The sequence below is a fragment of the Polyodon spathula genome, chromosome 12 (assembly GCF_017654505.1).
Source record: "Polyodon spathula isolate WHYD16114869_AA chromosome 12, ASM1765450v1, whole genome shotgun sequence".
Classification (NCBI taxonomy): domain Eukaryota; kingdom Metazoa; phylum Chordata; class Actinopteri; order Acipenseriformes; family Polyodontidae; genus Polyodon; species Polyodon spathula.
Window position 1 is genome coordinate 33,607,514 of NC_054545.1, and position 144,179 is coordinate 33,751,692.

Here is a 144,179-nt window from a genome sequence, read left to right on the forward strand (position 1 = left end):
TTCTGAGAGCAAGGAAGTGTCAAAACAATCTCTTGAGTTGACTGAGCAAGGAGCATTTCAGTTGCACAAACTAAATTCACTATATGACCCAGACTGTCATCTCCATATTCATCACTGCATTGTGTACAAATAAATAAACAGGCTTCCACTTAGGGCAGACTGTACTCGAGTTTACTGAAGTCGGGGTAATCCGAGTTCCATTTTATCAAAGGCATTCACAGCAGTTATTATTATTGTCTTCACACAGCTTGCACAATTGGAAAAATAATAATTACAAAGAATGAGCTTCACAACACAGAAGCATGCATTACAGTATTCCATAGTAAAAGGTGCAGCAGCCTCAAATTTCAATGAGGATCATCTCAATTCATTTAAAGGGTTTCCACTGTTTTACTCTCTTTTGTGTTGTTGTTGTGTTTTGTATATTGTGCAATAACTGAATATAAATACATATTTCTCTGTAATTCTATTTCATGCTGTCAACAGGACTCAGAGATTGGTTTAAAGCATTTCCACTGCGACTGAAACAATCAGAGAACAGACCAACAGTATGAGAAAAGAACCCTGAAGGAAAACATCTCTTACTGGTTGCAGTAAGTCAGGAGACTCCAAGGCACAATTCATTTGATTGTGAGACACAGCTGCTACATATTAATTTGGGATTCCAAATACTGTAGTTCTGGGTTTTTGGAAATTGCCAGCTCAACTGTGACTTTGGCATGTGTCTGCCTAAATATATCCCAGCAAAAATAGCTCTGTCTGTATTTTGTAATCAATGAGGGTCAATTGTAACAAACTGAAACTAGAATACAAACTTCATGACCATGTGGTTGCTCTAAAAATAGTCTGAAGTACAATATTTCGAGACAGTTTTTGTATCAGTTAATTCTTTTTTTTTTTGCTTTAAAAATTGTGAGCACAATACGCGGTTTTACAATTTATGCCTCCTAGTGGTTAGGAAAACACCTACCAACACACATCTATTTCAACCTCACCCCTTTATTATCTGATAATAAAAATAGATAACAATATTTAAACAGACTTGAAACATACAAAATGAAATTATTTATAAATATTTAACTTTTTCTGGGGTAGCAAGACAGACTATTTGATGTTTTCAAAAGCATTTTATATTTTGTGGTTCATTTGAAATTCAAATTCATCTTTAAAACATTCCCTTATACATACACACCTTAATTTTAAGGGGAAAAAAAGTAATTGACAGGTATCCACAAGCGTTACAGTTGTACACAAGAGAGAAACAACTTTCATCTGATCAGCGATATTAACATTCCTCTTATTATTACTGACAAGTAGTACAAGTTATATAAAACACTGAGACCATGTTAACCAAACGTTATTAATTTGCTTCAAATGCATTTACAAATAAACCACTTTTTAAAGCACCATCTAAATGTATTTATATTAAACCATAACATTTCTGCAAGAATGTCAATGCATCTGGGGAGGGGGAGGAATAGTACAGGCAAGTTCAGTGGTAAAGTAGATCATTGACAACTTTTCCTAAAATTGACAGTGATCACTTCTGTATTGTTCTCCATCCTGGCAGCATCTTATTTATTACATATTTTTTTTATAAAAAATTAACTGGGCTAAATTCTACTTAAATAGAAACAAAGTAATGAACCTAAATCTATACATTTTGTGATTTACCCTGGTGACTGATCTAATATACAGAAAAAGATAAGCATGTAGTAGGGTTGGTAAATTACAGAGCATTACTGGAAAGACACCGAAAATATTTTAACTGAAGGCCCTGAATCTGGGGTTTTCTGATAACCATGCACACGTTCTGGAACACTGGTGTACCACCACTGTGTCTACCTGACGAATAGTAGCTACAAAGTGCACCTCAGACTTGTATATTACATATTATTTCTGACTTCAGGACAATTCTCGACTGTCAACACTTAGAAAACTTGACCACCTGAAACAAATTTAAAAAGGCTCAAATCTGAATGAATGTCGTCTTAGAATTTAGGATTAAAACATTAAACCCATACTAAGCCTATCCTGGGACTGATTGTGAGGAAGCTGATTTATATAAGCATAGTGACATATACAAAAACCACAACAATACGGTTTTATTTATGATAAAAATCTACATTCCGACACAATTTCATCATATATTAACAACGTGGTGAAGGACTGGATTTCTAAAGGCCACAATTAATTAACAGAAAAGTATTGGGAGCATTCTGTATATTAGTTTTGTATATAGCATTGTACCAAAAAATTTAAGCTACTGCCACGGCATTAGAATCTGGACGTTCTTTTAAAAAAAAAATAAAAAAAAAAGAGCGAAAAATGCTACATGATGTGCATGTATTCATTTGAGTTGATCCCTCAGGTGCTCAAAAGGAATGTGCCCACCTTTATAGCAGGCTGAACGATGAGCCACTAATTCATTGCCAGGTGGGTGTACATTTGGTTGCTTGTCCTATTTTAGTCCAACAACTTACAATTATCAGTTTAAAACACTGAAATCAAAGCAAAGACTCCATATAACAGAGCACAGGGATATGCCACTAAAAGCTGTTGTCCATCCATGGCTAAAGCAGAGATGAAAATTTTGGAAGCGGAAAAACTACACCATCCAATAATCATAGCAGTGATGATGATTCCCACCATTCCTCTGCAATAAGAAACAAACAACTGTTAGAGTACTGGAACTTAAATATTCAGTGAAGCAATACCAATTCCGCTGAACTTAAACCTGTACATTTCACATGATTAATAATAGTAGCAAGTTTGAGCTCATGCTTTCTTTCCTGACAATGAACTACTTAAACACAGTCCCTTCAACTAACTAAGCTTACCAGAGACTTTAAGCTAAGCCTTTGACTTAGTACACAGCCTCTGGACCTCCCTGCGTTTCTTTTAAATTGAAAAGATGTTGGGGATTCAATTAGCTTGACTCCACCCAACTGTGATTTGTTTATTAAAAAGTACAACTTTTACATTTAGATATTTTTCTTGGGACACTACACCTTAAACTTTGGATTGCCTGCCTGCATTTGGTAAATTGCAAAGTGCAATGAAATATTACTTCAGTTGTTTTTCTCTGTATTATAGCATTTTGTTATACTTACTGCAGTGAAAACAGCACACCGAAGCTAGACAAGATAATCATTGGCAGCAGACAGTAGCCCAGGACACTGCCCACACAGCCAAATGAGACTCCTGTCATACTCATTAGGTTCAGCAAACAGTACATTCCCAAGCAGCCAATTGCACTAATTCCATACACATAGCCAAACTGTATTTTTCCAGCCTAGAAAGGTAGAGAAAAAAAAAAAAAAAAGAAAATCTTATACTATAACAAGCCCCAATATAAGCCTAAAATGAAAGTGACTACAAAAAATCACAAATATAATGCTAGGAGTGTATTAGCCAAGGGCAATTCAGAAAATACGCTTAAACGTCCAGGTCAAAACTTGTCTGGTCGAAACATTGTCCCATTCCACTGTGAAACAGACTTTACTAAACACAACACAAAACTGCTAAGGTGTCTGCTAAAAATCAACTTTAGTAACAGAAACCATACCAGCAACAACGTAGCCCCAAATGCGAGACAGAAGACCATTGGTCCTGCCAGGTCCGTCTCATTCATTATGCTTCCATCTGCTATCTTCAGAGGGTGGAGCACAGTGAGAGTCTTTTGCCAGATGTGGTCAAAGTTTATTCCCAATTCTGCAAGCAAAGAAAATTAAAGGAAAACATTATAAAATAATTTATTTTTGTAACTGCGGAAATCTCTTAACATTTAGTCAGACTATAGTTTAAGTGTAAAGCAACAGATATTTCTCACATATTTCACTCCCAAAACCAGATATATTTTGTTAACACTCAATAAAGGATGTTCTCTGCTCATTTCAGGTTCAATCTGATCATATTTTCCCCAAATGCCACAATTACTAAAGTGCAAAAAGAAGGAACAGCTTGGCCACTACAGAAACACTTTTACAAAACAGTTCACTTTGTTTAATATAGAATCAATACAAATGCAATCTCTAATGAGTTCAGCTGTAGATCAAAGCTACCACCTGACTAGTGCACACTGTTAGTTCAAAGAAAAGTGTCTAGAAATAAACTTTGTGTTTACCCTCTAGTAATGGAGGCTCATCTTCAAAACTGGACCCATAGACAGACTGTGGAGTGGTTGGTGTAAAGGTTGGCTGGTAGATCTGTCCAGTGTAAGGTTGCTGTGGCTGCATTACTCCCTGGGTTGAATGCCCACCTTGATGGGGATAGTTGTAATTGCCATACTGTTGCCTAAACATAAAAACATAAAATGTGAATATTTATTTTTTATATAGGATTTACATAACTGTACAAAAGTTTTTTTTTTTTTTTTCTAAAACACTGTTCCAATTTAACTGACAGTTAAAGATTGTGGTCCACCATGACATACATATACTGATATCATGTTTTAACACTTATTGCCTTGAAAATAATAACAAAAACAAGACATATCATAAGCTGAATGACACATACAAACTACTGGCCTACTAGTCTGTTTTCATTTGACAGGATTTTAGTAAACAAGTAGTCACAAGTAACTTGTGAAACAATGCCCAACTGATAGTAAATTGTGAACTGTTATATTAATAGTGTTAAACTAAAACATATAAATTAAAACAATGAATATGTGTATATATAAACTGTACTTGTTACTGTATGGATCCCCTGTATTATTGGAGTCATAGGTGCCCTGTGCTTGGTCATCAATGCTGTAGCTCGTCTGGTAAAAATCTGGGTTTAAGCTGTCAAAGCCTGACATTTCAAACAGCCTGTAAAGAAAATGTAAACCGTTCACTGGTATATCACTTTTAAACATCACAGGAATTGTACGTAGTGGATTTTGTTGTTGTTGTATTCAACAAAGCCCTCATTTTACATTAGAAAATGTTAACAAAAACAGCTATACTACGACAGTGATATAGTACTATTCAGTGTGGTCCAGTGGTTAAAGTGCAGGGCTTGTAACCAGAAGGTCACTGTTTCAAATCCCACCTCTGCAACTGACTCACTGTGTGACCCTGAGCAAGTCATTTAACCTCCTTGTGCTCCATCCTACAGGTGACATGTTAAATCAAATGCCCTATTGTAAGTGACTCTGCATATAATGCACTGTTCACAGCCTACCTCTAAAGCGCTTTGTGATGGTGGTCCACTATGAGAGGTGATATATAAAAATAAAGATTAATATAAAACGTATTCTTATTTACAAAAAACATTCACGTTAATCATTTCATTTATCCCCAAGTGAAGACAACGTATTAGCGTCACAAAACTCAGAGCTTGGTGTCTGGTCTCACTTCTGCTGAACTATGTAAAAAGAAAAAAAACACGTTACTTGCCCTTATTAGACAGTCTCCTATAAGCTTTATCCTGGATCGGGTCCAATAAGTGTTCTCAGAATGGTACCTGCTAAGATTTAAAAAAAAAAAAAAAAAAAAAACAACAACAACAAAAAAAAAAGTGATTTGGCAGAACGGAAGCAGCAAGACAGACAACCTTACACTGTGTAAACATGTCTGTTCAAAACTCCACTGACGACATGTCAATCACTTTTTTGTGTAACTTAAAAATAATGCACGCTAAATTATATTTTGCAAATATTACCTTTACATACTTTGTTTGTTTGTTGGGTGGTTGGTTGCATGTAGCAATGAGCAATACTAAGCCAAACATTATAGCACACTGCGTAATGAATGCTTCCGGGCTCATATAACGGTGATATTTGGGTATTTTGTAAATTAATGTTGTTTTGTTTGTTTTTATATGACTAAAACAAACCCACATGATCTTCTTCGCGCATATCACTTCACATCTTAATGACAGAATAAACCAAGTGCCATTACACAGGACACTGGACATTATCACCGGCATTTCATTATCCGTATGTAAACAATGCAAAACGACAAATATATTCGGAACGACAGTTCAACTACTTAAACATGCCTTTTATCATTAATTCATTGAATGATAAACCGATACCTTTAATTCAAAGCTGACCCTCCCAGCAGTTTCCTTTCAATATGCACTTCTAGCTTTGGTGCGACGTGTCAAGAGCGAATGAAATATTCTTCCGGGTCACGTAGAGCAAGGCAAATGTGGGCGGGTACATTCAGACTGCGGTGAGCCTCCTTGCTAGTGTAACAGCACGTTGCCACCTAGCGGACGGCAGGCAAATAAACAGATCTTGGATACTAGAGAGCAAGCAATTCATGAGTTTCTTAACTTTGGTAAAGACTCAGGAGTTAGCATACTGTAACGTTTGCCCACCCACCCATACTACTGTGCTGTGTAGAATCGAATCATATCATTTTGCCATTGTTTAATTAAAAGCCTTGCCAGTCCATTGAAAAGTCACACTTATTTTTTAAGTTTTTAGTGTAATACACACTCATGAAAAACACAACTCCTGTTTTCCAGTAGCGAAAGCCTAAAGAAAAAAGAAAGCAAGAAAGAAGGAAAGAAAGTAAGAAAATGTACAGATAAGCCCTTTTAATTCAAGAAGTATTTTTGTATCGTAGTTTTTAAGTCACCAAGAGAAAAAGAGAAAAACACTTCCTATTCGAGTATAATATTGACATGGAATGGGGACTATCTCACAGATGCCAGATTTTTCACCTGTAAATTGAGTTGAAATTCTGCAAGCAATCTCCCTCGGCAAAAGCCATAGCGGTGCCTAGCAACCTCTCCAGCACAATAAACCCAAATTAACCGGGGGAGCACAGCTATTACTCTATAGAAAGCGCTGCGATTTACTAAACTCTTATACCGTTCTAAAAGACGTTACCACATGTAAATCACGTGACTCTGTGTTCTAGACAAACCGAAATCTTGCACGGCCGAAAGAGATTCAGGGCTTATTGTTCTCGTTTCAGCTGAAGCCCTTTCAAAATACCGCAAAGCAGCTACAGACAATCAAGTTGAATACATGCCAAAATATCCTGGAAGCTATACATGAATAGTGCATGCATGTCACTGTCACGGTACCAAATGATAATGGTTGTATAAATCTACAGGGATGTAGGTGTAGGATTACACATGCTGCTGCCAACTTCCCTGCCCGTGGGCATGACTGCTACAGCTTAAATTCACGATTCCTCCCAATCAGAATTTTTTGACAAGGAAGCTGTAGAAGGAACCTATTTCTATTTTATGGGGTCGTGGTGTTGCCCTGCTAATAAGGCTTATGTTGGCAATGATTACTTTAACAATTCCACATTGGCAAACAGCCTCCGAGATGTCTTGAAATGAGCTGCTGGCATTCTGACAAGCAGATTCAGATGTCTCAGGAACTCTGGGTGCCTCGGTAGGCACATTAACTCGGAGACAGTTTACCGAATCTTTAAGCTGCTGTGTATCTTCTTGCAACATTGCAGCATCTCACACTTCAGTCCTTCCAATTGCCCTCATGGAAAGATGATTCAGATTCACTATCACGTCCATGTGTCATACTGTATGCTGTCAGAGCTAGTGCTCTTGGAGGAACATTATGGGTAGCCAGTAGAAGGGTATCAGGCAAGTTTTCCTATTTTTTGTTTTAAAATTTGTACGGTTTTCTTGGATAATTTATAGTAGCTTTCAAAACTGCTTTCAGATACATTTTAAATTGGAGTACTTTTCTGAATGTTGCTATTTATTACATTACCACCAGGGGGCGGTTGTTTGTTATTTCTGCATGTGTGGAGAGAGAGAGAGAGAGAGAGAGAGAGAGAGAGAGAGAGAGAGAGAGAGAGAGAGAGAGAGAGAGAGCTTAACATACCTTGAATTATATTATCTAGTTATTTGATTATAGTTTTGTAATATTCTGAGACATACGTATGGTATCCATAACCATACAGCAAAAACAACATACAATAGCTGGATATAGTTATCAGGAGAACGGGTGTGAGGTCATAGAAACAACTTTATTAATAGTTGCTACATTTGGTAACTTATTTATTTATTTATCTATTTGCAGACTGTTACACAGGTTAATGTTGGCTTTTGTTTTAATGGCAAACAAACATCATAATGTACACTTGATACATTTTGTATTGTAGTGTAAACTAACCATTTTCCATGACTTAGCTCTATTAATGTTTATAATAACAAACTAAAAACCAATTACTTTGCAGGCTTCTAACATGTGATAATCTTCAGCCTGCTTCCATTTTTCAAAGATTTACAACTGCCCTGCTGGTCTTACTGAAGGAGTGGATTTTGAAACTTGGGTTTTCTTCGATGAGAGAACATAAGAACATAAGAAAGTTTACAAATGAGAGGAGGCCATTTGGCCCATCTTGCTCGTTTGGTTGTTGGTAGCTTATTGATCCCAAAATCTCATCAAGCAGCTTCTTGAAGGATCCCAGGGTGTTAGCTTCAACAACATTACTGGGGAGTTGATTCCAGACCCTCACAATTCTCTGTGTAAAAAGTGTTCTGAATGCCCCTTTGTCTAATCTCCATTTGTGACCCCTGGTCCTTGTTTCTTTTTTCAGGCTGAAAAAGTCCCTTGGGTCAACACTGTCAATACCTTTTAGAATTTTGAATGCTTGAATTAGGTCGCCACGTAGTCTTCTTTGTTCAAGACTGAACAGATTCAATTCTTTTAGCCTGTCTGCATATGACATGCCTTTTAAGCCCGGAATAATTCTGGTCGCTCTTCTTTGCACTCTTTCTAGAGCAGCAGTATCTTTTTTATAGCGAGGTGACCAGAACTGCACACAATATTCAAGATGAGGTCTTACTAGTGCATTGTACAGTTTTAACATTACTTCCCTTGATTTAAATTCAACACTTTTCACAATGTATCCGAGCATCTTGTTGGCCTTTTTTATAGCTTCCCCACATTGTCTAGATGAAGACATTTCTGAGTCAACAAAAACTCCTAGGTCTTTTTCATAGATTCCTTCTCCAATTTCAGTATCTCCCATATGATATTTATAATGTACATTTTTATTTCCTGCGTGCAGTACCTTACACTTTTCTCTATTAAATGTCATTTGCCATGTGTCTGCCCAGTGATGAATCTTGTCTAGATCATTTTGAATGACCTTTGCTGCTGCAACAGTGTTTGCCACTCCTCCTACTTTTGTGTCGTCTGCAAATTTAACAAGTTTGCTTACTATACCAGAATCTAAATCATTAATGTAGATTAGGAATAGCAGAGGACCTAATACTGATCCCTGTGGTACACCACTGGTCACCACACTCCATTCTGAGGTTTTTCCTCTAATAAGTACTTTCTGTTTTCTACATGTTAACCACTCTCTAATCCATGTACATGTGTTTCCTTGAATCCCAACTGCGTTCAGTTTGAGAATTAATCTTTTGTGCGGGACTTTGTCAAAAGCTTTCTGGAAATCTAAATAAACCATGTCATATGCTTTGCAATTATCCATTATCGATGTTGCATCCTCAAAAAAAATCAAGCAAGTTAGTTAGACACGATCTCCCTTTCCTAAAACCATGTTGACTGTCTCCCAGGACCTTGTTACCATATAGGTAATTTTCCATTTTGGATCTTATTATAGTTTTCATAAGTTTGCATATAATAGAAGTCAGGCTTACTGGTCTGTAGTTACCTGGTTCAGTTTTGTTTCCCTTTTTGTGGATCGGTATTATGGTATTACGTTTGCAAAGAGACGTACGGTAAAGTTTTGTGCTAAAGTTAAAAGTGTTTCCTAAGCCAAAGGCATCTTGTTCAAACTCAGTATTCTTGCTGTAAAAACAGACAATGTTTTATACTAGTAATGTTTGATATAAAGGGTCAACAGTATTCTGCAAGGAGAACTCCATTCCTTTTCTCTGGCACATTCCAATAATTTCCTCTGTTCATTCAACTGTTCTTTACCATCTTTCAAGAGACTTCACACTATATATATATATATATATATATATATATATATATATATATATATATATATATATTGTAAACGATCCTCGCACTCACGGAGTTCGTTGCCCCTTTAAATAGACCCAGGACACAATAATTTATTTTTTACGGCGCTGACACGCACTTTTAATAAACACAAATCAAATAAATTAAACAAAACAAATAAACACCTAGCTCCCTCTTGGAGCTCTGACTAAATATAGACTAGTTCCTCACTAAACCACAGGACGGCTAAGCGGTTTACCTGTCACACAAAAACTCAAACTCGCGTTCCACACAATACCTTCCTTTGATGCGACTGCTCTCACATACACACAGTCGGGCTCTTTCCTCAGCAGCCCCAATCAGTCTGGCTACCTCTCTTAAATACCCTGCACCTGTCTCTAATTTATAATTACGACCAGGTGCAGGGGATTAACTAAATCATTAAAACAATTACACAATTAAACCCCATAACACCCAAATGTGCATTCTCACAAGGTTTTTAGCAGGGAAGGATTTTAACCCCCTCCCTGGTACCTTACAATATATATATATATATATATATATATATATATATATATATATATATATATATATATATATATATATATATATATATATATTCATATGAGCTTAACATGCAGCCTACAGCACTCAGTATTCCTAGGTTGTCTCCCATCCAAGTACTAACCAAGCCCAACATTGCTTTGCTTAAGCATTGTATGGTAAGTTCGATTTGAAGAGCTTTTTGCCGTCAGAGATGTTGCCCGGGAGTCACTACAAGGAAGTAGCTCTTCTTGACCCCCAGATTTCACTGATGCATCTTAGATAAGATACTTTGCATTATTTATCAGGCAACTCTCTGATTTATGTCCTCACAGGACAGCATTAAAACCAAGAGCAGTTTATTAGAAATGTAACTATGTAGTATCCCAGCGATCAGTAGGTAAGTCGTATGCTGCAAGTCAAGCACTGATGTTTTGGATAATGCCTTGGTCAGTGGTTTGCATTTGCTGGATATCAGTTACATGTACATGACTGTTTTGGTGTCTGGGGTGGTTGCTTGCTTCAGATGATCTCAAGCCTATCCATTTATCATCTTCTGACAACAGTTATCCTTGTCTAAAGTTGTGTTCTGTACCACCAACCAGACTGTACTGCCTGGCTCCTGCTATTTTAGATCCTTGAGCTCTCAGAATGATACAGAATTATGATAAGGCATTTGTATTTAACATACAGTGTAAAGGTCTATTTTTTACCCTATCTGAGGGAAATTACCCTTTTCCTTGTAAATGTATTACATGGACAATTTGCCCACAGTGGAAAATCAGACCCAAAGTCTTTTGTTTTTAGTTGTTGTCCTGCTAGCAGCTACTGTATATACAAAACTAACTATACAAGTGCATAGTTTATCTACACAGTTTGCAGTCCCAAGATGTTCTTTTGTCTATACCTGTAATGGAACTTTTTAAAAGCACTTTTACCTCCACTTCCATTAGTTACTGAACAAAAGCCACAGTGGAGCCATTAAAACACACCTCATCAGATCTGCAGTAGCTCAATTACAAACAGGGAAAGAACAAGGCTCTCTAATTAAACATGACAAATGTGCTAGAAGTTTTCTCAGACTTCTCAGGATTGTTTTATTTTTAAATCCAATGAAAAGCTGTGATGTTTGAATATTAAAGGTAACCGCATATGTTTTTGTGCTTTCCCACTAAACTAGCTGTGCACTCCTCTTGGGAGCTTAAGCCCAGATTTATATAGAGCATTCCTCCAGCTTGTACCTGGAAATCAGCATGAACCTGAGTAGAAGAGGCGGCCCATCGGAAAAAGCACCTTAAGAAGCAATTTGGTATGGACATGAGGTATTTAGTTATTTTAAATTCTGTTTTAGACTCACTTTGCATCCTTTTCCATTTCTGTCATCACATATTGGTGACGTTTGACAGTTTAAAACCCCTGTGGCCTCAGCTGACCTCTTAAAATCATATTAAAAGTTTTACACCCACTAAGGACAGTTTTTTTTTTTTTTTTTTTTTTTTTTAATTTTTGCTTGAGTGTGTCCAATTACTATTTTACCCCCGATTTTCTCCCAATTTGCCCAATCACTTTTCCCCTCACCACAGCAATCCCCCACATGGCTCAGGAGACCTGATGATTTAGTGGGTGCCTTCCAATCCCATGACCAAGCCAGCTTCCTTTTCTCGAAAGTGGATGACAGCAAGCTACCGACCTCTGGAAGACAAAGGCCAGCCCTGCAGTTGCTCCCCTTTGAGCTCACTGGGCACCTGGCCAGCAGCGTTCACTGTCCCTGACAATCAAACAGTCCCTGATGCTTTTGCATTTTCTAACCCACAGGAGCGACAGAGCCAATGAGACTCTCCCTTCAGAGTCCCCAGTGAAGACCGACCTATTTTGCACAGCCAGGATGCAAACATGCACTTTAAGACTCACCACTTCCACCACCAGATTGACAGGTTTAATGGTGCTTCATGTGTCTACCAGATGTACAGTACTTCACAGACATCATTCTAAGAGCTGTATATTGAGGCCACATGCTTTGTTATTTTAAACATCAGACATGATGACTGAAACAGAAACTGACACAAAGTGAACCTACATGAACACGTGAAGAATATATTCATGAAGATACCAAGTTGCTCTTTAACATACTAACCTACACTGATAAAATTAGTAAAATGCACAATGGTAGCAGTTACTGCTTGAATTCAGAATAGAAATACACACAGGTTAATGGGTTTACAGACAGCTAGAAACTAGCGATTCATGTACTTTATATGTGAACAAAAGGTAAGTTAATGCACGTATTTATATAAGAAAAGAACTTAACTAACGTGTTCCATCATTGAAGTTGTGGATGCACAGGAAAGCATCCTTAAAAAAAAAAACATAAGCTATACAGACATACTTTGCATTTATTAATGATTACAGCAGTGGCCTAGTTACAATTGATTGCACACAGACTCGTGCACATCCTGTTCCCATTTGAGTATGAACTAAACAGGAAATAGAGCACAGACTCGAAAATACATCACACTCTTTCTGAATAATATATGGAAGCATTTTCATTAGGATGTCATACTATCAAAAGGTTGTATTTTACCCCAGTCCTATATTTAGAAATAATATGTTCACTGAGCAATGAAATAGGTACTGAAGTGGCACTGCTGATTTTTTTTAAAGATTTCTTCAATTAAGCTTTCTCTGAAAATCTTTCTTAGCTATTAGCATTTCATTATAGAGAAAACCGATAGAGATAAGAAACACAATAACGGGAGACAGGCTTGTTTATGTTGCATGAATAATAGGGAGATCGGTTAACATTACTGGAGGGGGAAACCAGTTGTACTTTTTTATTCAAAATGTTTGTTACTGATTTTTGAATACATCTTGGTACAAGACTAGACCTGGGATTATAGTGATTACAAAGCGTACTATAAGCAAATCATCAATCAGTACATTACAACAACAACAAAAAAAATAATCTGAAGCTAAGCTCTGGTTGTATTGCTTACCACTAGGTTATATTGCATTCAGTGGGTAATAGTAAGTCATTTGGAGGAATGTGTTTCAATGAATCTTATTTGCAGTATTAGCTTCACTTTCCTTCTGTCACATTAAAGTCACATCTGATTCCAAAATGATGAAGTGCCTGTTATCTGAAACGGCTGCATTTTTGTAACAGTTGCTCTTTATGAATTCTGCAAGTCAAGAATGTATAATAAACTGAACAAAACCTTTATTCCTTTTAGATAATTTTAACATGATAATGAAGCTTTCTGAAGAGGTCCCTATATGTCAATTCAAGACAGTTTTGCTAGAAATACACAACACAACCAAAAAATACACCCTATAATATCTTTACTATGTAGTTAAAACAATAACTTTATAGTACTTACGAAATTACATAACTGAAATAATAATAATATGATGCTATCTTGTCATTCAATATGTTTTCTTTTAACAAACAGTCATTTTTGCCAAAGGGTAAAGCTCTTCCCTCATGCCAGATGGGTTATTGGTAGAAGGATAGAACGCAAAAATAATGAAAAGAGTGATACACAAAGGAAATATTTACCGGTCATGTGCATGTGTCATAGTAAATGAATTTAGCAAAATATTTCCATAAAATGTCTCTGCCTATAGGTCTTTTTATAGGTCTCAAATGTGCAGTTTCGAAAGAAACACATATTATAGCAAACCTGATATCTGGTTCTATGCTAGGTTAAAGAAAGCTTGCTTTTTGACTGTCTTGTGCTTTCTGGTTCATTTCACCTAGATAGTGAAATTGCCCACCCACCCACCCACCCACCCTACCCCTTCATTGGCTTCTTTCCTGTCTATAACCAATCAGATGCTTCCTCTATTGACTGGCATGCTTTCAGCCAGTAGCATGCTTTGACTGTGAAAACACTGATGTGGGGAAATGACCCAAGAATAAGGTATTGAAACTGAAAGCTTCCTCTAAGATGAAGTAATAGCAGATATTATGTTTTAAAAGTTAAATACATGAGTGCTACAACATGCATTTCTTTTAAAAATGCACATTTTAATGAAAGTTCAAAATGGCTAAGATTTAAGGAATTATTATTATTATTATTATTATTATTATTATTATTATTATTATTATTATTATTATTATTATTATTATTATATTAGATAGAATTACTTTAGTCTAAAAAGGCTGACCATGAAAAATACTCTGAAAGGTCAAGACAATACATAGTCAGTGTTATGTTACTCACATTCCATTATCATGAATGTCATATTGGATATAATAGGTTGACAAGAGAAAAATGACACTCATAAGAACTTAAGTTATTATTAGCCATAAGGTGCTGCAAAACTGCATTATAAACTACGGTTGCCATAAATTACTGAAAATAACTGGCAGCTAGAAAATTGTCCCATATTATCTGTCATAGAAAACAACAACAACAAAAAAAAAAAACAGTGCCCATGTTCTCTCGCTTTTAGTAGATTCTTTACAAGACCAGGAAGCAGTTTAAAAAAATGTCCTCACAGCCATAGTAGCTGTTGAGATTTTAACTTTCAGTAATGAATTCATTGAACCATTGCTCTTGCTGCAAAGACCATGGCCTTTTAACAAGCAGGTCCGAATGAATATGCTTCATGCAACACTTACAGCTGGAGGGAACGACATTTGATAACTTATAGTAATACCTCTAGTAATGCTTACTGTACATGATGGGATCTGCTTCTCAAACAAAAAAAAAAAAAGTGATTTCTTTCTCTCAGACAGTACTATGAATTTATCGACTTCGGGGTCAGGGCTCCAAATAGCTGAAGTTTGCTTGTAGCCGACATCTGTTGGCTTTGCATGCGTCAGTAAGCTTCTCTGATAAGGTTTTGAATCAGACTTGGATGGAAGTGTAACCCTTTACCCTGCAACTGTATCAAACGTCATAATAAAGATACAAGCATGCAGTGCTAAGTGTAAGTGGGCTCACTCAAAGCTGCTAAAAGACACCATGAAATTAACTGGATAGAGCCACGCAATTGTAACATTTAACATTTCTCCTTAAGGTTATCCTAATTGAAGACGTTCTGACAAGCAGAGTAAGGGGAATTTTTATTTGTGACGCTTTCGGTCATTTGATTAGAACACCACTGCTTTCCATGTCCCATCTGACCTTTAAAGAGTGCTACGTGAGGTTTTAAAATCCATTTTCTCATTAGTGCCATAATCATTGTTGTCTACTTGCCTAAGTTTAGCCCTAACATTATCAATTACTTCTTGTATTGGCAGAAAATGCAACGCTCTAGATTAAAAGGTTAAACCTATGCCCTGGTATTTTCTCGTCAGATGCATACGATCTAACGTATGTGATTTCACACAGCAAGCTGAAGGTGAAATATCTAAATTATAACAATTCTGTACAATAAGATGTGTTGAAATCCACTGTTTGGGAACATTTCATTATACAGACTAACTTAAAATATAAATTTATAAAACAAACAAACAAAACCAAAAAAAAATAATAACATACACAACGTGATAAGAATATCGGTTTAAATCTCCCAACTATCTCTAAATTACATCATCTAACTCGAGTTGAATGCAATGTGTGGAGCTCTAACTCTAAACCGAGCGCGTGATAACAAAATTCTGGGGACTGGAGAGCCAATATAACGAGTTACTGTCCATGGTGCTGAAATTCTGTGCCGGGTTTCAGCGTTTACAACGTAATTCACAGCTCATGAAACGTCTGGAGAAAGAATTGAATAACACATAGCAACCTATATAAACCAGCATTTGCAAATGAACTGATCTTTAATTTATTTATTTATGTATGTATGTATTTGTGTTTGGTAAAGGTATGAATCGCATTTCAGTAACCAGGGCACATGAGCTAGTTATGCTTTTGTCATTTTCTTAATTTTATTATTTGCCCCCCCCCCCCTAGCGTTGTACCCCCCCCCCCCCCCCCCCCAAAAAAAAAAAAAAAAAAAAAAAAAATCAAAACTATATATATATATATCCTATCTCTGGTGTTAATAGAATATGTAACAAAGCCCACAAAAAGACGGAAAAAAACACAGCAAACACGAGGAGGCGGGGTAGTTTGATAGCATTTTCCTTTAAGATGATGTAAGAGTTTATTCCCCAGGATGGTTTCTCCTAGCATTGCTCAAGCAACAGCAACTGCTTTGCTAGACCTCAGTACCACCCTGCTCAGCTCCCAGAGTGTCAGTGGAGCTCAGCGCAGAACTCTAGCTATCTGCAGAGCCGGGCTGAACTCTAGCTATCTGCAGAGCAGGGCTGAACTCTAGCTATCTGCAGAGCAGGGCTGCCACATCTGCTGTTCCTATCACAGCCCTGGACCCGCGAGCAACATGCGTTGATTCTTTTAACACAGGATGCGCGTGGAGGTATCAAGTTTGATCAGTTTCGGAGAGAATTAAGGAAGTATTATTTATTTATTTATTTATTTTTCAAGGAGGTATTCCATATCATTTGAATACCTAGTGTGCCATTGTTTGAAGTTATTTGGGACCAGTCGAGATCGATGTTAATGAAAACGGGATTATTTCCATTGTATGGAAGCGTCCCTGCTCAAAGACTATCTTATTTATAAAAGAAACAAAAACAAAAGAAAGGGTTTAGTTTTTTTTTTTTTTTTTAACGGGGAATATTTAAGATCTTACAGCACTAAGGTGAGCATGTTTTATTACCTGGTTGTATGCTTTAGTGGTTACTGCAAATGAAAAAAAAAACGACAAGAGAACAAACAACTCCTGCTTTTTTAAATCCTAGTTATTTATATTTATAGGATTTAGCGTCTGCACACTGATGCTTTTGAGTAATCGTTTTTTACTCATTTGGTTGCTCTTGGGTGAAAATAGACATAGAACAGCTGACATCAAATTTATAGGAAACAGAACATTCATTTTCAGAATTAAACGTGAAAAACCTGTTTCAGTATTTTTCTTTTATTGTTTATCAATAACTTTTTTTAAGGGCAAGTAATTGATACATTGATATTTTGTGTGTGACGTCGAATTCTTAAAAAAAAAAAATCAGACACTCACAGCTGGACTAACCATTCCGTTGGACATTATTATGTTATGAACAGATCGCACACTGTTCTCTAACCTAGTGATCTTTTTTTTTTTTTTTTTTTTTTTAACAGAATAAAAACCGAGTGGTGTTTTTTTTTTTAAAACGTGCCAGATACATTTTCCCAAGTTTTCGGTGTAGACACCGGATCGAAGATTTTTGTGTGTATGACTGAAACAATGGCTTTTACTGGGAACTGTAGGACTTACCCCCCGACAAAAGAACAGGGGTCTGTTCAGAATTCTTTCTCCGATGTTATAGAGCTTAATGTGGGTGGGCAAGTCTACTTCACCCGCCACACCACTCTAATTAGCATTCCCAACTCCCTATTTGGAAAGATATTCTCCCCAAAAAAGGATCTCACCAATGACTTGCCACGGGACACCAAGGGACGATACTTCATTGACAGGGACGGGTTTTTATTTCGTTACATATTGGACTATCTCAGAGACAAGCAAGTTGTTCTCCCCGACCACTTTCCAGAAAGAGGAAGACTGAAACGAGAGGCGGAATATTTCCTGCTGCCCGGGTTGGTCAAAATCTTAACCCCCGATGACATTAAGCAAAGCCCAGATGACCTATTTCATAGTGACTTCGAGGAGGCATCGCAAGGTAGCGATCAAAGGATATGTCCACCGTCTTCATTAATGCCTGCTGATAGGAAAAATGGCTTTATTACGGTCGGGTATAGAGGGTCTTGCACCATGGGCCGAGAGAGTCAAGCTGATGCCAAGTTCCGAAGGGTACCAAGAATCTTGATTTGTGGAAGGATAGCCTTAGCCAAGGAGATCTTTGGGGATACCTTGAATGAGAGCAGGGACCCGGACAGGCCATCTGAGAAGTATACATCCAGGTTTTATCTCAAGTTCAAACACCTGGAACGAGCTTTTGACATGTTGTCAGAGTTTGGATTCCAGATGGTTGCCTGTAATTCTTCAGTGACAGCATCCTTTGTTAATCAATACACAGAAGACAAGATTTGGTCCAGCTACACAGAATATGTCTTCTACCGTAAGTCCCTGTTTTTCAATACTAATACTGATGTACATTCTGGTATATATCTGTGTGTGTGTGTGTGTATATGTGTGTGTGTGTGTGTGTGTGTGTGTGTGTGTGTGTGTGTGTGTGTGTTTAATAACCCTCTAGTCTTAATAAAACCTAGTCAACTTCTAATAAAATGTGATTTAATGTGCAGTGCCTTATATGCACTTCTTTTATTATGAAACATAACACAAGACATGTTTCAGCCCCTGTAATGTTTCAAACTGAGTTTTATAAAAATTGACTTTTTAAAAAGTCACCACATGGAGGCAAACTTGTCTTATCCTTCATACTGGAGCTGTAACAGATACTGTAACTGAAATAGCTTATTACCATAAAGGACAACATGGGGTTATGTAGATATAGATTAAAATCTAATACTTGTGGAATTGTTCTGATATGTTATTTTGTTTTCAATGTCCCATTGTACATTACAGCCATTGTACATTACAAGATTTAGATTACTGAATCAATGCAGAATCATAGACATACTGACATGAGATCAATATATATATATATATATATATATATATATATATATATATATATATATGAATAATATATTATATATATATATATGTAACAAAACAAAACAGAACAGACACCTCTGTTTTTTAACATGATTTAATTTTGTTGATAGCCACATACTACAGTATATTAATTAATTTAGAAACACAGCTATTTTTACCACAGAAAAAAATACTCAAGGTCTACTGTGGAAGTAACACATATGTTCAAATGTATAATCAAGCGTGTTGTTCTTTTACTTTGGAGTTTTTTTTGGAGATTAATTGATGTAAAGCATTATGCTAGTATCCAAGTGTTTTCAACGCGCCCTCCTATTGTTTATTGGTTTGCATTTCCAAAAAATTAACAAAATTAGCAGTTATAACACATACGCTTCAGTCAGTATCACAGAACTGTAGTGCGCTTTCAATCACACTAATGCTTTATGAATATGGCCCACAATTTGCACTGGAGTTTTATGGTGTACATTAGCCATTATGGTTTTACATTCATTTTAAATGGTGTCCATTAGTCCTCATTGTTTATCAGAAAGCAAAAAAAAAAAGTACTAGCTAGTTGCTGGTAGGTAGTTGTTTGTATTATTCCTCAAGAAAGGAAAAATGGAGCAAAACAATATTCCAGCCCCATTCCTCTCCAGCAAGCTGTGCTTAAATGTATGCCTAGTGCTCAAGGTTTACATTTGGTTGAGTTGTTACAGCCTTTCCGCAAGCATGTCAGTCTACCGTGGAGGAACACCCCCCCCCCCCACACACCCCGCCCCTTTTACATTGATGAATGTGCAGTCTGTGTTCCCATTCTATTCTTGGCCTCTTGTTCTATTGTCTTTCTGCAAAGCCGCACAGTGTCATCTAGCTTCTTATTAGAGGCCACTCTAGAAGTTTAAAATGTAAACGGCTTTGCGTGGTTCATGCATTGAAGCCCAGAGAAATAGAGAATAATGCATGTGTGATATGAGAATTGAATGCCACTCGAGAGCTTGGGTATTTATCCAAGAAGCATCCGCTCCTTACTGTTATCTACAGTATGTATTTGTACACCTCCTTTCTCCTGTTATTTGTGCAATTCTAGTCATTAGTAGATATCATTATTTGATATCTTGCACTAGAGAAGCAAGCAAAGTTCTCTTTCTCCAAAGTGTTCTTTAAGAGCTGACCAGCAGACGCAATATGAATCAATCAATAAATAAATATTTATTACTTCCTGACACACTTGCATCCACATATTGTCTTCTGCCTTTTCTCTCCATATCCTTATTTTTTCTTTTTCTATTTTCTTTTTCAGTCTTATAAGAAACATTAAAAAAAATAGTATTTTATATTTTGTTCAGTTTCTGGGAGTCACTTTGGATAAAAGTGTCTGTTAAATAATTAAATAATAATAAATAAAGTTTGAAATTAACAGACTAAGTAAGAGAAAAGCAATAGGCAAGTGTATATTAATAAACTATAATAATAAAGTAACAGAACAAACTAATGTTAGGAAACTAACTATCGAACTAAATTAACACAGCACCCCTACACACGTTAAAAAATGGAGCAGCAGCTCTAGATGCTGCATTTGAATACCTTTACAGGAGCAATATTCAAGACATGTACAAAATTAATTAACAGACTGGTGAAGCAACTCACCAGAATGGAAAACAATGTTTTTTTCAGGAGCTCAAACAATTTCCAACTTTTTGTAGCAAGAGAAACAGCGTCTCACTTTGTCGTTTGTTTCATGCCATTTTGTAGACATGCGGTGCACTCATGGAAATCAGAATACAAAACAAGGCAATGATATGACAGCGGCTCTGGTAAGATTGATTAAACCAATCAGTGTGCCACAAGACACTATCACAATGACAAGTCAAATTTGAAAAGATTGAATAAACAATTTGAATTTAAGTATGATGATGATGAGTTATGAGATACAAAACAATACTGCATCAGTTGGGAACAAATCACTAGCGTTGCCAGAAAGGTGTTCTTTTAAGTGAAGTTCCTGTTCCTTTTGGCAAAGCATTTACAATATGAAAAATCTGTTTCACCACAAGGGTGTTCTCTTAGGAGATGTTCCTATATGCAGAGACTACTGTATATAGCACCATATGGACAATTAAAACACACTTTGATGGTAATGTCAAATATTCAGCATCAATTTCTGGGCTTTTCCACAGTGCCACAGTGCAAAATCTCTCCTGATGATTCACAAATGCTATTCAACAGACCCTGACTTTTGCATAAAATATATGTGATATAAGCCCCTCACCACCATCAAATATCATGTAATATATGACCCATTTGCAAAAGACTAGCTAACCTCAAGGTCACTCTTCCATTAAAGACCCTGGTTTAAAATGGAAAGCAAATAAGCAAAGCCTGACTCATTATAATGTTAGTCTGGAGAAGCACTTTACTGTTTTAAAGAATCGATAGTAATGAGTTGTTTAGTCTTTGGAAATACACAGTAAAATGAAGGACTGACAATGACACTACTGAGGAGAGAAGTGGCTTGTCATCCTTGCCCCTTCATCATAATAAACCATGGCTCTAAAGGTCAACAAATCAGTTCCCACCGGTGCCAAATAATCAATATCAACTTATCAGTATGGGTTGCAATGAACAAATCCCACACTTCAATTAATCAGTTGACATAACAGCTACCATGTACCCCCTAAGCTACCCACCCACCCCAAAAGGGTATTATACCCCTGAATTGCTGGTGTTGGTTTTTTAAGGGGAACAGTTTGTTCTAAAAATCTGTGCCTGTTTTATCCCCCTGCCATTATGAAGCAATTTACAACTTTTTAGATCAATCCAACAAGCTGTTCAAAAGTTAATTATAACAGTCAGAAGTTTTCATAGAAACAAAAATCCAAACATCCATCCAAAAGCAGTATGCACACTGCAAGCTTGTGCACTCACTAAGACCTGTCGCATGTGGCTGTGATGTATGGCATAGTTTTCTCTGCCATCCGACCAAGCTAATAATATATTACAGTACACTAATGTCTGTTACGATATTGGTTCTACTTCATTGCAACAGGGAACATAATATACAATTTACATTAGAAACAACAAGCTCTCATTATTAACATTTTCAGGAACCAGAGCAATTGTCACACGCTAAATGAGGTATGCCTGGTAAGGTATTTTATTTCCACTGCACTTTCCCATAGGGTTATTTAAATCTGCCATTTTATTATGTTTGTAAACTGGTTGCTCTTTTGCTCCTATTGCAGCTTGAACAGTGCAAGGGAAAAAAACCAAAAACAAAACAACAACATAATTTATATTTCAGTAATATATGCCTAGTAATTTCATAATTCATGTCAGTATAAGACTTTCTCATGACCTTGTCACAGACTGATCAGTATGTTCCAAGATACAAAAGATACTACCTCTGGTGCATGGCTTTTTCAGATCGGTTAAAAATCCTGTCCCTATTGTAAGCTGTTTGCGGCCTCAGGTCAACCTTGTGCTGTATAGGGTTAATATTGGATCCATTTAGACTTATTCCCAAGAGAAAGGCCTGTGCTTATGTTAAGTTTGCAGACAGACTTGTTTCTCCTATTGCTGCTAGCAGTTTTATTTCTGTTTGTTTTAATGTCCTACTAACTAAATATATTACAAAGGCAGGCTCACCCTTTACAGAAAAAGCTGGCATGTTAATAAAAATATAACCTTGTACTAAACTAGGCAATTCATTCCAGATGAGATTTCAGCAATACAAAGGGCTTAGGAGTGGATTTCCAGGATACACAGATGTATCTGTGGGATATTGATTGACTGGTGTTTAAAAAAGTGATTTTTTTCCCCTTCAGTTTTACACAATCCATACTGTAGGGACATATGATTTCATTTGTACATCATTCTTCTCCTCATATACAGAAAATAAATATTTCAGAAATCTACGCTGTTGCTTGATATTTTCTCTTTACTGAATGACTTCTTTTTTTTTGACAACACGTTTTTAATTTTTCTCCATCCACATCTCACAAAATAGATAGTAGAATCTGTTGCCATGGAAATGGACTAACTCATGTTACAGGGGTATTGATATGGTGCCATTATCAAAATAGGGGTGAAACTTTCAGTGTAATAGGCAGCAGCAGGTCACTGTTGAATTTCTTGGCATAATTTATTTTATAAGAGCTACAAACACCAGAAGAAGGCTTAAATACAAACATCTGTAGAACATGTACAAGAATTTTTTTAACAGCAGTGGGTCTAAATACGGTGGCGTGGACCTTTAATGGTACCCGTTAAAGATCACTCTTCGGACCCTCTTATTAAAATCACTAAATACACAAAATAACAAATACAATGGAAAGAAATACAACAGGTTTGGGAGCTTTAGAGGGATGGTTATAAGATCCACCACTATGAAGGTCAAATAATCCACATAAAATAAAATAAAAATAAAAACATAACAACAACTTTATAATGAACTTTATGGACAGATGAAAATCAGCCACTTTTTAAAAATTAAAATGATAATGAATCAGAAGCAATATGCATAAATAACAAAATCCATCAAACTTTCATTGAATCTTTGCCAATTAATAGTTTGGAAAGCTGCCTTGGTTACACAGAGCTACTTTTTAATCTTTCTGCACCTTGCTCTATTAACTTTGACATATTATCTTCCACTGTTTCATGTTAGTCTGCATTATGAATGTGCTTTTTAATTATTTTTATTATGAACGAACTTGGGGGACTCAGTGAGCAGCTAAGGTAATCCTGGATATCTCCATATAGCAGAAATGATCAAACTTACAACACGTACAAAAAACATTGCTGTATATTTTTCACTGAATGAGCGCAAGATCATACAAATTTCAAAAAAATGAGGATGCATGAAGATGATGTCTGTTAGTTACAGTACAGTTTTGACTCTTAGTCAGTGAAATTGCCCATATCAACAACATGCCCAAAGTGGAATGTCCTAATTCTGTCCTCAACAACATCTAAGTGTGCTATATCACTGTGTGATGAAGGGAGTTAACAAGGGGGGGCAATGAAGGGACTGTGCCACTGTTTAGATTGACTCCATTATCTTGGTGAGTAATCTACCAGTGAGTGAACGTCAAAGATTTCATAAAAGTAGCATCTCAATTAGTATCCCACTGTTGTAGGAAGTGATCCATGACAAATTTAGCCAAAAGGGGGGTGGTGTCTCATTTTTTTTTATCCTTCTCTGTTACTGTAAAAATGGTGAAGAATACAAGATCACTTAGCTGGGAGCATTTACAAGAGGGCTAGCGTAGATGCCAAAGAACATGATCCAACCGATTTCAAAATGTTGATATGTTGATGTTGTAGAACAGGATAGAAGGAAAATCAGAAGGGACGTTATCACTGGTTGATTGATGAAGGAATAACATTTTTCCAAAATGATACCACTGATGAAAGTATAAGCCAAGCATTTGTTGACTAAAGTTTCTGATATGTTCTTTTGAGATTTTATGGTAACACATTGGTTTTGAAAGGCACTGCATAAATCAAGGATTATTGTCAATACTGTGGAAACAAGGAAGTCTTCTTACATATTTTGTGGCTGCTGACATGCCCTGTGTGCTTGTGATGGCATCACACTGCTTACAATTTCTTATGACTTGTTCAGAAAAGTCTGTATAGGTGTCACTCTATTTCAGCTAATTGTAGCTCAACATTTACAATACTAGTTTACAAACATGTTTTTAGTACACTGAACATTCACTTTCAATATAATTGTCAACCTCCTATCATTTTGGTCAACATTTTGATACATTTTAACAATTTCCTGCCACCCTTGAAAGCTCAAGGTGAAACACTCTATTAAGCTTCAGAATATCTGGCCATTTCACTCCATCATTGTGTGAAAAGACTGCTGTGAGAAGGATTAAAGGTGCACCATGTAGTCTCATTATGTTTAGAACAGGACACTTGGATAATACGATGTTACTGTAGTTCATATAATATGATTTAAAAAAAAAAAAAAAAAAAAAAAGGAAAAAAAAAGGACTTGCTTGTGTTAGCCTCCTTATCAACAATTCAGCATTTGAGAGCACTGTTAGCTTCTGGTTCCCATGCTTTTTTCTCCCCCAAGATTGAAATAATGCTGCCCCCCCATGTTATTTTGCTCTGATTGGCCAGCTTTAAGTGTACTGGTGCACAGCAGGTTTCTGATTGCCTGGCTTTCTATCCACCTGTAAAATGTGTTGTACTTGACCAAGCTTTTGAGCTGTTGTCCAATGGTTAAAATATTTCAGTGAGCACTCCAGGCTAAAAAGAGATATTAAAATACTTTGGATACATTACTTTTAATTGTATTAAATAAGTCAAAAATAGAGAAATCTGTTTTATAATTTTTTGTGTATTTTGTGTTGTTTTCTTAGCAGTTGTGATTAACAACTGATTAACAAACATCACAACGCAATGCATTTCCTAAAATGTTTCTTTTAAAGTAGCTTGGTAATGCTTTCTGTAAGCACTTTCTTCACCCCAGGGAAGTACATTATAAAACACTTTAAAGGAAATGCAATAGGTTGTAAGTAGGAATCTGTCTGTGTGAAAAAAACAAAAACTGCCTCTCCTTTAACTGTTGTGTTTTTACTTGGTTCCCAATTGTGTGTTCCATTCATCAGTTGTTATTGACTGGATCTCATTGCTATCAATGGAATTCTCAAGGAATATGATTCAATTTGTATGAGCCAGCAGGGATCTGCTGTGCTAGCAGGTACACGTCAACGATTCTGTGGGCTAATCAAAACCTTCTCAGCCCAGCCATACGTTTTAAAATATATTCTTAAAATTACAAATGTACCCCCAGGGTTGAGAATCATAAAATAAAATAGAGGAATTATGGCCCAAAAGTTTTGCATCATGTGTTTTAGGATTGAGACATAATTAAAAAAAAAAACAACAACAAACAAAAAGAAAAGAAAATTGTATGAAAATAATTTGAATCTTTTATTTAACATCATGTAACCCTAGAAACTACAAAATTATACTGCAAAAATCTACCGGAGGCTATAATAATACTACAGTATTTCTTGTTAGATTTTGAAATGTTTTTCAAATTTTTGTCAGTTTTTCATTAAGTATATGGGAAACTACAAAGCGGTATGTAATTCAATATATTTTACGGAACGTTATTCAGCTGATTTCATTTTACTTTATGGAGCAAAATATGTTAATTCTACAGGGTGATGCAAAACCTTTGGCCATGTCTGTATATATACATACAGTACAAATGATTAAAAATGTTGTTCTTTATTTATCTGTAAGTGAGCTGAGGTAACACTGTTTTTCTGTGTGCAGGCATCAGCACCTCTCATAAATATGACATTAAAGTGATAGTTTCTTGCTACATTTCATCAGGCAGTGCTGTAGAAGTGTTATAATGGCAGCATATAGCCAAACTGGCAAGATCTCAATTCAGATTGCATTTCATTGACCTGATGAGTCTACGATGTTGTCATGACTGGAGGGGGGGTGGGGGGGGGAGCAATTCAGTCACTCCCATAAAACACAAATGCACACTAGCTGTTTTACCATACTTGAAAAGAAAAGTAAAACATAAAATAAGAGATCAACACATACCTTTATGTTAATGTGCAGTACTTCAGTCTGTTTACATTGACTGCCTTTTTACTTAGATGAAAAAAAAAAAAATCTTTGGCATGTTGAGCTTTCATGGAACTGGCCAAATTGAATTTCTTATAACTATGTTTTAAAGGGCACAATTTTGTTTTCAAAACAGATGAAGCTAGTCTCTAGGCACGTATCCTGACTTGAGCAATGAAAACCTGCACCACTTCTGCAGGTCCATATTTTTGCTGGCAACAGTACAGTCATGAACAATTTCTGACAGGCTGCTCCTCCAAAAATAAGCAGCACATTATCAGAAAATCCAAAGCGACATGCACTTATAAAACATCTTAATGAATCCCCTAAGTAGGTGGATGAAAAAGAAACACTGTAACTTTGCTTATCTGTTCCTTGTCCAAGTTACTTCCAGCCCTCAGCGTCTGAATAAAAAATGGTGCAAAAAAGATTCTATTGGTTTCTGCGGTCTCTGTTATTTTAGGTCTCTCTTTGTATTAGTGCTCGCAGTATTGAGATGTACCTATGCCGAGTCAATAAATGAACCTAAAGCTAAACTAACTCTTTTCTGTGGTAGCAGGTAGCTCTTTCTTGACATTTGTTAAATACATGTTTCTATGCAAAGGAGAAAAAATAAAAAGACAACATGACTCCAATATTAAATTCTAGGATAAACATTTTTTCTCTAAATTAATGTAGTAATGTTCAGGTGTCGTGTTTTGATTCTGGGAATTTTAAAAAGGCTGTATTGGCCTTTCTGAACACTCAAAGATGTCTTAGAATGACCTCTCATAAGATGAGACATTTAAATGCTACCCATCTATATCGTTACGTCTGTTTATGAGGGTGCACACTTTAAAGTAGATCTGTAAAATATTGAAATGATGAAAGTTGCCCTAGTGTGATCTTTGATTCTGAAGAAATGCTATTTAATTGAAAATGCTAAACACAACAAAGGGCAGTAATGATCTGCCTGGAGTGCAATAAAGTTCTACTTAATGCCTGGAAAACCTAACCTTCCAAAAAATTCCAACTGTTAATTGAATAAATAAAAAATGCTATTACTCAATTATTCAAGGGAACAGACTGCTATATGTGATGATCTGCTTTATTAAGGACATTTCTGTTCAGCTCAGCTGTGTAGGGAATTACTGTAGTGAGGGGAAAAATATTGTGGACATTTCAAACTGAGGAGAAAAATAATAACAAAAAAGCCGTAAAACGATTCAAACTTATTGATGGAAACAAACAATAAAACCAGATCTTGACTGTACTATATTTTTTTCCCTTTCAAGTTGCCATTTTCCTCGATATCTGTCTTATGATATCCAATGTAATTTAGCCTTAAGAAAAAGGTATATTTGGGATTTTCATTGATCAAAAAATAAATAAATAAATAATATTACCATTGCTCATCTCCCAGTGAAGCTATGTTTATACTCAAGCAGTTACCCAGAGAAAAAAAAAATGCAATGTTCTGTAGGTCGGTAGCAACAAACAGAACAGATTCCTTAATAACAAAGATAAGTGCGCACTGTAACACTTTTTGGCTATATTAAAGTCTACCATGGTTCAGCTTCTGCCTTTTTACAGACATAATAAGGTAAAGATGAAGGAAAAAAGGTGGCTTGTGGGGGTTGAAATAAAAGGGATTCTCAGATTCTTGTAACTGTACTATTATTTTAAAAGCAAATTGTACTGTTTGTTTCAAACTAATAGTTGCTAACAGCACTGACCCAATTGCTTTGTAAAGAATATTTTATCTGCAAAGGCAGCACATGAGCTCATTATTTCAGTAGAGGATGCTAAAATCCTCTACAAAGCCTAAAGGCTTGATAAAGGTTGGTTAATAGAGGCTAGAGAATAGAGATGAGGTTCCAATAAGGGCCTATTAGGGGAAGATGAAAAGTAAAGCCATCTACGTTGTGAGTATGTTTTTACCCTCCTCCCTTCCTCCAGTGTGTCTACTGGAAAATCCACTGGATCAATGTAACAGAAGTATCAGATTGTGTTTTATGAAAAAAGGTTGCTGAGTATTTTGGTGAGCAGTAGATTGAGTCGTGCTTGTCTGAAAGGTACTCCTGATCTCCTGACTACGATCGCAATGTTCCCCTAGCGTTCTGTCAGAGAAGACACTCAATCAAAGCCAGTCTGAGATTAAACGTTTCACGATGTGCTTATCTCTGCACTGTAGACAGCCGAGGGGTGTATAATAAATTGGCAGTATGATAAAAATCTAAAAATAATTGTACCCTTCTGGTGACGTATTGGAACACACATATATTACAGCTAAAAGATTTATTTTACAGTACATTTCACTGAGACAATGATCTACTGACTACCATTTTTTAAAATAAAATCACATAACACCACCAGCACGATCGCTGCCCTCCTAGTTGTTTAAGGTGTTATGTCAAGATGTTGCCTAATTCTCCAATAGAAAGCTTTACATTAAAACCTGCTGGTATGCTTGAAGAAATCTATGGTGAAAATGGATAATGCAAAATCAATGAGTTTTCTCGCCCCCGTCGAAAGAACATTGTTTCTCTGTGTAAAACTTGGGAAATTGGATATAATATGACCGTCGTTGTTTCACAACATCAAGCCCTCAGGAGGAATCAGCTAACCAGTTAAAGGAACTCTTCATTTGATATGGTGGGGTGGAGGTTACAACACAGTTACACAACAGTTTTGAACAAAGGAAAAACACAGTAAAATAAATGCATTCTATCTGAAAAACTTGCTGCATACATCCAGCTAAGCTTTATGTGTTTCAATGAAGATATGCAGGTAGAAATACAGTCAAATTTACTTGTATACGTCCCTAGTCAATCGTATAGATGTAGATGTTGGATGTCAATAACCTTAATAATATATATATATATATATATATATATATATATATATATATATATATATATATATATATATATATATATATATATACAGTACTGTGCAAAAGTTTTAGGCAGGTGTGAAAAAATGCTGTAAAGTAAGAATGCTTTCAAAAATAGACATGTTAATAGATTATATTTATCATTTAACTAAATGCAAAGTGAGTGAACAGAAGAAAAATCTAAATCAAATCCATATTTGGTGTGACCACCCTTTGCCTTCAAAACAGCATCAATTCTTCTAGGTACACTTGCACAAAGTCAGGGATTTTGTAGGCATATAGTCAGGTATATGATTAAACAATTATACCAAACAGGTGCTAATGATCTTCAATTCAATATGTAGGTTGAAACACAATCATTAACTGAAACTGAAACAGCTGTGTAGGAGGAATAAAACTGGGTGAGGAACAGCCAAACTCAGCTAATAAGGTGAGGTTGCTGAAGACAGTTTACTGTCAAAAGTCATACACCATGGCAAGACTGAGCACAGCAACAAGACACAAGGTAGTTATACTGCATCAGCAAGTTCTCTCCCAGGCAGAAATTTCAAGGCAGACAGGGGTTTCCAGATGTGCTGTCCAAGCTCTTTTGAAGAAGCACAAAGAAACGGGCAACGTTGAGGACCGTAGACGCAGTGGTCGGCCAGGGAAACTTACTGCAGCATTTTGGAGAAGTCTGGTCAGAAGTGGGCTTCATGGAAGACTTGCGGCCAAAAAGCCATACCTCCGACGTGGAAACAAGGCCAAGCGACTCAACTATGCATGAAAATACAAGAACTGGGGTGCAGAAAAATGGCAGCAGGTGAAGTGGGCTTCATGGAAGACTTGCGGCCAAAACGCCATACCTCCAACGTGGAAACAAGGCCAAGGAACTCAACTATGCATGAAAACACAGGAACTGTGGGTTCCGAAAAACAGAGGTCTCGAGTCAAATATTTGGCTGTAGCAGAAGGCAGTTTGTTTGCCGAAGGGCTGGAGAGCGGTACACGAATGAATGTCTGCAGGCAACAGTGAAGCATGGTGGAGGTTCCTTGCAAGTTTGGGGCTGCATTTCTGCAAATGGAGTTGGGGAATTGGTCAGAATTAATGGTCTCCTCAATGCTGAGAAGTACAGGCAGATACGTATCCATCATGCAATACCATCAGGGGTCCATCTGATTGGCCCCAAAATTATTCTGCAGCATGACAATGACCCTAAGCATACAGCGAAAGTCATTAAGAACTATCTTCAGCGTAAAGGAGTGATGGTATGGCCCCCACAGAGCCCTGATCTCAACATCATCGAGTCTGTCTGGGATTACATGAAGAGAGAGAAGCAACTGAGGCTGCCTAAATCCACAGAAAAACTGTGGTTAGTTCTCCAAGATGTTTGGGCCAACCTACCTGCCAAGTTCCTTCAAAAACTGTACCAGAAGAATTGATGCTGTTTTGAAGGCAAAGGGTGGTCACACCAAATATTGATTTGATGTAGATTTTTCTTCTGTTCACTCACTTTGCATTTTGTTAATTGATAAATATAAACTATTAACATGTCTATTTCTGAAAGCATTCTTACTTTACAGCATTTTTTCACACCTGCCTAAAACTTTTGCACAGTACTATATATATATATATATATATATATATATAATATATATATATATATATATATATATATATATATATATATATATATATATATATATATATATATATAAGCCCTAGGTCAAAAGAGTAACACTTTACTTTATGTGTCTCTAATTACTGTGTATTTACATAATAGTTTCTTTGTAAATACATGTGTACTTAGTCATATTTACAATGTTTTTATGCATAGTTACATTATACTTGATCTGTAAATCTATTGTTGCGTAACGATATATGTAAGTACACGTATCAGAAAGGGACTAGGGTTAGGGTTAGGGTTAGGGTTAGGGTTAGAGTTAGGGTTAGGGTTAGGGTTAGGGTTTAGGGTTTAGTGTTAGGGTTAGGGATAGGGTTAGTGTTATATTTATGGTTAGGGTTAGGTTTAGGCTTAGGGATAGAGTTAGGTTTAGAGTTAAGGTTAGGGTTAGGGTTAAGGTTATGGTTAGGGTTAGGGTTAGGGTTATGGTTAGGGTTAGGGTTAGGGTTAGGGTTACTACTCTATTTAAATCCATAGTAATTAGAGACACACTAGAAAGCACTACCATCAAAAGTTGTATAAAAACAGTGAAACTCATTTGCAAATACATGACAGTGCTGAATATATAATTAATGTTTAGATGAAATGACCCACTTGCAATGAACACTTTGAGTTGGTAAATATTATTTTCATTACCAAATCAGATTGCTCTTTCACAGCAATGTGACCCTATTTCTCTTAAACTACCTAGAGACTGCTTATGTATTTGACAAGCTGTGTTTTAATTCCTTTAAATTCAGTAAAAGGGTGTGTCAAACTAGACAGCTTAAAGAATGATACAAATAATGTAACAGTAATTTAACAAAGCATAATTTAAAACTATTGTGTTAAAAATTTACTGGGTTTAATTAGTTTTGACAATGTAATTCCCCTTCTTATACTGAATGCTGTGCTCATTCGGACTTATCTGCCAAGGGACTTTCCTAAGAGACCATAATGTACCAATTGAATCAGCAAACTTTAAAGAAAAATGAGCTTGATAGCAGAGAGCCAGAGCTATAATATTTATTAGCAGTTTAAATCATGATGCCCAGTCTTGAATTCCTTGTTCATGTCTATTTGCATTCATAGAGATGACTGGCATTCAGTGTTCTTATTGTGTTAAACCTGTCAATTCATGTTACACCACCCTGCCTGATAACCCTAAAGCCAAACAGTATGACACAAAACCACACACAAACATGTATCCTATTACTGCATATCTTACAAATTGAATCTTATTATACAGTATCTTAGTATAGCAAGCATAATCTCCTGTAGTTTTCAGAAGATACAACAAATTAAGAGGCTTCTGTAACCTAGATTTACATGCATACATATTTTATACCTGCCCAAGTTAAAAATGTGTGAAGCAGTTCATGGTTGAATTAAAGGGCCTAGCTGTGTTGTATATTGCATAATTTAAAACCACTGTACCATTACAGAATAAAGGGCTGCTATATTTAGGTTCCCATCCTGGTCTGTTAATGAAGCAGCATTGTTGCAGGCACTTGAAGCATTCACTGTGAGAGACATTTCATTTATGTGTTCAGTGGTTACTAACTTGACTTTCAGTTTAGCAGCCAGTTCTGAAATGTGTGAAATGCATTCCAGCAAGTGTTATGAAGTAACAGAGGCAGAATATTAAGTGATGGGCTAAAGCCAGGGTCAATTACTACAGTGATGCCATTGGCTGGATTAGAAGTCGTGACATTCTTGCCTTGACAGACTAACCCAAGCCCGGATAAAAAGCAAACTGATAGCTATGGCAACACCCCCAAACCTTTTTTTTTTAATGATATTCCACCATTGCTTAAAAAACAAATCACAGTCCTTTTAATCTCCCAGCTTCCTCAATCAGATGCACAACACAGATCCACATCAAACATATTCAGTACAAGATAAGAATATTCAGAATGTAATTGGTTATTTTATTTAAAAACCTGTTATTTAATGAAGTATGGAATACAAAATATGCTGAAATAATTTGCATAATCAATCTATCAGCTATAATATAATGTATAAGCAAGCGTTGTTATAAAATGTAAGTTTAGTGAGGCGGGATCTAAAGGCGGTAATTGTGTTTGATCTTTAAACAAGAACATAGTGCCTCACATCTGATGCTTTTGGATGTGCATGAAATTACTCACAACCAAAGTGGTGTTCTACTTTCGACAGGGAAATATGTTCCTTTACTACTCTATATCACTGCTGGGCAGTGCAAGATGATGTCAACTCGCTGTGTTGTTTGTATTATGTGTTAATTCTACCTGTGTTATTGTTTTAGCAGTAGGCATAATGAAAGATGAGTTGTCTTCCTTGGCTAACAGCTTTTGAGCCTTAAAGAACTATGCTTTACAGCAACGCATTGTATCTAGCTCTCCCGAGAGGCGTATAACAAACACACCAATCAATACCTAACTAGGCAGCATCTGCTTATTTAAAATCGCCTTGCTTGAACACATTAGTGTAACTAAGCAAGTAGGAATGGGAGCATTCCACTGAAACTAAAAGCTCTTCTTCAGCGCAACTCATTTGCATTACAGACCTTAAAACTTGCATGATACTATTATTGGAAATTGCCATGCTTCAGCAGTTCCCAGGAGGTTTTGCAAATGCGTACAAAAGGAAGCACAGCTCTTGAGTGTTGTCTAGATTCTGTGTTTCATTTTCCAGTAAGAATACGAACATTCTAAATTTGATAAAGGCAATTGTTCTCTACGCTGCAGTTCATGGTATAGCAAATAAAAACATGCACAAATTCTCCTGCTTTATCCAATACGTAATATATATATATATATATATATATATATATATATATATATATATATATATATATATATATATACAGACTTTGTGATTTGAAAAGACATCACAGACCCCTTTATTGTTCATGTGAAATTTGCTTTTAGATTATAGACAGATTATGTCATTACTAATAACCTTTTACTTACAATTGCACAGTATGTGACACCTGTACTGATATCTCATTATACATTGTAAAGTTGCATGTGCTCTAGGATCATGTTTAAAAGGTTTTGCTCTGTATTCATCCTTTAATACAATGTTTCTTGATATTTGGCAGAGGCCCTGAGGGATCAACAAATCAGTTTGTTTTTGGCAACCAGTTTTTGTGCATTGACAAGTTAAAGTTACACAGCAGCTGAACATTGGAAAACTGCATCTCATATAACCAACATTCATATACTCTGTTTCCAGACGAGGACATTTTAAAGCAAGACAGCGCAGGGAATGAAAAACAATGTGCAGCTTGTCTCCGGGCAAAGCCGCGTAAATACCAAAACATTGTCAACCTCTGTGTTTGTAATTGCATTTGAGCCTAACATCAGATGGTTTTGGTAGATATCAGATACATGCCATTAACTTTTTCAGGAGTTTTGAACTTTAGTTTTGTTGTCTGTAAGCAATTTGACTCAAAGAATTTCTATTGGATTTAAGCCAGTGCCTTGTTCTTTGTTTTTTGTACTAATGTCCTTTATGGTGTGACTGCTTTTTCAAATGTTTTCTGGGCTATATATATATATATATATATATATATATATATATATATATATATATATATATAAATATATATATATGAGCTCCTACCCAAATCTATCTTCTCCTCCATAGGATTAGAAAGAATGTAGTTCTCAAATTGGAAGGCTTAAGCTTTTTGGCATAACCTCATATTGTATTAGCACTGGAAAAAAAAAATTTGTGCAAAATAATGACCAGACTATATAAAAATGATGGTGATAAAACACATTAAACTTTAAAAAGAAAACAAAACCCACATGTGGGCATAAAAAGAGAGAGGAGGCCACCTGTTAAGAATAGGCAGCCTATTGGTTTTTAACCCCAAAGCATTCACGAGGCATGCACGGGCATTTACATCTTTGAAGGACTTCCCAAAGGAATTGTCCAAGCTGGAATTCCAGGAATAGTAAATTATTACTAATGCTTGTATCAGCAGCAGGTTATAGAGCAGATAGTTTAATACAATAACCATTTGAATTCTTCTATTGCTTATAAAATCTATTGGGCACTCTTCTCAAAAGGGAGAAAGGACCTGAACAATAATATGCAAGTGCAATTTCAGTCAATACTAGTTGATGTTGTAACTGGGATCAAACAAACGTCTCAGTCACAATGCACTATAGCTGGGCTAGCCTGCATTCGCAGTTTTAGAGCTTTTAACCTCATCTCATCGACAGGGGACAGGACAGAATCTGTATCACACAACACTGCCCATTACACATGGGATTAGCCTTAGACAATGCCTGTGGTAAGGCCAAACCTTTCATTTTCATTCTTTTAAAAGACGTTAAATACCATGCTGTTCAATGTATGCATTGGTCAAGAGACAATATCCAGTGTTAGCATTATATGTAGATATGTAGATATTCAAATGAACATGTCAGCCAATGTTGTTATTCTCTAAACTGGCAGCAGCAGGTATCATCCTTTTAATACACAGTAGGGCACGATTGTCTCCACTTCAACACAGCACTTATCTATTTAGAAAGCTGAACTGCTGTTAATTATGTAAATTGTTTAAACTATAAATATCCAGTGGGGCTTTACTGGAACATTTTATATATGTATTTGCTGTCATAGCTCGGAATTGATAAGAGGCAAGAATAATCAGTATTTGTTAAACAGAACATAATCTTAGTAATTACTAACCTAGAAGTGTCCTTTCCTATCGTCCGTAATGGCACCTCCGGGCTGGTGACGATCATACTGCATTAAGAGTGTTACCATCAACATGTCAGCTTGTTTATCCATTGTAGTTCTCCATTTCCTTTAATGTTCCATACTCACCAGAGCTCCAATCGCAGATTTGGCCTTGAATAAATCAAAACGATAGCACTGCTAAAGCCATGTTATAACGACGTGTATATGACCATTTTATGTAATGTCTGCAGATCTTATTTGAAGTGTTGCTGTTAAAAACTATAAGAAAATATATTATTGACCACAACAATAAGATTACAAGAAAAGCAATCTCTTTTAAAAAAAAAAAAAAAAAAAAAAAAAGGACGGGCAAATTCAAATTTCAAACTGAGACAACTTCAATACAGCAAGGTAATAAAAAAACTATCCTCTCTAATAGTTCCATGTTTTGTCTTTCTAATTAACGTAATCCTATTATATATTAGACACACACCTCTCTATTTCAGAGATTGCAAGGCTTATATTGTGTAATAAGTAATAAAACCTACTGATGCAACAGCCAATTTAGAGCAGACAGCATGTGAAAATGACAGCCCTTGAGTATACCCAGAGTTTAACCATCTTTGGCTTGTACAATACAGATTGTCCCAAATAACTTACACATTGTTGTATCCTCAAGGATTCAGAAGTACACCTTGTTATTCTTGGGAAAGACTTTACCATGTAATAGTGCTGTTGCAAACTGTCACTAAAGTGGGCTTAGTGGTCCTTAAGAATAAATAATGTTGCCATAACTTGAGAGAAAATGGTGCCCTTGCTCAAGTATTATAGCAAAGCACAATATGATTGGTAATTTCAATGATTAATATCAGTTTAAAGACATGTCTGGTTTAAATAAGGCATGGGTGAGTTGGCTTCAGTCTGGGTTTGACTTGACGAATCGGATTCATAGGCACTGGTTTTCCTCAAAGCTATTTATTGTATTTATTTATTATAATTATAACTACCAACTGTTTTCTGTAGCAAGTCAGTACCGCAGTAAGGTACAGAAGATCAACACAAACCACAGGTGCAAAACATAATGCTGAGTTCTTCAGTTGTAAGCACAAAACACTCTTGAGGTAACCAATAGCAAACAAGACACCAAGCTACACCCTTCACCTAATTACAGGTACTACATTAATAACTTGATTACAAAATACATTGTAGTATTCTGTTTTAGAGTGTATCACATTTAAAAAACACAGAGAAGTCGTCATTGTAAGATTGCAATGTGTCAGAACTAGTACATGACTTGAACATCAATATCAGCTTAACACTTTTTCATGAATGACGATCAGCGCACAACATTGCCAGCTATGCTCTATATTTGCCTCACTGCCAGCTACTCTCTATCTTTGCCTATCTCCAGCATGTTAATGACTTTAGAGATTGCCTGGGACATTTTAAATAATACATCCCCAAAGGGTAGAACGCACCTAGACAGAAATCTTTTTTTTTCAATTTATTTAAACAGCAATTGATTTTAATTTATGGTGTGAGAGGTGATAATTGAGATAGATCTGAATTGAAACCTCCAGGCACCTGCCCTGTCTGATTGGCACAACAGTGGCAGGCAGCTTTACCTAATCAAAAGCAATAGATGACAAGGGACTAACTGTATTGTAGTAACTTGCCCAACCAGCCCTCAAAATGATTTCTGAACAGGTAATAGAACAAAATACATCAACAAATAATAAACTACTTGTTATTTGTTTCTATTTATATTTTCAGTATTACAGTATTATTTGGGTTTTATTTTATAATTACCATAATTAAAAAAAAAATTAAAATGCTTCATTTAAATGCATTGAAAAGCAGTGCCATTTTTCAACTGAACCTTTAAAAACCTCAGAAAAAAACAGTGCCATTTCAGATGTATTCATTGTATTACATGTGTTCTTATTAAATATTATAATTGTTACACACACACACACACACACACACATATATATATATACTATGCAAAAGGTTACCAAGAAAATAGTTTGTAATTAGATTCAGTTTTCAGAACTGCAGGATATGATCGTAAAATTGCATAGTTTTATGAACAAAATAATACGGATGAAGTGAATTACAAACAAAATGGAATGGATGTCTGAAGCAACTTTTGCTGAACACAGTGACCCCAATAAAATGAGATTGAATAGAGCCAGTAGTGTTACTGAAGTGCAACAGCATAAAAAATAATAAAAATCATTGCTGGTGTTAGACTGACACTTATAATATTGCTTAGATTTGTACCTGTACCAACAATAGATACAGCTACTGTATATTAAAAAGTGGTTTGATTATCATATCGTGGTTTTACCATATTATTTGGCTTTTAATCATAGTCAGAAATCAATTGTATATTCAAAGCCCATTTATCATTTCAATTGTTATTGTTATAAAATAAAATAAAACACATAAATAATTCTGTTTCTTTTCATTTTAGCATGTCAATATTCTATTTTGTTTTTGTAGAATGCAGCAGCCTAATACTAAATTGATTTAGCCAGTGTTTTATTATTTAATACAATACATATCAATGATTTTGGTGTTTGAGTTAGGAATGGCTTTGCTCTAACTGCTCTGTAATATACTCAAATATGTATTGTACATTTATTAATACGATTTCTACAACATGTATATATATATATATATATATATATATATATATATATATATATATATATATATATATATACAGCTGAAAAAGCAGGGGATTTGGGAGATCACAAGTGGGTAAAAATGAAAAGAACTTGGCAACCACCCTTGCCCACGAAGTGTGCATTGTTTAAAGCTTCAGAAGCACCATTTTAAGTTGGGGTATGATCATGGCACTGTGGCTCGTAATTAAAGAACCGCAATGAGCAAAGCTTTAATAGGAGTGTGTCTGTTTTTCATGAGAACAAAGAACGTCTAACTATATACTGTGTGCTCCACATAACGTTCGAGATTCCCTACTGTTTCAAAGTCTGGCAGCTGGATATCAAGTCATGTGGTCTTGCTGATGCTTGCTCATTAAACTGCTTTAAACTGCTGAGGTAGACTGATTGGGTAGGTCATGTCACTGATGGTTTGCACTGTAAAAGTCTATTCTTTATAGAAAACAATGTAATTAAGTAAAAGTTTAATAGTGCCACCCACTGCAACTCTACAAGGAGGGGAGGTGGGTGCAGGAGAGTAAGCCAGAACGCAAATGAAAAATAACGTTAGGTTACCTGCCGTAACCCTGGTCCCCTGAAAGAGACCACCAGATAGGTATGGGATATTCCTGCCCTTTGGGTAAGTATTGCTGAGCTCTCTATACCAGAGCTGCTGAAAGGCCCCTTCCCGTGATGACGCACTCGTTCCCGCCCACCGAGGGAATAAAACTGTCACTCACAGGAAGATTCTCCTTTTTTTCCATCAAACCCGTGAGGGCGACAGAAGCGACCTCGCTGGAGGTGGTTGTCTTCTCTTTCAGGGAACAGGGTTTACGGTAGGTAACCTAACTTTCCCTTTCAATTCGAGGACAACCACCACCAGATAGGTATGGGATAACAAAGCCGTCGCGAGGGAAAAGGAACGGCAGCAACTGAGGGACGCACAACACTGTCTAACCCAGTGGTTAGAGGTGTGAAATTACACCCTCAAGGACCCTTGTGTCTACAGAAGGCAGTGCAGGGTCTACCACATTGATATGGTAAAACCTGACAAAAGTATGCAGCGTAGCCCAGCTAGCTATAAATATCAGACATTTAGGCACCCTTGAAAAGGGAACAAGATGTAACCAGTCCTCTAGTGGAGCCTGCGGCTATCCTACCTGGAGGGGGCAAGCCAGCACCATCATACGCAGTCGAGACTGTGTCCACAGTCCAGTGTGACAGACGCTGCTTATAGAGGGGCTGTCCTGGGGTCCATGTCCCGTGAAAGACAAAGAGCTGATCCGATTAACACAGAGCTCTTGTCCTATGCATGTAGCATCTCAATGCCCACACTGGGCAGAGGAAGTTTAATCTCTCATCTTCCGTAGAAGCAAACGGAGGGGGAGGAAAAGACTGCAGTTCCACTGATTGGTTGATGTGGAAGGCTGTAATCACCTTGGGGAGGAAAACGGGGTTGGTGCACAGTGACACCCTACTGCTATCTTCCCAAATATGCATGCAGGAGCTGTGTACAGATACCGTCTGCAGCTCACTGATCTTCTTAGCTGAGGTGATAGCCAAGAGGAAGGCTGTCTTCATAGACAAATACTTCAGCTCTATGGAGTGCGAGGGCTCAAACAGGGCCTTTGTGAGAGCCTCTAGTACAATATTAAGGCTCCATTTGGGGAGAACAGTCCTCCTAGGAGGGCGTTATCGGCGTGCACCTTTAAAGGAACGGGTTACCAAAAAATGTGCACCCGGATACATAGAATCTATGGGTGTATGGCAAGCAGAGACAGCCACTAAATGCACCTTCAAGGTGGAAGGCAATCTTCCAGCAATGAGCAGTTCTTGCAGAAACTGTAAAATGACTGGCATAGGGCAAGTAATGGGGTTATTACTTCCCAGCCAGACAGGAGCAATGCAGCCACCTGACGGGATGCTTCACATTCCTGGTGAGACCTTTGTAGTATCACCTCCACAGCTGGCCCATAAGTGTGCCCTGAGGATATGGGTGAGTCAAGTAGCACAGGCTTATCTGCACCACCACCAAGCTGGCTAGGCTCTTGGCAAGGGCTCGTCCTTGGAGACCAGAGATCTGCAGCAGTGTACTGGACAGGAGATGTAATTCGGAGGCCACTGGCTCAGGGAGCTGGGCCTTACGCAGTACACCGTCCAAATATGCGGTAAGCCACTCGCTGTATTGGTTAATTGGATTGCTTACACTTTTGCTGCGTAAGCTTGCTTCAGATGCGTCTCAGTCACCCTACATTGAGGGTTCAGTCACGCCGTGTGTCTAGCCAGACCACCCACCGGCAGGGCCTTAACCAAAGCCACGCTGGTTGAGTCTACCGGGGGAAACTCCACCAGGCTGAGCTTATCCACACCTTCCAAGGAGGCAAGCGGTGTGGCCTGTTTAAAAAAACTAGGACCCAAAGCCGGGCGTCCCCAGTAGGAGTGTACTTCCTCCATAAAATTTGGGAAGGCCAGGAAACTCTGAGGGCGAGAAGCCAGCACCTCTGTCCGAAAAACGACCAGCGTGGTTCTGCCACTGGTGTCCAGGAGACCTGCAGAAATGCTGCAGCATATCCCATGAGAGCCAAGACTGAGCTGGACAACGGGGTGGAACCAGTCTCTGAGGCACTCTCGGACCAAGCTCGCCCAATTGCATATCAGAGGAGAAAGAAGGCCCATCCCCTGAGGCCGCTATGGAAAGAATAACCTCCTGTTCCAGCTGAGGTGGCTCTCCCCAACCACCCTGCACTCCCATAGGGGAGTGGGGGTATGGAAATTGGGGCTGCGGCTGACCCTGGACAGAGGCCTGAGCCGCCAGCATCTACTTGGTCAAGAGCTCTAGGACCTGCGCCATCTGAGCCTTGAGGTCCATAATGTCCCTCGGCTCACTAGAATGCTTCGCCTGTCTCGACTATGAAGATGGGAAGCAACTGTGGGAGGCCTGCGCATTGGCAATGTCTAGTAGGGAGTCCTGGGACGTACATGCTGTATTGGGCACCCAGAGCCGCTGACGGTCCGGCGGTAGAGGACGCTGCGCTTTCCCTCCTGGCTCTCTCCAAGCGGGCCTCTTTCAGCCGGGGCTGAAGGGCTGCATAGACACTACATGCCCTTTCATGGGCAGCGGTGGCATGAGGAACACCCAAGCACCACACGCAGAGGGTATGTTTATCCTCCTGCAGGATGACAGCATTACAGGCCGTACAGGGACGGGACCCAGACATGGGCCTGACTTTGTGCATAGCACCAAAGCACTGATCGCACTGCGTTAAACACTGGAAGCATTAACTTAGTGTAAAAATCACTAGCGTTGCAGCAGTAATACTGCGCATCGTGGGCTGAGTACCGTGGACACCTTGTGCACCGCGTACCACTCTGTACTTAAGGAATATGCTAGGGGAGCAGCAGCTACGCGACAAGCTCAACGTGCAGCTTGTGCACTGCTTGCACCGTGCGTTCCAAGAGCTGTGCGCACTGAGTACCATACACTACGTACACTGCGTACAGTGTCACACTCTGCGTAATCGCACTACTTGGTAGAGGTACTAGCACGTGTACACCAGGTGCACTGTGCGTACCGAGCACCACGTACACCGAGTACTGAGGGCACTAAATGCACCACATACTGTGTAGCATTATTGTGCACTACCGTAGAGGCACTGGACAGCTTTTAGCACGAATGCAAGGGAAATACAACCGACTCGAATTGACTCGAGAAGATCTTTTCCGTCAAACGCTCAGCTCAACACAGAGGTCTTACCGTACCATCTTGAGAGGGAAAAAGAGGAGGATCTTCCTGTGAGTGACGGTTTTATTCCTTCAGTAGGCGGGACCGAGTTCATCATCACAGGGAGGGGCCTTTCAGCAACTCTGGTATAGACAGCTCAGTGATACCTACCCAAAGGGCATGAATATCCCATACCTATCTGGTGGTGGTAGTCTTCGAATTGAAAGGGAACCAGTCAGTTGCGTTGTGGGTGTTAGAAGTTAATAGTTTGTACGCAGACCAAGTATATTAGATTAGTGACATCATGCCTATGCTATAGCAGGGACAGGTCCGGTCAGTCCAAGTCTTATCATTTACCATGTTTGGAAATGTGTAATTCATAGAATTAAACAGCAGCCAGGTTGAAGAGTAATACATTTTTCATGTTACCTATTAAACCTGGAGTTGAATGGCCCTCCATGAACGGCACTCAATTTTAATAAATTGTGACAACTGGCTTCAAATCGGGTGTAACTTTAAGAATTTCTAACATTCTCAATATTACCTGTAGATTGAGCAGTAATATTTATTTATTTATTTATTTATTTTTAAATGATGGCGATAATTGTTTTGAGAATTGGATTTTCCTGAGATTAATGTTCGTGGCTGACAAATGGAAGGGAAATAAATGATGTGTAGAATCAGTTTTATTTCCACTTCAATCAATCCTGAGTGTAATATGACTATTGAAAATGGGCAGACACAAAGTAGTGTGCACCAAATAACAATAAAATATATTATAATTGTTGAATGTATTTAATCAATCTGTAATAAACACTGGCGTTTTCTGCAAATGTAACCATCCCATCTACAGCATTCTATCATACAAATATCAAGTCTTACAGGCTGTTATAATTTACCAGTGACCTGCAAAAACAATGTTACACTATTTTGCTGTACACAGTAGTACATTGTTGTCTACATCTGCACACCACTGCCGTCAAATTAACTGAAATGTGAAACCTGACACCTTGCTGGGCTGCACATGTGTAATCACGTTGTCTAGAAGACGTGTCTTGCGAGACACATCTGTCCATGTCAACGTTGCTTTAGTCATGCACATAGTCAACGTAGAGGTCGTGTCTCCTGCATGAATTCTTACTGCAGTGTAAGGAAACTATACCAATTGCTATGTTAATAAGTTTTCATGTATTCTTTCCAATATTCAAAAGTTCCCCACATATAGCTTAAACATTTATCATTCGACACAACAAATGCGGCACCTGGTTTTAAACAAAAATCTGATAATGATCCATTACCTGATGTCCTGGGAGATAGCTCAGGTATGGAGGTCTGTCTTCAGGAGAGGATTCAGGCAGATTTTTCTCACTCACACTCTCAAGTGCCTGTCTTATATATCTTACCTAACTGCATGTGTGTGATGCTGACCTAGAGTGTGAACTCTACTTACACTCAGTTTTCCTAACAATATCTAAACACTAGCAATTTTTTTGGCATGAATTATAATTTTGTTTCAGGCACAGAACATATACAAGGTGAAATGAATCCCAGTTTATCAAGTCTTTATTCCGGGGTCGAACACCTCTCTCTGTTGACAGCTGCATGCCTTGCAGCTCTGCTCAGCATGGTTCTTTTCTCAAGCATGCTCACAATATTTGCATAACCTTCATTGGCCCCTACAACACCTAAACTTTCATGAGATAAACCTTTCAGTTAATGACACAGGCTGAGGCGTCTCACCAATATTCAGTCTTCTCAGAGATGGCACAGATTCAGCAAGTTAACACAAGTAGAAAATAGCCACAGTAATTAAATTGACTGTAGCTTTATTGTGGTGCAAAATGCTCACATTTACATCAGCCGTGCATTTACATGACAGACACCGTAGAGACAAATGACATGGGCATAGAAACATTTTATGCAAAACTTCAGATTTGATATTCAGTCCAAAGCTTGACAGCATATAATTAGCTATTCATTTTTTTATGGTCCAGTGCAATGATTATCTGACTTCCTTATTATCTGCTACATAGCACAACACAAATTATATTTAATGGATAAACAGTGTTTTAAAACCACCCCTTTCAACCCTAAGCTCTGATTAAATTACTTTCCACAGTGGAGCTGTCCCATATTATGTATTATTGCTCTTAAGCCTAGAGTCCTGCCCCACTTAACACTTGAAAGTGTGACAGAACGTAAGAGAGCTATATGGTCAGACTCTTGAAGCACAGAGGACAGAGAAGAGGAGCTTGGAACCTTATTCATAATAAATCGCTGTCAGAATTACATGTCAGTAATGTAAAATATATTCAAGATAGAACCTTTGGTGGTACATTTATACAGTACATTAAGAGCTTTCTAGGCTTTGCCTCTATGATTTTAGCTTATGTAAAATTCAGTTATGTAATTCAAACACAATGAAGTCTACCACCCAAATTCAGTGTGTTCGGGTTTCTGCTTTGGCCACACCCAAAACAGATGAAAAAGGGTAAAAAAAAAAAAAAAAGGCATGGGAGAGTAGAATTCATGTTCATCTGCTGCCAGATGTTTACAGCAAATGTGTGCTAACATCAGCTCAGATCCTCCCAAATCAACTTTCCTATGACACAAAGGAGGCGTAAGATATTATTTGGTTATGCATATCAATGAGCAGACATACATCATTGCGGGTCATTTGCGTTTGTGTAAATACAGGATGAGGAGCAGCAACCAAGCACTCCCCAAGCACCTTAACCACTCGTCTCTACAAGCAGCTACTTTCCAGTTACACTCTCCATGACACATGCAGCTTATTATGTCACTTCCTCCTAATAACTGTGCTGCTCAGCCCAGATTCCAAGCAAACAGAATGATTTTAAACCACGTGCAACACAAACTTAGTGGCTGATATAAAAGGGCATCAGTGCCTACATAACTTAGTTAACAAATGCTCTGTGTGGGACCTGTCATGTACTCTGCCAGCATTACTCCAGCTATGAATGAGTTTCTATGTAACAGCAGGCAAATAAAAAAAAAAAAAAAAAAAAAAGGATTTTCCAGGAAAAGCATACACTAGAGCACAAATAAAAGTCTTGATAAATTAAAGATTAAAGGATTTCAAGGAAATAGTCAGTCTTTCCAGATCACCTGTGCTTTATGTCCCCTTCATAGTAATTCATGTGTACCCTAGGCATGCCCTGCAGTTTGCTTCTAATATCCAGGTTTTTGCAGTTGCTGATTCATTTCATGCTGTCTTTTGACTTGCATGAACATTACTTTGCTCGCTCGCTGTTGAGAGTCACCGATAAGACTCCTCCAGAGACAGAGATTGTGCTGTGCAGATGTGAAGCTGGAAAAGCTAATTGACCAATCAATCTGTCATTCAGTTTGACATTACTATCTTCCATTTCACACCGTCTCTTTTTAAACTGTGTTGCTGGAAGATGGTAGGCTGTTCCTTGTTAGAGTCTGTTTTCTCTCTCTGCTGCATAAAAACCAATGTCAGACAACACACAGCAAAATGTCCCCTTTTTTATGGTTGCACTTACAGGACTAGCATATAGCAAAACAACAGGTAACCTGTCCGTATATGTCATCAGGTAGCATAAATAAATCTTCCTGTGCACAGTCCATTACAATATTAATTGTTTTATTCATGCATGCATGTTAACTCTAAAGAGATGTATCTGCCTTCATTATAACTTGGCACACAGTTGCTCACTGAATTGTTGATAAACGCAAGTGTCTTTGGTATTGTTTAGGGTTTTTAAAAGCATGGTACTTACCTATCTGAGTTTACACTCTCAGGAGTTCATTAATCTAGCTGTTCCAAAGGTTTGAACATGTTTGGGGAATTGTCCAGAGATGACAAAGAGATGGAGATGGGATACCTTTTATTGGACTGACTAAACAATAATAAATAATACTTTATCATTGCTTGCCGCTTGAAACACAGGTTGTCGGTGAGTCTGTTTGTATATTTTCTGGTAACAGCTTTGATTATACAACAATACTTTTGATTACGAAGACGATAACTTGATTCTTGTATAAAATCTGGAAATATAAATGCGATGCAGTCAATATTAACCAAGGCACTATATCTATCCTTCTACTCTTCTACTCTTATCATAAAGAATTAGCATAGTATGCTGGCAAATGCATATAGTTGCAATACCTTTACCTATTTACTAACGTGTTTAAGGTCTTTAAGGTCTCTATACTATAGTACAATGTATTTTCCTCTCCATAATAAGCCTCCTAGAACTCATGAGTTCAGCTGAGGGCTTGAGACAGAAAATGTTTTGAATGTGGAGCTGCACATATTCACTGCTTGGTTTGTAAATAAGGGTCCCAAGTGTTCGGCTCTGTTTCCTTGAATAGCAGTAACACAGCATTAACATTTCATACTCTATTCCAGTGCTAATGTGTGCCTGAATTACTGGAAGCCCTCTCCCTCCTGGGATGGACAGGTTCAGATGAAAAATCTATGGTTCATATATTTTCTAAATGGCAACACTCTTCAAAGTAGAAGGCACCATTAAAGAAACACCTGTGCCATTATGTTCTGCCAACAAACGCCATGTAGACGTCAGAGTCTTTAATAGAATGCCTCAGAATCTGAAACTGATTTACCATGCTGCAAGTCAAGGGACAGAACGGCAGTTTTTATTTATTTGTTCCAATTCAGTTTCCATGCTGTATGTGTACTGCGGAGGATTTTTAACAGTTTAAAATGGGTTTGTCTAGGGACAGCAAAAACCTTTTAAGTGTGGTTATACTGTTCATTGCCAATATTTTAATTATGACATTTGTGTATTTTTTGTTTTTGCTTCAACTGTTCAGGCTCTGAAATCCCTCTGCTTTCTATAGCCAATGCTACAGTACCGGTATTAAGGGGAAATAATATTGACGGTACTACAGAACATGTTTTCACAAGGGAAATTTCCAACTCGCTTTTTGGCTGAGTATTTCAGCTGGCTAATTATACAGCCATTTTCAGTGATTTTCTTGCACTCCAGGACATCTGCATCTTTCAGCTAATTAATTATCAAGCCAAGCTATTAAAAGTTTTCCAAATGAGTTATTGAAGCACAACAGTATTGGATGTTTTCCTAATAAATCTTTGCACATTCCTATTCCACATATAGGCTATACAAAGGTTGTACCTGTCTGTCTGTACCGGGAGTGCTGAACCTATCCGTGATTTAAAGTATTCATACCTTTACATAGACGTTATAATGAATTGTCATCTCATCCCAGTGTCTTGAATGGAAAGGTAAGGGCTGGATGCAAACTGAAAACCTCACGGTTCAAAGACAAATGACTTACCATTCAACTAAACAGCAAGTACTGTAGTTGAGAGGTAAGTACAGGTCTTATGCTGATGTCAGCATTATGAACTCATCAGCTGCTAGGAGGAGATCCATTACAATGTCCAGTGGTTTGATTTTGCATATATGCAAAATCAAACCACTGTGCAGAAATTTCTATGTTTATTTTACTAAAGTTTTAAAGATAACATCCATCCTAAAAATAAATAAATAAAAATAAACCGTTATTCCACACAAGATGTACATTAATTCAAAATCCAAATAGAATGCAAGGAATAGCAGAATTTCACAATGATTGCTTTGTTGTTGCTGGGTTCTTTTTGTGTTTTCTTGTGCAGATGTTGATATCTTCATTCATACTCGTTCATTGTATTCGTCTTGTGTTAAGACCCATGTTGGGGCAGCAAGTACCTTACCTGTCAAAAGGACTAACTGGCCAGATCAAGGTTGTAGTCTGGCGGGCACTGTGTCTATTGTCCTTCGGGACAGGTCTGTTGTATGACATTAATGATCTGCCTCTGTGATAAATTTACACAGTTACCTCCTTCATGTGCTCTTAGAGGCTGGCAAATATTTTGTTCAGTTTTGCAAACTTTAATTCTATACTCTTTAATTCTATACTTCGTTTTCTTCCTTCATGTTTGAAATCACCATATGTGTACACTGAGAGCACAGTGAAAATTGCAATGCTCAGTTCTTTCTACCCATTCAAATACGAATGGGGTTATTAAGACAATATAAAAGTGCTGCCAATATGTGGGCCTGTAAAATCCCTTTTGGCTCCTCTGAAACAAACAACATCAATTTGAGCAACTCAATACATAGCAGGAGCAATGCAAGCTGCAGTGAAGCTTGGCTAATATATGATACCAATCAGAGCCAGGCATAATTCCAACTAATAGATCATCCTTGGCCAGCCAAACAAGATCACTTTACTTTCTTAGAGTTCATGTCCTGTCCTTCTTCAAGGTTATGTTTCCGAAAGATCTGTAAATTCCATCTCTCTTTCCAGTCTGAGCAAAAAATATAATCGCAGCAAAGTTCAACTCAGGATATTGTTTTTGTTGGGTCCGTGCTGAGGCATTAGAACTCTCCATTTTTCTCCAGATCTTCCAGCTGTTCCACTTTCATATCATCATGTTATAAAACTTCACAAGGGAATGGTAAAGAAGAGACTGAAAATCAACAACACCACTCAAGCTAATGTATCAGCCCGTCTGGCTTCAAATAACAATCAATAGTCTTACTTTCCATAGGCCAGTTCTTTAAACGAAGACATAGAAATTATACTATTAAGTGGTTTAGTCATAACGCATTATTTATTATACTGACATTATGCATGTAGTTTGAACTGAAATGGAAAAATAAATAAAAGCTTTTAACATTTTTGAATGGCAATTTGTGTTCTGGCATTTAAAAGACTGTACTTTTGCAGACATTAAAGATGGAATTCGGGGGCTTCTGAGTGGCGCATCCAGTAAAAGTGTTCTGTGTGAGTGCAGGATGCGCTCTATAGCCTGGATATCACCGGTTCGAGTTTGGACTATTCCACAGCCGACCACGGATGGGAGTTCCCAGGAGGTGGTGCTCAATTGGCTGAGCATCGCTTGGGGTGGGGGTGGGAGTTGGGAGTTGGGGGTGGGGGGTGTCTCGTAGATCCTTGTCTGACCCTTGTAGTCTGGCTGGGCTCCTGCGGGCTTGCCTGTTAGCTGCCCGGGAGCTATGTTGTCCTCCCACGCTGTAGCTCCTGGGTGGCTGCATGGTGAATCTGCAGTGTGTAAAGAAGCGGTCGGCTGATTGCACACGCTTCGGAGGACAGCGTGTGTTCATCTTCACCGCTCCTGAGTCAGCGCAGGGGTGGTAGTGGTGAGCTGAGCCTAAATAATAATTGGCCATTTCAAATTGGGAGAAAATAAAAAAATAATTGGCAGTGACTACATTTAAAAAAAAAAAAGATGGATTTCTTTAGCCTCTCATCATAATATTCAATATTTGGCTGGCTCACTTTATTCCAGTAGAAAATCCAAATGAAAACATACAGCAGCATGAATATAGAAAATCACAACTGAGTTTATTAGAATATTGCTGAGTGCTTTCACTTTTTAAACTAGCTTTAATTTAGTACACTACAAACAGTTATCATGCTGCAGGATGACTGCTCAAAACTAAAATATGCAGTATCTCAGACAGCAGAGACTAGCTTTTCCATCTCATTAGCAAAGGTATTGCAACTCTGCTATCACGCCAAAGGCAGTGGAATACAGTTATAACCCTACTGCTCTGTTCATTTACCATGACTTCATCTGCAATTCAACACTGAAGACAGCAGGGAGGAGGCAACTCAAAAGCTATAACTGAGAGGAAATGGGAATATACTGCATATACAGTGCTGTACTATCCAAGCTTATCCACTCCGCAATAGATAAGAGCAGCTGCCCACAAGTGGCGTACTGGCATCTTTGACCTTGAGTAGGAGAAAAATCAGCTTGTATATTCTCCATGCCTATTTTTATCTAGTGATTATATGTCTATGCAATTAGAAGCCCATGTAAAATGTCACTCCATAAATCCAAAAGATTTAGTTATGGTAACTACATAATATATTATGGTGGAATAAATACAGTGTTCCTATTTGACAGGGTCACAGGGGTATGTTGGAGGGGTAACAGCTTGAAGTCCACTAAAAATCAGCTCCAAGTGGGAGACACAAGAAGTCAGTGAGACTTTTTACTGTCTGACAAGTTATGGGTCACTAGTTCCTTTTCAGTTTAATTTTTGAAGACAGCATTACTCCAGCCCACACTCCAGAAAAATCCTGCATGTTTGATTTAGAGGGGTGCTGAAGCCTGAAAGCATTTTGGATTCATTGAGGTCTCTCTTTTGTAAGCTAGCCATACAGTGTAATGATGAGCGCTCAGTCCCTGGAGAGCGCTGCATTGCAGCTCACACAGCTCAATGGACTGGGGCTGGGGCTGAGGGACTTCAAGTCCAAACTTGTCCAGATAAATGCAAATCAAGCTTTGCAGCAGTTGAAAATGCATTGTGTCATGATAAGAAAAGCACCCTCTTTATAACACCATAACAGTAGCTTACACACAGTAGGCTGCTGTATTACTCTATGTTTACAAAATATGTCTTTAGAACGTCTTTTTCAGTTTTTAAAATTTGTTTGGTAATAAACTGTATTTTTCTCATTTAAATTAATTCATGTGGCATTATTTCCCCATCCAATCAACAACCAAAGTCAAACACAGGTGCAAATATGAGACAAAGCCTTTCCTGTAACCTTTTACTGGCAAACCTTAAAGTTCTTTTGTAAGCCTTTGCAAGATTTGTCTCATTAATATTATTATTATTATTATTATTATTATTATTATTATTATTATTATTATTATTATTATTATTATTTTTGCTATTTCACTAAGGGCTGCTTACCTTTAGGCTACTATATATTAATGCCACTGTATTGAATTGTATGTTTAAGCTCTTACTTCTCTGCTTGGGAGAATTTTGACATCCTTACTCATCGGGTTCCCATGCATGAATTATTGCATACAGGACCAGCGGAATCAAACTAAGTAATGAATCTAAATGTGGCTCTACAAGAGAAACAACCATGTTGCACCAACCAAATCATAAAAAAAAGGGTTTCAAAATGGTTGCAGTGTAAGTAGGGTACCAGAAGTAACGTCTACCCTGAGACATGCCAAGTGATTTAGTAACAGAAGAACAGAAAAGCATTCAGATTTACATATCAAAACCCTGCAGCCAAAAAACTTGACTTTATAAACACTGTTGCCTTTCAGCCAGCTAGCAAAACATCTGGGCTTCTTAAAAAACATAAAATCATTTAAAAAAATAAATAAAAAAAAAACACTAAAGGAACCCATTGCTACGATTTTTGACTAGCTTTAATACTGTTTTCCATAGCTATGTGTACCCTATACAGTATTATGGAGGCCAACAAGGAGTGCAAAAATAACCATGATCTTTGATTCTTTAGACTATATTACCAGTCCTTGTTATTATTATTATTATTATTATTATTATTATTATTATTATTATTATTATTATTATTATTATTAATCAGTATGGAGAGTGAGTGAAAATCCATGCGGCACATGATGACATGTGTGCCCTCAGGGCCTGAACGGGCATGTGCAGTGTTGTATGTCCCTGTGCAGTCCCTGACTCTGCAACCCACAGTGATCTCAATGATCACTATACTGAAACAAGACATTTTAGCTTTTAGAGCCAGTAACGGCAAAGGCTACCACAGAGTGTCCCTGGAGAACAAACTATAGGAACGAAGGAAGACAGATTCCAATCCATGTAACTCGCAAGGGTCTAAACATGACATTATCTCTCCTATAAGACAGCAGAACAGCTTCCACCTGATTTGTCAAGAGAAAGGAACTGACTGGAGAACTTAGACCTACCAGACACTGTATCCCTTACGTATCCATAATGCACCCCATTGCTGTTTTGTAAATCCTTGCCATACAGCAATTTCTACTGTGCAAGAACCAATATACATTTGTATTGCTGAATTTGATATGTGACCAAGGTTGATGTCACATTTGCCTATGATTGAGCATGTTTTACCTTTGCTCTTCACAGTACTGTTATATACTTTTAAAAAGTCTGTTACCAAAAAACCCTTCTTATGGACCTAGATCATTATTACAACCGTCTGGCATGCCTAAAACAGATACTAGCACTCCAACAGCTTTATTTTATATAACAAATTATTTATTATTGATATCTGATTCTGAAAACTTGCCTATTCTCATTTTGTCAGACCTTGGTGGTGCTTTCGATAAAAAGTTAATCACAGTTACTGTGCTGGCTTATGTGGGTTTTTTTTTTTTTTTTGTTCAGAGAAATAAATGGTATTTTGTGCCTTAAGGCTGACATTGCTTCTTCAAATGTTAAAGGAGTCTGTGGGACTCCCTAAGGTTCAGTCCTATTGTTGTTTACAGTGTGCTTGCTTCTTATGGGTCACATCACCTTTATGATTGAGGTTTCCACTGCTATGCAAATTACACCAAAATGCATCTCTCTGTAAATCTGATTCTGTTTGCTTTGCTGGTCAACCTGCTTGTCAGTTGCAAAACAAACAAACAAACAAAACAAAACAAAAAAAAACATTTCATTTGAATTCTGACAAGAGAGAGAAAGACTAGATATTAGATCAAACTGGTATGGGTAAAAATCATATCTGAGTTCTAAAAAAGTCACTAGGAAGTAATGACAGCAACAGGATATTATAAACAAATGGAATCTTAAAAAAAAATTATACTCGCGATTCTAGCTATACTAGTTATTCGTTTGACAATTTGATCTAGTATCGGAAGCACCTGAAATACGGCAAGCTTGATGTTAACGAGAATTGATCTAAGGTTAAAATGAGTTCCCTGTCAGAACCTTAATTTATTTTTAACAACACTTTTTTCATGATCAAACCATTTATTCAGTGTGTTCTAAAAATAAGGGGGTGGGGGGGGGCATATATTTATTTCAATCCTTTCACAATTTCACAACGGTGTTCTATGATTCTCTCTGTCAGGTTTCATTACTTGACCTCTGTATCTGTGAGACCTGTCAGTGGTCCAAAACCAAGCAACTGCATTGAATAAATAATTTCTCCTCCAAGGTGCTATAGATGGGAGCGTGCTGTACCAGTGCAACTGAGACTGGCTTTGCTGTTCCCAGCTGGCATAAACTTTCCATCATCTGCTATTAGATGTAATCTGCTAGTGTTGATCGCATTCACTTTGGTACAGTTTTAAGTAATTCAGTAGCTCTGTCTCTTTTTCCACAGCAAAGTACTGCATTTTTTAAGTACACACTACAGTTTGAAAATGCGTCTGAAAACCCACAGTAATAAAGCTAAATGGACCAGACTTAACCCCATTTTCCATTCAATAACTACATTGAGAAACAGTAGGGAATTGAATAGCCAAACTACATTAGATTAAGAAAACTTTCCGTATTCTTTCTAACTATAGATTCTTATTTAAACATTCAGTGCCTGTGTGATTAAATTCACATTAGCATTTTAAGAAATATCATTTTTCAATGTAAGTAGAAATGGTACAGTAATTGTATTCTAAAAAACAATTGTTAGATGTTATCTGGGATTGAATCTCAAGGGTATCTTAATTTAAACATGAAAATATGTTTTCAATTACTATAGTGTTGAAAGCAGTTGATTTTCTACCCAAGTCAAAATATTAATGTTGGCATCAGCAGCCTGGCAGTTTCTAGAGTTTCACAAGATCAGGTATGGCTGCATGAAACAAGTGGAGTTACTCTGCAGATTTACGTGAATTCTTCAGCCAATATGATGTTCTATGTTCTAGTATGACTAGTATACATGTATTAAAAGCAGCATATTAAAGTAGTGTGATATAGTTAATGAAATATTAATTTGTTAACCATAATGTGGTCACACTTTAATCTATTAATCCATATTTACTATAGTTTAGCAAAAACGAATAATTGCTAAATTTGATCCTAAATTTGCTCTTGGATATACAGTTACAGAATGGGGTGAAAAATTCAGCACAACTTTTTTAAACAGTGACTTGAAACTTTTCTTGGTATAGTTAGTGGAAAGGGCTATGCTGTATTTATTTTTACTTTTCTGTAACTCCAGCCATATGCATTGACAATGTTAAGAGTTAGAGTTGAACCAGTCATCAGAGCCGGCACTTTCCTGCTCTAGCTAATTTAGTTGTCATTAAAGGTCATTACAGCTGTGACGGCTTCCATATATATTTACACTCATATAGGAATTTCTTTGGTTTGTAGTGACGTGTTTCATTATACATCTTTCAAAATATATTCAATAATAACCACAATGTAACTACTCATATGTCAGCAGCATGGACGTGAAATGTGGAGCTGATGCAGGTCGGTAACTTGACCACACAAGTGAACTTTAAAACACATGTGAATATTTTCCTGGCAATAATACTGATTGGCTTTGGGGTTATCATGTATGTGACATTGATAAGCACAGTTCACTTGCAATAGTTTTGTGATTCACTCTTTTTTTTTTTTTCCTATGGTCTGCTATTGATTACTTCCTTAAGGTGTTTATACATACAAAAAGCAACTGGTACATGTTGATCAATATTTTTTTTTAAAAGTTGATAAATGGTTTTATGTATGTTTTTGGGTTGGAGCTTATAAATGATTTGAGTGTAAGTGAATTTAAGTGTATTTATTTAAGTGTATTTTGTATTGATCTCTGAGTTGGAGCTTAAAAATGATTTCATTTGTGCCGCTCTATTCCCCATATTATATTATTTTGTTTATCAGAATGTAGAATTGTCTATTGGGATTAAAAGAGAAATCGATAAGGAGAAACTATGATTCTAGACTGATTTAGTCATTACTGGATGGTCAGTTTCATTGAAATATGGCTTTATTCCAAAGTCATTGAAGCGCTTCCTTTAAAATGTTTTAAGTTTTTAGTAGAATATCTGTGTAGACGTACTGTATGGGTAATGGCCATTCCTGCCTTTTATAACCTGTTCTCACTATATTTCTTCAAATGAATGCCCTCCAGGTATCAATTCACTGGCTCATACGATTAAACTGTAATGTTTAATTTACATTTTAAGCCCAAAGCGGCTGCTCCTAAAACCCTTCCTTTTTTTGCCCCCACCTTTTTTTGCCCCCACAAAAACGTCCTGAGCGGAGTCATTATTTTAAACTGCAATGGAGGAGCGGCATTACAGTGGTCTTCTGAGCTTCTGTTGGCAAAGTGGATATTTCAACAACCCATTTCGTTCTTGGCATTTGTCACACAATGATAAATTAGTGTTGGTGTAAATTGTATGTGGGAATGGGTTTATTGTGTGTCGTTTTGGAGTTTATTTGTTTGATTGAATTATTGTTTACAGACGTGCGCTCGATTGAGACTTGCTACCTGCTAGGCTTGGTTGAGGGAAAGGGCAGCAAGTGATTGGCTGTGCTGGTCCTAAATCAGCAAATGGGCGGGTCTTGACCGAGTGTCCATCTGTCAGTTTAAAAAGTTTGTTGTATTGTGTTTTATTTAGCATTTTTGTACAGCTTGCTGTGTTAGTCCTCTGTGCGTTACCATCGCTGGTAACGTCACATGACCACCTTTATTTACTTTCTGTTCGTTTATTAATAAATCCTGCGCGCCTGTGGCGGAGTTTCAACTCCACCTCCATTGTGTCTCTCTGTATTGCTTAAACAGGGGCTACCCACACACGTGACACGAGCAAGACCCTGTCACACTGCTCCTTAGGTATAGCTTAGTCGTTTTATTTAGACAAGAAAACATAGGCTGCAGACAGATTTAGCTATACTACAGAATCTGAAGCTATTTTTCACAACACCAACTAGGAGCAGCTTGCTCATCCATCAAGAGACCTTTTAGACACTGAGTGATATAAACAAATGCAGGGCTACTCTGCATGGGCAAGTAAAGGCTTTAGATCAAATAGGTCTTCGGTCCCTAATTTTACCCTGTACTGGGGTAAAGATGTTTGCTTGCTGCATTTAGGTGATTAGATGTATTTCTCAAAGTTGGTATTCAGTAGTGCCAATGTGCTTGGAAGGAGTTCAGTTAAACTTTTTTTAAAACAATGTGTTTTTACCACCTTACTCGGTCCAAATACATTGTTTTTGTTTTAACCTGTAAATTTGAGATACAATTTTGTCCAAATATTTATTTTGGGGAAGGATACCTGCTGACAAAAACATTAAAAAAATAACCACTCTATATATCTTGGACCAGATGTTGAATGGTTAGCCCCTTTGTAATCAAAGGAATATTTCACTCTTTGATCTCCTTGACTCTGACTTTTGGTGAACTTCTCATCCTTACTTAGGACTTATTTAGCTGCATAACATCCTGAAATCATGACTCTTATTTCTCAGAATAGCCTATTTCAATAGACATGCAGTACATTCTATTAAGTATTATGTCCAACCCCATTCTTTGTCTCTAACCGCTAAGCTTTCCATGCTTTGGAATGTAGAACTAGATGTATCATTTTTGTGTCCTTTACATGCATCGATATTTGTATTTAAAAATATCATAGCTTTAGATTAGTATATACACTGTATGGTATATTATATAGTATTTTAAGGAAGTGTTCCAGTAAACTGCTCCATCTTTGTGACTTAAGATTTAAGACTGTACTTACATCTTTGTGATTTAAGATCTTCTTGTTAGTTATAATACTTTAAATATACTGTCTCATAGGTAGCATTGCTTCAATAGTTACTGTATGACTCACTGTATTGGTGATGCACACATGTAACTTTATCTTTGTTTGAAAACATAGTTTTGCTTTATTTGCAGAGGTTTAAAAATAAACAAACCTGCAACAAGAATAGCCTGCAATAGCCTGAAGAGAACCAATTATGGCTGAATAGATTTCACAAGCCAAGGGGATAATGATAAACATTAGATGTTAAAGGGTCTGCTTTGTGTCTTTTTATTGCCATGGGTATTCCTGCAATGAAAGTGCTCCACTTAATATCAATTTAAGTCTCAGAAAAAAGCAATTCTGTATCGTTGTCTTGCATAATATTCAATGCCTTCAAATTATGCAAAAAATGGAAAAGGAATATAAATAAAAAAATATAAAAAGCCTCTTGAAAAAAGCAGATATGTGTTAAGGAGGTTTGAGAAATTATAAAGCAATAGGTTTTTTAAATGAGGAAAAATGAACTGTACATCATTAGAAGGAAAACATTAAATGTACTTCAAATGTAAAAGTTAACTGTACAATAATGCAGAACAAGCACAACAGATATAGTAAAGCAAAGCATACCTGACATCTGAAAAATACATATTAAAAGAAGTTTGCACGCCACACTAAAATATTATGTTTTCTAGTACAGTGTTTCAGATATATGTTACTGCAAGTCAAAACGTGATTAGAAAACTCCTTATTAGGGTAAGTTACAACCATAGCGCTGTCTGCTATGCTTGTGAAGTAGACCAACTAAATCTCTATATTATTCAGTGCAGTCAACTACTGGATATAATGAAAGCCTGTATCAAAGATGCAACCTTTTTGTTATTTTTTATTTGATTCTTCATATTTTGTGTATAGTTTGTGGTTATTGTGCATTATGTTCATACACTGCCTCATGGCTGCATCTCTAATTAAAAACACTAAATGATGCTGTGAGCAGAATAAAGGACGATCAAGTGTTAGCCTTTTAAAACCCACAACTAATTACTGCCAATTATTGTTGGACTAGAAAACAACAACAACAACAACAACAAAACATACTGCTAAGTATCTGAATGTAATTCCTAAACTGTGTCTTTAAGTGAATCCAGTGTGGCTCTCCTCTTGTGTAATTTATATTGGTGTCAGGACAAACAAAGAACAGTGCATTCCAAACACATTGTATATAACAAATATATCAGAGAAAAAGGTATTGATCAAATGAAACCCAGTGATGCAGGCAAACTTTATAGTTGCATACATAGGGAAATAGTGCAGTAGACATTGTAGGAAACACTAATCTAACTGGGGTGCAGCTATTCTTCTCTCTCTCTGGTATCTTGTGTGTGAGACTGCATGTGGCATGCTGCTCTTTATGTCACTTTATATTAGGGTTTGATTGAGTTAAGTGCCTGATAACATTTCCAACAAGCTTCATATTCTATTGCAGTAAGTGATGCAAGAACATTCTCAGGTGATACAGCTATGATCATCATAGAGCAATCTCGCTGGTAATAGATATGCAAACTGCTCTGTTGGATAATAAACTCATCAGTTGCAAGGTGATGTGTGTTTAACATAAAATAAAAGTGGAGTTACGTGATATGGAGAAACAAGGTACTATGGACGTTAAAGATCACATGGCTCTCTTTTGAATCAAGGACCTGGCTTCATTCCTATGCAGATAAGATCCCCACCACTACCTTTGATTGTTTTTGTTATAGGATTGATTACAGAAAAAAGGGATGAATGCCAGGAAGAGAATAAAAACAGGCCTAAAGCAAACAGTAGAAAGACAACAGGAAGCAGGTCTTGTTCAGAAATAGATCCCACTATGAAGGGATTTTGGTTTGTATTTCTGCACGTTAATTTCAACATCAGAAAGAAGACGTGTAAAAACAATTATTGAGCTTTGAAGGCAAAAACTTCATAAAAATTATATTACATTCAAGGGATTTGTCTTGTTTAAAGGACTTTAAAATGTAATTTTTTTTTTCATATATATCAACACAACTCTGCAAATAGTTTAACTTTAAATCCTGTAATGCCTATATTACTATATTATAACCTTGTAAAAATGTAAAGCTGCATCTTACTTTTAAAGCATTTAAAGCAATGCACACATTGCCACCCGGTGACTGAATGTTGCAAGTGCAGCAAGATAAAAAAAAGAAATCTGAATTTTGTATATACTCCAGTAGTAATACAAAAAAAGCAGGAAGAAACATTGCATGTCATGCTCTATCTGTAGAACACTCCCTGTAAAATAAATGTAAAGCACTTTTCTCTTGCACTTATTTTTCAATGTTTGTAGAGAAGACAAGTCGCCATGTAGCTGTAAATAAGTGAACAGATGTGATTTCTTCTCCATCCCTTTGGTGACTGAAGATTATTTCCAAAGGTATTTTCTGTCTTGCAATTATTTATTTAGCTGCCAGTAAACACTGCCACAAAATTAGTTTGTTAGCCAAACAGGCTACTGCCAACAATATTTGATAAAAAAGCACTCTTTTAAACAAGAAATTAAGACATGTTTTATATGTGTTTGCCTTTATTAATTGCATTGTCAGTTGTCTTTTTTTTTCTCAGCTGTTGCTTTTAATTTTTCACATGAGACTAACCTGAGACCTGAGGTTTCAGTGGAGCGGGAAAGACCCCACATTAGTTTTTAATGACACTATCATAAAATTTCCCACATATTGCGATTATAGTATAGCAGAAGGTTATAAATGATGTATACTGCTTGGGTACTGTGCAGAGTATATAAAACAGGTGTGAACAGCAGTTACCTACAGTATGAAGATGTTGTTCCCAGAGTACAATGGGAATCACAATTACAAATGAGAGAGTCTTAGTAAAACTGCATGAATAAATACGACATCATTCACTGTGTGACACAATTCCATTCTGCATGGCTACCGTACTGTACTGTTGTTGAACTGTAGCTGGGGGAAAGCTTTGTCTATCTGTTCTGAGATTTCTGAAGTTTATAGCCACTCTTGAAACAGGCATTTCCTATCCTATACATGCAATCAGGCATGCAGCTATCAAAATAATACAGGAGTCTTATCTTGAATCCTGTTGAATGAACACACTAAAAAAAAAAAAAAAAAAAAAAAGTTAATTTAAAAACAAAACAAAACAAAAAACTTTTGTAGTAACCCACATCAAGTAATAATTTCGAGGTCTTCAAACCCTGGTCTTTTGGTTATTTCACATTTTAAACGGTTTAGTTTCTATGTATTGTTCATCCTAAAATACCGTGCTTTGCGTTTGCCAGCTCCTTTATTGACAAGTGCATGCAAAGTGTGTTGTGTATACTGAAAAAGAAAACGAACAAGATTACAGGATACTGCAGTTTTAATATCTGATACCTATCCACTGAGATCCCTCATCTTACCTTTATTGACAAGTAGCTTGTGGGAGAAAGCTTGAGACAATCATTACGTTTATATATAGTTGTGAGCATTTTATTTAATACAAATGAACATGCTGTTATATGCTGGCAGATCTAAGTTTATTAAAGTGGGACACTCACTGAGATTTTCAATGACAGGAACACACTCAAGAGACTCTGTTAGATATTTCATTTTTTAAACTCTTTTCTACAATTACAATTGTGGTGTCATTTATGCAAGATTATTTATAATAAGTTAATAGACCCTGTCTATTCTGAAATACGACCCTCTTCTACTGTAGATCAGGTGGTGATCTCAGTTCTTTCCTCATCTTAAACCATTAGAGACAGTATGTATTGACTTGCAGGTAAATGTGCCACTGAGAGGAAATGTAAAACTAATTTCTGCCTTTTCTTTTCTTTCAGGTGGTCCTTCCCAGTGGACATCCCCTCACTGTGATTGCTGCTGCACAACCAACAAGGTCGACCCTGAAGGGGAGAGTGGAACGTCCTTCAATGAACTCTCCACCTCCAGCTCCGAGAGCCAATCCGAGGCGAGCTCTCCACAGGAAACAGTCATCTGCGGGCCGGTAAGCCGCCAGCCCAACATCCAGACTCTCGACCGGCCCCTAAAGAAAGGCCCCGTGCAGCAGCTGCAGCAATCTGAGCTGCGTCGGAAGAGCGACCTGCTGAGGACTCTGACCAGCAGCTCTCGCGAATCCAACATCAGCAAAAAAAAACCCACCAAGGAAAAGCTGACCATAGAGGAAGAGCTGGAGAAATGCATTGAGGATTTTCACAAAATCAAAATTCCAGACAGATTCCCGGACAGAAAATACATGTGGCAGTCTGACCTCCTTAGGAAATATCGTCTTTAAAACTAATAATAATAATAATAATAAAAAAAAAAAAAAAATACAGTTTATGTATATATATATATATATATATATATATATATATATATATATATATATATATATATATATATATATATATATATACACACTACCGGGCAAAAGTCTTAGAACACCCCCATTTATCCAGTTTTTATTGAAATTTAAGCAGCTCAAGTCCAGTGAATAACCTGAAATGGTACAAAGGTAAGCAGTAAACTGCCAGAGGTTAAAAAAAAAAAAGTTTAGGTTACCAAAAACTGAAAAATAATGTACATTTCAGAGTTATACAAAAAGGCCTTTTACAGGGAACAAGTAATGAGTTAACAACGTACAGCTGTTCTGCAGCAATGGAAGTAAATTAAGCCTTGAAAGTTGATGCTAACAATTCCTACAGGTGTCCCAACTTTTGCTGATTACTTACAAACCCTCTGTCTGTATAAAAGCAGTGTTGGAACAGACTGTGTTGCTACACCCTCTTAAGCATAATTTGGACAGTATTGTACTGCAGGAAGTAGTATATTGCTATCATAATGGCGAGAAAAAGGCAATTAACAAAGGAAGACAGACAGGCCATTATAACCCTTAAAAGTGTAGGTCCTTCCTTTAGAGAAATTGCTAAGAAAGCCAAGTTAAACAAAACGATTCCATGATTTCTTTTTTATATCAAATTGTTTATTTGTCCTATGCTTTAATTTCAGAGTACATTGAGACATTAAACTGCGTAAATTGCAATAAAAACTGGGAAAATGGAGGTGTTCTAAAACTTTTGACCGGTAGTGTATATATAAAAATAAAAAGAACATACAGTATATAAGTATATGTATACATGACACTGCCTCAGACACAGTTATATTCTTAGTAATATTTCACTGTGGATATGAAATGCTTCAATAGAAACTGCATTGTTCATCTTGAAATTACACACGTCTGGCTTTCATTCATCAGCTTTCTTTAATACAAGTATGTGTAGCGCTAAAGGGCACAGTATATGTGTGTGAATTTACTGGAGGCTTCCACATCCCCTTCCTTTATTGCTAATTTATAACTTCATGGGGTTTTATACACCCCCTCTCACTCCTCTTTTACTGCATGCCAATAGCGCAAATAAATAATTGACAGTTCAGATGCCACAGTGGTCTGTGATAAATGTATACCCTCTATAAATAATTCATCTTGTCCCAACCATGCACTTTCTAAAAATATGAGCTGCTTATGTGAAATTTCTGGCTGCTTCATGTTCACTATTTTTGTAGAATGACGAAGAGTAGTTTGTAACACTGAAAATGTAAGTCATTTGTGTATTTCCTCTCTGGCATGGAGAAAACCTCATTTAGACCTTGCGAACGAGCCTCTGTCACGTTCCTCTCAAATGTTTCAAAGGCAGGAATAGACTCATAACCCAGCCATGCGCTGTCCATGTCATATTATACAGTTGTGTCCATGAGTGTTGACACCATGTGGTTTGAGATAGTCATCGAATGCTGTAGCTGCCTGGAGGCATTGTGACAAGCGAATGAAAAAGCAATTCACTTAAAATGACATAATAACAACACATAATAGTTTTGTACCACATGTCCAAAATATAATTTAACAATAATACATTTATTAAAGTTGGTTACACTTTCCTTTGTATTTTATTCTTAACAAATGTGTCAAACGTGTGTTATAGAAGAGTTATTATCTTTAATAATTAATACAATATTTCTAGATTGTATAAAACCACTTATAACGGATACCTAAACAAAAAATCTTTTATTGTTTTTTTTTTGTAAGTACTGACACCCATTAACCTTTATTAAAATTTGATATGACCACATTTTCACTCTTTCACAGTTTCAACAGCTCAATAGCCTACGCTATGAACCAACCTTGATGCTTCCACCCCAGTTTCAAAAACATTGAATCCAAAACTGTTATTGCAGACAACATATGGGGATAATATTCATCCATAACTATAAAACACTGAAGGGTAGACTACAAAAATAAAATTAATAATGTAAATAATCCTTGACGAGATTAATAATGTAAATAATCCTTGACGAGCATCATTGAGAAAGACTTCTAGGGGATCAATATAAAACTGAATGGGATGGCGATACTTATGGGCACAACTTGTATCAGAGTTTATGACTAAATGAAAACAGCCCACAGCTGAAAATCCTACAGATACCTTATGAAAAGCTTACTGGCTAGAGCTCCAGGGTGCAGAGAAGAAGGGCTTATGATTGACTTTCCAGCTATCCATTGCAAGAGGACCTTTCTCTGATCACAGACCTAGTATAAAGGTGACGAGGCTGGGTATGACAGAGGCCATGCCACCCTCATCAAAGGAAGCTCTTTAAAACTGCATACACACATAAGCCTGCCAGAGCTTAGGTAGGACTTTAACATAGTACTATTATTTCACATAATACTGTAACCCATATGGGTTAGCTTTAGACCCGGCTAGAGCGAACGTTTATTCTTCCTCTACAGAAGAATGAAAGCACTTTAATACACTGCTTATAGAGATCCCTAGGAGTGAGGTCAAGAGGTAGCTGAGCTCAATTATAGTGGCCACAAGTGCAGAGTTTCTGAATTGGTGAATGGTGTTAACAAGCTTGAACTCTAGTGCTCCCTCCTCTGGTCTGGTCTGCACATCAAAAAACAAAGAAAGTGAAATGCTGAAGTGAATTCTCAAATTCTGAAATGACAATGGAGCGCTTTATTTGTGTTACAGATGTATACAAATCAGGTAAGGTGAAGGTATGCAGCTGGCAGAGGCTTTAAATTAACGGAAACAGAACAAGAAAACCAGGCCTAATCATAATGTACTGGAAATCTTTAAGACGAGATTTACTTACGGCTGTTTCTTGTTTCATAAAACTGCTGGAGCCTCAACAGCTGCAGCTGCTACAAACAGATACAAGGCCTCCCTTTCAAACAGGGGCTACTGTGTTTAAGTTTGAATGCGTCCTGTTAAAATTATAAACCATAAAACCAACTGCAGCAAAACAGCATAAAGAATCACACAAATTGCATTAAACTTTTGCCAGCACTAAACTAGTCATGTGATTCAATTTGATTCATTTTTAGTTGCCCAAAACACTGTTGTGTGCACACCTTGTGTAGGTAAGATGTTAACACGGTATAGTTAATGCGTTCTTCAGATAATCAGTCTGTTTCTGTGATGCTGTATAAAAAGTTAAGCACAAAATGTGGATTGTGTCAACTAATGTTTCTGTACATTGTATACTTTTATTTGGGTAAAGGTACTACTTCAGTGGGAATGTCTTTAGAAACAATAATAGGAGCTTTCAGAATGCTCTTACATTATAATAAAGTTTTTAATGTAATATAAAAAAAAGTGTGCTTTTGAGAAATGTGTTTATGCCATATTAAATATAATGACAACTTTATAAACTATACACTAACATGAATGTTTTTAATGACATGTATGAATGACACTGTGCAATAACAAAGCATGTGTTATCAGGCTGTTCGCATGATTTGTAATTACTGTAAAAATACAACCAAGGTTTTTAGTTTGCCATACAGTCTGGCTATGCCATAACACAAATCAGCAGTAGAAGCTGGAAGGGTAATCTTCATTCTCTAAATAACAGAGCACTGTTTAAGGCAACTTTCTCAATTCTTCTCCCTGCACTGGTGTCTCTATTGCCAAGTAGATTTGTTGCCCCTGTTTCAAGGAGACTTTGTTCACAGATGTGCCATACAATGAGTTGTGCAATGGGATAAACCCTTACACTGCAATTAAAAAGAAATCTTTCCAAATAATTGACATTTGTTAGCAGCATACAATATAACATATCATGCTATTAATATGACAGGTTGGAATCACATAGTACTACGGATAAAATGCATTTAAAAAACTGGAATAAAGCAGACTCTTCTTTTAATGTTTGAACCTCTTTAATGAATGAATATAATTGAGATAATACACCAGTAAAGCAGGATACAAAGCCTATAGATTTGCATACATCAGTATAAAACCCATTGCTGGCATTGAAGAAAATCCCTACTTTGGTTATGGATTTAGTTTCACAAAGGTTTTTATCTTTAAAGCTGTGAATCCGGAATTAAATTAGAATTACAATCAATTGCACTTTTGGGGTAATAACCCAATTTCAAACAGCAATGCTGTAATTTTAAATGGTTTTCACATCTGTTAAAATCCTTGAAGAGTGTTTGGCAATGATATACCAACAAAGATAAACAATGCACACATGTATGTATAACATGTTTCAATATGAATGTACAGACCCTAGACAAATCAAATTGAAAGCAAATGTATTTATTTAACCAGGATATAACCTTTGGTATATACATCTCATTTCAAGGGGTCCTGGCAGGAGAAGGCAGAGAGAACCAACATTATAAAACCAATGGCAAAAGTAGACAAATCATTCAAACAGGACAAAAACCCAATATTAGATCTTAATTTAGGGATTTTAAAAGTACTAAACAGGTTAAGATCAGCTTACAATTTCATGTCTGTTTGTTTTTAAATGTGATATTTATTTATTCATTTATTTATTTATAACAATGAACATTTTAACACCATCAAACCATATCAAAATGAATGGCCAACATATATCTAATCCTTTGAACAGTAAGTGTTAGATGTGCAGAGGAAAGGGGACAAATCACTACAGGTCACATCATTATTCATGAAATTTTGATGCATGCTCTAAAGCTTCCTGAAGGCCTTGGTGTTTGATTTCTTGCCTTGTTTTGCATCGGTACATGTGAACAAGCAGCTAAGATTTATTTCTTTTAAATTCTGAACTCAGAGGTGGCTATTTAAACAGCACTGCATATGAATCCTGCAGGAGTAAGTGTTCAGAAGGGCACTCTGACAGATTCTGTAGATTTATCAAGGATCAGAAGTGTGTATGTGGGTTTTCTTTCACAAAAGAAATTAATACTAACTAATCAATGGAATTAACTTGCCTACAGCAGGGAATATACAATTTCCACAGCCCAAAGCATTGGTCAATAATACATTCTTTAGTTTAAAAAAAAATCACTAATACCCAATTCAGTGTTGTTATATATGGAAATATTTAGTCATCCGGCTATTGGCAAGGAATAATATGATCAAAGTGTTGCCACATAAACACAAAACCTTTTTGTCATATTTGTATTGGAACTGTATGAACTACAGACCAATTGCCCCACCCATACACACATTAAAAAAAAATCATTTTTAACATTATCTTTGACTACTTACCCATGTTGTTTCACCTGTACATAAGTCAACCTACGGCACTGAAGTTCACACTTACTCTCCTCAGTGTCTCAATAGATAGTGTTTATATATGCAAGTGAATGTGCTTTGTGAGGCCCCATTGATTGTGGAGTGAACGTTTTCTGATGCTGTTTGTGAGTAGTAGATAGTCCCATAATGACTGTCAATCTTCACAGGGTGCACAGTAGCTATTTAGTTGGGACATGTACGGGATTGTTCAGTTTTTAGCTTACTTTTTGACTTTATAGAGTGCATTTTACATCTTAATTGCATTAAAAAAAATGAAAATGTATCCCCACTATATTATCTCTATACATATGTTTTGCAAACGACAATGAATTAACAATTGTTTTTAATACAATCTCTGCATTTGACTAAATTCCTTTTCCCACAAATGTATCCTTTAATGGTGCCTTTAAGGAGGTGAGATGCAATTCGACGGCAGACAGAATGTGATCATTGTAAATGAGCCTAATAAGCATCACAGTCTCCAAACAGCTATATCAATAAACTCAAATATGCACTCCCAGAACAAGAGAAAGCAGTTTTGTAAACTGTCATTAAGTTGGACAATTCACTTAGCAAGTTGGAATGTATTGTGCTAGATGTAAGTTAGAGGTGGGTTAGGTTCATATAGCCTTGCATTCTAATATTACTTTACTAAACTGGATGGTTTAGCTAGCAAAGGCATTGGAGCACAAGCCCTAGAAAAGTGGGTATATAAAGTTGATGGGCATTAATTATTTTTAAAACTGTGTTGTTGTTTAATATGGCGTGGGTGGTGTTTGGTTGTTTTTTGGATAATGATATGTTATCATTACTTTATGAATGGCATTTAACTTAATCTGAAATAATGACCTTTTATGTGTTTAGTACTAGCCATGACTAATTCAGGTTTTATATTTGTTATTAAAGGGAGCTCTGGATACAAAATTAATCAAAGCTCTGGTAGCAGTTAAGTTAAATTAGGAAAGAAGTTGTCTACGGTATAGATTTTGATGTCATCGTTTCCAATAGTTTGCAACCGAAAATCACAGGTATCCAAAAGAACTGGTTAATTTCATATGTTCCTTGCATCATCTGAAAAATCTTTTTTTTTTTTTTTTTTTAATATTACAATACAATATTTATAAGAGCTACAAGGGTGTGAAAGTGATATACATTTTGAGTTGCTAATTGGTTGCTAATATATAAAAAATCCCCTGCAGATATACTGAAAGTGGTAAGTACAAATTGCAAAAGTACAACATCTTTAACACTGTATAAATATACTCAACTTAACACACAGGTTCCCAACATGTGCATTAATCTTCAGTGTCACTATATTACAATATAATACAAATTTATTTTGATATAGCACCCTTCATTCACACCATGGCATCCCAGAGCACTGTACATAATGTAAAAACAAAACAAAAGAACTCATATGTACTATACACTCCAGCTACAACCAATTATATAAAAGCACATACAAAAAAGTAAGTTTTCAATTTAGCCTTAAAAGAAGCCAATGTTTCCACCTGCCTAATGTCAACCAGAATAGAGTTCCACAAACGAGGAGCACAACAGCAAAAAACTCCGGCCCCAGCTGATTTAAGACGATTTATTGGAACAACTAAAAGTTTAATCAATCCATCAATCAGTTTTTGAAACTCAGTATTATTGACAGTTTTTATAAAGGAAAAAAATCAGCCCCCCCCAGGGTTCTAGTTAATAACAATAGCCAACTTAAGTGACAAAGACCCGGCTTTTAATTGAGACCCGGCGTTTATTTACAATATTTGCAGCAGCAGGTATATATAGAAAAAAATCAATAGAGTTTTATATATATATATAATATATATATCAATATATATATATATATATATATACACACACACACACACACTATATGTTTGATTTTTTAAATTGTAACCTTAAGAAATCAGTGTAATAATTAAAAATTATAAATATATTATCACTGAGATGAGTTGGCCTCATGGTGATTTTGCCATTCCCTGTATTGTAGTTAAAATTCTCAGTTAGCGTGGTAGATCAACAAAGGATTTAAAAAATCTTGCCTTGTATCTGTACTCTCCAGATGGTTTTAACAGAACTGATTGATTCAACTGCTTTTTGATTTCCATTTTGGTCTCTCTCTCTCTCTCTCTCTCTCTCTCTCTCTCTCTCTCTCTCTCTCTCTCTCTCTCTCTCTCTCTCTCTCTCTCTCTCACTTAGACACTCATAAAGGAGAGAGAAGTATTAAAAAACGCACATTCATAAAAACTATTGACAAGAGTGCTGTGAATCATCATCTCATGGGAAGTTAGATTCACAGAACCTTATTAAAACTAAATTTGGTTCAATACAACTCAATACTAGCATTCTGTGTATGCATTGCTTTGCATGCTGAGTGACGTTGTCTCGCTTGTTTGCTATCGACCAAACTATGAACAATTAGTCATCTTCTTAGTCGTTTGCCAATCCTAACACAGATGGTAGTTGTTGATTTCTAGGATCCAGTGGAGTGGATACAGAGGCTTCAACAAACCGGGCAACCACAAACACACTTCAAAACTAAAATCAATCTTTGCAGCTCACATGGCAAACTTACAGTGCATACAGCTATCCCTTATACTGCACAGCTGATCACAGATGTGCTAAGGTGGTTTAACTTCTTTGCCTAATATTGTGTACAGCTATAGCCAAAAGTTTAGCATCACCTGAATTTTAGGATTGATAAAAAATAAATAAACAAAACAACCTATATGGACGTAATTTTGATATTTTATTTAACACCATGTAATCAAAGAAACTACAAAATGATATCGCAAAAGTCTACTGGAAGTCATAATAGCAGTACAGTATTTCATGTCAGATTTTGAAATGTCACATTTTTCCATTTTGGTCAGTTTTTCGTTAAGTAATGTAAAAACCTTTGTATATGTCTATTTTCTAGGGGGTGCGACTATACACCTGTGTGACCTATAGGCTTGTTGTCTCAAAAATGGGAGAGGGGGGTGACGGCGACTTATACACTGGTAGAACTTATAAAGCTGTTTTTATGGTATATGGAAAACTACAAAGCGGTATGTAATTCAATATGTTAACATAATGAATTCATTCTATAGGGCGGTGCAAATCTTTTGGCCATAGCTGTACTTTTCTTAATGTTTAACAGCGGGACCCTGCCCTATAGTTGTATAATGTTAACATTGCTTAAAATAAATAAATAAAAAGCAAAATAAATCAAAACAGCAGCAGACTTTGCGTTGATGCAAGCAGAGCAAAAGATTGCCCTCAATATGTTCCAATAAAGAGACCCTCATGTGATTGTTGAAGTCTATCCAGTGTTCACGTTGCTGAATCCACTACGCACCCTCTGCCTCTATATCGACCTCAATATATTATTTATGCTGGATTCCATAATGCTTATCACAGTCTGCTCTTAATAGAACTGACAGGAAAACATTTCTTCTGGAGAAGCCTGGTGCCTGGGCAAAGCAAACTCTTCTTGTTTTTTTGGGTTTTTTTGCATGCATGTACTGTGTGTGCAGTATTTGGCTGCTGTTGTAGCAGTTGCATGTGTTTTTAACACCCTCTATTACTCACTATTAAAGGTGAAGTGCAATGTTCTTTCTGTAAGTATACATAAAAAAATACAGGTGCTTTAGCTACATATAGTTACACTGTAGCTACATCTTATAATATTTAGTAGATGCATTTAACACATAATTATTTAAACATTATGAAAAGTGTTAACATTTAGTGTGGCTACAGGTTGAATTATTATAACATATTGTTAAAAAAATGACCTGAATTAACACATACTTGACTATTCATGTACAACAATTCACATAAACTATATATTTCAGTTTTGCTTCTGTGACACTATGTCATCCCCACCTCCTCCACACACACACACACACACACACACACACACGCGCACACACATAAACAAATCTGTGTGTGTGCAGGCATCTCAAGTAAGAATTTGCGTAAAGATCAATACAGAATGAAGCCCACTAGACCTGATCCACTACCCAAGCTTTAATCTTTGTAGTGGATCCATAACAAATATTATCTTCACTGATGCAAAACAGCAGGATACACCCTAAATCTAAAACACAACCGCACATATAGATATGACAAGATACATTTAGATACTGTGTGGGCTTGCTATTCATTGCTGACTAGGACTTCACATCCTTGTGTATGATTAAAGACAAGCATACAGAAATATACAGAGACACACATACACAGCATGTGCAAGAGGTTCCTTTAACAATAAAATGTCTTTGTCTAAGACCAGAGAAAATGAACATAAGTTTCAGGGATTAGTTTCCCGCTTTAGATCATTTGTGTTTGCCTTTTCAAAAACAACAGTTTTACATGGCACAACGCAAAATAAAAATAAATCCCAGCAGAGCTCTGGTTTCAATTCACCATATTTTGGGGCTTAAAAGAGCAAGAAGGCATTGTCAGCCTTCTTGCTATTTCAACACAAATTCTGCTCAGATCCCAAAGATGTGCAAAAGGAATGTTGCTACAACCCTGCTCTAAAGAGCTTCCATCTAATTACAGCCTGCTCTAATTAAATTCATGTGAACTCAGCATTAAACATGCTGTCCTTGCATTTGCCTAGATCTGCTGTCTTTTGTCTGCTGTTATTTCTCTGTTATTTCTTAAAAGGCTTTGCACTGTTTCATTTTCAGCTGTAAAAACTGAACATATGAGCTAATTAAGATCACAACTTGTCTTATTTCTAAACAGTGATCTATATTGTAGTGCTTTGGGCCAGTCTTTCCCCATGTCTGCATTACTGACCACTGGTGCCCATTGGAGTGCTATACAAGCACCATCTCTCCAGTACTACAGTACTGTATGGAATTGATGGCTTTAGTATATAGTAACAGATGCTTTTGTGATAAATGGATGATAACAACCACTACATCATGCATGACTTGATCATTCATGACTTGATTATCCAACTCCTCATACAGGGAGACCTATTACAGTAACAGAGGTGATTGTTTGAACATGATTTGTTAGTAACATTGTGCCAGAGTAAGGTATAACGTTACAAAGCTCACCTTAAATCTTTTAGTGATACTGAGATAGGCATCAGCCTTTTTTTCCATCGTGCTGGTTCATACAAACAAATCCTGTCTAGGGCTTGATCAGGTTGCCTCCTTGTCTTTAAACCTCACCTCTACAACAGTACTTCCCTAGGTGAATGCAGGGTGGGCATATTCTAGAAGGTGGGCTTTCAGTTGGACCAGGTTGTTCAGTCTATGCTGAGATTAAAGCAAGATTTTCAGTCTATGAAATGTATTTATTTGTGTTTCAGGTGGATGCTCAATAAAGCATGCACTAGTTTCAAATATTGATATTGGCTATGTTTACAATGACTTCTGACACTCAGAATGGAATGTTCTTTTTCCTCTAATGTTGATGTCATCATAGCGACATCATACTTGTCTAGATTCTGAAAATTTACGTTCTAGAGAATAAAAAGCCCTTATATGAGAGCATGCTATTAAAACATGAGAAGTATAAAAACAATACTATATCTCATCAGATATTCCCTAGACATCAAACTGAAGTGATGCTCCTCACACCGTAATTGAATTGTGTTGATATTTTAAAAATTTGGCTTGACTTTTCAAAAATTACTTCAATATTATGTTTTAAAAAGTTAACCTATACAGTACTAGGAAGCATTTTCTGAAGTTTTTTCACATCACATCACAATTTAATAGATCCTATTATTTTTAGCACCTTGACAGCCATCATAATACAACACTTAGCAAATGTTAATTCCTAGAACCTCATATTCTATTTCATCTGACCTGGTTAAAGTCACAGACAGTGAAACATTTTAACAATCAAACATGTACCAGTTTATAAAATGACAGGATTCAAATAGAATGCAATTCAAACTGAGATTACATGATGCCATTGTTTTACATGTAGCTGCTTTCAAGAGGTACCAAAACAACAGGACTGTGAGAAAGTATGTTAGTATGTTCTGTTAAAATTACCCCCCAAAAAAACTCAGACTCTATCTTTATTACAATTTGGTTTGTTTTGTTATCTGTCCTTCTTCAAGGTCGCTATATCGACACCAGAATTCCAATATAATCCTAGCACCAACCAGCCTACCAAAGAGTCTGCCTCTCATTAAATAAATTACCGCTCATAGTAGCTGTCAATAAATTAACCTAATCTAGTTAAAATATAAGACACTGATGGTATCAATGCTACCCACCACAGTGTCAGTTTTAAATCATGTTCAGAATACTATTCTAAATTCCCTGCTGAGTCGCTAAACATAAATTAACCGAGAAAATACAATCAATAAATATGAATAAAGGCTTTATTTTCCACTGTGTACATGTTCTTAATCTCTTCATTGCATAATGTAAATACTGTCTTTTTCTGATTCTATATTAAACACTGTTAGCTAGTTTTTAGTTTACTATTTTATTTCATGTTTGAAGAGCAATAATAACAGCCTTGTCTGTTTCTGGGCATAGCTGAACAAATAGGTATGAGGAGCTGTTGAGGTATTTTGGGAGCTCAACACGAGAATGCTCTCTGTTTCATGGTATACCAGCTAAATAAGCACATTACTTCAAATTCAATGCATCAAAATGGAAAATAAATGCTTTAGTAAGATTATCTATTTGACAAGGTAACACTTTATACATTAAGTCTCTCTAATTGCTCTGTATTTACATAGAAGCTGCTTAGTAAATACATGTATACTTACACACAATTCCAATTGTATTACGCATATATACAATGTACTTAAGGTGTAAGATTTACACCTTAAGTACATTGTATTTATGCGTAATAACATTGTAATTATGTGTAAGTACACATGTATTTACTAACTGCTATGTCAATACACAGTAATTAGAGACAATTGATGTAACATACCTTTGACTTAAAAATCCCTAATTTACCACATATGTAATCAAACATTTATCTGCTGTTTTTGTCTCTTTAGACATCATAGATAAGGAAGACCAAGAATGTCTTTTTAAAACTTTCTTCCCTGTCTTTCATATTCCGGATCCCAATCCAGACGCTGAAGAAACTGTCAGATTTCTGCTTCTGACTTCAATCACTTGTCATCAGGCAGATCCCCTGCTTACCATCATACATGTTTGTGGAATGTTATTGACCTCTCAAGCATGCCAACATTCACGTATATCTTGTTTGACAGTTATTTACCTTATCACTGAAGTAGATAATTTTCTGAACTGAGGAAACACAGAATCAAGCCTCTTGTTTCGCATGCTTCCAGAATAGTTTCAAGGGATAATTGGTGCTTGATGTTTTTTCCAGAAGAGGATATCCCTTGTAAATTATCATTCTTTATAGGGATACTTTCACAGCTTTAATGGGCCTGGGCTGTGAAGCCATCTATAAAATTTATTTCACATAAAAAGCAAATTACAAACGTATTAGCCTGAGAAAAGATAGTTAAAATATAACAGGTTTGATCCATGTAATATATATCAGCTACATATTAAAATTGTGTAATTGTCTAAAAACGTACGTGGGCCCCATCATCTCTAACAGACAGTTGTTGCTACATGATGTTTACTGTTGGTTACTGTGTAGTATGACTAATTTAATTATCATTATAACGTTTATCAGTTTTACATACAGAAATAACTCCTTCTCTCGCAAAATAAGAACAGGATCAGTTTACACTGACTACCCCTTGTGGTCAGAAATATCACAAAATGACTTTTGTGTCTCTATGCAATTGAACCAGATCTAATTAAAACGTGACCCTGTATACAGTAATTATAAACGTAAATATCCCTTTTATTAAATGTACATCAATTAAACAGAATTCATTGTGCAAATATTTATATTAAAGCATTATGAAATAACAACTGTTAGTCACTGGCATATTTTTTTTTATAGTAAAGAGATTATTGTTTTTATAGTCTGCCAAGTGACAGAGATTTTCCGACATTGATTTCATTTTAAAATGTGATCTTACAGTATCTGTTTGATATGGGATTTTCTGAAAGTTATAAACTCATACAGTGTCACTTTTGATGGTTGTAAGTCAACCATTTGTTTTGTATTTGTTTTCTGGGATTACATATTACAGCATCTCATGCACAAAACATAATCTGCTGTGTAAAAGTTGGAATTGATTGCTTTAAACAACCATATACCAATTCTAGAGAGCTGTGAACTTAAGATAACCAAATGTTAATAATAATAATAATAATAATAATACTATAATAATAATAATAATAAATAATAATAATAATAATAATAATAATAATAATAATAATAATAGCAACACATATTTTGCATATTGGCTAAGTGATCTTCTTTGCCTTGGTTGATCATTAATGCACTGTAGATTTTTACTTGAGGCAGCCTGAGAAAAACAAACAAACAAACAAACAAAAAACTTCTTTCAGTGTAGTCTGTGGACTCATACTGAATGGTTCAGTATCTGCTAATAACCTGAGGATGGTCTGACATAAACTCATGGTTTAGCCTGTGATACTTACCATAATTCTGAATCAAATTCCTTTGGAAGCAAAAACACATTAAAGCATTCCTTCCATTATTACAAAGTGTGATTACACATTTCTAATGATTTTTTAAAAATTTCTTATTTTGATTTCTTTTCATGGGATCCTACAACGATTTTAAAGAATCATAAAGAACTTTTTCTTTACGCTAGGATGGCCATTTCACTGCATCAATCTTGTTTCCATAGGCTTGCTGAAGCAATGTCCCTGGTGTCATTCATGTGCAATAATCATACATCAAACAATTTTTTCATGTTGTGAATCTAAGTATATAGGTCATTCAGTGAACTGAAACCAGAAACTTGGAAAAGTTGAATTGCTCTATATTCATCTGTAACTATTGTGTGTGTGTGTGTGTGTGTGTGTGTGTGTGTGTGTGTGTGTGTGTGGAGATATAGATATATCTATATTATATATTATATATATATATATATATATATTATATGATATATATGTGAATATTTTATTACTTTTGTGATATCATTTTGTAGTTTCTTTGATTACGTGATGTTAAATAAAAGCTCTAAGTTATGTTGATAGAGTTACTATTATTTTTTAAATTATGTCTGAATCCTAAAATTTGAGGTGTGCAAAACATTTGGCCATAGCTGTAAGTAACCAGAAAGTAAGATCGGTATGTTACTGTCAGAGTGCTTGCTGCCTAAGTACATCTCACCCCTCACAAAGCAGTTAAACTAAACAAATCCCAACCAGCATATTAACCTTTCTCACCCAACTGCATAATTGATGCCCTTTTTTGGGCAGGTAAGTATATGCAAATCATTTAGCATTAAATTGGTTTTGGGGAATCTTCTGCAAATTTCATAATTGCATATGGTTGGGTTCAGAAGTGGGGTTCAGAGTACAGTAGGTAATGCAAAAATAATCAATAACGAGTTCCCAAGTAGGTTATGATTTCCCTCACACTATTTGTTTTGCATTATCTCATTTGAACCATCATGCTTTCTGTTTATCGTACTCAAAAACCAATGCATATTCCTTCCCGATTAAATTGCAGTGGTTCCACCGAGGACACAAGCTGTCGCACTGTCTTGATTCGATTTGCCTATTTATATAGGTGAAACTCTGCTCAATGGCTAGATGTATATGACATGTTTTTCACAAGTTGGCCACTAACTATGCAAATTAATTCCTTTTGGAATAGCCAAGCATGGCATATCATTATGAAACAGCAGAACTACTTAGCAATTGGGTTGTGCAGGATGGAATCATTTCTGAATACAGCCTTCCTTAACAATACAGGGTAACTGGATGAAGATGGATACTGGAAATGGCTAGTTTGAGAACTAGCTCTTGCCCATTCTATTTAATAAGAAAAGTCAACAATCTTGTATACCATAACCTAGTTTCATTCTAAACTGAAAGAGCCCTGCTAGTCAGCTTACATATTTGAGTGTCTACAAAATGCATAGCCCTGATTGATCGTCATGACATAAGCAACGCGATACTCTTGTGTCGGTAGTGTTGTATTTGTCTTTGTAAGAGCCTCACATACGCACAGATAAGGAAGCTGGCTTTTCTCAGGCTAATTCATTCATGAAGAGACTTGGTTTGCCACATTAGTTTAATCAATGGTTGAGAGTATGTTAGGAAACCCAAATATTTTGTATAAAGTACTGTTGATTTAGTGCTGTTGATTAATCATGGAAAGCACATGTATTGGTTTGCTCTCTTGAACAATGCAGCTCATACATGTATGAGACATCTGGAAATACCTGATAAAAGTGTACTCAGAGAATTCCCAGTGAGTGCTGTGGGGCAGATAGCATTTCCAGGTTTCAAAGGAAGCTACTTTTGTGCAAACACAAATAACTGGATTGTTTAAAATGTGAAATTATATCTATGGAAAATAAATGGTGCAGTTTTTCAATGTAGTGCATTGACCTATTTATAAAAGAGTGAGCACCAAGGCTTAAAAAAATAATAATAACATTATACCTAGTACCCAGAGTCAGTTTTAGGGGCTAGCAACCAGCCATCGCCCAGAGCCCCAAGCCATGAAAGGCCCCACTAAGCTAAATTAGGTCATATCTACAGGGTGGTGAAAAACAAATTTAAAGCAAAAATTCATAATCTTAATGCAAACGTCACTGTGAAGTGGCATAGCCTGGTTCACAACAGTTAAATTTTATGACAGTTGTTAATATAAAATGATATCATTACCTTTTAAGAGGTAACAGGCCTACTAATCTTTTAAATTGCATTCTGACATTTTTAAGCGATTTATTTATTTCTTATGTGAAAGTGCTTTTCCAAGCAAAGTAGCAGTGGAAGTCATCCAGTGTGCTTCTCCCTTTCATTTTATCCAGGTCCACTCTATAGCTGTAGAAACTACTGTAACAATTCCTGTGTCAGACCATAGCATGGACATTTCCACAGGAAGTGATGTCAACATTTAAAAAAGAAAGTATAGTAATCTGAAGAACAAAAAGATCTTCAACACACCTTTTAATAAAATAATTCCTCAACTCTTAATAAGGGCTTTTCAATCCAATTCAAATCCCTTATGGGGTAGTGGTGATTAGCCATGCAGTATCTGCATCATTTGTCTTTCTGATGAATTATCTGCCGTGTTTACAAATCCATTGTTCTGCAATTCCAAATGTGTTAGCTTTCCTAACCAGCCTAATTCTGAATTGCTTTAAGGAAATACAATCTTAAAACTAACAAGGGTCAAGGCTATTGTGGATTAAGCAGTTTTTTTGGGACATAACTCTGCTCTGGTGTATACAGCTGCAGCATTGATATATTAACTGGCTTTGTTTAAGCATTTAAAAACATTTCAAAAAGCGTTTCATTTTCAGGGGAAATGGTAAAATATACTGGACACTCTCATTTGCTAATCTGTTAATTTTTTTATATGATTCCCAGTTTTATGAACTGGCTTTATTTTAGCTGTCAGGAATATTTCAATTTCATGGAATTTAAGGAATAAAACATAGTATTATTTCAGAAAAGTTATTTGTATATCAAGCACTGCTGTGCAAAAGTTTTAGACATGTTGCATTTTTCTACTCTGATGCATTATGAGCATCATCAATTTATGAGCAATTTACTCAAAGCTTTCACTAGTGTTTTCTACTATTTTAACCTTGACTTGCATAAAGAAGGAAACGCATTGAGTGAAATTGCTCGCATCACTTGACTATCAAGGTTTGGTATCCAAAGTATAATCAACAAGTACAGAGACACATCATTTGTAATTGACGAGTGGGAGTTTTCAGCCATGGCGATCTACAATAGCTGGGTTGGACAGTTTCATTATATACCTCCAGGTTAGTTAGTTTCTTTTTTTCTTTATTTAATAAGTCATGCAATAAATGAGTTGAAATGTTACCCACCAATGGACATTTGAAAAACAATCTGGGCAAGAGCAGTAAAACATATTATTAAACAACCAGGCACGAGGCATTTATAAATCACAGCTTTATTACATGAGCTTAACACTGTGCTTTAAACCAGTTTCACTCAAACAAGATGTCACCTGACAACCATGGATTTCCAGGTGAGTTTCTCTCATGTACCTGTTCTCTGTACATGGAAACCAGAGGAGACGTAGGACTATAGAGATCTGTGACAGACACCTTCCACTTATGCTCCCAAGGCTGCCTGGATTGGGAGAAGTGGCCACGGGTTTCCGTGTGAAAATAGGTGTGAATTTCTTGTGTTTTACGTCATACTCACGAGTAAATGAGATTTACCCTATCCCTCTCTGTGGCCGTTATTTTTGGCCACAAACCTGATCCTCTCGAGCTGTTCTCCCAAACGTTCACCCGCATCGGAAATAACCACGCGTGGAAACTCCCCCAATGTGTAACATACTGTAGCTCTCATTTCTTAATTTCCTGAACCACCTACCAGGAAAATTTGTAGGAGCTGGGATGTATAAAATGAGCTGGATGGCTCACTAGAGAAGAATAACAAATGTAGCTGTGATCAGAGCTGCTGGAACAATTTAATAGTGCGGGTGCTGAAAGCTATTGAACAAAACTGTGACCCCTGTATACGATAGAAGCCATACAAAGCCAGTTCCAATGACCCTGGCTGAAATCATCTCTGAGAAGACACAAAAACACTGCTTGGGATCCATTATTGGCACCAATAGATTAATGAAGTATGTTTGGTTCCGATCCAACCCCCTGGTACTGCACTTTGAAAACATGAGATATGCTCTTCAGAACTACTTCACTGAGCCCTTCACCAATTGTTCACAATTGTAAACCTCATTGTTCCCTATTCATACAATTTGTGGGAGCCATAATCGATTAAGGCGCTAATTCATATTTACATATGTTCATTACTTAATTCTATATAGCAAAACGTGTGTTTCTTTCTGAAGAAAAAACACTGTATAAGCAAGGCCAGACTTTGTATCACAACTGTAGTCCTGTATCTCAGGAAAGACCCCAGCATCTAGCACTTAAACAAAACTGAACATATGAAGTCAACTCAAAATGAATGTGGATGCTTGTCGTTAGTACCTTGCTAAATCAAAGAACCTGTTATCACAAATCAACCCTGCTCTTTTACAACCTATATTTAAATGCTAACAGCTGCTGAGCTATCAAATAACGGTGAGCCTTAGTGTATGGGGAACATAGACATAACCCTCTACTATATTCAGGGTTTATTTTTGGCAACATTTGTATTTATTTATTCATTTATTTTTAACATGTAAATGCCCTAGCTAATGGTATCTGGCTAATTAAGCAAATATAGTGGAAAGCTGAACATGTCAAAATAGCATCTATGAGTTTGAGAGGAGGATGATTAAACCTACAGATGGCAAAATAATCTGTTTGTATTGGAGAGGATATTTTAGGGTTGTGGTGGCTTTATGCTCTCAGATTCAATATATGCTAAAGAATGTTGGTAAGTGTGCACTGTGATACACAATTCTGACTACACTTTATAAGAGGATCCTTGTGCGTGTTTAAATGCTGTCACCATTTTTAAAGGCATGGGGGATTACTGTTAATACTATTGGGTTTAATGTGTCCCTGAAAACATTTAAGAACATTTGTTCATTGAACTACACCAGATTACAATATATTAGGGGCAGACTGAAATCAAAAGGTCAGCCCAATATATTATTTATGATGGTGTTGACTGGAAATCAATACAGTATTAAATGCAAGATGCATCTATCTATATCATATCAAGATAAGGGGTGGAGGATATTTCTGAAAATACCTATATTATACTAAACAAAATATCTAAATGTACTTTCCATCCATTTTTTAAACACATATTTATAATGTTTCAAGCAAATTGTAAGCTTAATTCTCTTCCACATGCTTCAGCTTGGTGTCAGGTATCATGAATAGAGTTTTACTATTCATGGGTGTAGCATGAACTCAGTAAGAAAATGTGTTTGCTCAAACATAATTACATTTTACTGACACAGTGTACTGACACATATAAAATGTATCGCCATATCATAACACCTATGTGCACTGTGATCACTTTGTGGTGTCAGCTTTGGAACATACATTGCACTCTTAATTAACAACAGACAAGCAAAATATGTGCAGTAAAAAGAAAGCCACAGACACAAATGGTTCATATAGTGCCTAACCTGCTGATATCAAACCTTTTTCAGCATTCCTGGGGGGAGCGCTGAGAGGCAGAACAAATGCAGCCGGTTTCTTTGTTCTGTATGTTCACAAGCATCCCATAATAACTTCTTCAAATTGCACGGCATAAATCATTTGCAAATAATGTTGTATCTCTGTGTATTACAGCCTTGCTTCCAAACCCATTGAGGAGATTACCAGTGCAGCTGAAAATAGCTTTGAAATGTCCGATTGTGCAATTTCTAATAAAAGAAATGCCTTGGGCTGATACAAGAAGAGGAAGAATTGACCTGTATCCTTATTGCATCTGGGCTAATATCTGGCAGCTATCCCTAATGGCCTTGTAGTGAAAAGAATGCACCACCTACTTGTTTGACATCTTCGAGAAAGGGTCTTGTTGCCAGGAAGAATATAAAATTAGCAGAAATGGTTTTACTGATTGAGGATTGTTTCTCTAGCCGGCAAAAATAATTTTCACATTATTTCATAAGACGTTGTAGAATCTGCTTTGGATAGACCGATTATGACAGTAACACAATTCTTTAGCAAAAAAGAAAAAGAAAAACTTCTAAGGGCATCTCAGCTTAATGGTTGATATTTGCAGATTGATGCATCCCTAAAGCAGCACGTAGCTGACTGATCTAGCATTGTCCTGGTGTGTACAGCTAAATGATGGAAAACCTGGGGTGTTTCTTTCTGTCACAGTGTTTTATGCTATCATAAATGTGTTATCCTGTCATATTAAAAAAAAAAACATTGCTTTGATTTAAAGATGAGACCTGTTAGGTACAGTTATAAAGAACTTCTTCTCCTGCATGGACTTTGCTAGATAAATTGTAACCTTATGCTTAGGTTTACTGCATTCAAAGACTTTGCTGCATTGTATTATATTTAGATCAAAGTGTGATTTAGTGTTGTTGATAAAAAGGGACCACTGTCATCTTTGCATGTGTCTACGAAATACACAATTAGTGATTATTTTCCTCTCTGAAGAAACTCACTTTCTGTTGACAGTCTTTGTTTTGTTAAATTTTACCCTGCGGATGTCAATCCATCATCTAAACTACAACCAGTGGGTGTTTGCTCACTAAAAACTCTTTCCTGTTTTGTAAATTGGCATACACAGCTGTGTTTTTTTTAATGACATAGAAACTTGATACTGTAGATCGCCCTAATGCTTTGATTCAAACTTTGCTCAGAAGAAACGGATAGAGCCCTTTGTGGCAAAAATCAAATCAGGTATAGATATACTGACTGGCCATTTTCCACTCACCAAGAAACAGAATTAAGTCAGAATCAATTTGTAAAATTGAGTCATCTTAAACACTGCTACACTGTGCTACAGTTAAGTTAGTGTTAAAAGCAAACAGTATAATCAGGTAGTGAATTAATGGGATGTATTGTTTGTAAACTAATAAAACTTGAAAGGGTCTTCAAAAAAAAAAAAAAAAAAAGTCTTGGTTAAACCACCACAATCAGTAATTAATTGATATCCCCTTGTCTTCTAATAATGACTGGCAATGATTCGCAAAAGAGCAAGCAGCGACTGAAAACAAATTTAATTTAACAAAAAAAAAAAACTGTTAAGCGATCATTTTAGGGTTGGTTAAGAATACCAGTAAATAACTCCACTAATGATCAGTGGATAAATAACCTTGTTGGGCTGTTTATGTTAACAAGAGGCAGATTTACACACAACCAGCCTTAAACTTGTATCAATTATGTGTCTAGTGTTTTCAACAGATCTTTAAAAAGCCAATCTGTGACTGAGCTGATAATAAAGTGCTGTGGGTTTTGAATTTTAAAAAATAGGACCGGAAACCAGTTAAGTGTATTTCAACATAATATAGCCATGTTTGTCAGTTTGATTTTTAATTACAAGAAAGACAAAGATGTCTTTTTTTTAAATAAGAAATCAGCTAAGAGTCATTATTGTTATTATTATTATTATGATGATGATGATGATGATGATGATGATGATGATGATGATCTAGAGAACTGTTTTTAAATACTGGTCTGTATCAGTTTCCTCTGAAGGACAGACAGGTGTCAGTTCCATTGTGGAGGCCTGAGGCTGCTCTATACTGAGATTTAAAATGTGTTGCTTTTATAACACTGAGTTTATCGCAAGATATGTCGATTCTCTACTGTGTACAAAGAAAAGTGGACTGTTAAGTATACTTTTATAATCTCGCTTATTTTACTTTAAAAGTCTGCCGGTTGTTTAACTTCACACTGTGTGTCTAAATAAATAGACTAGCATACCAACCTGTTACCACTATATAATATTTTAAATATTCGACGTATTTCTTCTATCATATATTCATTCAGTGCACTTTTAGACTGAAAGGCTTCCTCAAAAGTTTCCAGTTGCTTTCCTTCTACTGACTTTTTGAGTCTAATTACTGCTTCATTGTTGTTAGGATAGATAGTCTAATTACTGCTTCATTGTTGTTAGGATAGATTGTCTAATTACTGCTTCATTGTCGTAAGGACAGATTGTCTAATTACTGCTTCATTGTCGTAAGGATAGATGGCCACAGTTTGTGAGCTTAACGTCTGTGGTTAAATAAATAGAAAGACTCAATAAGAGCTAGGGCTACGTTAGTGTTGTTTCGAAGTTAGACGCATCATATTTGTTCATGTTGTAACTAGGTTATATAATACAGAAGGTACAGGTTTACAGAACAAAAAGCTGATGCTTGATGTGGATACAATAAGTACTGCAGGTTTAGTGCAATAAATCCAAGTCAATTAATACAAAAGCTATTTGTGGGGGTCCTACACTGTTTTGATTAAAACTCATCATGGATCTAGACTGCATTAACATGCTAGTAAAGCAGAGGACTGCAGCGCACTTACTGGAATTCCACCTCACTCTGTTCTACTGCACAATCCATCTGTGATGAGCATTCAATATTGAACTCAAGAGAATGTATTGGCAAATGTGAACACCTAGACAATCAGGTGAATACATCTGATTTAATGATTGTCTTAGTGCTCCTAAAAATTGCCTGGGCTTCCTTCTACTGTTTGTTTTTTTTTTGTTTTTTTCTTTGCCTTAATGATTGCAGTATCAAAGTTCAGAGTTTGCACTGTCTTCCAGGATATTTGTGTTGTCTGTTTTTAAGTCTGCTTTTAGATGTTTGCTCCACCTTTTAAAAATGTAAGTGGCAACAGAATTGTGTGTTAAAACATAACGCATGCTAAGCAGATATGAAGACAATTGTGTTAGTTACAACCTTAGTGGCATATGGACACAGGATTTCATTGTAAAACCGATATCCCCCCTCCAAAAAGTCCAGAAGAATTGCACTGTAACTAGTGAACACTGTATCATAATATCTTTTGTGAGGTTAAGAAGATAGCGGCATCTTTGTGTGAGCACACAATGCGAATGGCCTAACCCTCTGGTAGATCAATCAAATGCTGAAGGAATGTATGTATGAACCCTAACTCTTAACCCAACCCTAACCCTTTTCTGATACAATTAGGTACTTGAATATAGTGCACGAAAAGATCTATGCAGAATAACATTGTAATTACGTGTAACTAAACATGTATTTACTATGTAACTACTATGTAAAGATTCAGTAATTAGAGACACTTTATACAAAGTGTTGCCCCGTTTTCTTAAAAAAGAGGTCTTAAGCCTTTTTTTTCATGCCCTTTGTTTTTTGCAGCTTGTGAAGATTTATTTTTCATATGCCTTCTTGTTTTTATATCTTAAGGGATTTACTGCTAATCCCCTTGTGCCTCTTCTTTTTTTCCATACTTCTCGAGGACTGTTGTTAAAAATATAGAAAGTAAATGAAGCCATTCTGACTAGCAAGAGAACACAAGCAATAAATCAATGTTCAAAATTGCTAATCAACGCGGTTAGGGCCCAGGCACAGTCCGATCTAAAAAACACTGTAAGGTATAACTTATAGCTGGAAGTGTAGCTAGAAATTGTATTATAGGTTTAGATGAAATATGGAGGGCATTTGCGCTATATATCAGAAAATAATTATTGATTGCAAAGCACATAATAGTTCAAAGGAAGATAAAACTGTTCTGAAGATTATTAACAAACAAGCTTGCTTTCCTCTTGGGACTCAAAATGCACCTTGATTGTTCCACAAGTGCTTTACAGCTTGTTACAAACATGCACTGAGCTTCAGACAGATGGGAATGTGTTTAGGCACATTTGCATTTTAGAATTTCTTTAATAAGTTTGGCTCCAGTTCCCCAATATGGCCCATGGTTTGTATGTATTGAATTGTGTTTTTAATAGTTGTCTGTGCTCCTGTATTCCTTGTAGAGCAATTATGAAGTGTGCTGTTGTTTGCTAGATTTTTTTTTTCTATGAAGACCCTGGGGACAATAGTGTAGTACATTAACTCCCTTGGAGCAGTGCCTGATGAAGTCTATAGCTGGGGGATTCCTAGGTGAGGTTCATATCAACTACAACATGTGAAGCATCTTTGTGACATGTTATCTCAAATATAAATAGTTTACATTTTAATACATTCCTGTGTTGAGTGTCTTTTTGGTATGCTGTTAACTCTACAGTAGTTGCTGGCTTAGTGGTGATTTATCTGCTTTAAAGACCAATAATGACCTATAATATTGTGGTTTTATGCTTTGTTCTACAGATGGCAAACACAAGGTACCGTAATAAAATGTAGCTGTTGTAAAGGGAAATACTGTCCCTGTATTTTGTTTTCTGTCAACCCCAGCTATGACTCTTTGTTCAGAAAGAGCTTTGTTATATTATGTAATGTAATTTAAAAATAAATGGAACAGGAGTCCCTTTGATGAGTTCCAGTAAGCAGCAATAATTTTGTGGATGTCTTTGGGTTAATCAAAGCTGGTTGTAGTCAGATGGATCTAGAATCTCTGGTGTGGGTCCATTGTCTTTCAATGGGTGTTTCAATTTGAATTAGATACTTTGGAGCCTGATCTTCTCAGATTGCAGAAGCTACTTAAGTGATGTGCATAACTTTGCAGGGAAGTCCATTTTCATCCGGGGCGCTGTGGAAAAATGGTAATAAAGTATTCAATGCCTTAGTAAAATCCCAGTCTTTCCAAGGGTCAAAGTTGAGTTTGTAATCATTGTACTATGACATAATAGTTCACTGAGTTTGCAGATATTTTCAAGGTTGGCATTTTTATTTGACATGGTGTGGTCAACGGGGGGTGGGGGGGGGTCATTTACACAGCTTAATGAAGAAAGCTTTTTGTCGGTCGGTATGCACACGGCACAAGGAATATTCACCCTTTCATGTTCCTGTCACAGCTGAAATGGAAATACAGGCTGAGTAACAAGATAAAGCTTACTGCTTGGCTGCTGATAATGGTACAGAAGGCTTGCATGGCTATATTTATTAGAAGCGAGATAGCGTGGCATGACATGATTTATTGTATGCATTAAAATAGGCATCCTCATTTTTCACAGACGTTTAAAACATAAACAAAATTATGAGAATAATGTTCTGGTATTGTTCTGGTAGGCAGCAGTACAGATGCTGACTAGTAAGATACTCAGGTGATGTTTAGGTACTAGTATATTCTTCTCTAGATAATGCCTATTTTTTGGCTTTGTGTAAAATAAATGTTACATAATAAAAGCATGTAAACTCTAACCCCATCTTAAAAAGGTAGGGGGAGTTGATGACCTAATTCTGACCTTTCTTAGAAGATAGCCTGTAACTGCTCATAGAGTAAATGTCACAACAAGTCATTTACACCTGGATTACACTTTGTGAGCAGTTATGAATTGAAATCAATGTAACAGTGCATCCAATTACCAGCAAAGAATAATGCACTTGGCACGGTAATTCTGGAGACCTTTAAATTTTTTTTTTTAAAGATAGAATATCAATATACATCAATAGTTTTTTTTTTCTGTGCAACCCTTAAAAAACATATTGTACCACTATACATCATTGTTTGAACTTGATTATTCTAAATAGCAATAAAATAGAGTACTTATATGCATATACCGTAGGTATTCCATCCTTTACACCTAATGAGCATACCAGTACTGCATCAGGCTTGATATTCAAATTCACACAAACATCAATTAGGTTTCTATAAACTAGCATTCCTGAATGGCTTTGAAAATAAATACAAACTGTTGATTACTGTACAACATCAAATACAACATTTCCAAGAAAAGACTCTTTTTACATGGCATTAGATTGATGATAACGATTGAATGGAAGGAAACTGCAGTGCTTCTCTGCTCTAGAGTGATGACCAAGGCCACTGGCCTGCTTTTAAATGCCAACTTTCCCATACAGTAAGAACAGAACGGATTGTGCAGTGTGGGCTGCAACACTCATGCCTTTAGTCAGAAAAATGATGCTGAGGTTACCCATTATGTAAGTATGCAAAGGACATGAGATTCCTACCCACAGTGGTACGTTAGCAGTTCAGAGTGTTAACTATTAGGACGCTGAACATTTTTTTTCTTTTACTCTGTTTTGTACATTATTTTCTTGCATTACGCGAGAGTGACAGGCTAGTGTCGAAACATTCTCAGGGTTTTGCTACCTTCAGATGGAAACTGCAATTGTTTTTTTTTTTGTTTTTTTTTAATTGGACCATCTGAATAAATGTTTTCTTTGCCGTTAGCGTATCAAACATCTTGACTCTCATGGACATACAGAGCATAGAGTTATTTTTCAGACACATAATCTGAAGCCAACGGCATGTGTCCCCATGCATATATCTCTTTGTTGGTTCCTGTTGCTTGAGCCAGTGATTATATTTCTTCCAGGTTGAGCTCTTTAGAGGCTCTCAATATAAATGAGCACAGTATATAGAGAATATGAACATGACAGCGCACATTGTCTGTGTTCACAGTGCAATTAAAAATAAATGCTGTCATTATCAAACCGGCAATGATAAGAGGCATTGGGAATGTGAATTCACTCAAATTTACAGGCTTAAGCAGATGTGATTGGGGCTGGATACTCTGTGGTATGAAAGCTACATCGGTGTATTGTCTGTAAAGAAAACTAGAACATGTGATGATTATAATTCAAATTGGAAAATGAAAAAGAGGAGATTCAGGAAATGATTTCAGCTACAGGCCCTGCATCGTCAGAAGGCTGTAAATTATACAGTGGCTTAATGTGTTCAACCTTTCTGGATAATTCATGCCAACTACAGTACAGTAGTTGGATCCACTGCAAAGCCAAGGTCGCTTAATAATGTAGCAAACAAATGGTTTAAAAAAGATTACCAATTCTTCTTCATGCCACATTGAAGTATCTCTGATATTCCAGAAAAACGTAGTGAGCTCAAACTTGCATATGTAAGACTTTTCTGAGAAAATTCTACTGGAATAAGAATGGTCATTTTTAAGGTCACAAAATGTCCAGTAGATTTTATAATTCTAAGTAATTCAAACTGAATGTATCAGTTCATACTGAGTAGTTGTCCCTCACGTCCTTTAAAATATTTCAATTGTTGTCTTGTCCTGGGAGAACTCAATACATTCCATGTTCTATTTGGGCAGTGTAAGGCTATGGTTAAGGACACCAGGAATTTCGAACACCTAACGGTAACACTTTATACTGTGTCTCTATACTGTACATGTGCATAGTAGTTACTCAGTAAATGCATGTGTACTTATACATAATAACAATGTTATTATGCATAGTTACAACACAGTAAATGTGTATTTTTTTTACATGATATAATCCTAACCCCAACCCTAACGCTAAACTGCACCCTACCCCCACTAACCCTAACCCTAACCCTACTCACCCTAATTCTAAACATAACCCTAACCCTAATACTTTTGTGATATAATTGTGTACTTAGATATATCTTGCAAAAAGATTTACATGTTAAATACATTTTACCATGTATAATGGCATTGTAATTATGTGTAAGTGCACATGTAGTTACTATGTATTATGTAAACACACAGTAATTAGAGACATTTAATGTAAAGTGTTACCTACCTAACTGCCACGTCTTCCTGCAATGCTGTACATTTATTTTCTAGTAAACAATGACAACACATCCTTTAGGTGACAGGCTGCTTTCCTGTAGGATTGAGAGCTAACACTCAGCATATTGTCAGCATTGGAAGGATTACAAGGTTTTGTACCAACAGAATTGCATAAAGGATTTAGCAGCGAGTGAAATGCCTATCAACCTTGTCTGGCACTCTCCCTTTGAAGATTTCATTGTTTACAGATATTATATAAACTGACCATGGGATTACAGGAATCTAATTTGTTGTTATCCTTATAAACTACAACACTGTTTTTGTTTGTATACAGTAAAGTAAAATACAGTCAACAATATGGCTACAAATACAAATGAATTACAATCTTGCTGTTGACTGATTTCTGTATATTGCTAGGATTTCGATCAGCGGACCTTCATTGTCGTCCAAATAACCTATGAATTATAATAGCTCTACTGATGTTGTAAAATAATACTATCCATAATGATAGTGCTACATTTGGAAATAGTAATAAACTTAATAAATTCAATGCCATACGTTATGACTATAACTCTTTCTCAGTGTCTTCAATGACACATGTATAATGAATGGGATGTACAGTAATAGGGCCAATGTACATGCTGATCACGTTGAACCAATGGAAATCAAGTACTGTAGGATGTGGTCAAGGTAGCTCATGGTGTTAGGGGACACCTTGCAAGGCTATAGGATGCGAAGCAAGGTTTTCCACTGGATTTATTAGTATTTGCAACTTTATGTTAAAATGCTCCACACTTAAATTTGCATTTCAGTGATCAATTGGTGATTTATAAAGGCCAGAAAGCACAATGCTTGATGGACATAAAGGCGACATACTTAAGGAATCTTTAAAATATTTAAATGATCTGCAATTACTGTTCAGACTTGCCAGAGCTCATTTCAGACTCCACTCTAGCAAAGGAACAGTGAAACAAAAGATGCTTTATTAAAGAATCTGTTCTATTTTCAGAAAATGATAACAGACGAGGTTTTCCTGATTGAGCAACCCTTCCTCATTTCATCTTTGTGTGCAGCAAGATTAAAATGACAATGCGATAATAAACTACTCCGGCTTTGTAACAGGCATTTAAGCAGGATTATTAAATAGACTGACAAGTGTTTGGCATTTCAGAAAAGGCAGTTAATGCATATTTATACTTTTGCTTGTTCTCTATTACCATTTGAAAATGCCCATCTTGTTTGGAGCTACTGGGTTGCTAAAAGCTTACAGTAGCTATAAAACCTCTTTTGGTCAAAACGATATGATTTTGATTATATCAACACACACACACACACACACACACACACACACACACACACACACACACACCTTTTTCTTTGTTAAATATTTGAATGGTTTCACATCCAGTATCGTTGTCCTAAAACACCATAGTTTTGCTCTACAGAATATCCTCACTGATTTCATTTAGTTTTTCTTCACTTCAAAAGCTCTGTTCAAGCTACATGGTCACCTAGGTACAGGCATAGCTCATTGTTCCAGAAAAACACAGAGAAATACTAAAAAGGATAGTCTAATCCTGGGATAGCAATGCAAGGAAAGAAAAAGGCAATAAACCTTTGCTGGAAAATACGGTACAGTACAACTTCCAAAAGAAGAAGAAATGAACTGATGCCATACTATGGATATTCAATAACCAAAGTCTGAAGTCAGTGAGTAATTCAGAATGATCAGCTTGTCTGAGAGCATACCAATTATAATCTGTAGCACCAATCAACCAATCAGATTAACCAGCCGCTGATAGTGCTTTCTAATCACAGACCTCAAACTTGGTCATTTGCTGAAGATTGAGTTGTTACCGTATATGATTAATGATATGTATTCCAATCAAATGAAATAATGAGGCATTCATATTACAGTACAAAGTTCAAATCAACCGTGGTTGAATTACAAAACCAAAAGTAATAAAGCCTAACTTACAATGAAGACAGAAAAATAACTAGACAATTAATTAACCTTAATGCCAAGACAATTTGATGAGATGACTCTCTGAAAATGCATACAGCATAATATGCATCAAATGTAAAGTGCATAATATGTATTTAAATGTGCACTCTGTTATAGTTCATTTGACTGCGTTAGACAGTGTTGTGAAATCTTATGTGATGAAGGCTTTCACAAACTCATGAGTTACATAAGGAGTGTTTTTTCAAAGCCTGTTTTGATGAATACATAACCCACAAGGTTAAGCTTAGTGATTATGTGTAAAAAAAGAGTGACAATAATTGCACACACACACACACACACACACACACACACACACACACACACACACACACACACACACACACACACACACACACACACATTCTTTTGTGTCACTGTCACAATTGCACTAGTATTATTTTTTATTGTCCCCGTTGATAAAATGTGATAGTTCTAAATATACAAAACAGTCCTGTTATGCATGTGTTTTGAAAGTAATAACCTTATTGTAATATGATGCCTCTGTATCATGACACTTCTCCACAATGCAAGATCTTGCGTGACTACTGATGAGCCCATTCCCTTTAAATGCAGAGAAGACTCATACTGTCATACCTCTCTGTGTATCTTAATATATTCATTGTTGGATATTTAAGCAATAATTCATGGCAGGGTGGGATGCTTCAACCACCCAAGGAGTGTATTATTGCTATTATTGTGTGGTTGTTGTTGTTGTTAAATAAAGACTTTAAAGCTGTTATAATAATTGTTATATGTGTAACCTTCCACTGAGAGAAAAAGTAGTCCCACAATAACTCAAATTTTGCTTAACAATAAAACATTTGATTTTAAACATTTTTGTATAATATTTTCTTGTTTTAGGGCTTCAATAACACTATGTAACACAATTTTTGTTCCTGGGTAGTAAGTGTTATTTCCTAATTGCTTATGCCTCAAAAGTATAGAAAATTGCTATTATTCCCCACAAACTTTGCTTTTGTGACCAGGACAGTGATATTTCAAAATATCACTATTTCCAATGGGAAAATGGGCAAATGTGTGTCTTTTCATTCACATAAAGTCAGAAAAAACAACATATGAATCCAAATTAACATGTATTTATACTAAAGTAATACAAAGATGACTACAAAAGATTTAGAAGTGAGTAGTTTTTCGAGATTTACAATTATACTGTATTTACAGTATAATTGTAAATCTCTAAAAAAAGCTTAACAAAGAAATAACAGCAAAGGCATTGCTGGCTCCCGGATATGTCCTCTCACTGCACTTCAGTTTGTTGAAGAAAAAGCTCTTGATGTGTTTTGGTGATGTCTTTTATCAACAGGCTTGGATTACTGTTAGCTTATGATTTCACGTAGGTACTCTGCTAAACTGCTTTTGAGCAATTGATTATATTTAAGATAACTGCTCTGTACTCTGAATCTAATTAAGAGTTACATTTAGGCATTTAAAAAACAATACAGACAGATGGAAAATTACTATAGGATGTATTTAATTTGTATTCTTTTTAACAAACTAAGCATAGCTTAAGAGAAGCAGATATACCATAGGCAGATTGAATTGGCCTGATGACACCCGCTTGAGCAAGCACAACAGGATGGCTGATGACATTTATAAGTGGATTCTGTGACTGGATGGTTCACACTGTTAGCACTGCCTGTGCGTATAACAATGTTATAGGAGTTTAAGATGCTCAGAAACTGTTGCCTACCTTTTTGAGCCATCTTGCACTGGGATCACTGGGAGATACTGGGTCAGGTGCAGTCTCTGCATTGCATTGTCCCACCTGGAATATCTCCCTGTAGGTTTTAGATCCATGTGCATCATACCATGTGGAATAGAGTCACAGTCATTTTAATTGTTTCAGTTGCAGCCAGCGGTCATATTCCACACCATCCATGATGTTGTCTAAGACATTGTGTGCACATCCTTGTAACATCTGCTAAATTAGATGCCAGTTCTGTATTTCTTCCCTCTAGTAATTGTGTGCATGTTTGGAATGCATGTCTCATACTAACTCAACAAAGGAATGGAACAGACCCCACCCTAAGAATGGCCTGATCCATAAGAAAGATGGGAAACTGATTCTTCCCCTGCAAGCACAATGCTTAGCGCCCTCCACCAGCATGTACATTTTAAACACGTTTGGGTGAGTTTGCACCATTTACTGCTGACAAAGGGTTAACCATTGAATATTACCTTAATTTATCAATAGTAGCACTGTACTTCACTGTAAGTAACAGAGATCTATATAGGAGTTTTAATTAAACACAGGTATCATCATGAAACATTTGTTTTTAATATATATACACCTTACAAAAAAAAAAAAAAAGAAAATCCTCAACTTGCAGTAAAATTATAATTTTAAAAACACACAGAAATATCTTACAAAAACGGTTTACTGTCTTTAAAACAAAGCAAAAGTGTTGTGAGTGGATGGCAGTGGCTTGCCAGTAAAGCAGGCTTGTGCTGGTTTAAAATACACTATATTGATTGCATTCCTGAAACCCTGTGCATCAGATAACACTGTAGAATACAGGTCAACTACGAGGACGTAAGCTGGGCAGAAGATAAGGGTGAAATTGACAGAACTGGCAGGCTCTCAGAAATAAATATGCTTTTTACTTAAAACCGGATATTTAAGATGTTTCTTTACTGTGTTCTCCAATGTATTGCAGTTCACTCTAGCACTAAACATTAACTCCAGTTTACCATGTTTTTAACATACCCCTTACTACCCTTTACAACACATTGTTATGCCTTTATTCTGGTAACATTTTATAAGGGACTTTCAGGTTTTTGCATGGTGCGCAAGTGCAAACCCTTACTGAAAATCTAAGAAAATCCTTTAAAGTAATCACAACCTGTACTAGTAATTCAGATATTTCTTGCCAAAAGCATTTTTACAGAAGATTTAGTCACCACGGATTTTACATCCCCCTAGGTGATAAAGGGCATTGATTTTACTTCAAAAAGGACAACTCTTTCATGTAGACTTTGATTGATTGTGCCTTACCCAGGGAAAGTCAGAACTGCACAAACGATTAAAACAACCCTGAGTATGTGCCTTAAACTATTATATATGAAGTTGTCCACTCTCTTTGTTGCTGGGTCAAGGACTAAGTTACAATGCAGCTGAATGGAGAACCTGGGTTCAATCATCCACGTTGATCAAGCATAGCAGCTTACAGCTGGTGAATTGCTTCGTGCTTAATACATGAGATCAGATATCGTAGTTATAAAGAAGCTCACACTGGGGCTAAAATTGGTTGGTGTTTATTTCCTAACAAAGGAAATATGAGATATTGAAGATCGCCCATGTAAAGGCCTAAATACTGATTGCCTTTGATGTTGGCATCTTATACACAAAGAGTACAATGAAGGCTGATGACAGTTAAAATGAATGGATGGGAAACTCAATACAAAAGACTGAATATAAAAAAAGTTAAAGGAAAGCTTTTTAAAGTTTCAGGTAAAGTTCAGGCAGTGTTGACATAAATTGTCTTTCGGTAATCATAAGAGAGCTAGTTGACATTTCTTACTTGTAGAAATCTTACATGCTTAAACAGAATGTTTTATGTCTGAATGACTAATCACATCCTTAAATAGCCTTGTTATAAATCCAGTTATCCAAAATGTACATTTTTTGAGAACAGTAGGTTCAATACATAAAAATCTGTTTCTGAATGAACTCATTAAGTTTTTTAAGTGTCACACCGTGTGTGCTGTGTTTGGAGGTATGCAATTCTAACACTAGAAGAGGAGATATCTTAATGATCTCTCACTGTTGTTATTTCATTTTCCAGTGAATTTTCACGATTATGTTCAAGGAGCTAAGTTCCAAACCTGACATTTCCTTGATTAACTAGAGAACACAAGTCTTTCTGATCACGTGACAACCCCTGCAAATGCTTGGGAGATGGCCCTCAGTGTTTCTATTTGAATAATTACTCACTGTCACAGCTACAAAAGCCATCCTTGATGGACATGGCTAGAATCATGTTTCTCCTATATGTTGGCAGTGAGAATGCAAATGCTATATATAGTATCTAATATCTAATATGCATATATTAAATGAAAAGGCTTTTTTATGTTACAACATTACTTTTATCTCCAGATATTGCAGTCCCTTTAAATCTATGTTCCTGGTTATATGAATACTGTTAAATGAGATTCTTGAAGATACTATATGTTTTGTTATTTTTTTTTCAATCTCTGCACTAGACTTAAGTGAACAAGACATTTTAGATACCAGGTTGATTAAAGTGCCATAGCTCTAATCACATTAAAATGAAATGCGACCATTACTGAGACTGTGGGGGGCAAATGTCACCTTTTCCCTTTTTCCATACTAGATATATCTATCTGCAGCATTAGAGATAATGTGAATGTCTATTCATATTCCAGTTACAAAGAGCAAACTCGAGCTTGACAGATCTCATTACGTTTTAGAATGAGCAGGTCAGAAATTATTTAAAACCAGGGGAATTAAAAGCTATTAGAGGAGTAGAGTCAGCATTAGAGATTTGTGGCTTTCTGCGTCATTCTCCATGCCAACATAATGACTGACAGACAGGTAAAAACACATTTCTGTTAATAGAATCAGATATTTTCCATGCTTCTCTTTTTACCAAGAAACTAAAGTCTCTTTTCATAACCACATGCAGTATTTATAAGAACTCGCACAGGGAAATGTCTCTCTTCTCACTTGATGTTTCAGACTAAGGGGGGAGCCTAAGTATCAGGTGTATATTGTTAATTAGTTCATCCATAATTTTACACTATTCATTGGAAATAACAAGGTAAAACTGCATAAAAGACTGTGGCAGGCAATGGCGAAGTGGTGACATCAGGTCAGAGTGAGGAACTGAAAACAGAGCACTGCAAGCACGGTGCAATGGCGCTTGTGTCACTTTATTTTCAAATAACAACAAAAATTAATAAAATATTTGAACAAAAATAACCACTTGCTCACAGAGCACAAAAATAAAATAATAAACAAAACAAGTCACAAACACAAATAAACACTAAGGTCAGGCTGGACAGATCGCTTTCACTGATCTGGTTTGGTTTGGTTCTCCTCTCTCCTCTCTCCTCTCTCCTCTCTCCTCTCTCCTCTCTCCTCTTTCTCTCTCTCTCCTCAACAAACAAAACAAAACGCACGGCTACACTGTCATATTTAAATACAATAAATAAATACAAAAAACAGTTACCATGGCTTTCGCTTTCATAAATACAATAAATAAATCATAAAACAAACAAACACAAAATAACACAGGGGTGGAGGGGGAGACCCCGTTCTAAAAATAACTGAACAGGGCTGCTCACCATGTTACAAAGACCTTGAAAAAGAAAGATTGCCAAAAGATGTGTCCACTTAACTTATTATCAACTGCTCTTACCTCAGATGTTAACTAGTCGATATCAAATAAAAAATGATGATAGGCATAATATTAAACTTGACGGGCAGATTTTTAAACAGTTTTGCCACATTATACGGTCTCAGTCAGTTATAGGTACGTTCGACTTAAAACGTCGTCAATTTTTGCCTAAGTTGGTCCACTCTTTCGTCGGGTGAGAAAGCAGCCCACTGTCATGCAATGCAGTTATGAGGTATCAATGTACAATCACTTTATCCCTCTCGACATATTTTTTTATAAACATAAAATGACAGAGAGAGCTGTATCTAACTATTAAATACAATAATTATATGTTAATATACTATTAAATACAATTATATATATAAAATATATATATTATTTATATATATTTTTAGAAAAATCATTCTGAAAAGCATGATTGGTGAGATTTTGATAGTGAGGCAAACTGATTGGCTGTCTGAACAGTATTAAATCTATAATCAGCCCACTGGGCCCATCTTAGAAATTTAAATTAATGATAATAACCTTTGAAAAAGGCATATGTAACATTTTAGCTCCAGATCTTCAATAACAGTCAACGATTAGTATGCATCCAAACCCACATATAACACTTACAAATGATACAATGTTTGGTAGGCTGTAGAAGTTCAGATAAATAAGTGGTTTCAGCTTCATTTAATTCTAGCTAAAGCTAACTTTTTTTTTTTTTTTCCCTAGCAAATGATAAAGCTTTCAGACTGTAATGGCTCTTTTGTTTTTCGAAACCAGGCAATTAAATGCTTTAAATACAGTAACTAGTTGAGTAATAATCCAGAATAAGACATGTTGAAATAATTTGATTAACAAGTTATTTTTCATGTGTTCTACTCAAACATGAATTCATCAGAGTGCCTGTTATTGTCCACTTTGTAAGCCACTAAAGCACCATCAATACATTTTATTGATAGATCCATATCCAGTAAGAGTCTCTCAGTCTTTTCATGGTTTATTGGTTATTTAGTACCAGTCATGGTATTTCCCCTCTTACTTAAATAGCCAGGAAAGCATTTTAGAAATGGATTGATGTTTAAGTTTCCTGCACCCAGAAGTTTCTTTGATAGCATTTAGTTGTGTTTTGTTTTCATAATATATTGAGAAGTATTGAGATTGAAGGTGCTATAAGAGCTGGCCAATATTAAATCATGAACTAGCTCAATACTGGCCATTGGAGTTGATGAAAATACATCTTTTGAGTGAATTTTTTTTTAATGATGTTGCTAATGTGTTGAAGGCACTGAAGGAATCATTATCTGTTGAATTTTGATTGTTTTGTTTCCAGAACAGGCACCCTTTTAATAATTTTTGTAACTGACATAATTCTGCTTCTTGTAATGCAGGACGACAGATTCACGTGTTTCATTCTTTCTGTTTCTCTAATTCAAAAGCAGAGAAACTGATTTTCAATATAAATACAACAGTAAGCAAGGGTTGCATAACAAAAAGTACATTATGTCCAAGAAATTCTCAAAATGTATCAACAAGAATCAACTGACTCTGCATTATTGACAAATAACAGGAATTTTAATAAACCCCAAATATTTAAACAGGATGCTGACATTCACAAGCTTTTAATGGCGTTCACTGTGTCTGCCTTTAATAGATGCACCGGCACCAATGGAAAAGGTCATTTTAAAATCCTCAATTACATGTGAAGAGCATGTTCCACAAGGTGGTGCTAATTAGCTTGAATGAGGCTTGTTTGTTTAATTTTGCTTATATATGGTGGGGGGTGCAGTTTTATATGGTGCAAGTCAGGTGATGTCAACACCTACCTCATTCAAATGAGCTGCTGTAAAAGGCATTGTCAGCTTTTAAACAGACCTGAAAATTAGTTACAAAATCAGCTAACCAAATCCGGTAACACTTTAAAACAAAGCCTGAATTCATAATGAATGACCCCAGAACTCAGAGGCAGTGCATAAGATATTCAGATGTTATTCGTGTGTGGTATTCAATTGGAATGCATTATAAATTTGCGGCCATTATTTTAGTGTTACCCAAAAATAAAATGAAATAAGGGCTACAGCAGAAAATGCACCATAACCAAAAAATACACATAAAGGGATATTAACAAGATACAGATGTTTACATTGTAGCATGTAGGCCTTTTTCATATCGTTTCATAGAGGCAGTAAGACTAAGCTTAATGCAATTAAATGTGTTGATTATGGGATCAGTGAGGTGTTGCTGAAGACCCAAGGCAAAGGAGAAGCAAAACAAAAAATCTCTAAAAGAGGAAATGCCATCTGCTGGCCAATGACTTGAACAGCAGTCAGGATGACACCCTTTCCACAAATCCCAATGAAGCCAGTGTGATTACCAGTTGCATGGCACGCTAATGGTGCCTTTTGGAATGTCGTTTTGTCTGTCATTGTCACAAACTTTCAAGTCCAGTTGATCACCTAGCATCAGTTAAGGTATTATTCCAATTAAGCTGATATTACTGGCTGAGAGGATGAACTTTGCAACTAACTGACACAATCATTGTTTTGATCCAATATATTACGCAGGTTTCCTTGCTTTTTATTAGGCGCATATAACAGAAGCATTTAAAAAAAGCAAGTTGGCAATTCTGAGGTCTAACATATTTCCCAAACAGAAAGGTAATCTGTACAGCCAATCTGAACCTGACATCTCAGGACCTAAGCCATGATTTCATAATGAGCTCAGATTCTACAGCAGACTGAATTTAAAACCCGTACAGTCTATAAAGAAGTGCCTGAAGGCTTTGACTCAGTTCGCTATGATGTTGTTACAGAGTGCACATTGGATTCTGCGAGAAGGCAGACTGATTCTAGTGCCAGTTCAGCTACTTTTATACTTACTTATACAAAAACTTCCTTTTTGTGCAGTCTTTCATTGATACATACTTTGAGTTTATATGACATTTTACTAGTTGTAAAGATTACAGATATTGCCCTGAAAGTTAAACAAACACCACTCCAACCACACACACACAGACACACACACACACAAACACAGTATGTGTTTCAGTATGTGTACCATACACTTCGTCAAGCGTCTGGAGATTAAAATATGTTGAGTCCAACTTATTAGTGTCACCGTGTGTATGGTAGTCTATACTTGATCAAAACAACGCAGTGTCATGAGTCCTATTTCAAAGATAGGACCTTCCAGGAGAAAAATATTATAATAAACAGGTACTGAGTATTGAGTATTTCCTCCAATCAGCTTTTGGGAAATTGCTGCATCTACGGATAACAAGGAACAGATCAGGCAAAAAGAAAATAAGAGTCTCTCTGTGGCTGTACACTCAGCTATATTGCATACATACTTGAACCAGACAGACATTCCACTGCCCCTTTTTGATATGCACCATTATTCAAACAGCTCTCTGTCCCTTTTCAATTCCCATCCCACTAATTCTGTAATCTGGAACAGCAGATGCCTCCCTATCAAAATTTCTTTCACAGACAACTGACATTCTGAGATAAATGGAACTGCACTAGACAGCTAGCTAATTCGCATCTCATCCTGCTCAGAATTTCGATTGCAATTTGCTTTTAAGATGTCTATCCACGTTGCCAGTGTTGAGATGTGTCAAACATGAAGGACTACTTTAATGAAACAAGCAACATAGCTCTTTGCATAGCAAACAAGAGTTGTTGATAGGAAAGGAAAACCTCCACCACATTTAAAATCCCATTAATGTGGCTGTCAGTCTGGAGTATCAATTTTACGCATGTAAAAAAAAAATTATAATTTTTAAGTTATCACATACTTTGTTTTTTGGAACTGCAATACCTATTGCAATAGCATCTGTAAAAGAAAAAGTTAGGCATAGTTTTTATCTTTTTGTCATCTTTTAAAATATCAGATCTGCTTGCATAATGCTGATTAAGATATCAATAAAACTCGCATATGAAATTCGTTATTCTTTTGCTGAAAAATAAAAAGTATTACAATGCAATTGACTGACTTCCATTTAGGTGGAGTTGGCTGCCGTGGCTGGGTTCTGTGACGAATCCACAGCTTTCACTTGAATCTTTGAATGAATCAGCTGGAAGATCAAAGGGTGGCATTGGCAGAAATGGTTTGGAAAAGCAGTTTCTGTCCATGGCTATGGCCTCTTACCAGTGGCTTGCTTTCTTTTTGATGTAACAACTTTTCATTTAATTCCACAGTTTGAAGGAATTGTGATGCACAATACCTTTGGGAATTAATACTGTTAAAATGAGATAGCTTGCTTTTGAAAATTCAATCCTGGGCCACTATTTTCACACTTTACCAGAAACAACAGCACTTATCTTTGTAAATCATATCTGTTCTCCCTGTACCTTCTTTTGTGTTTTATACAATACCAGTTCTTCAAACCTTTTCCCATCATTAATTTATTTTACCCATTTAACCTTGTAGATAACCACAATGCATAGCATGTTTATTACTTTTCTTTAGTGCTGGCATTCTCTTCCAGTAACTGATTATAAGTATCTCTCTTAACTTTATGCATTCATTCTGAAACTCAATATGCATCCCCTAAAAGCTTTTACACATGCAGATAAAAGTATCATAAAGCATTATTTTAACAAGTGCTGTACATTTCCATTAACCAAGCTCACACTGCTGTTTTACTTGTCAAGTGCATTTCCTGATGTTTAAAATATTGTTGAATTGTACTCTGAGTTAGCTGTTTTAAAATGTTATGTTAATTATTTTTTCTCTGGCAAACATTCAACTTATGTTGGTATATATATAGCAACCTAATAACATAATAATATATATATATATATATATATATATATATATATATATATATATATATATATATATATATATATATATATATATATATATATATAGAGCACAATGAGGTTGCTCAGGGTCACACAGTGAGACAGTGGCTGAGTTGGGATTGAACCCGGAAGCTCCTATTACAAGACAGCAAGACCCTTTAATTAACCACTAGTAAGTACTGTTTACTTTCTAATGGGGCATGGTCTAAACCTACCTACTCCAAGTGGCATGAACAGTAGCAACTACATTGTTGATCAGAGACAAGATTAATAGCTGAAGAGACTTTGCTTTTGTATTGCTGCTGCATACAGGAACCATAACAGCACTCTATATTGCAGGACATCACAGAGCATTAAATAGGGGCCATCTGTTACTAACAACCTCAATTTTATGCCATTTTAATAGCTACAGCTGTAGACATCCAATACATTCTCATTATGCAGTCCACTCTATGAACCACACTTAATCTATAGATATTAGCTCAATCGTTACAGGAAGTATTATCCAGTGGATATTTTGTGAAAGCTTATTAGATAAAAAAAAAAAAGCATAATGTCATATAAATATAAATATAAAAACATGAGGCAGCAATCAATTAAAGTAAGCAGGCATACATGGGATTTGTATGTGTTTCTTCAATGTAAAGTGGCTTAAGAAAACTATGTCGGTTTGACAGGAAATCTGGATAGCTGAAGTCTGATAGCTTTCCTACCTTCACCTGAAGAAGATACCTTTGAGGTCTTGAAAGCTTGTGATTAATTATTGTTTAGTTAGTCCAATACAAGGAATCACATCTCATTCTCTTTGTCTAGCAGGTGAAGTTATGGAAACGTAAAATTCTTAAGAAGTAGAAGAAGAAGAAGCAGAATTCCCTTTCCAAATAAAACTGCTACAGATATAAAGTATCATACCACAAGGATTGCCCCTATAAACCAGCAGCCAGCATTTTTCAATGGTAATGTATAAAGGAGATGGAAATTTTAAAGAGGCTTAAAGTGTAACTGTTTCTGAACATTCCCTCATTTGTATGTAACCCTTGTAATGACAAGAGAGAAGAAGGCAGAGAGAGAGAGAGTGGAGAGAAAGAAAGAGGGAGGAAGAGAGACATAGAGAGAGAAAGGAAACAATGAATTTCAAGAGAAATTTCAATGACCATAGAGAAATATTGAAGACCCATTTGTGAATCACCATTTAAATGAAAATCCCATAATATAATTTTCAATCTACAGGACTAAGAAGAAATATGACCTCTACACTAGTATGTGTGGATAGTCCACTGAGTTTGAAAGTGGATGAAAGTTAATCTTGCTCATAGATCTAGTGGATTTGATGGAAAACTCTTTGACTGAGCCCTAAGTTCAACATATAAAACACTGTTGATACCTGTACACTCAATTGACAGAGGTTTTATGACAGAAGGCCAGACGCACTTAAGCTATCTTTTTGTCTTAAGATATTTCAAATTTGTCACAATATACTGTAATTGTATTTTTTTCTTATTTAACACTGTACTTGTTAAAAAAAAATGCATACATACACATCCCACCACACACCCCCAACACATTAGCCAACATATAGCTTCGAACCATAGCCATGATTGAAACTGTACATTGCATACATTTAATGTGATTCAGTCAGCACCATCTTCATAATGTACAGCTGTATGTTCAATAATGAAATAGGCTATAGCCTCAAACAGTCATTAAACTCATCTCTTAAACATTCCAAAGTCACATTTGTTTTTTGCAACAGAAACCATCTAAATCCTTTATCACTTTGGCAATGACTATTTCACTGTCAGGAGCTTTTTTTCTTTACAACAAAATTAATTATGTCTACAACTAGAGAGTAGGAGTTAATTTGAGAGTTAATTGAATGATCACCAACCAACAGTGCAAGGCTAAAACAAGGAGGTATGGAAGAAACACATAGATCAAAGGCCCTTCGTAGGAAGCCAGGCTTCAGGGGAAATCTGTGCAAAAGGAGCTTAAGGGTATGAACAATGAGGAGGATGTATATTAACATCAAAGCTGCTACGATGGGTAGTTCTACAGAGCCTCAAGCTCTGATCATCTCTGTGGACTCCACCCCACCAGCTGGAACTCCTGTCATCACCAGTTAACAACACTGCAGCTGATAGAAGCAGGAAGCCTCCAATTCCAAGACCACCAAGGAAGAAGATATCAAGCCTCCTCAACACAGACACAGAAATAGCAGATAATTTAATGAAACATTATTATTATTATTATTATTATTATTATTATTATTTATTATTATTATTATTATTATTATTATAGTCGTAGTATAAGTAGTAGTTGTAGCAGTGGTAGTAGTCATAGTATTGCATCACAAAGGGATGTCCTATGATAAAAAATGATGATAATAAATAATACCATGTTATGTTAAGAATGTTATGATATATGTTATTATTAGTTAATAGATGGTGAGACTCAATGTTATATTGAATCCTCTGCTGGATCACTGTCTACCCTCACACACACACACACACACACACACACACACACACACACACACACACACACACACACACACACACACACACACACACACACTCCCCAGTCATATGGTATAGAAAAGCCATCTCATTGATGGAATACATGTATCAATTATTTGGTTATTCCTTTCTTGCCTGACCAAAGAATAATACAGAGATAATACTAAAGTAATTTTATAAAAGATAAAGTTTAATACCACGATTTAACGACACGCCTCATGAGATATGTGTCCTTCATGATGTTGAAATAAGGAAGAACATCTTTATGTGATTGTTGTACTTCAATGAATTGCTTGGTTACTGATCAGGAATATATTTCAAGATCCAGCTCCTCTTCTTAATTCCCCATTAGAGAGTCGATTATTTGACAAGATCATAATTAATCCAGACATATTAATCAGTTCTGAAATAGAAAAAGCAGGTCATGCGCAACTTTCATGCATATAAATGAACATTAAATGGTAGTATATTCCAAAAGAAATAGTTGTGATAAAAAAACTTACAAAAAACTGATTCAGAACAATGAACTTGATAAGAAGCTGTGTCACCAGGGGCCTGGTTTCTGTGTAATGTAGCATATTCTTTATGGAATGGTGCTAATAAGAGATAGGGTATGCTTCCTGAAAATGATTAAACTTGTTCATTGTTGTTCAGTTCATGAATGAGGTGCATTGTGAGAAGGCTTACAATATCAATGAGTTTTGTGTACAAGTCATGGTAGATATTCTGTGAGGAGCTCTTTATCATTGAATAACAAATGCAAATGAAATTGTTAATGAAATGTTATTGCTGTTAATGAAATTTATTTATGGACTGGAAAAATATCCAAATGAAATTGTTAATGAAATGTTATTGCTATTCTAATTATAATTCCATCCTGTTTTCCAGTCTTTGTAATATGTTATTTTAGCTTTTTTTCTGCAGTACACTGTTGTTTATTATTATTATTATTATTATTATTATTATTATTATTATTATTATTATTATTATTATTATTATTACCATCCTTAAAAGTCCAGAGAAAGCATCATTATAACTCCCATTTGTTTCTAGAACAGAAGCCATCAAGAAATCAATTGTATTATTGCAATAAGTGGAGATAAGCATGCAGCCACGGTAATTTATTTGAACAATTCCATGTTTAATCTGACAAAGAAAACCAGGTCACACTTTAGTTTAAGGATTAATTTGTATCTAAAAGGTTTTATAAAAGGTTTTGACAAGAATTAACTATAACAGCATGCTATAATACTATTGTAATGACACACTTTTAGTGTTAAGTGCAAGCCCTGTTATAAAGTAATTATAATGAATTGCATACAAGCCAGGCATGTTATTATGTGACAGAAATACAATGAGTTCTGGTTATAAATCTCCCTCTCAACCTGTGAGGGTGCTAAATAGCGAAAGGAAAAGTATCTGGACTGGCTGGCCTCACAGTTCGTTTCCAAGGTCGGGAAGTCGGTCAGCCTGGATGGAAGCGAGACTCTGTTGCAGGAACGTATTGACCCGGAAAGTAAACGAGGTAGCAGCTGCAAGCCATAGACGCAGCTGAAATTGTTTACCAAGAGATCATGCGGGGTAGCATAAAAGGGGCCAGAGAAACGTTAATCTTTTCCTTCTCTTGGGGTTTGCGCTTTAAACCTGGAAGGACTGAGAGCTGCAATAGAAACTGCCGAGGAATATTCGCGAGTGTGTGTTTGTTTGCTTGATCGTTAGTAATTGTCTTGTTTATTGTATCACTAGACGACTAAACAAGATGGCTTTTGGGCCATCACAAGCTGGAACTGCACTGCATGAACTGTCATTGAATAACCTGTTATCCCCTCCACGAGCGCTACTACCTGCACCCTGGACTGGTGACCATGTTTTAGTATTGTGGGCTGGATAGCATTTATTGTATGGGACTGTAAACCCGTTTGTTTGGCTCCATGCATTACATATTGCTGTGTATTGCTGGAGCGTTTTTCTTTTGTTGGTCACCAGACCCGGATTACAATTAAAACCACTTTCCTGCTGGATTACAATTGTTCGCGATTCCTTTTGCACCGCATCACCTCTACACCTGTTCACAATCACCAGTCAAATTGTCACATATTATTATACTGGCTTGCCAGATCCTATTATTATTAGTAAAAACTGTCTAAAATAACCCTCTGTTTTCCACTTCGTATCCATATTTTATTGTCTCTCTCTTACAAATAACACTGTAATAAAACATGTTGTTAATAACATGATGTAATTACTCTAATTACTAATTACTAGTTCACACACCCTAGTCTCTGTAAGTAAGTATACTGAACAGATCTGACAGGAATTCATTTTGCATTACAGTGATGACTGTTAATAGAAACATTTTTTAAAAACTCAGTCAAGAATTATTAATTTATCATTGAAAACTAGGTGCAACTCTAATGCCATCACTCATAGTTCTTGACATCAACTCAAATGAGTTACAGAGCTGTGAATCAATTGGATAGTGACCATAATAACGTGGCTTCATGGTTAAATCATTTAAATAAGGCCCTTTATGTAATAAGATTATTACAATAAAACATTCGACTTGCTTGCAAGTTTCTGGGGTGGGAAACTGACCATTCCAGCTCAGGTCTTTGTTACAACCCTGGTCTTAATTGTTTAATTGAAGTCAGATAAAATAAAACAGTTGCCTACCGAAAGTGGTTCGAAATACTCGATTTCATTCACAAAGGCCCCTAGGTCAATAGGGTTTGTGACCACGTGCATTTGTTATAAACTATTACTAAACTATTACTAAATCACAGGTCTTAATTCCAGTGGCCAATTTGTACTCATTCCAGGAATAATACACAAAGGGCATACATATTGGAAAGCAATAAAAAAAAAAAAGATAATGGCTAATGAAGGGGCAGAAAAGGCACCTTTAAGTAATTGATTAATAACCTTTATATAGCACCTTTCATTGGGGACCACCATCACAAAGCACTTTACAAGCTAGGAGACTAGGATGTGTGAACTGCATCAATTGCAGAGTCAATTACAACAATGTCTCCCCTGAAAGACAGAGCACAAGGAGGTAAAGTTACTTGCTTAGCGTAAGATAATAGGTCAGTGGCTGAACTGAGATTGGAACCAGGGGCCTCCTGGTTACAAGCCAGTTTCTTTAACCACTGGACCAAACAGCCTCCATATAGATTGACCCCAGGCTTACCCACAAATGGTAAGGCAGCAATGTATTAGCATCTCTGGTCATGTCAGTCCTCCCAGCAGCTTTTGTCACACTTGGTTACCTAATTCCTTCACAAAACCAGCCTCCACTGATGTAAATGCCTTGTGACTCCTGTAAAGACAATGAAAAGTGAGCATGGCTAAATCCATCTGCAGCAGCAGATTTGGATGCATCTCCAGTTTGACAAGCCCTAAATGAAACTATTTGAAATAATAGAAGGCCTGGCAGATCACAGTAATCTCATTTATATCACTGAGAGCAGAGATTTAACCCATACCCAAGCCTTAAAATAGATGTGCATTAGGGTCATTTTTTAAAAATCCTAATCATACCTGCCTCACTTCTTTCTGATGAGCTGTTTGTCAAAAAGGCACTCACAGGTGATCAGTCTTCAAAATGTGTTTAGAGGGCTTGAGTGCAATGAAACATTGTCAGGCATCTTTTTAAAGCATTATATCCAGATGATTAACTTATGTTTGGCTTATCCTATCACCCAATATAATAATATGGCCACTGTTTCCCATTTACACATGGGTAACATTATTTGGTAGCTCTTTAGATTAGGGGGCATACATAATCATGTTATCACATGGTAATAACTGGTAACTACCAATAGTCCCTGCTTTGTTGTGGTGATTGCTATTGGAATACATGTGTAGTTATATTGTCTGTACTGTGGTGTTACCATGTAATCTCATCGGTAAAACATTATTGTTGTCTATTTCTATTTAATTACACAGTAGTTAAGAGGTGTAACAGCAGGGACTCATTTATTACCCAGTTATTACAATGTAACGAGGTGACCAGGAATTCACTCCAGTGTACTGCTCAATATTTTCTATTGTTCCTCCACCCTCGTTAAGTGACTCTTGGTGCTGTTGATTGTGGAATTTCCTTATTGAATGGTAACTCTATACGTGTGAGTAAGCTTTGAATTAAAGGTGTATTAAACTCTCAGACAAGGCTTGTGTCGTTCTAATCAGCATGAATTCAGGAATGTCACACAGGTCATAAAATCATGTTGTGTGTGTAAAAGGGGGGTGAATGGATGTGTTTGAATTATATGACACTCAGATTGTAAAGTATAAAATGGAAAGATAGGCAATGCATTCTTGGCTGATTGCCAGAAACTTGTAAAGTAGATAGTGAGGAGACAGGAGAGAGGAGACACGGGGAAACAGAACAATTCAAATGTGCTTCTTTTTGAAAGAGATAAGATAGGAAAAAAGTTTTTTATGGTTTTGGGTATAGCTGTTACGTGATTTTCTGCATGTAGGCTTGAAATGTGGTTGTAAAGCTGTATATATATATATATATATATATATATATATATATATATATATATATATATATATATATATATATATATAAGTTGCTGTGACAACACCATCTGCTGAGGCCAGTTGCAGTTCAAATTAACACAAAATGAGACCTGGGGAGATGCTCTTCATTTCATTTTCAAAACCTTGTTTCTCTGCTGTTTCCACAATACAGACTTTGTTAGTTTTGACAATCTTTGTCTAGACTATTTTATTGTAAAGAAGATGAACCGTACATGTGTGTGTTCAGTACCTGTTACAGAACTTCAATAGATGGTTGCTTGTATATCATTTCAATAGGTACGTATTGAAATGATGTACCACACCACCCCAATTCAGTATTCTAGCTGAGCATATATTGAATGTGGTGGTTATTAATAGCTGTGTCTTTACTCACCAATGATAATTACAGTATACACATTTTATATCTCTGGGATGGTAGTCGGTGGGGCTAATGCTTTACTATTCACAGACAAGGCTTGTGAAATTAGATGCTGTTTAAGATCTATGGTTAGCAATACTTTCAGAGTGAAGTCCCTCACCACTGGGGTTAAGCTCTAATTCCCTCGTGTTTTGCTCATTATTGTCTGAATAAAATATTCTTTATTGGAGAAACTTCTGGAACCACAACTTTGATATAAAGAGAGACTTATCACTAAGCTAGTAATTGGTCTCCTTTCTTCATGAGCCAACAGCAGTTTTTTTTGTTGTTGTTTTTTTTTTTTTTTTTTACTCGGCAGCAGTCGTTCGTGTCCCCCCCCCCCCCCCCCCATTCAAAATAAAATCTATCTATTTATCTTTAAAATCTATACTGTGACATGGGGAACCTTTACCACATCATTATATATTTATTATGTAATGAATTAGCTTTCTCAAGGTGGTCCAATCAGTTACTTTTGGTGAGTACTTAATATTGACACAGCTGGGTTTGTGTGCATTGGACACAAGAGCTCCTGACCAGAGAAAATGTGTAGTCATTTGAATTATTCTGAATGAAGTAATTTCCTGGTCATAATTTCAGGAACAACTTCTTTGATTCAACAAATTTAAATTTAAAAAGTGCCTAAGCCTGTTGTATGCAGCTGGCAGAATTAGATTAAAATTAAACAAGACCAACAGTCCAGCACAGAGAAAACCTGCCCAAGATACACAACAGACTCACTAAACCATTAAATATGCAATTAACTAAACCATGTTAGAAATACTGCCAGATATCTTTGAGTAAGTACAAATATTTAACAGGAGCAAATCTGGTTCAGTTGGAAGGAGGCCAGAAACGGATCTTGATCAAGGTCTTTAGAAAATTTAAATGTTTTTTTCTTTGGGCTCAATTTTGAAACACAATGTTACTGCTGTGTGCATATTCCTGTGGAATTGTGCATGTGTGAGTAAGAGGTCATTTCACAGGTTGGCAGTTGATCCAAAATGACGGCAACAGAAACCTACATAGCCTCCCCCTGTAAACCTTGTGTACAACCAGTCTAATGCAACATTCATCGTCCCTATTATTATTTTTTAGCTCTTTAACTATTGACCTCTAGAGTGACTATTTACCAGTTTTCTGGGCAATTGCACACACTGTTTTTGGCCATGTGACACTTTATAAACCAAAAGGGCTGTGAACAGCAATCTAATGGCTGAATACTTTTTTTTAAAAATCCATTGGGAAGCCTTATCCAGTTTATTGCTTGCAAAGCGACACGTAGGTTACCTTTAGCATTACATTATCATTGTGAAATGCAATACTTATTACTCTTAGCCCCGCAGCACTTGTAAATACAGTTTAAGGTTTTAACTTTCTTATGTTGTAAGCTTTGCAAAAGGACAATGTGGATAGCTGCAAGCTAGATCTAAGCATCAGGGCATGCACATTGCAACTTGCATCCAGCATATTAATCTGTAATAGAGAATGCTGAGTCCATTCCATTCTACCATTCCAGTAGGTTGCACCTTGGCAATCAAGTGACCATTTTAACAGACGGTGAGATCAAAAATGAAAAAAAATAAATCATCTGAGAATTAGGTATATTTCACGGGTTGTGTGACAAAACTTTTTTTCTTCCATTGAATCATTTCATCTAGTTTGAAGCCTTGTTAAGTAATACAAAATAATACTCACTGGTATATTGAGAAACATTTCAAGGTCATAGGGAAAAATAATATGAAAAAATAATCACTTAAAACATCTCTGTGCTTTAACTACTTTCAAAGTACAATGAAAACATTTTGCTGCATGCAACGATGCCAGGATTGTTTAAGTAAGGAACAATGCAGTTGTTGCAGCATTTCAGGTCAATTATGATATGGATATTTAAAGTGATTGTAGCTAACTTAATTGTTCCATGAATTGCCCCTGTCATATCACTAACATCTCAAATGCAGTTTTAAAAGAAACAGAAGTTTTTGACTCAGCCCTGGTTGTTATGAACTAGCTACCTGAGAATAACCTGTATTTCTCTATTCTATTAGTACTAAGGATGCCTCCGGTTGGCCTTAGCAAGCTTATGATAATGTTTGTCCTAAGGGCAAAGTAATGTATTAGAAAGCATATCTTGAAAAAACCGTATTAATTATGATTTTGACAGGCCAGTTCACCTGTAGGTACTAGAGGTGTCAGCCTCTCCAAAATGTCTGTATTCCATTTACGCTCTGTTGAATTCCATCAGTGACAATATATTATGCTTTGCGAATATATTATGTTTGACTCTTTCTCTTCCTTATTTTAAATTATGATGGTAAGGTTACAGTCTACAGCAGAGATCGGAAGGGAATTTATTTTGCATGGGCAAAGCAAGTGACCTTTTTGCTTCCTACTCTAATTACTTCACTGTCAAAAGACTGGCAGGGTCCAGGATTTTCAAAAGATCAATACTTTGTTTTGGAAAATGAAGGGGTGGGAACTATTTAGATCAATCTGTCTGATGATTTCAAATTACTAAAGCCAATATCATAACAACCCCTGCATGCATTATTTATTTCCACACCATTGAAAGACATGACCTTCTGAAAACAGACGGAATACGAAATATTAACTGCTTTGGACCTGAACAGTCTAAGCTATTCTAACTGAATGTTTTATAAACTATTTTTCTAATCTAGCCTGCCAACTATGTTAATAAACTGTCAGTATTGTTTTTGTATGTATCTTTCTAAGTACAGATTCTTCTTTTAATGGTACATTTAGAATCATAAAAAATGAACATGTAGTTTATGTAACTGTTTTGTGAAAGTTGGATGATATAGGAAGCCAATGGAAATAAAGGGAATAAAGGCCCAGAATAAAGGCCCAAGTACTGAACTGAGGCCAAAAGCCAAGCTCTGTTTACACTACCAGTGTTGACATTATCCACAGACTGGCATTATCATTGTAATTGAAAAGAGGAAAAAAAGTAAGCTAGGAGAATACCGTGAAAATGGTTGAGTTATGATGTCGCTTTGAATTGACTTTGCAGCTGATTGGAATTCCTAGAGGTGCCTCAGGTGTCATTTTATAAAGCAGGTGATATCAGCTGTACTGAAATTGAACCCACTCTTGTACAGTAATACATTATGCCTCAGTGGTATATCAGAGACTCCTCCATCAATAGGGAAAGGCCTGAGATACAGTATATATGAATAGAGAAGCCACCACATATGTATTCAGGCTTTAGCCTCTGGGGAGGAAAACCTGACCGATCACTAGGTATTTACCTTTTTACTGATCTTTTATATATATGTAAAAAAAGTTGCTACAACAGTTATCATAGTCACCATTGTAGAAATGCAATTTTTGTTCTGAAACAAAGAAGAAATATTCCACCCAGTTGTTTTTTATTGATAGTAAATTGACCGCTGCATTATTGCCTGTTGGGATAATTATCTATTCAGGGAATATCAAGGTGTTTAATTGAAGTAAACTAACACAGCTGTGGTCTTCATATCTGATCCCTGATCCCACTCTATAGATGGATATGATCAATGTTATTATAGACTGGTGGTGGTCTTTCATCCAATCAGAGGGTGCATTTTTTGCCTGCCCTATGCCGTGACACATCACAAACCCAATTGATGACATCATCCATACCATGTTGAGTGCTTTATTCGCTGGATCTTATATCAGAGTAGCACTGCAAGCTCCTGTGTATGGGTTACATCAACACTTTGACTTTCACTTCTGCTTGTACCGATATTCTCTTGCTGTGCCTAATAACGTTGTACTGTGATAATTTGGTGCCCTAGCAGTGCCAGACTACATGCTCTGAGCACTGCTGCCTACTGTTGCATGATAGTCTCATTCTTGACAACAAAAGGGCAACTGGTATCCATCCCTTCACAGCAAAGCAGGGAAAGATACAGCATCTGCCACACAAAATGTTAACACTTTCTGCAGGCTAGCATTAGGCCACAGTAAATCAGTTAGTCAGAGATAAAGAGCTGTACAGTAATCCCAGGATGGGTAGGTAGGGTCAACCCCATTACATCCAATAGACGTGCATTTGTTTTCTGTTATCTTTAGAGACATAACAAACCCACATACAAGCAAGCTACAATTTTACTAAAGTGAGTGTTCTGTGTATATTGTTTCTTAACCCTTTTTTCTCCTAGTGCCCAGAATAGAGCTATATCAAAGATACAACTCTTTCAATTTACTATATGCTCAGCAAACTAGTAAATACTGTAAACTTGTAGATTATATTCATAACCTTACATACCTTGATCAAGCTTGAATAAAGTAGAAGGTCAAACTTTGAAAGAAAATAGTAACATTTACGTATCAAAACTAATAACTTAAAATATTTAGAAAAACACTACAAATGAGTTTAACAGTAATAAAAGAACAAATAATAATAAAACGACATTCGCAAACTTTGAAATTTACACTATAAAGAAGTGTAAAAGTGCTGATGATTGTACATCTTTGCTTCCACGTGGTATCAAAGCCATTTCTGTCCCCCCATTCCCCCCTTAAAAAATATTTCCATCCTTCATGCTGATATCTGAATTATATAAACTACATAATTAAGTGTACCTGTGCAGAATTTGCAATAAGATTCATGTTATGTGAATGGAAAGAAAATGAATTTGCTTGGTAAATCATTTGTAATTAGCAAGACATTCTAAATAATTTAACTTTGTGACATGAAGTAAATTGTAGTCATGACTACATACTAAAAATATAATTATGTCATATATCATTAAGGCATGACTCAATAAGAGAGACACTATTTTTTTTTCCAGGGCAACTGGTAATAAGGATAGCAGAGAATTCAATCTGAAGATGTAATGATGTTTCTAAACATTGCATTAATCTCAATTTATGTGGTATGATTGCTCATCAAACAACATCAGTTTAGACGTGGGTTTATATACAAAGGCAAAGAGTAATAAATAAGAACACATAAACCCTTTTAGTTTGTGCACATTCTTTCGCAAAGGGGCTGATTTCCAAAAACAGGGCTCATTTTAAAAAAAGGGGCTATCAATTCCAAAAATGGATCTTTATTCCAAAAAAAAGGGCTACCTTGCATAAAAGGGGCCATTGATTCATAAAACTGGGCTAAATTTAAAAAAAGGGGGGGGGGGGGGGGGGGGGGGGGGGGGGCCCTATAGATTCCAGGCGTGTCTAATATCCAGAAATGGGGCTTCTTTCCAAAAATGGGGCTATCGATTCCAAAAACATCTGATGCTTGGTTTTGAATAATGTTCTTGTGTAGGCATTCTGCTTGTAAAAGTCATCTGTTTGAAGAATGTCATGCAGGGTTTTTTTTAACAGTAGCAGCCTACTTTGGAACATAGTAAAATAAAACAGCGTCCAAAGCTGAGAACATTATGTCTGCAGGGTTGATTGGCAGCCCCTCCATACAGGCCAGAAAGGAAAGTGAAACAAGTGTTGTTCGGCCTTGCTGAGACATTGGCTTTCAAAAAGAATTTAAAACGAGTCAGCTCTTTAACCATCATTGTATACAATTCATTTTCAAATGCAAATAAAACTGTGAGGCGAGAGTGTATTAAATGGAATGTCCAGACAGTAATTTATGTGTACAGAAATAAAATAATTTATTTTTATTTTCTATACACAACAAAAGGATTAAATAACAAAGAAAAACAAAATGGTGTGAGGGAAGGAGTGCAGGGGTGAAATCCAAAACAAACTGTGATGACTCGTCTTTAATTTGTCTTCGTGGTGACCATAAACAAAAAAAAGACAAAAGAAATGTTAGTATTTCAAAAATCCCGCTGCACAAAACCAGTCTCTCCCTCCACCCGTTACTCCTCCTACTTTACTTTCGGACCAACCCCGAACACAGTAGTACGTTCCCTTTAGTATGTAATGTCCCGCCTCTGTAGTCAGTGGAACACCAATCCCCAACCGACACGTGTCCTTATCCTTCACTTGACTCCAGTGGCTGGAATTTACATACTCGTACTTCCGCCCCTCACCAAGGTGCCGCCCCTCAAAAGATGACTTTTGCCATGGTCACGAGATCTTGGTAAGGGAAGTCCCGAGTTGGTTTGATGCCATCTACTGTCGGGAGGCTGAATCACAGACCGAAAACCCTTTGACTCATCACAATCTTGACTGACTGAGAAGCATTACTGGACCTAATGAAATTCAGGTAATCTGTGTTTGAGTCTAATTATAAAGAATTATGTCTTTATTTAGCATACTCAAGGAACTGCTCAGCTAAGGTGAGTGAACGTGCACTACGTTGGAGAGTCACAGTGGTTCTCAACACACCGTCCAGGTTCAGTCACTTACAACAACATTTCACCTGGAAGACAGAGCACAAGGAGGTCAAGTAAGTTGCTCAAGATCACACAGTGAGTCAGTGAGTGAGCCAGGATTCAAACCAGATACCTCCTGGTTATGAGTTCTCTTCGTTAGCCACCAGACCACACAGCCTCCTAAATAACGGAACTATAGTATACATCAGATTTGTATGTATTCTTTTTGGTTTGCATACTGTGAAACAATGTGGACTAAGTAGTGCACCTTTAGAGAAGTAAAAAAAAAAAAAAAAAAAAAAAAAAAAAAAGCTGTAATGCAGAACATAACTTTTAGAGTAGCACATTAATTATTATTATTATTATTATTATTATTATTATTATTATTATTATTATTATTATTATTATTATTAATTAATTAATTAATTAATTAATTAAGAAATTAAGACGGCCATAGATTCTCACTGTAACAAATTAGGTAGGGTATGGTAGGAATTGAAGACAGTGGTGTCTTTGTAATGCTGATGGTAGTAAAATGTGTTTTAAAAGGGTACATAAATAGAATATACAGAGGTTAAACTCGAACGCTGATAGATCCAACTCATTAGGTTTCCTATTGGTTAGTCTGATGCATAATTTTATTGTATTGGCAAAACCTTCAAAAAGTTTCATGATGTTTCAATGAATGACCCTTAAAGACTCCTAAAAGACACATTACTTTAATTATATATGACATTACTTTAAAAGGTAAGTGGTTTATTTTATGGTTATTTGTGCACCCTGGTGAAGGCAATGCTAAGCTGAAACTGCTTTTTTAAAGTGTTTTTTTTTTTTTTAACTAATAACATATTTTTTCGATATGTGAGTTGTAGGGTTTCCTTTAATTTATTTTGCTATTTCTTTTAACCCAACGCACCATAGTTGCCTTTCGTATTGACAAGATCTGCACCTTTGCAAACCTTCTCTCCAACTGTATAGACAACTGAAGTGAAAAATAGATTGTAGAAAGATAGGGAAAGTAAACGTCACAGACAGGGTGACAGCTGCCGATGCAAAGCAAAAACATATGAAGTGTTAAAGAAAGGGAGGTAAAAACATGTCTGAAAAAGCAAAGTGATAAAAGGATTTATTATATATTTACTAGAGAAGCCTGGATTTGAGAGGTTACACTATGTATGTATGTATTAATTTATCTCTGAATGTTTCATTTTAATGTAGCCCAAGAGGATTAACTTTTTAAATGAATCTATAGACACTGATGTACTTTTAGAAATAGCTAATTTTGCTTTTGTGAAGTTTTGTAAAATGAATTTGTATTTCTTTAATACGGTTGTTTAAATGATATGCTCTTACATTATGTTCTAGATTCTGTTTTTGAATATTGTGCTTGATTAGTTATTTTCTGAATGTGTTGACTTACTAGGACTATATTTTTGTAAAACCTTGTTTGTAAAAAATAAGTTAAAATAAAATAACATCTAGTTTTAGGTTAAAAAATGATTTTTTGGGGAAACTAAATCATACAACAAAATTCTGCTATGATTACATAGCATGTCTTGCATGATAACTATCTAGGTGTGTTTTATAATAAAACATATTTGTCTGACTGATCCAAAAGTTCATACTGTACCATGTATTTTTACAGGTTTTGTATGAAACAAAGGTGATGTTCCCTTCTGCCTGCATTTGCACTAAGATTTTGCATTTTTAATACATTCATGTTTCATCCTTCACTACTCATTTTAATCATCCTTGCTTTTTTCCCAGTGTACAGCTTGTCAAATGCAGAAGATATCAACACCTTCACAGACTTAGCCTGCCTATTAACATTGCAGAACTGCTGGGGAAATGCCTAAGAAAACAATGCTTCATTGTTAATGTCATTCTTCCTGCCCAAAATGTTTTACTTTCAAAGCCTGCTGTACAAACTAAAAACAAGTAAACCACAGCAGATGTTTCTTACTATCACTTAAATGATGCTCTGAATAATTAAAGCACCAATCAGATGTTTGTGCATAAGTTGGGCAGAGCAAGATTTATTGTGGGCAAGTAACAACGGACAAATGCAGTTAATTCTGTTTGTTTGCTCACAGTGGCATAAGATAATAGGCTGTGTGGATGCTGTAAACGATGTTGCCAGGTGTTTAACCTTTTTAGCTGCAGACAGGATGAACATCAAAATCTTCTATGTCTAATTTGATGCAAAACCGAATTAAAAAATGATTGTAGATAGACCCAAAAGTGGTCCATTCCATGACATTGTCAACACAGCATATGCTGTATTATTATCATTATTATTATTATTATTATTATTATTTGAGCACACACGTGTTGTGCTATTGTGGGGTGTATTATTGGAGAATGTGTCTTCAATTCTGCTAAATATTTTCTTCTTTCAACCTTTTACAACTTACTAACTACAATCTAAATACACTGACGCACGTTATTTGTATGCCATTACAGTACATTCCTTCTAATCATGTGTCTCTGTTATTGCCTGATAGTTCCTGTTTATACAAATAGCAGTTCTCCGCTGGTATGTTTTAAATAAAGTGCAGTTTGCTTAAAGTATGGAAACATAGAATCCACCAGATGTGATATCAGTTCATGCTTTAACTCTCTTGTGCCCTCTCTAAATCCTTTCTAAATCAACTTCATCAAAACAGCACCCCATGGGACTACAAAGAGGACACACTTTTTGTTTGTTCATGTACATTGGAAGACACTATGAAATGACAAGACCTCCTGGCTTTGGCACTGAAAAGGGTTAATGGTTCGCTATATTAATATATTATATTGTTTTCAAAGGTATGCAATCACTCCTGAGTATCCCTAATGACCTGAAAGAGTGGAGAACTATGAATGTAATATGGTCTAAATGTGCTGCGTTAGGGAGAAATCTCCAGCAGAAACTGTAAATAACAATAATATCAGCATATATTTTTGTGCAGCAATCTTTCACACCCCAGTTAAACACATAAGGGTTTTCCATTTATCTTCAACTGAAGTAAAAAAACAGTGTATTAAATGGGTAATAGATCTCAGAGGTGATTTATCAAGGCTCACCTCTGGTGGTCCACAACAATTTAAACTACAGCTTTTCAACTCTGGCACTAAATCTATGGGAATAAATCATCTTGGAGCCCGTTTTATCTTAATTAAAGGACATATTAGTACCCTACTTTAGAAAATCCTCATAGGGCTAAGGCAAGGTTTTTGTTTGGAAGGTGATTAGCATTTAGCCCTTTTCTTAATACAGAAATGCTTTAAAAAACGTAATTGCCATTCCAGGTGAAGGCCTGTTGCGTGAAAGGTGTTGTTTTTACTTTGGATTTTTATCTTTCTCTGCTAGCTTTTCGATCAGTCTTTTATCCTTTAGAATAGGAAAACAGCCGTGTTTTACAGCAATAGACAGAGGGGCACGACAACATAGCAAAGCCAATGCTGGGAGATAGAGGGAGAATGTTTCCTACCTCCAATGCAGGGCCTAAGGGGACTCGTGGAAAACAAATGTCATGATATGGTCTTAGTAATGACTTGAGGTGCTGGAGATCTGGATCCTTGCTTTCTTTGTTCCAACTGTGCCCTAAATGATTTAACTGAGCCAATTTCATAATCTTCCAGGTCTTAATACGCTAGCTATTTAATGATACCGAAAAAACCTGGAGAACTCAAGGATCGGATTTGTAAAAAAACAAAACAACTTTTGCATTGGTGATAATAAGTAGTTTAGCAAGCTCAAGCATCAAATGTATTCATGACAAGGGTGATGAAATTTGTTGTGTTGCACCATTGCAGAAGCAAACAGCAGAAGTTACCACAAGCTGGTACAGGGCCACCATCTGTCATTATTGATTCCTGTTGGATGACAACTTACAGGCCTGTCATCATCTGATGCAATAATGGTGTCCTCAATTGTGATAACTCTTAGGATTTGCTTGCCTACGGTACAAAACACTTTTAATACTACATCTTAATACACTTTCCATAAACTGTGCAGTTATTTGTTTGCTTTCACAAATATCTAGCAGCAGTTTCCAGTAAATGGCTTCTTCTTTTTTTTTTTTTTTTGCACCAAAAATCAATTTAACTCATAGATTTTTTTATTTATTTATTTATTTATTTTTGTCTTCGGTAGTGATAGCAATATACTAGATGATTGGTCACATATTGTTAAAAAGTGAATGAAATATCATTATGATGAGGCTTCGGTCTTTAAAACATCAATACCACTTTTTATCCATTATGTTTTTTTTTTTTTTTTTTTTTTTTTTTTTTATTTTATTTTATTATTTTGTTTTAGTTTTTAAAAACAGTAATGGCCAAATGTATCTGCTATTATAATTCAGAACAGCTTGGCAGCTTAAATGGGATCCTCTTTGAAGTGACCTGGAATTAGAATTGCATTGGCAAATGGCAACAAAATAGGCAATCTTGGGTAGTTTAGAGCAGCATTTAACACACATCAAGATGTCAATGTGCTGAAGACAATGAATAGAGAGTAGGTTAGTGTCGTAACCCTAAATGAATGCACAGGCAGCTGCTGCTGATTTGAGTGCGCCTGACTGCTTAACTTTGATAAGATTTGACCCATTTATTTAACCAATATTCAGTAGGTACTCACTTTTCACATTACTCCAGGGAACGCTGTGAAATCCTTAGTCTCTCACACACTGTTAATGGTTCAAAGAATATCAGTATTTGGACGTGTCGCCGTTTAAATCAACTGATTAGACACACACGAGCTAGACGCAGCTATCATCTGTAGAATCTATAAGAATAAAGTCACTGTTAATATTAATAAATACAATTTGAAATGAGTAAAAGCCCACATTGCACTTCTATTCTCAGAGATATCACTAATTCAACTGCAGAGACGTACATAGACAAATACCAAATTTGATAATTAGATATGTATAACAGCATTAAGATGAGATAAGTGTGACAACAACTTTAAATATAGTTATATACATGTAACATATAGCAGCTGTTAGGTGCAAACTGTTGTGATGTTTATATTGCATTATTATTATTATTATTATTATTATTATTATTATTATTATTATTAATAATATAATAGTAGTTTCTATCTTTGACCAGAGTTTCAGGGGAGAGCGCGAACGCAGTCCCCCACTACCAGAAATTATGCAGTTGAGATTCCCGCATTTGGGGAATTCGCAGGGGTCAGCACAGCCGGAGTGCAATGCCCGAGCCTCGCCCTGGGTGAACCACCTTCATGATCATGGTATCTCCCCTGCCAGGTAGTAGTAGTCCTATTTAAATGCCTAAAAGGACATCGTCACCTACAGCCGTCAACGCGACGACTGGAGAAAAAAATTCAAATTAGCATCCTCATAAAAGAGGATGCTAAATAGATAGGCATTTAACTAATTTAACAGAAAAAAACGGAAAAGGGACTGTAAATTAATTTAACAAAACCAAAGGGGAGGTGGTACAGAGCACGCCCCCTAGAGCCCACTGGTCGACAAAGGCGGCCATGTCGCTGGCAGAATCCGAGTGGGCACGCTCCAACTTAAGCGGGAGTAATAGTAGTAGTATTGTTATTATTATTAGCCGTGTTATTAGCCTACTTAAATTAATATTCTAAATTACTGGTATATTGTAAGCTGTGAAAGGGGTACAAAAGCTGGGGTAATGAAACGAGGATGCAGAACTAACACTGATAACTGTTTTAGCTCGACAGAAGAACCATTTACAACATTCATGATGATTGTTCACTTACAACAATATCTGTAACATCACAGCGCTTCTCAATGGAGTAACCATACTAAAACTGAGCTACTGTATCCCTAACGTAAAAAAAAAAAAAAAAAAAAAAAAAAAAAAAAAAAAACAATTCAGGGATATTTTACCTGTAACTACTATTCACCAAAATAAGCTAATTAAGAACTATCTATAGCTCTCCTGGACTCAAATCCCCACCAGGCACAGAGTAGCCAGCCCAGCAAGAACGCTACCATACAACTGGCTATGACTTGACCTGAAACGACTAGAGGGTACAGTGAGCGGCTGCTTGCAGTAGATGAGCAATGGGCATTTTAATAGTGCTCTGGGTCCACAGTACCTGTGGACAGTACTTACGGGTTGAAAAACTGTGATTTTACTTCATCTGTTATTTGGCTGGCATACCTAAATAATAAAACTTGAAGCTGTATTTAACTATAAAGTTGAGAGCGAATGAAACTTTTACACCTGGATGAAATTTTGTACTTTGAAACATTGACTTCGATATATATTATAATATATATATAATATATATATATATATATATATATATATATATATATATAATATATATATACATATATATATACACACACGCACACACATATATATATATATATATAATATATCATATATATATATATATATATATATATATATATATATATAGATATATCAAGTGATATATGTAATGACTATTTCTGATACTGTATGTAGAGCTGTAATTATGTAACTAGGGAGTTGTGTAGCCTATGGAGACTTCTGTAATAGGACTCAGACAAATTGTCGATACAATGCCTTCTCAGAAATGGAGATAGCTGTAGTTTTCTGCTGGTATGCTTGTCTGATAAAGTGATAAATGAACTGCACTTCCATCGACTCCTTAATGTAGAGGGGTTTGTCTTCTCACTGCATATTAAGAATGTCATGTAGATCTATACAAGTAAAACATCAAACTGCACATGGTTCTTGATTTTCTGCTGAGATAGGAATTTTTTTTTTTTCCATTATTATTAAAGTTTCCCTTTCCCTGGTGCTATGCGAAAATATATGGACAGAGTGTGCTGGAGAAGTGAAGATATATCTTATGGGTTTTCCAGTGACAAATTAAATACATATTTGCTTCATGCTTACAATTGTGATCCCTACATCACTGTTCCATAGGTTAACAAAATTAATTTAAGCTTTAAAAAAAATACTTTATTTAAGATTGATTATAACCAGTTTGTATCTCTGTAACATACTTTTATTTGCTTATACTTACAATGTATATGTATATACAATATATTATGTATATAATAGCTCTAAAGCTAGATAAGAATTAATTACACATTCTGCTAAGAAGCCTTCAGTCAAGTTAATTTCATTCTAATAGATGAATCTGGATACAATTACATATATTCCAACCCTGGTCCTGGAGAGCTACTGTGGCTGCTGGTTTTCATTTCAATCTCTCAGTTACTTAATTGAACCAATTATTGGCTTAATTAGTCAAGATTAACAGGTGTTCTAGATCTTTAGCCACTGATGATGTAAAGACACCGAGAAAACCTGCTGGAAAGGGGCTCTCCAGGACCAGGGCTGGAGACCCATGATCTAGTGGATACAAAATTGAAAATCACAGAAACGTTTAAAGAAAAAGGTGCAAGGACAGGTCCAATGGAACTTGTTTCTCCATAAAGCCATTTCCTCTTAAATGGAAATACACTTGACCACTTGCTCAGCGTCTAACAGTTTTGTTATCATTCAGCATATGAAACTTGAATTCTAACAGTATAAAATACAGGACACAGGATCCCATTATTCAAAAATCTGCATTCTTCTGTGTTGTAATTTTCCTGAACTTCAGTTCAAATAACCATTTCTCAGATAAATCTGCTTTGGAATACTTTAGACTTTTCTCATTTTACTGTATCCTCTATTAGCCTTCCACTCATTGTTTGCAAAATGAATACATGTTGGCTGCAAAGTAATTGGATAAATTAGATAAATGAGTGTTGAAATAGTCTGACCAAAGGGGCTTTTTGTGTCTAGTTCAGTGGGTGTTTGTTTGAGACAGGTCTTATTGCACTGGTTTTACCAGTGACGAGGGTCCATTATTAACCTTAGCCCTCACAGACTGCTCTTCTGTTCTCACCACCAAAAATCACAAGACACAGCATGCTTTTAGATGGGGCAAGAAAACTCTATTTGATTACAGATAAAGCACAGGATTGTACTTTAACAAAATCTCTACTGCAGAGAGGAAAAAACACAACGTGGTGTACAGCTGTGGCCAAACGTTTTACATCACCTAGAATTTTAGGATTGAGACATAATAAAAATAAAAATAAACAAAATGAACATATGTTAGATATTTTATTTCACATCATGTAATGAAAGAAACTACCAAAGGATATCACAAAATTCTACTGGAAGCCATAATAGTAGTGCAATATTTTCATATTAGATTTTTTTTGGTATGTAATGTAATTCCATATGCTAACGTAACATTATTCAGCAAGTTTTATTCAACTTTATAAAGTAAAATTAGTTCATTCTATCAGGTGATGCAAAACCTTTGACCATTGCAGATTTTGTTTAATCGTTGTTATGGTAGCTATTATATATCACTCATGACCCTCACATTAATCTGTATTGCTGTCACAGGTAAACAGGAGAAGGGTATATTGTTCTCCTCACTGTCTGAGATTCTCATTCAACCACCAGCTGGGAACTATTATCTACCCATCAGAAAAGATAAACAAAACAAATGATATTTACTTCACAGACAGTATTTGGGAACTTGGCTTGAAAATCCATCACAAATCTTACTGAATTGTATTAGGTTGTAGTTTTTTAGGGTTTTTTTTTTTCTTGGAAAGGCTTTTTTTTTTTGCCAAGTCAGACATGAAACCTCAAATTTATTTTTACTTCTTGTTCTTTGGGTTCCCTTTGTATGGAACTTTTTAAAAGTTTAAAGCACCTCTGTGACCTCAATAGAGCTCTCAGGATCATGTCTACCCTACTAGTGCATTGGGTACACCAGAGTGTAACCATTTTCTGCCCCAACTGGAGTACATTAGTGTAAGAAATACCACAAAGTACAACTATAAAGAGAGATACAGGGGAAATCAGCAAAAAGATCTAAAAATGCAACCTATGCCAACATAAAAGAATAACATCCAATAAAACAACTCTAATGAGAATAATTCAATGACATGACATGTTACAACAGGTACATATACGGTATCTTTAAAACCAGTTTATAATCTGTTTTGTATTACTGTGTTTATTGTAGCATATGATTAAATAGTTGAATGTGTAATTAAGAAACAGCGATGAAGCCGTATATAAAGATGAGGAAAAAAGAAACAGAGAAATAATTTTAGAAAGCAAATCCAGTAATAATCATCCACAAGGGCATGCAGCCTGGGAGTTAGATGAAAAAAGAATTCTAAAGGAGGAAAGAAAACATGCCTCATTTCATTTACACCAGAAATCCAGGAATATAAAATAAGTGTCAGTGTTTATTTTTAAATAATGTACACTGAAGAAAGCACTTTATTATGTTTAATAAACTTGTTGGTGTATTTTCAGTGCTCAAGGTCATCTGTATAAAAAGCTCCATGATTCAGGCTTTATGGATTCAATTTTATGCATCTGTACAGGTGAGAGACGATGTTTATTTATTCTGCTCTTTCCATCAACAAGGTCACATGTGCATTAATTCCACTGACTGTAATACCCGGTCTTGATTCCATCTCAGCATGTAAACCCTTAGTCATACAGTGAAAGTGTAATATCTGGCTGAGCAATGCTTAATAAGAGCATTTTTGCTAATTAGCAACCAGACTGATCCTGAACTCAATTTGTATGTAATCCTCACATCTGTCATACTTTAATGATTCCTCAGTCACAGTCTGGAAAGGATTTGAACCCTGGTCCTTTGGGTGAACGATCAATTCCAGTGTAGTTAGACACTTAACGTAAACTCAAAGTATTGCCCAAACACATTTTCAAAGACCTAATATGAAATTAAATTAAAGCACTAACTGACTACTGACATGGTTTTGTATTGCAAAACAGAAAATGACAGTTGGCTTATTTATTCTCTCCAGTATACTGAAGTAACAGAACTCAATGAGATGAAGGGCTATTGAATGATGAGATGGAGACAGTCAAACATGTTGTACATCAAATGAGCAACACTGGTTTAAATCAGATATTCTGGAGCAGAATGTGATGGAACAAACGTGTCACCTAATGAAGAGGGCAGGTGGCAAAGTATTTGGAAGCAAAAGAAAGGATCTCTCCTTATCTGCCACGTGGGGGGCCCTAGGACAAATATTACATCTAACTGCTTTTTCAAAGAAAGATATTGCTCCTGAATGTTAAATAAGATGCATCGAACACAAAATGCAATCAATGAAAGAATAGCTACGATAAATGCATGTAGTTAACATAATAAACTGCACACTAATCACGTATGTTTACTTTTAGATAATGGCAGAAAGAGGGTAGCTAATATATCTGTATTGTGACGCATATTAGTAAATGAATCGGAGAATTATTCCCAAAATGTATGATTGGTAGATTACAATATGGTAGATATTATTTCAGACAAAGCAAAAAAAACCTCCTTGTTGTAACTGCTGTTGGTATGAAAATGCAACTGCTTTGGCTGGGTTTGATGAAAGTAGAGCAAAAGCTCTCTGAAGTGTTTCTTTTGTAACTGTGCTGGCAGGCCTTAAAACATGTAATTAGCATCTAAAAGGCTGCCAAGTTCCTGCAAGCTTGTTTTCAATTCCACATGTGTTATTATTCGGAAAACAATCATTATTTGTCCAGTTACCACAACCACTTTGACACACAGGGGAGTCAGACCTACAGTAGCTGTGAAACATGAACCTTTTGATAACTATTTAAATCTCATTTAGAAGCCAAAGTCATTCATGAATTAGGGAAAGGAACTGGATTCCAATCAGGAGTGTTAATCAGGCCTTAACAGATTATAAGGTAGCACTTTCGATTACATAGAAAACATAACTATGTAACAACGTGGCAATAAACGATAACTGCTTATGTCTTATGCTCTTAAGTGTGGATCTCACTGTGTTATTACAATGTAATTACTTTGTAGTCAGAGTTCACATTATCATGCCATTGATTCTTTAGTTGATTACCACATCCAAAACAAACTGATGACTTAAATTAGCAAATGATACTGGGCATGCAACTTTCAATTTCTGACCTCAATCGCTGCACATGGGGCAACTGATTTCTTCTATGATAACAGATTTTATGCCCTTAACGTACTGCAGCTGCTCAGTTTTGCTTACTTCTCTTCAAGCTGATAAAAATCAGTTATTCATTTTCAAGCATACTAAGTGAACATTTTCTGCAGCAGCCACCAGAGGAAACCTGTGCATTCTAATTACCTTGGAACAATTCTTGAGCTAACATGGATCCAGCGAGCCAAATAACCAGCTGTTGATGAGTGTAATTACACTTCATCAACTTGATACTGTATGACACTCTAAAATCCAAATCAGTAGTTCGGGACAAACACCAATCACAAAATGTTTTAGTACAACTATTTATTATGGACAATTTTACAGAGAATTATGTTGCATGTATGCTTTCATTTGGCATCAAACCTAACTTGGTTTGAGGGCTCTCTGCCTGGCTGAATGGACAAGGTGGAGACCCCCATTGATAAAACATAGAAATTGTTTTTAAGAAAGGTAGAGATGGGGAGGTGGTGGGTTACGATGAAATTGAAATGCAGCTGAGAGGTAAGTGAAGAGGGTATTTATAGTTCTAACAATCTTAATTAGCTAATGTGTAAATTGAATGATTCAATTTGATAATGCAGAGATTGGTGTCTGGACCCTCCTCCCGAACCTTAATTATAAATTTCAATTATCAGGTATTGTTAAATTCAAATGTCAATGGTATCTTGGGCAGTGCAAATAAAATGCATTTTTTTAAATAAACTGTATAGGAACAAAAAAGTCTGATTAAGCAGACTTGGATGTATCTAGAGGGCAAAACAGCATACAAGATCAATCACAAGATATTGTTCGTTAATGGACATCTTGCATTTATTTAAACAAGCAGTGAGTTGAGCACCCTGCACTGATTTTTTTTTTTTTTTCCTATCTGTATGTAATAGTTTATAACACTTCCTGCAAGTGCTTTTCAGTGTTGTAAAAAACAGACAAGACCATATGGAGACAAGTTTAAAAGTGTGATCTTTCAAAAAATCTTCCATTCAGATCCCAATTGGACCCGGCTATCAGAGACCACTCAGGGCATCCAGTAAGAAATGCACATCAATATCAGTTGTTCATGCTGACTGTGTGTCAGCTTGCCATGCGTTACTTACAGCAAGATAACCATGATGAATTCACTTGGCTTTTGGATTTCCAACTGTGGAGGAGCATCCCTCTTGATAAAGAGAGAGACACATACTATGAAAATAAATGGGTCTGTCTGGCTAGAGAGGAACAGGATCGCAGTATTTACTTCATTGATAGAAAGAAATATATACAATTCAGCTGTACCCCCATCTCAGTGCAGGCGAGCAAGAAATGAAACATACATTGACTTTAAGCTTAGCATGTGCACAGCTGAGCGAAAAAAATCAGTTTTGGGATCTCATAAGTAGTATGATATACAGTAGGATGACATATTTGTAGAGTTCACTTCCATGGTTAGGGTTAAGGCTCACTTAACTACATCTGCTCACTAACACAAATGCAGGACTAAGGGATAATCATCTGAACCTGGCTGGTGAGGAACGATGCAGACTGCAGATACCATGCTGGGCTGTTGTCTCAGAAAACGGGATTGTTGTAACACAAAAAGAAACCCTTGAGCTCTTCAGGTTGAAATAAATGTGGCATATAAAGCATTCAGGTGAAATTAAATGTCAGGGAAAACTAGCACAAGAAAAATATAACCAAAAGAATAGCAGTAAAATGATCGGGACTTTCCAAAAAGCCCCAAACAATGGATGACCTAAAGTTTGTGGTTTTAGAATAAAAGACAATACATGGATAAATAGATTACATACTGTGATGCCTGAAGGTTTACATAGAATGGAACAGTAGATTGTTACATTATTAGCTATATAGTGAATGACATCACAAAGACATTAAATTCAAAGAGAAATAAACGTGTGGGTACCATGGCATCAAAAGCCTATAATACCTCCAATGTTTGTTTTTAAACATGCTTTCCCTTCACAAAGGCATGTTAAACATACCGGAACTGCTGGAGCTGTTGTTTTGAGACTGGAAGATTGTGAGCTCACATTTCCACTCATCCAGCATCTGTAAGGGTGATTAACTACCAGCCATGCTCCAGAGGTTGTGACACTGCCAAACTGCCAGAGCAGTGTATTAGCACAGGAAACCTTTGGTTATTTTCAATCTGACCTTAATCAGTATGCTGTCATGCCTTGAGGGAGGTTATAATTTAGAAGTAGCAACAGTAGCATCTCATAATGGCAGTGTGCAGTGCTGCAGTATAGCCAGTGAAAGAAAAAGTAATCATCCTACTCATTGGAATTTACTCACGAGACTGACTTACACATAATTACAATGTAAATCTTTTTGCACGACATAACCCTGAACCTTTTCTGATGCAATTGTGTGCTTACATATATTGAGCAAAAAGATTTACACATTAAGTAAAAGATGTATTTAAGAAGTAACTGCAATGTAAAAACACACAGCAATTAGAGACTCTTAACGTAAAGGGCTACCAAATGTTCTCTTTGGATGAGGAATTGACTTATTAGGCCTTGTATATTAATGCTATATCACTTACTATAACCAGCCGCATGGGTAACATCTCAAGTCTTAACACAAATCCCATGCAATTAAGAATAAGTTAAGCATTATTACACTGAATTTGCATTAGCTAAACCAAAGTGTGACCAAACCAAACAAAGCCAAGACAATCAGTTTTCTTGGGAGAATTGACTTTGCTTTTAAATTCCAGTAGTTTCTTTTTTGGTTTAAAGTGTGAAATCACAGATACAGACAGGAAGAAATCGCTTCATAATCCAAATCTATAACTGCCTGCCGGACACCTCAAAAGAATTGGATTATAACTCTGTGGAGTGTGATCTTAACCCCAGTGCCAGTAAAATCACAACTAAACAGTCAGGAGGCTGTGTGGTCCAGTGGTTAAAGAAATAGACCTATAACCAAGAGGTCTCCGGTTCAAATCGCAGCTCAGCCACTGACTCATTTTGTGACCCTGAGCAAGTCACTTAACCTCCTTGTGCTCTTTCTTTCAGGTGAGACGTTGTTGTAAATGACTCTGCAACTGATGCATAGTTCACACACCCAAGTCTCGTATCTTGTAAAGCCCTTTGTGGTGGTGGTCCACTAAAGGCGCTATATAAAAATAAAGATTATTACTATTTTATTATTAAATTATCATATTTTTTAAGATGAGGAAAAACCTAGCACTTTTTCATTGCGATGTACTGTACTTATCTCAGAAAATAAATTTCTAATACTTCATGGGCACTGTACCAAAAATGACCCTATTAATAGTGTCCATATTTGATCTACATATGAAGTAGCAAACACTGTCAAGATGATGGGTTATTTTGTAGTTATGGCCATGTTTATTACAGGAAGAATTACAAGACTGGAAATGTGTATTTTGGTGTTGATTCTTTTAGATGCACTGTATTTAACAGAATTGACTTCCCTTTCTGACAAGAAAATACTTGATCCTGGAATTCCCTAATAGACTTTATCAGAGACTGGTAAGCGGTCAGACTACTACATGGATAGCTCTAATCATAGCTATGAAGCCTATTCACCGGTCTCCTCAGCCTGAGAGATTGATTCAAGAAAAGATAACTTGGAAGGTTTACATTAATCAACTTCAATTCGCTAGAGTATCAGAACTATCAGATTTTTTGGCAGATAAGTCTTTTTCAGCAGCCATAATAAAGCAGTACATCCTGTATCACTGACAGAGCAGTGCTTTGTAAAGATTGACTGCATTTAACCATTGCACCCTGGGGCTGGTTTCATAACAGTTCTAGGTAGCAGTCTGCTAAATTAAATTAACTTACGTTTATATATATATATATATATATATATATATATATATATATATATATATATATATATATATATATATATATATATATATATTGTGTAGAGTGTGGGGCAGTTTAGATCCTCTGTAACAGAGCAAAGAATAAATGTAGTCCTTGAAATCATGGGGAGGACTACATGACCCAGAAACCCCGGAGGGTTAAAGCGGCACACCTGCTGCTGATTAGTAAAGGTATTTAAAAAGCTCAAAAAAAAGACTGGTGCTGGGAAAAAAGGGGAGATCTGTTTGGGGATTGGTGTGCTGATATCTATAAGGAAAGAAGGAATTATAGCTTGTGAAGATTGTGTAAGTATTGGTAAATGGCTTAGCAAGCCGATATTTAGTTAGAACAGAAACAAAGGTTTAGGTAGGACTCAAAAGGGGAGTTAGGATTTAGTTTTTTTCTGTTTTGTTTATGATTTCACACAGTATACCGCTTGTCAGAGGATGCTGTAATCAATAAAAGTACTAAAAGAACTTGAAATACTGTTGTCTGCAATGGTTCAATTACATTAGAAGATAGCAGCCAAGATCCAGGAAAGTTGTAATATTATTACAAAAGAAGGACCTTTGTGTGTGTGTGTGTCTCTATATATATATATATATATAGACTAGTGGAGTGGCTTTATACTACACTTTATCATTCTATCTTAAAATATCGTTTTATGAAAGAGATAAAACAAGATAGCTTCTATATATACAATGCCTTATATATATAGTGCCTTGCAAAAGCATTCAGACCCTTCCTATGGTGTCCCATTTTGTGAAATTACAAAATGATGCATTCACTTTTTTTAAACTTAATATTTTATTCAAAACTTGAATACTCAAACTGAAGACTTCTAAGTGTAAGATAAGTTACAGTAAATGTCAGCAAAAACTAAAGAGAAAAAAACTGAAATATGTTGATTGCATAAGTATTCAGACCTGTCAAGTCAATATTTGGTGGAAGCACCTTTGGCAGAATTTACAGTCGCAAGTCTTTTTGGGTAAGAGTCTACCAACTTTGTACACCAGTTTGGTACAATTTGTGCCCATTCTTCTTGGCAGATTTGCTCAAGCTCTTGTAAGTTGCTTGGGGATCACTTACGGACAGCAGTTTTCAAGTCTTTCAACAGATTCTCAATAGGATTCAAGTCAAGACTTTGACTGGGCCACTCAAGGACATTCACATTCTTATTCTTAAGCCACTCCATTGTAGCTTTGGCCTTGTGCTTTGGATCATTGTCCTGCTGAAAGGTGAATTTTTATCTTTATCAAATGTTTATCTTTATCATCTTTATCAAATTGAAACAGGTTTTCCTCTAGTATTTGCCTGTACATTGATTCATCCATTTTTCTTTCAATCCTAACAAGCTTTCCAGTCATTGCTGAGGAGAAGCATCCCCATATCATGATGCTGCCACCACCATGCTTGACTGTAGGGATGGTGTTGACTGGGAGATGTGCTGTCTTGGGTCTGCACCAAATGTAACACTTGGCATTTAGACCAAAAAGTTCCAGTTTAGTCTCGTCTGACCAGAAAACACCTTTTGCCACATTTTTGCAGGATCGCTCAGGTGCTTTGTTGCAAACTCCCTGCAGGCTTTGAGATGGCTTATTTTTAGTAATGGCTTCCTTCTTGCAACCCTGCCATAAAGGCTACTTTTGTGAAATGTTCTGGACATTCTTGACTGATGCACATTTTCTCCCATCTCAGCCATTGAACTCTGTAGCTCTTTCAAAGTTGTCGTTGGCCTCACAGTGGTATCCCTCTCCAGTTTCCCCCATGCCCGGCTGCTCGTTTTGGAGGGACGACCTGATCTAGGCAGTGTCTGAGTGGTACAATGCACCTTCCATTTCTTTATGATTGAGTAGACCGTGCTCCCAGGGATATTCAAAGACGTCAATATTTTTTGTACCCTTCTCCTAATCTGTGCTTTTCAATGAATTTATCCCTGATTTGTTTTGAAAGCTCCTTAGTATTCATGGTTGAAATTGAATAGTTGAAACCTCACAGAGACAGATGTTTGTATTCTGAGATCATGAGAACCACTGATATTGCACACAGACTGAGGCCATTCAATTAAGTGTGTGACTCGTTAAGGTCATTTTGTGCATCTGAATTAATTTAGGTTTGTCACAGCAAAGGGTTTGAATACTTATGCAATCATGACTTTTCCAGTTTTATTTCAAATTAATTATCTATTTGCTTCTTTCTTTTTGTTTTTGCTTTGAATGTATGTAACACATATTAATTCCTACTTCAGAGTATCATGACTGCAGGCTTTAAAGCAACAAAATGTGAAAACTGTGAGAGGCACTATATGTATATTGAAACGGTAAATAACCCTATAAATTAGCGATTTCAAATGTGTAGAATTATAGGCCACCATACCATTTCTAATATCAATAAAGCCCTTGGTAGTTGATATTGTCTGTAGGGTATCACTATAAACTATGTCTTTAGCTCTTCCTTCCCAACATGGTAAACTACCAGTCAATTATGTCCTCTATACAGAGTTCTATTGCTTAATTATAACATTCTTATAACATGTTAGCATTCTTCTAACATTCTTATGATATCAGTGTTATTTCTAATCATAATCTACTGTATATCTTTATTGCATAATTAATGCTACAGTATGTTTACAGATTGTAGATAAACACTTAAGAAAGCTATACACTAAAATTAGATTTGCTTTATATACAGCAACTCTTTTTTATCATTTCCCTGTGCATTTTTGTGATCCTTCTACATTCAATGTTTCACTTACCCAATTTGCTGAAGAATACAATATGATATACACTACTGTTGTAATTATAGCAATGCCTTCTGTAACAAAACAACACTTTGCAAAGCCAAAATGGGAAACATCATGTGTAAACCATTCAAATGAACCTTCGTTTAAGACATTTCAATGGCAAAAACTGTTCTTGTTATGATGAAACTGGAAAACGATGTTCTTTGGGGTGAGTTATTCTGACTTTTAGACACTAGGAGTATGTGGGTGCACCACATTTATCTTATTCAACATGGGACACACTGATGTTGGAAATGTATTAAATATATAATATGTTGTGTCCAAATTTCCCGTTTGCCATGTGTGTTTCTTTCAAAACCCAATATGTGTGACTTGCTATGACTGATGACAATTTACTGCAGGCATTATGGAAATTTGTCATAATCTTGACATTAAATTCTGTGTTAACGCCTATGTTTCCTGTGATAGAGATCCTGACCCTCCTCTTCAGATGAATACTTACTGTATATTCACTTACTGAATATTAAATCTCCCCAGCTATTTTAAGACAATAGCTTTAAGCTACAGGTATGTGGGCTAATAACTGGACTAATAATCCTAAGCAGCATGAAGTGTTTCTAATATATAATAGTTTTTATATTTGTAAAATGTTTGAACATGTGATTAGTCAAAATACATTGCTCTAAGCCATTTTCCTGTAAATTACACAATGCTGCGCACCCATGTAACAGAATCAGTGAGCTAAGGAAGCACAATCAAATGAATCAAAATGAAAATAAATAATAGTGTTATCCTTTCAACTAGGAACTGCAGCTTCAGAAGAGCTATCCATTCCCCTAATTGTCGACACACACTGCCAGATAAGGAAAAACAATATTTCAGCTCAGCAAGGCTAACTTTGCAATTCTGACCTGTTTTCCTACAGATTTGAAACATTAAGCCACCATAAACCTAAGGGGATATCTATCAGCAGACTAATGCTGCCATGCGGTCTGTTTTTAGTGAGACAGATTGCTTTGGAACAGTGGTCCTAATAAAATAGGAAGAAATCTGCTTTTATCCTCGAAGCTGCACCTTTCTAAATTTATAACCGTCAGAGTGTCCTCATACATCTGGCTTTGAAAGTAGAACGCCTTCTACATCATTGTCTTTTTGGGAAATACACTTGGTCAGGACACATAATACTGAGGCTAATAAAATATTGGTAACATTTTGCATTTACACTGTCATTACACTGTAATTACAGTGCAACTGCTCTTTTTGTAATTAAGCATATTGTTGCACCGAAACCATCACATGCATAATTGCTCTGTGATTACAGTGAAATTAGACACACTTAATGTTCCCATAAGATTATATAGGTGGTGTTTATAATACTATAGAAGTGTGATAAAATGGAAGGGTAAATTAATTGACAGAATGTTCACTTACTGTTATTGGGTTTAGGCTTATAGATTAAGAATTACAATTAGTATATAATAAATCACTCAAATAAAATTGATTTAATATTAGTTCAGCAGGCTGAGGTTCATGAAGCCTCTGTAAAACCCAGGCAGGGATTTGGTCAAAGTTGTATCCTTTCTTTCATTTGTTCTGACATGTCAACAACAGAACATCAAACATCATTTCAATAACAATCACTTCTAGAATGTCACCAATAGCAGGTTCTTTGTTCTTGTCCTGCACTCACTTAATTTCAGGGACTTCTCACAAAACTTTGTCTTTCAAATGGTTAAATAAAACACATAATTAAGTGGCGATAGACTTAGGGCAGATTGAAAGAGACACTTCTTCACACAAAGAGTGGTGAGGGTACCTAATCATGTTGATGCTAAATCACTTGGATCCTTTAAGACCAAAATTTAAAGGTTTGAAATCAATTGGCTACTAGGAATCTGATAAGGTGGGATGAAATATTCTTATGTTTTTATATGTTCTTATAGAAACTGTATTGTATATTGCTAGGAGGTCTTTGTGGAAAATGTTTGACCCTCAGATAACAGTAGTAATAATGAGTGACAGGGAATAATTATATCCCACTCTAAATATATCTGTTTCGATTTTCAATAGAAAGTGGTTTTATTGCGCCAAACTAAAATTGCATACAACAAGAGGGGCTGTGGCAACAGAGCTGAATGAATTTAGTTTGAGAGGTCTGGAGCTGGCAATATTACACAGACTTCAAAGTGACTTGAGCTGACAATCTTGCTGTCAGAGTGGAACTTTCCATTTCATAAACTGAGTGAGATATGACATCCATAGCTACATCCATATGCAAAGAGCATGTCTTTAATGAATGGCTATTAAGATACTTACAGCAAGAATATTTCATAAGTAAGCATATCTCAATATGCATGGGTACATCTGTGGAACAGGCTGTCGTAATTTAAACCTATAATGAAGACACTTACAAAATCAAAATAATTTTGTGCATGGGAATCTCTAGAAAGGAGTTTTCGATGCTGACAGACAGAAAATGCACATTATTGTGTACATGACAATTAGTTTAAAAACTGAGACCACTGGTTGTTTTCTCTAGCGCTCTACCTCTGTTGTAGTAAAATTCATATCTAATTATATGTGAATAAGAACCTGATTTAACATTGCATTCAAATAAAGTCATCTAAAATACTTAACTCTAACATGAATTTATAATGAACATTAAAAAAAAACTCTAATATTAATGTATACTTAATCCTTCATACGAACCTATAGAAAATATGTTAGTTCTTACATAATTATGTTTGAACTATCAACACATATTTAAATGTCAACCCAAGACTATTGTCTACAGAGTCCGGATTACTGTTCACTGCAGAGGAATAAAAAAAGACCATTCAAAATTCAGTGAATACAGAAGCAAGCATTTTAGAGCATATTCACATGTATAAGAAAACTGTATTTGTTACCAGAATGCTTTTGTTTAATTAATCTGGGATTAAGATGATACACACAAGGCACAAGACATGCTGTATGGCAGCCTACTTTGCTTGCAGAGAGCTTGGGTGCACAGGTGATATTTTTAGAAAACATAAATTGTTAATATCTTCCTTTTATGTTCTTGTGCAAAGGGAAATGAACTGAATTTGAGACACATTGTATTCTACTAGGAGACTTTTTAGTAATACCTTCCTGAACCAGAATAAAATTAATATAAATAAAAAATGCAGCTTCATATTTATTAGAGGTCACATTACATTGGAGTCTAGACTAGCAGTGCATTGTACAAATTACAAAATGCACATACATTACTGTAAACCAACTAGTTTACATGCAGTACATTCAACGAGGTATAGTACACAGACATGCTATCATACAAAAATCTGATTTCTTTTCAGTTATACAGTAACTGTCTTGATGAATGAAAGACATCATCCAAAAACATTTTGATTGTCTCTCTACATCCTGTTTTTGCTGTGAACTTGAAACCTGTATAGGCATGCACAACTACATGATACAATAGGATACAACGTGATACAATAAATGTAATACAGTCAAGCATCAACCATTACTGGTCATGAGCTTCCTCTCCACAGGGAACAATCACCTTGGATACTGTTTACAGCAGGTCAGCTGTTTATTGCTCCGTTATGGTCAGGCTGCTGGCCATACAAGAGCCTCAGTTAAACATGTTCACTACTTTTACTATGATGGGTGAGCAGGAATACTAATTGCAGTAAAATTAGGAAAGGGAAAAACATAATTGAGGTAAAAACTGCATGTGTGTTTTAGTATAGGGGTGTCACAAAGACGGCTGTAGTGGGTGACGTCAGACCAGAAACAGAGAATAGAGAGAGACGTGGAGTTTGATGAAGCTGAGTGCTTGCTTGCGCTCAGCATTTAATAAATGAACAAACAGAAAATAAAAGGTTGAACAAAAACAGCATATGGCACTTGAGGCCAAAATAAACAGACAAACAAAATGAATTAACACTAAATGAAACAGACACTAACAAACAGCGCCGATGAACAGAGAAACACGGGGAGTTACATTAACTACTTTTATTTATCTTTTTGTTTTCTGTTTCTCCCCACCCGTTCTCCACTCACCGAATACACAACCCCGAGTGAGTGAAAACATGCTGCTTTTATGCAGCTGAACCGAGACTTGATTGCTAATGAATCATTCAAATGGAGTCTCGGTACAAGTGCACGTGAATTAATCTAGTGCAATTTCCCGTGCTCACGTGAAGTGCTGTGCAGTCCTCGTGCCTAAATACAAATATACATTTTAAATCACTTGTGTTCATAACCTATATTATATCCCATGTACCAACTACAATACACCAACATTAACACACCACACGCAACATATAACACAAAATATACAGGGGCAGGGCACAAGGGGATATTGGAAAAAGCTAATTATTTAAAATAGATAACCATGATGGAACTCATAAGTGCTTGTGTTTAGATTCATCAAGTGAATTAATGAGCCCTGCACACTATAAATGAACAAGAAAAGGCAAGAAAAATTTAAAACTTCATGATGATGACAAAGAGGGTGTTGTGGTGCAAAAACTCATTTTCAGAGTCCTGGTATTAATATTGCATGCAGGTCTTTGGAAAGGAGGAAGGCTTTTAACTTGATGTATAGGGTTCATACTCCAGCTTCATTCTGTTCTTTACAGGGCTCAAAGGGCTGCTAGGCAAGGCTTTGATCACAGACTTATGCCTAATGTCACAGCAGCACATTCCTTTTCTGTTACAGGACATAAAAGATAACTGGTTGACCACAACTGTTACACAGCTAACCAAGCTTAGGGCAAATACATGGATAGATCTGTCACTCACTGTCCTTCCGATATTTGAAAGCACAATTGTATCCCTTTAGAATGTAATAAGAAATTCAATCTAAGAAACAAACTGCATTATGACTGCATTCAGGTTTTTTTTTTATTTTCCACAGACAAAATGCATATGTACAGTTCAAATCCAACTACTACAAAAACAAACAGTTCATTAACAGCCAGTAAAGGACCCTCAACGTCGGTCATTAACAGCCAAATATATACATATATTTGCACCACCCAATTAAATAGCCAGCATTCTAGATGCACATACATGGGAACACATAGGTTGTAGCAGGAATGTACTGCGAATACCTATTAAAACTAAGAAGCAGAACAATATCACTCCATTGGGAAGTGATACCACCCCACTCATTTCCTCATTTCACATGGCAGCTGATTAACAGTAATACCTCTGAAGAAGAATGGTCAGTTTGTAATCTCTGTACTGTGTGTCTCCTGAAACCTATCCACAGCCTGTACAGGTTGCAGTTTAAAACTACTGTATTTCACTGGATTGCATGTGCTGCTATCACCAGGCAGATGCTTACATTTTATAGCTGCTTTGATACCTGGGTTAATAATTCTGCAGCTGGTAAGATCTGTAAAGCAACATCATTCCTGTGCAGTATAGAGAATACAAAAATGCACAGTAACATATGGGGTTTTAATAAGATGGCCCTGTGCGCTTTAAAATTCATTGTAGGATTTTCTTTTCTCAAATAGGTTTTGTGTTATATTGCAGCACATTTACGCAAGTCAAAACAAAATGGACTGTAACTTGCTGTCCATGCGAAATATACAAATGAATTATAATAAGTCTTCCAGTGGAATAGAATAATATTTATATATACACAGCACTGAGGGCATAGTCTGATATTTTTTTTTCCAACACACCAGCTTGATATTTCCTTCATGGTTTGAAACTGAAAGCAATGAAGTTAGCCTTTTACGGTGTTGCTGACATTTCAGTCAATTGTAAACTGAAAAAATAACATTGAATATAAAGCGAAATCTGAGGCCCAAATAAATTTCAACCAAATGCAAACACAGAGACTGTCAAAGATCAGCATTTTGTATCTTTACTGTTTGTCATGGGTAAAGAAAAGCATGAACAAAAAAGAAACGTATGGTATTTTCACCAAACAGAATTGCTGTGGGGCAAATCATGGGCCAAGAGCAGCTGTCATTCCATTCTAAGACTGTTTCATCAGATATTTAGAGGGGAACACTTTATGACATTTCAAATTTACAGTACATAAACTTACTGTAACACTTTACATTAGGGCTGTAATTGCATATGTGGTTACATAGCAGCTGCATTGTAAATACAGTGAAATTATGAAAGACGCACACAGTTGTCATATTGATTAATCTATTGTGAAACAGAAAAAGGGAAAAGCTGATCCACAATATTTGAAAAAAAGTTATCCTTTTTTAAAAACATTTTAATGAATATCTGACTGTCAATGATGTCCTATGTCCATCCGTGTTTGTATCTCTGAGGGACTAAGTTCCTAAAGTTATACAGTGAATCGTTAAAAAGACGAGGTCAGGAATCAAACCTAGTCTCTGCCACATGCCTGACAGTAAGCCATTTAAATCCCAACAACTCAAGCAAACAACCCCCTAGTACAATCTGGATTCTCATTTGAGCACAGTGCAGTGTGTGCAGAATGGCTTGCTTGCATAAGGTTCAAGAACACCATCCACTAGGGACTGAAAGACTTAACTTGTTTCTCTTGTGTGAAAAGCTGGATGCAAACTTTGGTCTCCAAAGGCAAACAAACAAATATAGAATGTGTATACAACCAGCTCTCTAAATGGAGCAATACATTTTTTTTTTTTTTTCGGACAAGTAGCTTCAAGTTTTATAAATGGAGAAGGTTTAAATAGCTGTTTTTCCACCATTAAATCCTAACAGCGAGAAATTCAGTTACACTAATTAAAAAGTTTAGGTCTAAGTTCTGGTGAACTATTACAATTCTAATGCTAAAAATCATTTGCACTTTTCTTTTTATTAGCCATTAAAAAGCAAAAATGATTCCTAATTGGACAATGTGCTGGTTGACTTTACCCAAGATCCATCTTGTGTAAACTATAAAATGAAAAAGGACAAGAAATAGGAAGTTGAGAAAAAAGTGAAAACCTAAAATCTTTGAATATGTGAATAAACATCTTTCATACATATTGTTAATGCAGTCTTGTATCGTATGTGTTTTTACCAAATCCGTAATAGCGATTTGTTGAGTTCTTAAATGTGATTTATACAAGGTTTAGTCGTTAGATTGTACTGTATTCATTTTTGTCTTTTGCTGTATTAGTTGGGCTTTACAAACAGGTATCCATGTCAAAGACAATAAACTGCATAAGCCCAGTTTTCTGTTCAAACCAACTGTCCTTTTGCACTTATTAAAGGAAGGGAAGAACTAGCAAGTATCCAGCTGGTGTAAGTTGCCCTCTTGTGTAAAATGGGATTCGACATATCTTTGATCTGCTACCAGCAGCTTCAGTGCTAACTGATAGCCAAGGGGAGGTGATGCCTATGGCACTGAGAGTGGAGGGGCCTTTGATTTGAAATTGCTTCCAGGATGTTTTGGAGTATTAGTCTCACTGCTGCTTCAGTAGGGGGTCTGGGACTTCAAGATTCAAAGAATGACCAGAGAATTTGTTATTCTAGTCTAATGACTTTCCTGGGTATGTTCTAACACATCTTGTATATGCTTAGATTGGGCAATACAAATGGGCCAAAATGGGCCATATTTTCAAAGATTTTACCCCAGTCTTAAAATAACTATTTTTTGAAAGCTGAAAATTGAAAGTAATGTACAAAACTTAGAAACAAGCAACTTTAGCTTGCTTGAGAGACCTTTGATTTTACTACTTGTATATGTGATACTAGTTTAAATAATCCCTTGAACAACACTTCGTTATCCAAACTTCATTTTGAAAGCTCCACAGTTTCAACGTCCTAGATACTGTCGGTACTATATTCCTTTTCAACAGCAGCACAGTTATTTATTTGCTTATACAGTGGATTTTTCTGTGCTTGAAACAGTACCAACAAAGACATTGCAGATAGACGTGTCTAGCATATAAAACAAGCCTAATTGCTCTAAATTAACTTTTTTTTATTTTTAGATTTCGGCTCTGGGAGAGCAAAGCTACTGCAATGTATAATGTGGATGAGACACAAAGTACTTCAAAGGACACATCCTAATTAAGCTGAAAAATCCCTTGTCTACTGCCTATGCATTTTATAAAGTAGTTTGGACCACTCCATTGACAGATAATTATTTTGTCTTTAAAGAGACTATACATGATACCAACCCAGCAGTGAAAGACAATGAGAAGAACCACCAGGACTGTTAAATCCTTCCCAGGTAATCTAGAGCCATTATTAGCTGAACACGATAAATCAATGGTCTGGTCTGATAAATAAATACACACATCCAAGGTCAATATGTATATGGATGTGTTAGCTACTGAAACAACAGTGACCCAGATATATATTGAATACAGTATAGAAACAGTGTTATGATTTTTTGTTTCTTTTTTTCTAATTAGATTACTTTCCTTTTGGCCATGAATTCAAAGGCACCTTAAGTCATGGAGCTGACTTGCTTGTATTTTCAACCACCAGAGACAAATTACTTAGATGCAGAACAAAATAGATTGATTAATTTACTCATTTTGCTAGTTAATATATGACTTTATGGCTACTTCATGCTTTCATTAATGAAATATAACATGAAAACAACAAAACCAAACATACAAAGTGCATACTGTAATCTGTTTTGAGAAAGTTTAGACGTTATTGTAATGTTATCTAGTATAAATTGATTTACACATAATGGTTGATTTTGGTTATAATCATGACAAGAACTGTTTTTCATGATGTTTTGGCCATTGTTTGGTTCGACGTATGCCAATGACATGCAATCAGATTCAACTCTTCAAAGCAAACATTCATTCCATAAATGTTTGATCCAATAGTTATAACACTTCAATATAGATTGGTGCCAAGCATAATGGAATAAGATATATGGAAAGCTTAGTTCCACAAGGACATGCATGCAAAGAAGCTAATGAGGCACTGTGTCACGCCATATTGCTGTCCCCAGGCAATGTTCTCATCACCACTCTCATTTACAAGATTTGTTCACAGTGCTGGTGGCTTACTGTAACTCTGCTTACCACAATCTGTGTCTACAGAAAATCTAAGATTTTATGGTAAATAAAAGGGATATTCACTGTGTTTCGTTATAATTTTGTAATTTTCATTCTGTTCAAATAAGAAGTTATTTATACACAGCTGTGAACTGCTAGTCATAGAACTGTAGTTACCATCCCCTGGGTTTCCATGACAATGGATTGATTAAATTGTCCTGTTTTTTTTTTTTCTTTTTCTAAAAGACTATGTTATTGTGGGAATGTAGTCAAAACGGGCATGATGGTGAGCTTGCGCCCACAGACTGAGCAGACTGGTCACCCCTATAAATAAAGGAGTCTTTATATACATGGCCTCAAGATTTAAAAAAAAAGAAAAAAAGAAGAAAAATACAACAAAAATTACAACTGTTTATTGTGTACAATACTGCACAGCACAACTATCAACTGCCATGTATCATTAAACGAGCCCTGCTCTTGTGCAATGTGGCTAAGACGCTCACTTACTGTGTGCTTTGTCATGCCCAGCCTCCTCTCTATTATACCAGCACACACACACACACACACACACACACACACACACACACACACACACACACACACACACACACACACACCCTTTGGCATATGTCTGAGATCTTTTTATACTGTAGTGATTGGGAAGAGTCCCACTGACTGTGGAGTAAACAAAGGTCCCCCAGTGGTCTTATAATGTGTTCTTCTGCATTCCATTAGATTCTCAAAGAAGTAGAGTGAGCCAGGCTGCATGCTTGTACTTTTCAATCCTCCTTTCTATCATGATAAGAATATACTACCCCATTACAATAAAGATCAAATTCCAAAGCCGTGAGGAAAAAAACGGTGACTGGTGGCTTTCCTTCAAATTACCCATAATACTGTTATGTTGTCCTGTTATACGAGCTGCACTCATATTTTTAACTGCTGAGCCCTCCTGTTTTATTTTCTTGTCAAACTAATTGTGAAGAGAATGCTGTAAGTTATTTGAGCAATGTCAACTGCTACTGCATTCCAGTGAATAGTATCCACTTTCCCATAACCACAGCTTCATTTTTTTCATTCTGTTTTGCTGTTTATTTCCCCCCCAAACATCTTCAATTTTCATTTACTAGCCTCAGGAGAAAAAGAATTCTAACCCCAACCCTTACCCCAACTCTAACCCTAACCCTAACCCTTCAAATCACCTTCTCAGTCTGACAGGAAACTAATGTACAATTTTTCATTTATTATGTTTATACCTTATATCTATCTTAATTAATAGTTTAAAAAACAGTTTTTTTTTTTTTTTTAAGTTTTTTTTTTAAGTGTTACCCGAAGTACAAAAACCGTTGACATCCATAAGGCATTTATATATATATATATATATATATATATATATATATATATATATATATATATATATATATGTTTTTTTTATTACTTTGGGATCACAAGGGACTTTGTGCTATTTGTCCTATATTAAGACTTTCCAACTTTTCTTTTGGAAACACTTTTATTTAAGAACCAAAAATAATATAGCCATCATCTCTCTCCCACCACCGATCCTATAAAACCCCAATACTCAATTAAAGGCTATTTTAAGCACCTACAGTATAAACATATTAGTAATAGTAGAAAGCATGTACAGTACCAGGACTGGCATATAATGAGACTGTCTCCACTTTTATATTTTTTGTACTGTATAGAAAAGAAAAACACAAATGAACAAGATTTTTTTAAATATAAAAGTAACACCTATCAACATATATTTTTATTCCTAGCGTGAAACCTGTTTTTATAAACTAATTCTCGTCATTTCTAGTTTCAAAGTTGGTTCCATAGCAAGGAAGATATTTTCCCATTGCTTTCACAGCTTAAAAATACACATTTAGAAAAAAGGAAGAAATCCACTGATGACTTAAGATCCTTATAGACATCTTCTGTTCTGTGACCCAGTTATGTATATATTCTGTGGCTTCCCACTACACAGGTGTATTTAAAACATACTCTGTCATATTAACCTGACCTGATATGTGGCACAAGTAGTGAAACATCTTACTGGTGAGGCCCATTTTAACTTTGCCATAAACAATGAATGGGTGTTTTAATGCAAATGAATGTTCATGTTGCTATTCTAGTAGCTTTTACTGCTCTCCAGGGCTAGTGTAGAATGTATTTTTTGACACAGTGACTTAAAATTGATTTTAAGGGTCCTACTGCTGCATTTTAACTGTGCCATGTTTTATGTTTCATATGTTTAGCCAGTTTCTTAGAAATAGTTTTGGGTAAAATGCTTACACAGTTTTGATGAATTGATTAATAGTATTGCTGTTTATGGATAAACTAAAGAGACTTGATCCAACTACCAATCATCTAGGGTCAGAACCTGAAGGCCCAGGATAATGTGTTCATTTACTACCAAGGGACCAACTAGAAACAAGAGCTCCAGGTTAAGATAATAAACAGACTACTACCTTAATCTATCTTAGAAGTAGTGTCAGCAAAAAAACATTGTCCAGGATATAAAAAAATAATAAAGTTGCAGAATTTGTATTGCAAGCTATGTCTTTGCCAGAGAGTAGAAACCTCTGTGGAGAGATTAAAGTATTGAATGCTGGTGTGGTATCCCCTCTGCTGTCTGTGTGAAAAACCTACTAGGGCTATCTTAGCCTAGCCTACCATAACAGTTAGCAGGGACTCTGGATGGAGAATCTGCAGGGCCTGCAGGGCAGCATTCCATTTGTGTCTGCAGAATTGCCCACACTGCAATGCATACTTGTATGGCACATGCAGATATATTAACAATTAACCCTTGGAGTAATTTGAACTAACAAGTGAGACAAAGTTCTGTTTCAAGAAAGAAGTAATAAGCATGAAAGAAAATGAACTGATGCAGAGGGGGGGTTACTGAAAAGAACTACATAATAAGATAACACTAATAACTTTTATATGCACTGCCCTGCCTTGCTAAACACCCATCACCTTGTGATTGTGAAGCCAAGCCATCTCCTGTACTGCAATATAACAGCTTGGACAAGGCTGGGCATGAAGTGCTGGAAAGCCCCCTGACTTCTTATAGAGGCTATTCATCTTCTGAAGCCTCTAACAGTGTGCAGTGTTGGAGCCTTGGCTCACCTTGTCCAGAAATGTCATTCAGGTTTGCCATATGTGACTCAATTGGACGAGATTTTAACCTAATCTCATCTCACTACAGGGGCCATAATGAATCTGTAACACCAGTGCATCAC

At 36.1% G+C, this 144,179-nt stretch overlaps 2 protein-coding genes and 1 non-coding gene across 4 annotated transcripts; 1 reads left to right on the forward strand and 2 right to left on the reverse strand.

Annotated features, from left to right (window-relative positions):
- Window positions 1-2,074: 2,074 nt before the first annotated feature.
- yipf5 (Yip1 domain family, member 5) lies at window positions 2,075-6,108 on the reverse strand. 2 transcript variants are annotated; one of them, XM_041266676.1, is made up of 7 exons: window positions 6,025-6,108; window positions 5,385-5,451; window positions 4,692-4,814; window positions 4,127-4,296; window positions 3,569-3,714; window positions 3,114-3,295; window positions 2,075-2,656 (listed from the first exon to the last, which is right to left on the reverse strand). In XM_041266676.1, exons 3-7 carry the CDS (start codon window positions 4,802-4,804, stop codon window positions 2,494-2,496), a joined length of 774 nt encoding a protein of 257 aa, XP_041122610.1. In that variant the 5' UTR covers window positions 4,805-4,814; window positions 5,385-5,451; window positions 6,025-6,108; the 3' UTR covers window positions 2,075-2,493. The 2 variants fall into 2 exon arrangements, with proteins under 2 accessions (XP_041122610.1, XP_041122609.1); XM_041266675.1 differs by having other exon boundaries at window positions 5,385-5,454.
- An 11,520-nt stretch (window positions 6,109-17,628) lies between these two features.
- LOC121324981 (BTB/POZ domain-containing protein KCTD16-like) lies at window positions 17,629-61,069 on the forward strand. Its single transcript, XM_041267241.1, has 2 exons — window positions 17,629-18,515; window positions 60,618-61,069. The coding sequence occupies exons 1-2, from the start codon at window positions 17,672-17,674 to the stop codon at window positions 61,067-61,069; spliced, it is 1,296 nt and encodes a 431-aa protein (XP_041123175.1). The 5' UTR covers window positions 17,629-17,671.
- Window positions 61,070-119,476: 58,407 nt separating this feature from the next.
- Window positions 119,477-119,639, reverse strand: LOC121325059. Its single transcript, XR_005951296.1, has one exon. It is a non-coding gene; the product is annotated as a U1 spliceosomal RNA (small nuclear RNA).
- Window positions 119,640-144,179: the final 24,540 nt, after the last annotated feature.

Coding starts and splice junctions, on each gene's coding strand:
- LOC121324981 (XM_041267241.1), top strand. CDS start 17,672: ATGACTGAAACAATGGCTTTTACTGGGAACTGTAGGACTTACCCCCCG. Junction 18,516..60,617: donor CACAGAATATGTCTTCTACC/GTAAGTCCCTGT, acceptor CTTTTCTTTCAG/GTGGTCCTTCCCAGTGGACA.
- yipf5 (XM_041266676.1), bottom strand. CDS start 4,804: ATGTCAGGCTTTGACAGCTTAAACCCAGATTTTTACCAGACGAGCTAC. Junction 3,715..4,126: donor TGAGCCTCCATTACTAGAGG/GTAAACACAAAG, acceptor CTTTGCTTGCAG/AATTGGGAATAAACTTTGAC. Junction 2,657..3,113: donor GGTGTGCTGTTTTCACTGCA/GTAAGTATAACA, acceptor TTCTTATTGCAG/AGGAATGGTGGGAATCATCA.